We start from the raw sequence: 102,001 nt of genomic DNA, 5'->3' as shown, positions 1-102,001 counted from the left end.
TGTTTGTGACACATAGAGGTGGCTTTATCTGTATTCTAATTTTAGAAATCAACAGCTTTAATTAAGGTCTTCTTTTGATCACTTTACTTAATTCACTCAAATAATGCTGAGCATACGTACGACATGTGAGGAGAGGGAAAAATAATAATCTCTGTAGTTCTGAATAGTAGTTAGGAAGCTTGTGATGAATAACTACCAACATCCAAAACGTCTTATCAGCTCCTTTATGTGTGTGTGAGATGAAAATATATATATATATATATATATATATATATATATATACACACACAATAGCGTTTTATGTACTTTCATTTTCTAAATTTATGTTGTGTTATACTGACATTAAAATTGGAACATCTGGCTATGTCCTAAACTTTAAAAATATCAATTATTAAATTTAACTGAATATTAGCCACTGTTGCAAAGCCTTATTTCAAGTCGAAATGTAAAATGAAAAAAAAAATTTGAAATCCCCTTTAGCATGTTATGATTTTGGATCGAAAGAGAATTGTACCATAATAGCTCTATCTTTTAGAAGAAGTGACTGTGAACAAATGCAGGGAATTTTGGAATATCTCAGGACGGAGGCCTTTAATGGGAGGTCAGGAGGAGGGGACTGTCCTGGGAAAAATTACTGGAATGAAAATCTTATTCTTAATTGATATCGGGAGAAACAAAGCTATCTTCCAAAAACATGCCGTAACAATTCTATTCAGAAATTCCACTTGGACTGACTGGGATTCGAACCCTGATATATGGCATGAAAAACCAGTATGATTACAAATGTATTCATCAGGAGATATCAACGTATGTTGAGATGAATAAACTGCGCATTACTTTGTCATGCTCACTACTACACATGGACATGACCAAATATCAGAATGTTAATGGCATAGTTTTCTCAGTTTAAGATAGTCCCATCCAGTCTTCAGATGCAGTAATTACTTTTACAGAAATGTGTTACTAAAAAATATGCTAGATATATGTAGTGTAAAAAAAAAACGCGCACACACACACACACAAAAAAAAACCAATGAAGTGTCAATTAATTAGAATCATTTAGTTTGTAGTGTAAAAATATAAAATTTCCTTTCCATATGCTCCTGCTTTCCTCATTTCATAGCTGTTTTGGATTTAAGATAAAATATTCTTTAACACAAGTAATATGAATGCAAATATGTGGAAGCTTTTAAAGCACTGAATGTCTACTTCCATTTGCATACATATACTACAAAGAATCAACATGTTGAATCAGATGCTAAATGAAGGTAATAATAATACTGAAATTAACATCTAAGTTTTCTAAAGTAAGGTAGATTTGGAGTGATATATGAAGGAAATGTCAGGTCCTGATGTACCTTTTTCCATTGGCCATCCTTTTGGGAGCGTTTAGTCCATTAGATTCTGATATTATGTTAATTATTTTCAGTTATTAACAATTAAATATACTATTGCTGGCATCATCCCTGCCAAAGCTACTGGTTGAATTCTCGTGACTCATCCTGAGATAGTTTACAGAGCCCTGTATGTTCTGTGCTTTTTCAGTTATGTTCAAGTGAAAGTACGTTCATTATAAAAATACCTCTGCAGTGTTTGAAAAAATTGATTCGGTTTAGGATTTAAATTTTTCTGGTATAGAAATTCCAATAGAAAAATATGCAATTTACAAATAAAATCGGGCTTATTCCTGAAATAAAAAAGTTAAATGAAAGAAAATTAAAATTGTCCTACTTTATGTAGGAAGTTTCGGTATATGATTCAAAGAGTTGTATAATGTAATCGCAAGTACGAGGATTGGATAAAAAAATAATGGCAACACTGTTGCTACATCCGTCATGTAAGTCATATAGCCTTAGGGTGTTGTGGAGAACATAAGGTCAGACAAGCTAGTGCAATAAGTGGTATTGGTTGTATGATATTGTCAAATACGACGATGCCTTGAAGTACACGACAGTGCAAGTATCTTAATGACATGTTTACAAAGCTGGAACAATGTTCGTGGATCAATAATGAAGTTCCATGAGGTCATGGTGGACAAGACTGTTATCAGGGACTGCGTGAAGCATGTGGTGATGCAGTATTGTAATATCGTACAGTGGCATGATGGGTAAAATTGTTTCATGAAGGCAGGATGCTGTTCATGACCACTACACTATTCAGCTTCCTGCTTCCCTGCTGGATGTTGATCGCTGTGTAAATCAGTCGCAGAGATAGATAGATATATGCTACAAAACTGTGCTCCACATTCTGCACAATATTCTTGGGTTATGCAAAATTGCAGCCTGTTGTATCCATCAAATCACTGAGGGTGCAACAATGGCAATGCTATGCAATTTCACAGGAATTGCTGAACTGTTACCAGAGGAAAGGTGACGATTTCCTTGGACGGATTCTCACTATGGACGAAACATGGGCTCGCTCATATGAATTACACTTGAAGCAGCAATCAAATGAATGGAAGCATCCCGGCTCTCCTCGTCCAAGGACATTGCTGTCTTCACATGGTGGTGTAAAGGTGATGTTCATTGTGGCTTATGACATTTATGGGGTAATACTGCAGCAGACTGTAGATGCTGCAATTTTCTGCAACAATAGCTTCATCCAGTTTTAAGGAGAAAGCAACGACACCTTCCGGAAACGACCCCCTATCATCCTTCATGACAATGTGAGGAGTCACACTGATAATGCTGTGATTGATCTTCTGTGCAGTGGGAAGTACTGGAACATTCGCCCTACTCACCTGATATGAGTCCGTGCGATTATGGTATCTTCTCCATAATGAAAGAGCCACTTAGAACCATTACAACACAGACGCCATTATTCATGCCATAAGGCAGTCACTTCAGGACATCAATAGAAATGGATGCGCTGATGGTGTACGACAGCTTCCACAAGTGTAACAGAAGATGGTAAAGCATGGGAGTGATTACAATGAAAAAATGTAAATTGTGTTTTTTCTGATAATAAAGCTATTTCAGAGTTATAGCACTGCTGTCATTTTTTATCCAACCCTTATAATATAAAGCTAGTTACAATACAATACAAGTGTTAAAAATGACATTTTATTTTGTGAGTAGGGATGTTTGAGAAATAAGGCTGTAGGCTAAGTGAAGAAAGCCCTATCAAAATAAAATAATTTTAACGTGTGTATTGTACACTGTTTTTAGAACCAAGCTGTGTTATAGCCCAGCATTGGACTGCAGGTCCCCAGTTCGAATTTGGGTGGCCTTTTTTTAATATAATTACATTAAACTGTTTTATGTAGTTATCGTAAAATAGTTGAAACAATTTATTTAGTCTGTATATATTTATTAATCAAAAACAGCCATTTTTAAAAATAGGCCTGCAATTGTTTGAACTGCTTTATTGATCAATTACAAACGTTGTCTTATAACATCTGGTAGAAAACGACTGACATTCAGCGCAAACAGTTGAAACTGAGTGTTAAAAATATTATGTCTGATTTTATGACCACCATGAGGAATTTGAAATTGAAAAAAGTGCATAATATATTATAAAATTTGTAATTTGCATCCGCTTAAGTAGATTTAATGACCATGAGATATTGCATGAAATAAAAGTTGGTAACACTGGAGAGCTATATTACAACGCTGAGTGTTACATGTCTTGTGTTAAAAGATCTACTTTCAGCATGAGCTGTCAAAAAAGTATTTATCATACTATGTTTTTGAAATTAACATTATACTGAAAAGACCATTTTGAGTCGACTCAACCCAAAAATCTTAAGGTATCAGTAGTTCATTATTTTAACACTTTACCATTTTATACTGAATATGTAGAGGGGAACTACTGTGTTTTTTTCTTCACTTACACTTCACGTTGTAGACTGACAAGAGATTTATGATTATTCACGAAACATGCAACTAGCTAGTCTATTATTTCAAGAGTCTGTCAGTTATTCATCCTCAAAGTACATTATAGTCTACTAACTTATTATGTCTGCCCTCACATCTGCTTTTGCATAAAAGTCTCTACAGTCTCAAAAGATCCTGTAGAGATGTCTGCAGTTTCAATCGAGACAAAAGTCTGCGAAGCAGGAAACTGGTGAGGTGAAAAACAGTTATCAGTGAATTTTGTCTGGAGTCCTGATTAAGAAATCAGGAGCAGGGATCCCAAGTACTATACAGGGTGTATCAAAAAGAATCGCGCAAACTTACACGGTTGAAAGTATATGATAATAAAAGCAAAAAACAGAGGCTTACCTCATTGAATTTTTCTATGGAATATAAAAAAAGAATTTTCACTTAATATTATAGGCTGAAAATTACATAATTAGCAGTTTTCGTCAGCACTATTCTGTATTTTTTTTTTACATATAAAGAAGCCTTTATTTTAGGCATTAATTTCAAATACATGCAGTAGGCTTATTTATAAAAGGTGGAGAGTATGTCAATATCACTTCCAATAAAATATTTACACCCCACATAGAACAATCACAGACAATGGTCACTTCAATGTATTTTGTCCTGGGAAAATTAAGAGAGGGAATAAAGTTACTGCATCCGAAAAATCAGATAAATGTATATTAGTTCACAGATCTAGGGGCCAATATTTCTGACAGTAATCATGTATTTCCAGCAAAGTAATAAAAATAATGATATATTTACATATATTTCACAGTATAAACGTTTAGTAAATTTGGCCTATAAATAGTGTACGTAATTCAATCCTTCACACTTCAGACATATAACTACATTATACGAATTACTAAACATTCAATGAAACAGTTGCAACAAGTAGGTATATACAGATTGTCCAAACCAAAATTAGAGCTTTCATTATAGTAATAAAACCTTTAGATATAGGTACTAAATCTTTTGAAGAATAATATTCCTCAAAACATTAAGTTCTTCTGGTTATATTGCTAAACAAATAAGTCTCCTCATTGGGACATCTGTTCTCTGTACAGTAACCAAGTACAAACCATACAGACGTCTAAATACAAATTCATGTCTTTTGTCATGAATTTTATTACAATTTGCTGAATAAATACAGTATAGATTTTTTACACTGTATTTAAAGAAGTCACGATTCAAGTAAATCACTTCAGTGCCAATAATGTTACATAACAGAAAGTAAACACTGAAAAATAAATAATATGAAGTAATAATTACCAGAGAAAAACTGGCCATCCACTAACATTCACAACTGTTCAGTTTATTTTGTTTTTATATAATGTAAATTACAATATGTTCTTGCTTTTAATATTTACATACAAATTTAGTACCGTGAAAATTATTTTGGACCATTCAAGCAGTTCAGTGTGTTTTAGTCAGTTCACATTTAAAGCAAGCAGAGCATTGATTTCCTTTCCCTCTAAGACAGCATGGTAGCTAACTAGTTTGTTTCGTTAGAAATTATTCTTTTATCGTCACCTAGTAACAAAATTAATAACCCCACATTTACTCAAGTACAAGATGGAACTAGATTTTTCTGTCTGTCCACTAAAAATATTAAAGATAATGAACTGAATTAACTTTCGACAACAGTCTGTTCATCTGTAAAATACCTGCTGAATTCCGTACTTCATCTTGTATTTGAGTTAATATTCTATAATGAACTATTTTCCCCAAGAGTTCTGATGTTATCTTCATCTCAGCCACAACTTGAGGCGTAAAGCATCAACACCATTTAAGTAATACCGGAACAATCGTTTGTCTCGTACGAAGCCAAGATTCTCATATAAGCGTAAAGCTGGGCGGTTTGTAATTTCTGTCTCTAGAACGACCTGTTGGTGAGAGAAAAAAACTGATTAGTATACATCTTTGCAAAAAAATAACATAATTTAAATACAATAGGAATATTTGTAACTAAAGCTATCCCATTATATGATCCGAAAAGTCCCTTAAAATGGTGAAATATTATGGCTCCCACCTCACAAGGAATTGACACTGAATTGCAGTGAACTCTCAATCTCCTGCCTTGTAGTGCAATGCCTTAACAGTGATCATACTGCATGTCCTCACTAATAAGTGCAGTGGTTAATGTAACAGTATACAAACTATACAGGATGATTCACGAGGAAAGGTAAAAAATTTAGTATACGATATCTTAAGCCATTTTGAGTGAAAAAGTTCATATGAACATAGGTCCTTTTCGAACGATGGCGGAGCTAGATGCATTTCTTTGGTAAAACGTCTCGCCCCAATGTGAATCAGATGTTACCATATGCTGCTGGCATGAGATGTGAGACAAGGTCACAGATCGCAATGAATGATGTAACATTGGAATCTGCATTGTGAGTGACGTGGATAAGTTCATTCACCTCACAAACCGGGTGATGGGGCATTACAAATGTCCAATCACCTGCCCTTATCTGATGTAATGACACAGATCCCGCGCATAACACAAATACAGTATCGCTTATCAGTTCACAGCAGTTCATTCAGCTACTTACAATACAGTAGTTATACAGGTACAGTTATCGGAAGTGTTAAGTTGTGTTTTTCAAGATGCCTTAGAAATTTTCCACTGCAGAATATGCTGATATTGTGTATGTTTATGGTTTGTGCGATGGAAGTTCCTTGCATGCCGACTCTGAATATGAACGACGCTTTCTGAACAGAAGAGTAGCATATCGAAGACTATTTACTGTCTATGGAGTTGGATGAAAGACTTGGTATACCAAAGAAAGGTAAAAACGAGAGAGGTGCTAATCGACCGTATTTTGGATTCTGCACGCTGCATAAAGAACAGCCACGTGCAACTCTCCTGAGCGATGAGCGCGATTCACTCCCGAGCACAACAGTGCATTGAAGCAGAAGGAGGTACCTTTGAAAATATGCGAAAACTTCGACCCTAACATCTAGAATATTAGGTATGTATGCATACATGAATATAAACTTTAAATTTGTCCTTTATCTGTCTCTAAATGCGAGTTAGTTCAATGGAATCCCATAAGTTTTTGTGAAATCAAAGAGCCATTATCTCCGTAACCGTTCGAAAACAGACCCATATTCATATGAAATTTTTTACTCAGAATGACCTCAGAATTCACATCCTAAATTTTTTACCTTTCCTCGTGAATCACCCTGTATAAAACTTATATGTACCTACATTAATATATGGATCTGAGTTACGGTCTATAACCTCGAAACATAGGAGCTGACTTCAAGCCACTGAAATGAGGTTCTTGAGAACAGAAACGAAAGCCAGAAGAGACAGAATAAGAAACAAAACTATAAGAATAGGATTAAGGACTACTTCACTTATACATATAATAGACTCTTCTCAATTGTGATGGTTCAGATATGTAGCCAGAATGAATATTGAAAGGTATCCTAAAATTACCTGGAATGCTAAAATAGAAGGAAAGAAACCCAAAGGAAGACCCCGACAAACTTGGGAAGAAGAATACAAGTCCTCCTAAGAGAAAGGAGAATTGAATATAGCAAAAATAACTGCTCTGGATAAAATAAGATGGAGGTCTCTGTAAACCCTCTAGACCATTAGGTAGAAGACGATCGACTAAGTAATGTAAATGTAATTCTCGCCTCAAAATTAAGTTTCAACAAAATGCATTTAACAAAATATTATTTTCACCACATTTATTAATACTTGTCATGTATGTTGTTGTATGTTCTTTGAATATTTTATATTGTATTGAGGACACGGTCTTCAAAATTTCCGAATTTCTTATGAGTATTATTGTTATTAAAACAACTTATAGTAGGTCAAATTTCTAGTGCAGAAGTTATTTTAAACCTCCTCTTACATATATATACATATAAAACCTGAACATATCGCAAAAAGAAATTAATAGAATTCAAGCTTCAGAAATGAGGGAAAACCAAAATGAACGAAGTAAGAAATGAGAAAATAAGATATTTTAAATATAGAACAACTTCAGATAAATTTAGAAAGAAATAGGTTGAAATGGTTTGGGCATATCAAGAGAATGGAAGAAGCCGAGAATGTTAACTCGGTAGAGGTCGTGCAGTTGCTTTTTTATGTGAGAGGATGCGCACGGTGCTTTTGACGGGGGGGGGGCCTATTTTCTTGGCTTTTTTATTCTTTTACTTTTATTTTACCTTGTTTTCAGCCATAATATATTTTTATTTATTGCATAAACAATATATAGGAAGTAATGATATTAAAGTAGGGGAGAGTTGGGTAGTATCAGACAGTGATGTTTCTTTCATCTACCACCAGATGGTAGTAGCAGTGTTCAGATGTCTCATACAGAAACATAACCATGTCACTTAGGTACTACCATCTGGTCGTAGATGAAAGAAACATCACTGTCCGATATTACCCGATGTCCCGATACTACCCAACTCTCCCCTAATTTATTTTATAATACATTTCATCTTTCTAATGCTAACATAACTATGTGAAAATATGCTTAATTGCTCAGAAACTTAAGTGACAGAACATTTTAATACTTATGCATCTAATGACAAATTGTTTCTAAATATTACCACACACCTAGTTGTAATAATGATTTGACTCAATGTCTGCGCATTTATTAATCTTCTTCCTCCTCCTCCTCTACCTCTTCTTTAGAAATGCAGTTTACACTGTGTTTTCCTTGCAAATAAACTGAAAACAGTTTGCACACTTAGTTTTGGATTTTCTGTTTTTTTCTCCAATTGCAAATGTAGCATCTTCCTCCTCCATTTTCAGTTGTTTGGTTTGATGTAATGTCATTAATAACATTATACTATTATTTACGAATTTATTATGCAAGCTTCATAATCCTATATATTGAACCAAAATGAAATATCCAATTTCATAATAATAAAATTATTCCAGTTGGAATAATTTTATCTTCAATTTCCATAATAGGCTTAATGTTATGTACATTAGTAATAAACAGGGAACGGATTTATATGGACTAAAAATATATGAAATATGTAAATATATATGTAGTTATTTTTACCAAAATATGGAATTAAATATGGATTTTTACCAAAATATGGAATTAAATATGGACTTAAAATTATAAAAAAATGACTATGTACGTTAAATATTGGTACATTTTAATCAAACTAAACAAAAAATATAATGGACGTACCTTATCTTCCAATGTAGTTTCAACAAAACACAATTTTTATTGTCTGTTACCATAACAATAGGTTACAAACATTTCTTTCAAGTGCTGAAAAGTGAATCTTCTTCTATTGTCTCTGAGGATAGATTTATACTGACTAAAAGAGCGTTCGACGTCACAAGAAGTAACTGGTACATAATTCAATTTCACAATGTCTGCTGGGGATAAGTCCAAGTTAATCTTCACTGTTGATTCACCACTCATCACAGCAACAACCTTTTGTAGTTCTTCATATCCAGGGTTTTTTGAAAGTACAGTGTCCACCTTAGCTCTTACTGCATCTGCAACTTTACCTCTACCACGATTCAGTTGTTCCACAGTACTATTTATAATTTCAAAACTTTCAGATAGTGAAAGGTGCCTATTTTGGAGACTTTTGAGCGTTTTTATGATGCATGAAAATGTATGCTGAATGTGAGCTAAGTCATTCTTCACACTTATGTCACAGGTAACTGTTTTCGCAGTATCAATTGAGACTGCATCTTCAGAGTCCAATGCAAGGAGAACATTGTTAATAGAGTCTATATGTTCGGCATAATATTCAACTGCTTCTAGCCATGTACCCCATCTAGTTAAAATTGGCTTTGGTGGCAATGGAATTTCAGGGTACATTTCTTTCAACACGTTAACTCTACTGGGAGCTTTGAGAAATACTTTTTTCACTGATGAAATCAACAAATCTACTTTAGGGAAATTGTCTCTGACCACTTCTGCCACACGATGAAATGCATGCGCCACACAAGTAAAATGAGTCAATTTAGGATATACAACAGATAATGCTTGTCCAGCTTTGACCATATAAGGGGCAGCATCGCTAATAAAGAATAACACATTATCGTACATAATACCCTTTGGCCACAGGATACCCATAGCTTCGTTGAACAGTTTAACTATAGTTTTGTTATTGCACTTTTCTAGAACATCACAATGTAAAAGAATTCGTTCAGAATATTGTTCACTTAACAAACCGATAACTACATTACCAACAAGTCTACCTTCTTTGTCGGGAGTCTCATCAATGGAAACCCTAATTGAACTATCTTTAATTTCATCTCTTATCTTCTGTATTGTCTCATCGTAGATGGATGGAGCATACGTCTTCCTAAGTGTTGACTCATCCGGGATTGTATGTTGAGTATATTTTTCAAGGAATTCCCTGAAGACCTTATTCTTTAGTTTGTAGAGAGGAATATCAGCAGAGATGAGAGAACGGCACAGGTCGATGTTAAACTCAGATCTTACATTCGATGTTGTTGGTTGTGTTAAAAACAATTGTCTCTGCTTGGAATTTAGTTGTTTGTTGGCCTGATGTTTACTAGTTGTAATGTGTTGTTGCACCAGGAACTTTTGTGTAGATGATACTGCACACTGACACAAATTACAAAATAATATTTTATTGTCAGTTGATAAACCATCTTCTTTAAATTCTGAAATGTAACTTGTTAGTTTTGATTTTAAATTGACTGAATGACGTACTTTTGGCATATTTACCGTCTTTATAGTATGATTTACAAAACTGAACCTATGTGTACTCTGACTGGCATTTAACTGTTGAGCTGCACAACTGAAGTCTGTTAAAAATTTTAAATTAAATTAATACAGTTTTGTAACTTACTTTCCCATTGTTGATAGGACTGCTAATTTTCAAATAACTCTGATGTTAAAGGGATTACTGAACATGTGTTTAAATCTCTATTGTTGAAATGTATTTTTAAAAGTTAATGGAATTTTGTTTTGTTTTATTGTTAAACCTAATATAATATGGACTGTTTTATATGAAATATGGAAAATATATGGAAATTAACGAAAATATGTACTAAACTCTAAAATATGGAAAAATATGGAAAATAAAAGTAGGATTTTTCAACCCTACACATTGTGAAACATAAAGATAATGCAAAATATAAATTATATTAGCTTTATAAGTAAATATGTATTTACATATAAATCCTTTCCCTGGTAATAAATATCTTTTAAAGGCTTTAAGTTAATTTTAAACTAATATCCTTCAAAGCTATAAATAAAGATTAAATTTCTTTAAGCCTTAATAACCAATTTACTCCTATAGAATTGCATTCTATTATCATACAAAATATGAATATAAGACCTCCAATAAATTTATTCATTCTTGATAGTAGAAGAGAAACAATTCTCCTTAATAGATTTACAATCTATCACCTATTAAATCTCAGCCATTCTACTAACTTTAATGCTTAATGTCTCATTGATTCTTCTTTTCAATGTACGGGATATGTTTTCTTTAGTGATGCGAATTTGTAGGTACTCCTGGCATAATTCACGTGAAAGTTTTTTCAGAAAAGTACGCCCCAATATATAGTGATCATTGAGGTTGGTCCTTAGAACTATGTAGCTGTTTATACCTGCAATATTTAGCAATGCAAAGAACACAATGAGTGACCAGCGATTGCTTATTCTAGCAACAGAATATGTTGCTTTGTGTTTGTCTGCTATGTCCACACCACATTTCAATGAAATGTAAAATGTTAGCAGCTCAGGCTTCGACTCTCCTGTAGTAGTGTCGATTGCGTCATCATGGTGCATAGTGGACAAGAGAAGCACCACCTTGTTTCGTTTAGGCACGTAAGAAAGTAACGTACACTCATTTCTGTAACTAAAAATGCTGCTGTGAGCTTTGCAGCCTCTGGTTTGTAAAAACAGAGGAGGGATTTCCCTTTTATTCTTCCTTATCGTACCTACTACTGTCAGTCGATGGCTTTCCAGAAGATAGTCAGCTAATGACACAGAACAAAACCAATTATCAAGAATCACATTGCGGCCAATTCGTGAAATTGGTTCAATCAAACCAGTATGCATTCCATAATGCAAGTCCTAGGCAGGATGCCTTACCCACAATGCCACACCATGAGATGATCAAGAGCTGTGGAATTTTTTAATTCTACGTGCAAAAAGTTATCTCACCCTGTCGCATGGTAGCACCACTATTAAAGATGGCAAAACTCCCTAGCATAAAGCATTTTGTGTTTTGGAGCTTGCGATGTGCAATTTGATAATTACAGTTCAGCAGGTGTTCCAATACCAATATGGATGCGATCCCCCATCTGGCAACAACATTTGATGGTAGTATAACCAGGGCGAAACGATGGAGTGCCTGTGTAAGGGAAAGAGTATGGGATGACCGCATGTGTACGAGAAAATCTAGTCAGAATGGACTACAGAACATTATCTGGAAGCAAGATGGCACAACCCCTAATTTCTCAACAAAGTGTGGGAATGGCTGAATGAAGCTGTTCCCCAGCACTGGATCAGTCGTCATGATTATTCTTTTAATCATTTTACTCCAATGACTTTCAAGGTCCCCAGCCTCACTCCATATAACTTCTTTTTTTAAGCCTAGAGATACCTGCCACGCTACCTGACTTGGGATGCAGAATTGTTGTGTCCATTACACCAGATATGCTCACCAGAATGTGGGAAGAACTCGACTACTGGTTGGATGTGTACTATGTAACAAGGGATGCCTACATCAAGAACTTGTAATAATAATAATAATAATAATAATAATAATAATAATAATAATAATAATAATCATCTGTGGCACTATAGCCCGTGAAAGGCCTAGACCGACCAGCTGGCTGCTGGCCTCATGCCCACATGCCGAAGCAGAGATGGACGATTATCCAACCAGAATGGAGGTATCGTGTGGTTAGCACGATGATCCCCCCCCCCCCAGCCATTATAGGTGGCATTCATAACCGGATTTCGCTACCTATTGTAGCTCCCCAAGTGCATCACGATGCTGGGTGGACACCAGTCCCATACACTGGCCGAAATTTTATGAGAGAAAATTTCTTTCCCCATGAGGACTCGAAACAGCGAGCATTCCATAATGTGAGTCCTAGGCAGGATGCCTTAAACCACGACGCTACGGCGCTGGACAAGAACTTGCAATGCATGTTCTAAAAATTCGAAGACTTATTCCTTTATTCTATGTATGATTTATCTCATACTGCAGGTGTAAGAAATAAAATGATATAACCTTAAAACTCCGATATTCATTTATGTACAGACCTAGAAACAAAATTTGGGCCATCCGAATTTTCAAGTACCAGTTATAACATACTGCGCATGCTCTGTTTTGTTTCTGAGTCTGTACATCTGGTATAGCTGCCATACTAACTGTAAGAGCTTAAAAAAATTATTTGGAATGTCACGTTAAAAAAAGTGCAGTGTACTGGAAAAGAGCAGCTGAGGTACTATCTTCCATGTCACGTGACATGCGAGATAAGAGAGTACTCAATGCTCTGCACCAACTGAGTGACTACTCTACTTAATGCCAGGGGTGATTCCTTTTCTTGGTAATATTTTAATTCAAGCTAATTTTTTGTATCTATATGCTGTGGAGATGTAACATTGTGTGCAGTTTGAGAGGAGGTTTCGACAAGAGCTCATTAATATTCCTTTTGTCAGAAGAGTCCATTGAAATTTTTCATCCTCACCTGGGATGGAACCATGTTCTAGTCCAGAAGCAAGCATAATGAACTGGAGTCTACTTGAATGTGGTAGAATGGTAAAAAATAATACCATACTATACCAAAAGGAAGGAGAAATATGAAAGATCACTGAAAAGAGGTCTAAGCAAAATATAGAGACTCGCACACACTAGAATAAAAAAGGCCAACTATATGCGTTTCTAAATCAATAGTAGCATCACATAGCCACTTTGGTAGCCTTTTTTTTTTTTTTGTACTCATTTGTCAGTCTTTGATTCAAGTAGAAGAGACACTTTACAGAAGATCTGTAATTATGCAAGAAGACTCAAGGAAACTGACACACTGTACACATATTGACAGGCACTGTTGTCACTAGACACCATTAACTTACCTATTAAACGTCACCCCACTTTTTTTACACTTTTCAAAAATAGATTGAATGTTTTCCTTGACAATCAATCTATTATTATAAACTAACACTGATCATCATCATCATCATCATCATCATCATCCTTGCATGTATTAGGCCTAGTGACCCGTTATGGTCTCTTGCCAATGCTTGAACGGTCTGCCCAAGGTCTTGTCCTTTAACAATCATGGGTCGTTACCATTGTAAGCAGTCGTGTTCTGTGTTTGTAGAGACTTTATAGTAAGAAGATGTCCTTCCAACAGGTTACTAGCCTAGTGGTGGTCATATTTATATAATGTCGTAATAGTATGTTATTTTACGATATAACTATTGTTACTTCAGAACAACAAATTTCTTATATATATATATATATATATATAAAATAATCTCCAGAAATGTAGGATCGGGGGGAAAACAGACGAAGTAAAAAATAAAACGGTTGTACACAGGTAACATTCCAAAAACTTGTTTTTCAGTATTATAGACTGCAAAATCATGATATACGTTATATGTTTAGGAACAACTTAAAGAGAATTCGAAACTCAAAACAACCTACCTACGTAGATACTGCAAATATTGTTATGAAGTCCTGAAATTGCTTATTCCTAGATCTTTTATTTGTTCTAAATCTAAGATTAATTTATTAGTATGAAACATATAACAAAGCCTAATTTATTTATATTTCATTTATATTTGCATCCTATATTACTTGTAACATGAGCAATATTTATAAATTCAAGCATGCTGCTTACATACCTCATCTGCATCATCTGCAACCATGGCTCGGATTGCTTTCAATACCAGATTGGAACCTGACAGAAAAAAAAAATTACTTTCAAATAAAATTATTTCTTCCCCTAGGCAGGGAAAATGAAACAAATCCAGCACATAACTCATTACGAACACTTAGCTATAACGGAACAGGTCTAGTATATTTTGTGATGATCATAATATCTAATTTAGTAACAGGACTCATAAATGTGTTAAAAATTCCTTACTTATTCTTGCTTAAATCAATAGACCTACATAAATTATTTGATTATTACATTTTGAATCATATAATCCCTCCAAAACACTTGCCTATTTTTCTTTTCCTGTATTTTTCATCAACAGCTAACATTGCTATGTATCCTCGTTTCACAACCTTCCGATGGACATCCAACTTGCATACAATGGCACCCACACATTCACTGCCATCCATTGCCTGCAATTAGGGGATGATAATCATCTGAAAATCTTACTACAAATAAACATTACTCATTCTATCAAAACAGTTTCAACATTTCAAAATACCTACCAAAAAACACAGTTTTGGCCAGTTATGTATAAAATATCTATACGTATATATGGAGTACGGTTCTGAAAGATCTTTTTGAATAAGTCTCATAATGTCAGGCATTTGAAGCTCAGATTTATAGGATACATATTTGACATCATCATCGGAATCTGTTTTGTCAACCTTGGATACATCTTCGTTACATTTCACGTTTTCACTAGATCTACTTAGGTTATCGGTATGGTTGTTCATACAGTTCGATACAGATTTATAGTCTGTGACAGACGTATTGCCATCAATACTGATGTTCTCACACTTAACACAATGACTAGTTGGTTCAGATTTCAGAGTTTTCCCGGTTGCAATAGAGTCATGTCCCGTTTGTGCCGTATGAGGCAGATCGACACATACACCTAAACCATTCACAATTCCATTTACACCAGATCCACTTTTTAAATTAAGTCTTTCTTTTAGATGTGTTGAAACTTGAGTAACAGTTGTAAATTTGTCGTTTTCTTCTGAGGATAATTTTGGCGAGGAAGGTATTATAGTTAGGTTACAGTTCTTATCTTCTGTTGGTTTCTTCGAATCATCTACTCCTTGTTTGCAGCTGAAATTCTGTTTCGAAGCACTGGTCCTATGCTGGGACTGCACTTGGGCAACAGAACCTTCAGAATCCACAAGTTCAATTGTATCGTCCATTTTGATTAAGGGCTTGAAAACAATCAACTAACTGCATTCGAATGTAAGAGGCATTTGTTATTCCCTGATGAGTATATCAGCCATTATAATCACAACAAAATTGTATTTCCGTACAGTTTAAGTTATGAAATACTCAACAACTCCACTGATGTTCAGCCATTTTGGATTTTGCGTATAGACTTTTGGGACTGAGATTTTTTGTTGTAAAAATCATTATATTGCCATCATTTTTACACAAAACTGTATAAGAATGTTCTGAATTAGTGAATAATTATTGTTCGTCTTCAAACAGTTTCAAATTGGATTGAAATGAAAAGACTTATTACTTTATACGTATAATCCTTGCGAATAGTTCCACGAATTAACAGTAGAAGCGCTACAAGGTAAATCAGTATATCGAGAAGTATCGAAAAATTATAAATCGATATTTGTGTTGCAAGGGGATTGTGGGTGTGAAAGTTGTTTTCGTCTGTTTTGCACGTGTTTTGTGTGTAGAAAATGTTCGGTATGTATTGAGTGTTTAAAATTTTCCTTTTTATGGTTAATGAAATATACTAACAACCTGTTCTATACTAATAGGTAGAATGACATCTTTAATTTTGCATTCTTCTGAACGTTGTCTTTTTTTTTTCCGCTGTGTATCATTTAAGTACGATCCATGGTGTTGTGTTAATTTTAAAACATAGTGTTTCGTTACATTGAACATTGGTGTAAGCAATATTGGCTAACCTTTTTAGGTTTCAAGGCTACTTTCATTTCAGAAGTCACTGACGATCTACTTTGTAGACTATATAGGCCTACTATAATAAAGGTAGACTAATAAAGAGGACCTAAAAAATGGACAAAATGAAGGTCAATACCATCAAGACATGTATTCATAGTTTATTAACATTTAATAAGTATTACATTGTTGACGGACATTAAACACTGTAGTAAAGAAAATGACATGTACTTTTTAAGAGACAGTTGACTTTCTTCCAGACACTTCACATTGCATTTTGTTAACGAGTTTGTTATATTCCAAGTCATATGACGTAACTGCTGCTATAAGCAAGAAATCAAATGATCAAGTTGCAAATCAAGATTTCAGGTATAACGCCCTGTAAAGTTGATTTGAATAATTTCGAGGGAAAAATTGTTCCGGAGCCGGGTATCGAACCCGGGACCTTTGGTTTAACGTACCAACGCTCTACCACTGAGCTACCGGTTAGAGTTCCCGAGTAGCTCAGTGGTAGAGCGTTGGTACGTTAAACCAAAGGTCCCGGGTTCGATACCCGGCTCCGGAACAATTTTTCCCTCGAAATTATTCAAATGATCAAGTTATTCGGTTTCTCTCCTTAGTTTTATCGCATTCGTGGTGAGAACGCTGATTCATTAGATTGTAGATCCGAAAAATGCTAAAATGCTACCTGCCGAATACTTGGATAGGCCTCAGGTAATATACGGTATGTTGCTATAAGTAGCTCTTGCTTTCAGGTAAACGTCGCAGCACAATTTTACTACTTCTTCTTCTACTTTATTGGGATCTCCTTCCACTAATTCTGATACTTTAGAATAGAGTCCATCCACGCATTCAGTTCTCATGTTCTTGATCACTCTTAAGAATATTCAAAACGTTCACTGCATATAAGAACATATTATTCGTACTTGCAAGTAAACTATTTATATTTTATCCTCAGCATGTGTCGGACATAAAAGCTTTTACCATCCTGTTATTTTCTCACGAGAGAGCTAACAGACATGATGCTACCTCTGCTCCTTTACCAGAAATCACTTCATGCACATGAAATTCTCTGCATTTCTGGAAGCAATGTTTTGAGATATCACATCCAAGTGGTTGTGAGCAAATTCAGATTTCTGGCACAAGATGTCACACAGGTCGCAGGCACTCACGCTGTAATGCCTCATACCGAAATCAGATTGAAAATGCGGTTAATTTGAAAGAGATGAGAGTTATTACTTATTCGGTAGAAAACATTAGGTACTCAATGTGGTTGATATTATCGAGGACCAGTGACAGGATAGGTTTGGTTTGTTCAGGCTTTTGCCATGCCTTCCAAAAAAAAAAGTATATATATAATGCAAAGCACACCAAAAACCTGAACAAATCAAACCTAACCTGTCACAGATCCTCGATGTCATTGATGTCCGTCATTCTAACCAACATTTTCTACCGAATTACCGAAATGAGATTGGAAAATTAAGTGGGCGTTGGATATTAAAACCCGTCTACCAGATATTTAAAAATAGCGTCAGAAGATACAGCTTTGAGTTCAAGCCTTTATTATTATTATTATTATTATTATTATTATTATTATTATTATTATTATTATTATTATTATTATTATTATTTATTTTGTAATATAGCCTATTCCCTACAGTTAGAAGAGTATTTTAAACGAAAAGAAAAAAAAATGTTATTGTTGTTGGTACCGGTAATTAATTCTGAGTTTTTGGCAATAAAGCCATTAGCATATCTCCCTTGTTCTCCAATATTTCTCACACACAGTGGGTCTAGAGCAGGGGTCGACAAACATTTTTTCCAGTGTGCCAAATAGCAACTACAGTATTTTAGTCTCTGCAGGCCAAGAGGAAAAATCTAAGTATTAAATCGACGTACAGCTACAGAGGCAAGACCTGGCATATGACATCAGGATACGCAAGAAACTACCTTCTGAAGGATGCACTGGAAGGAATGGTGAACGGGAGAAGAGTTCAGAGCAGAAGAAAATATCAGATAATAGACGAAATTAAGATATATGGATCAAACAAAGAGGAAGGCAGAAAATAGGAAAGACTGGAGAATGCTGGGTTTGCAGTGAAAGACTTGCCCTTGGGCAGAACACTATGAATGAATTCAAAATAAAAAAAACAGTTCCTTCTTTGTGTTGCAATTTCCATTTTGTGAAGTGTATTGTATGTAATATATTTTGGATTAGGAAACAAAGTTGATAGTATGAAATAATGAGGATGAAGACAAAATGTCGTTATTTAATGAAATATTATAAAAAATCACTTTAAGGAGGATGAAACAGCATACTTTCCGCTCACTAGCAATCAGCACTCTGTATTTTACCACTGAGTTAATGCAACATGTAGCAATATCACTGAGTTCATACCTTATATCGTAATTCAGGGTAACTTCATATCAAAGAGTAGATTTCAATCTACTGTAACTCGGGTGCAAGGTTGAGTAGGACTTGGACGTTACCGGACTTCACGAGCCTTCCCATTTTTTTTTTTTTTTTGTCTTCAAGCTTACATTGAGTGCCATCTTTTATTATCTGGAATTTCGTGAAAATTGGTTGAAATTATATCATTATATTTTAAATTGATTAATCTTGTAAGTGTTGCAAACAATAAAGTTGACATGGGTTTTTGTAAGATTTTACTTGAACCCTTCTTAGCAAGATGGTCAGCAGCTTCATTATCACACATAATTCACATTGTACCGGTACCCATAAGTAGTTAGTCAAATTTCATTATCTGTATAGGAAAAGAAATGGTCATTGTTTTACCGAACTTCATTCTCTGTCTTTTGTGCTTTGTTTGGTAGGCCTAGTGTTCTTTTATGTAATATACAGATTTGCAATTTATTTGTTCTCTATATCTCTATTTATATTGAAGTTATGTTACACGTAAAGTAAATCAGAATAAGAAATTTGTTGTAAGAATTTGTTTCATTAATTTTAAGCAGAGGGAAATTTTTCGTAATGAGTCATGACTTGTTTATGTGCATGGTATGGAATAAGGGTGAAGGATAGAACAAGCCCATGCATGTTTATGAAATACCATATGTCATAGTGCTGTATGGGCCCTGATTTTTTTATCGTAATAGAACTACTTCTGTTGTTTGATGTTCATAATTTTTTGTCTTTCCATATAAACTCTTGTGATTATTTTGATGATATATTAAGAATAGTCCTTATTCTACGTAATTTCCTGTGATTTATTTATGTTAACGAAGAAGCTCTTTCGAAATGTAGTGAATGTAATGTACGTTATTACCTTGACTTAAATCCTTTTCACAGGATTAATTACTTATTTATTTTATTTCATAGGCCTACTTTATTCTTGGCAAGATGCAATATATTTCCTTGAATTATATTTATTATTATTTTTAAAATTCTTTGAGTACCTTTTCATCATTTTTTAATAAACTGGAATCATAGATTAGTTGCATTTCCCTCACGATATAATTTCGTAAAGTCAAGGTAAATTTGCGTCTCTGTTGAATATTAAACTGTAGGATATGATAAATGGGATTCTATTTTTGCTTTCTGGCTTCCCCTCTAATATTTCCAAGAGGAGAAAGAGGCCACTCCTGCCAAGAAGTACATGTGGATTTACAGTGGCCAGTTATGCAACTTTTTTGACATAATGTTTACAATTAGTAGAGGCCAAGACACCTTCACATCTCAATGGTATATAGTTTACTTTGCGAGTTTATTTTTGGCTTTCTGAGAATGAACTCTGGCAGACTGTTACCTTTACGTTAATAATGTTTCACCAATACGAGTTGTACTGTAATCAGGAGAATAACACAGTTTGGTAGAGATGGCAGGCCAAGGACGTTTATTCCAGATATTGTTAGGGAACTACAATAAACACATGTCACCTTAAAACTTTGCGTTTTGCACCATGTACCTATTTTGGACTTTATCTCTCCAAATAGTCCAAATAATGTTATATGAAATCATAACATTTTTTATAATAACTAGTGTGCAGTCATACACAATTTGTGCAGTAATAAAACAACTTTTGTAATAAAAATGCAACAGTACGTGAAAGCAACGCCATATCATGCATGTCCAACAGTGAATAATATCTTGTTACTCTTCTAAATTCTTCTTATAGGTGACTGCTGTAATGTTAATTATCGTCTGACAGGTGTTTTTAATTCATTTCATTTTTTATATTCCATAGATCTTACATGAGCAATGAAGCTTTAAGATGTGGAACAAGTCAAAATTTTATAATATTACAATTACAATTTTTACAATATTTTACAATGTTTACAATTCTACAATTTTGTGATTTTCTACCATTTTTTTTACAATATTTTGGAGCTGTAGTCAGATGATGTGAGGCCGGAGGATTCACCTTGTGGTTGGGGAAAACCTCGGTAAAAACCCAACCAGGTAATCAGACCAAAGGGGGTGAAATGAAGTGAGGCTGAGGACTCGCCATAGACCATCCGGCTTCAGTTCCACGCCTGGGGAAGACCTCGGAAGAAACTATTTAATGAGACCAAATGGGGGATCCAACTCAAGTCCGAGCGCAGCTTCGGATCAGCAGGCCAGTGAGTCTGCCGACTGAGCTACATCGATGGCTCTACTAAAAATATAGACATAGCCAGTCAGATTATTTAAATTTACAAACGCAATTGAACTATACAGACTACTATTCAATTACAGCATATGCAATTCATCAGTAGAGCTATGCAGACTACTATTCATTTTAAAAGCATGTATAATTCATCAACTATACAAACATATACAACACATAGTAAACAAATTAATTCAATTTACAAACATATTTTCGTTAAGCTATACAAAATTTTACAATTCATATGAAGTAGATTAATTCAGTTAATAAGCTAAAACAATTCATAAGATAAGCTATAGTCCACACCTGTGGAGTAACAGTCAGCGCGTCTGGCTGCGAAACCAGGTGGCCCGGGTTCGAATCCCAGTCGGGGCAAGTTACCTGGTTGAGGTTTTTTCCGGGGTTTTCCCTCAACCCAATACGAGCAAATGCTGGGTAACTTTCGGTGCTGGACCCCGGACTCATTTCACCGGCATTATCACCTTCATATCATTCAGACGCTAAATAACCTAGATGTTGATACAGCGTCGTAAAAGAACCCAATAAAATAAAAAGATGAGCTATACAATCTAGTATTCAATTTACAGCACATACAATTCTTCAGTTATGCTAAACAGAAATATACAATGCATATTAAACAGATTGCCAATATAAAAACATATTTTAGTTGAACTATATAAAATTGTACATATAATTTTAAGTAGAATAATTCAATTCACAAGCATAAACAATTCATCAGCTGTATAATTTGAAACAGAATTTAAATAATGTTACAATGAGAAAACTAATTAATATAATACAATATATTTGAAGTGTTAATCTGTCACTCTGAAGCAAAATCTCTAGAATCACATAGGCTGACAAGACGTCCCCGATTTTGTTTCAATAACATTGTACATATAAATATTTAAGGATCGTGATGGAACTACTGTGATTCATGCACATTTCTGAATACTTACCCAGAATCAGACAGAAGAACCAATGAGCACAGTATGAGATATTCTGCACTCTTTGAGAAGACTATAGCATTTTTGTCTTTGGTCATCTTAGTATTCACGTTGCGCAGAAGCATTAGAATTGCTGCAGTGTCCATTTGTAAGTAGTTCAAAAAATGAGAAATTTTGTGACAAACCAACAGGTGAAAGTGGTATGGTGTTTTTCAACATTTCAAAAAAAAAAAAAAAAATTCATTCCGTTTGAAAATCTTCTCAAAATAGTGTCATTAATCTTGCGACTTTCAGTCAGTAATTCATCAGTTGAAAGACTTTTCTCCACAATGAACTCAATCTGGACTGATGAAAAGTAAAAAAAGGAAGTTGAAACAGTTAAAGCTTTGTTAGGCCTACAAGTGAAAACAAACTTTCATTTCTCATTTGAAGAACTTTGTGAAGCTGTATTGAAATGAACAGATCCTTAAAAGAGATACATTCTTCAGACAGTTACTTTTATGTAAAATGTGTGTGTTAGAGTTCAGTGTGTGCAATATTATGTGAAAGACTTCCATGCTAACTGTATATAGAAGTTACGTGTGTTTATGCATTTAAATCAAAACGTTAAGATACTCTACAAATTTAGTGTGTCAAGTTCTATAATTGTATTTACTATTATATATATTTTCTGTAACATTTCAACGGAGAGTGACTAGGTAAGCATTTGTGATTTTTCTTGAAATTGCCAATGTCCCCTGCTGGACCATAAAAAATCTGATCAGCCTAGAATCACATATATCACATTTTTTATTTTATAGTTTCTTCGGTAACTTTGTACGAAGTGTTATTCCAAATTAATCTTGTGTGTAAAAGCATGCAAAGAATGGACTTATTTACCTGCTGTCGTTTCTTTAATGAATAAATGTGAATTTCTGAAAGATCATTGTGACTCTGGTTATGCCACAGCTATTATATGCAAAGAAATAGCAGAAGCACTTGACACTGATCCTGTATTCCATCAAGCACCATCCAGAAAAAAGAAGAGGCAATTTCTTTATGAAGCAAAAGATGAAGCCCCCCCTTGATCCTGAAATCCACTTCAAAACCACAGTTTTTTATCCATTAACTGACACAGCATTATCGTTCACACAAGAAAGATTCAAACAACTTGATACACACAGTGAAGTTTGGGGATTCCTGTACAACATGCAGGAATTACCAGATCCTCGATCTCTGGAACCAAAATGCCTTAACCTCCAAGAAATTCTTCAAGAAAGAGTGATGTTAATGGCCAGGAGCTCTACATTGAACTACTCGTAAGGCAATAGTGGATAATGACAAAATAGAAACCCCTATTAAGTCTTTGAATTTTATTTTCGAACACAACATTGTGGACTGTTTTCCCAACATTTGGATATGTCTTAGGATTTTGTTGACTATACCTATCTCAGTGGTAAGTGAAGAGCGTAGTTTCAGCAAATTAAAATTAATAAAAACATATTTGCAATCTGCAGTGAGCCAGGATCTTTTGTCAGCTTTATCTAGCATCTCTATTATCAAAAACTTGGATCCCTCTCAAATGATTAATACTTTCGTAGAAAGCGAAACCAGGCACGGAAAATTTGTGTTAAAATATAGGGTAGTTTAACTCTTTGTAGTGTGGTGAAAGTGTCTAATTAAAAGAAGCTCTTGATATTTTAGTGTGAATTAAAAGTTAATATTAAGTTTTGAAAATAATACCATGTAATTTTTTAAAAACACATTTGATAAAGTATGATAGACTGAACTAGAATAATGTTAACATTAACTTTCATCATGAATGTTGCTGGATGGGGTCTTCAAGTGTGGTAAGTCACTTAACACAGGAGAAAAATTTGTTCCGGCGCCGGGGATCGAACCCGGGTCCTTGGTTCTATGTACCAAGTGCTCTAACCACTGAACTATGCCGAAATTCAATCCACAGCACCAGATCGAATCCCTCTCCTCTAGTGTTTTTCCCTTTGTGGCCTGGGAGCGAATTTTTCTCCTCTAATAACCATTGTTACCATAACAGATAAATTCCGTAGGATCAGAAATTAATTTTTACCGTAGATTCTTCACCCAACAGTGCATATACTGTTGAATCCCGGCAATTAAAATCACTCATATGAGTGTGTTCCTTGTATAGTGGCAGTTTACTTAATATATGTCAACATATATGCTCAACATGGAGTCAAGCCACAAAAGGAAAAACGCTAGAGGAGAGGGATTCGATCCGGTGCTGTGGATTGAACTTCGGCGTAGCTCAGTAGTTAGAGCACTTGGTACGTAGAACCAAGGGCCCGGATTCGATCCTTGGCACCAGAGTAAATTTTTCTCCTCTAATAATCATTGTTACCATAATAGATCAATTCTGTAGGACCAGAAATTAATCTTTACGTAGGTAATTATTAGGATTCAGAGTTTAAGAGACCCAAAAACTTTGAAAAAACCGAATGGGGGCTTGGGGCACCAATATTATAAGTTGCCCTGTGCAAGAAATTCATTTGGGCCAGGTCTGATTAGGATCCTGGTCACTGTACACTTTTGCTAACTTTTACCATAAACTTGTCATTTTGTATAAATTTCTTGTGAAGAACAACTTACTTGTTACATTGTACATTTTATGAATGTATTTTATACAGTGTTTTCAATGTGTCCTGTGCAGCAGTTGCGTGGTCTAGGTTGTCATAACTTGGACTAGCATTACAGAATGAGTACTACTGTATTTGCTTGCGTGATAGATGTCATCACATAATGTATGTATTAGATTCTAAATTGCTACCAGTAATTAGTAATATACAATATGACGATAATCGAAGTGTTTGTGCAGTAGGGGATGATGAAAGTGACACTGCAGTAGTCGACCTGGTTGGCGAGTTGGTATAGCACTGGCCTTCTATGCCCAAGGTTGCGGGTTCGATCCCGGGACAGGCCGATGGCATTTAAGTGTGCTTAAATGCGACAGGCTCATGTCAGTAGATTTACTGGCATGTAAAAGAACTCCTGCGGAACAAAATTCAGGCACATCCGGCGACGCTGATATAACCTCTGCAGTTGCGAGCGTCGTTAAATAAAACATATCATTAAAGACACTGCAGTAGAGGATGATAGTGATACTGGAACAGTACCGATAGTGAATAAGGTAACCACAAAGTATATCTAGTTTTTGCTTTATTTGTATTCAGTTTTAGGTTATATCTACTATGCTACATTTTTTATTAATGTATAGCCTATGTTACGCACTTTATATTATTACTTCTATAGGGCGTATATATCATTGCTCTCATAGTCGTATAATCATCATTTTCAATATGATTTGAATGTCCGATGTCGATTATCGCTTGGGATGTCTGGTAAATTGTGATTTTTTTTCTCATAAAATTTTTTACTTCTATATAATATGCACTTCGGAATTTAATCCAAAAATTATGGAAAAAAAGTGCATCTATTTCGATAGTTCGACTTATTGTGGAGAAAGAAATTTTCTCATGAAATGTCTGGCAGTGTCTGGGACCAGTGTCCATCCAAAAACATTATAATGAATTTAGGGAAGTACCGGTACAGTGAGTAGCAAAATCCGGTTCTCATAATACCATTAATTCACACAATTAAACTGTTAATTATTATTATTAGCCTATCCACTATGTAATAAATAATTTCTAAAGAAGACCTCTGGGATGTGTCTCTTGATGTAGTCTAAGACATCATGCCTGGACTTGCATTATAGATTGAAAAAGTACTGGTTCGAGTACTCATGGGAAAGGAATTTTCTCGTGAAATTTCTGTCAATATATGGGATTGATATCCTCTCAGCATCGTAATGGATTTGGGGGCCTGTGGTAGACAGTGAAATCTGGTTCTGCAAACCAATAATAATGGCTTGGGTAATCATCGCATTAGATACAGGGTGCTGTCTGTGTGCTCATTGACCTCTGCTGAGGCATGTGGACGTGAAGTCAGCAGTTGGGTGCGAATTTTTTTTGTAATAGTACAGTGTGTACAATACTCTCTCTTTCTCACACACACATACACACACACCCTTTCGAGTATTAAGCCTTTTGGTCTGTTAAAATCACAATGGAAATTTTCTTCTTTTCTTTGGACAACCTAATGCTCTTTTTCCAATTAGGAGGCAATGGAACATTGAAACTTGACCTTTGGAATTCTGTGTGAAGACATTCTCCATATGTATTTTATACCAGTTAATTTGGTGTTTCAAAGTGTAGTGCATTATGGGATCTAATTTTAATTCTTTCAATAGGCTAATTCTGCTCTGGTTATTGTTTATATTACTTTTATTTTGTAATTGTATCAGGTAACTTATACAATATAAATTTTCATGAATATTAGACTACTAATGATCTGGAAGAATATTAGACTACTAATAATCCGGAATTGTTAGCAGAAGGGGAGATGATACTAAGAAATATGCTATTGGAGCTAAATGACTCCTGTGAGCAGTATGAAATGACGATAAGTGCAAACAAAACGAAGGCCATGCTTATCGGAAGAAAATTAATGAAGGTAAACTTGCGAATTCGAAGTGAGGCAGTTGAACAAGTGGACAGCTTCAAATACTTGGGATGTTCTATAAGTAGTAACATGAGCTGCTGCCAAGAAGTCACGAGGATAACAATGTCAAAGGAAGCTTTTAATAGAAGAAGGAGCATCTTCTTTGGACAAAGAACTAAGGAAGAGACTAGTGAAGTGCTTTGTGTGGAGTGTGGCATTGTATGGTGCAGAAACATGGACATTATGACGAAGTGAAGAGAAACGAAATGTGGATGAAGAATGAATAATGCTGAAACTGATCAGGAAGAGAAAAAAAGAATTGGCTGGGTTACTGGCTAAGAAGAAGCTGCATACTGAGAGATGCACTGGAAGGAATGGTGAATGGGAGAAAAGTTCATGGTGATACACGACATTAAGATACATGGATCGTATGTGGAAACTAAGAAGAAGGCAGAAAATAGAAAATATTGAATGCTGGGTTTGCAGTGAAAGACATACCCTTAGACAGAAAACTATAAATGAATTAGACTACCTATTGCTTTCACGTATTCTATTAATTTTTTACTAGGCCTACTGCACAAATTGTGTATGCCTGCACACTAAAAAACCCTGTAATAGTAATATGCGTTGCAAGAGCGGTATGTTGACGTTTTCATGTTCGAGGAAAAGATTGAAAAAGCGAAACGTAGTTGAGCTTTTTTAATTTCCGAGAACATGAAAACAGACATACCGCTCGTGTACCAGTATCGTACATTATTTTGTGCGAAGATCGTTTATTACATACCTGAAAGAGGAATTTCTAATTAGTTGCAATGAAATCTCCATCTTGGTTTCTGTTCAATGACGGCAACTTTGGAAAACAAATATATCTATCTTCAACATTGTTCCTATAAAATGTTTTCTGTGTTTACTATACTGCAGCAGGCCGTGATATACGTCTGTCTTTTTTTTTCCCCCAGTCTATAATGAGTCTGGAACCTTGTTGATTTTTTCACGGCTTCCTTAATGTTACTTGCATTACAAATGCAGTAACTTTTGTGGTGTTGTAGAGTTTACTTAATTTTTGCAAATATTTAAAAACAATAATTAACAGTGCAATTTAGGTGAAATTGCAGTGGTAAGTTTCCAATTTATAATTATTACTATATTGAACGTCTTTAAAAATAATATGTTAAAAGCCTAAAGCAGTAAAATGAATATGACGCTTAAGCGATAAGAAGAGGGAAATTGTTATGTGTGTTAACGTTGGGAATACTGAATGTGGTATTTCACACTTACCGCGTATTGGTTTTGTGCGGAAAGCAAGCAAATATGCACGATCTCGCACAAAATATACTTCATTAACTTAAACAGACACTTAGCAACCACATATGAAACAATTTATTTCCACCTTTCAAGTCAATGTACCACACTAAATTGCATTGGCCAAGTTTCAAGTTGGCTTGCTAGATGTGGATGTCATATATTCTTTAATGCATTCTCTTTTATTTTCATCCTGTGTGGTATTTATAGAACAGGTGGTTGCTAAACATGTTACTGATATTTTTGATCGTAAATATCTTAAACACTTTTTGCAACCCTCTTCTACTATCTTTCCTACCTCCATTCATTATAAACTAAATATGGATCATTGCGTCATCGTGTTTTATATTTACATGTACTCCACTTGTTTATGAACTGAACTGCCAAACCACAGACGATGTTAATGCTTGTGTCAGATGCTTGTGGTATTCTTAGAAGTTGTATGGTTTAAATTATGTGAATTGTAAAAAGATTGACGCCAACGACGACGATAATAATAATAATAATAATAATAATAATAATAATAATAATAATAATAATAATAATAATAATAATAAGATAATTACTGTATACAGAACTTTTATTCATTACCTAATACTAATTGTGGAGTTTAATCAGACTTACTACCTTTGGTTTTGTTTCTTTGCTTGCAAGAACTTTCTTGCTTCTTTCTCTCATATTTTCTTTCTTCCTTTCTCTTTTACATTTGTTCTTTTTGACATGTTCAGTATTGCTTTCTTGTTACCTATAATCCTTACTTCTGTATCTATAGTCTTAGTTCTTTCCAGCTTTTACATAATAAAAAATAGACTGATACATATTGATGTATCTCAGTAGACATTTTTGAAGAAAACCGTAAAGTGCATGTGCCAGAGGTTTTGTGAAGTGGCGTCTTTGAAAATAACTAAGACTTTTTACACGTAACGAAAAATGAAGATTGGTACCAATATTGTTAAAGATCACAATTAATACAGACCAGAGCCATGATACAGACCCATATGAAAAAGTAAACGAGATTAACTATTTGGGAACTTTAATTACATATGACAATAATATAAAACAAGAAATTAATGCCCTTATACAGAAAGCAAATAAATATTATGCTTTATCGGATATATTAAAGAGGAAATTAATTACAAAAAAAGCAAAATTACATATATATAAGACTTTAATTATGCCTGTTCTAGTCTATGCTTGTGAGACGTGGACACTCACAAAATCAGATGAGAATAAATTGAAAACTTTTTGAGCGAAAAATTTTGAGAAAAATATTGGAAGCAGTTCGAGATACAGATATTTTGGAATGAAACTACATAATAAATAAATTTATGATTTATATAATGAACGTGACATTTTGGCTATAATTAAAGCAAGAAGACTGCGATGGATTGGACATGTATTAAAAGCTCCAGAAAAAAGAAGAGTAAAAAGATGTTCACAGAACTCCTTTAGGGTAAAGACCACTGGGAAGGCCTAGCCTTAGATATTTGGACAACCTGAAGATGGTCCTACAAATTTAGAAATGTATGTTAATTGGAAAATTATTGTTTGTCAAGACATAATGCAGTGGTACTAGCCTATATTGTAAACTTAGCAGCCAACAGCTTTCATAGCTTATAAGGCTTTATTATTATAATAATAATAATAATAATAATAATAATAATAATAATAATAATAATAATGTTAAAGATTACAACCATGTGTATTTCATCTTCCCTCTTTTGTTTAAAAATAAGAAGCAAACGTCATGTTTAAAGATAAGAATTTCAATATCGGTATTTGTTCGAAGTTCTAAAATTATGCTGCTATGAACATCGTAGTTCTATTAATTTATGGATCCATTGCTTTTATTATTATTATTATTATTATTATTATTATTATTATTATTATTATTATTATTATTATTATTATCTCAACTGTCCAAAGACAGGTTTGAACCTGACAAGTGATACCAAGAAGGCACCACTTATGAGCAACTAGGCCAGGAGATAATGGGGTAGGGTAGCCAGTTTCTTTCCCCCTCCATTGCATACATCGTCGACTAGCTACATATTACACTAGTCAGACTTCAGATGCATACAAACAATTTTTCTTCCTCTGATGCATCGTCAAGTGAGATGTACTACCTGATAATAGATATACATATCAGCCAGAACCTCAATCAGATGATTATTATTATTATTATTATTATTATTATTATTATTATTATTATTATTATTATACGACAAGAAGAGGCTGTCTCCTCGAAGAGACATCTGTCTACCTTAAAAAAAAAAGAATTGGATGTGGAACTACGAGCTACTAAATTTCGCCTGAAGCTCTCCCACATAGGAATGCTGGCATCATGTAAGATATGGAACCTGAAGATTTATTTAAGTTGCTGCATAAGTTCGTAGCGTTTTTATTCACCAGCACCATGTACGATATGGAACCTGAAGATTTATTTAAGTTGCTGCATAAGTTCGTAGCGCTTTTATTCACCAGCACCATGTACGATATGGAACCTGAAGATTTATTTAAGTTGCTGCATAAGTTCGTAGCGTTTTTATTCACCAGCACCATGTACGATATGGAACCTGAATATTTATTTAAGTTGCTGCATAAGTTCGTAGCGTTTTTATTCACCAGCACCATGTACGATATGGAACCTGAAGATTTATTTAAGTTGCTGCATAAGTTCGTAGCGTTTTTATTCACCAGCACCATGTACGATATGGAACCTGAAGATTTATTTAAGTTGATGCATAAGTTCGTAGCGTTTTTATTCACCAGCACCATGTACGATATGGAACCTGAAGATTTATTTAAGTTGCTGCATAAGTTCGTAGCGTTTTTATTCACCAGCACCATGTACGATATGGAACCTGAAGATTTATTTAAGGTGATGCATAAATTCGTAGCACTTTTATTCACCATCACAGCACTGCATTGTTAGGAGATTGTTTATAATTTGTCATTTGGAGTGTTGTGCTTGTAAATACACCTTGAATTTTGCGGATTTGAAGAAAATTTTTACTATTTGTGGTCTGAAGAAGATGATGTGTCAAGTGGAAAAAAAAAAACACTGTCATCATATTCTTCTGTTTGAGTTAATATAGGAGCAAAGGCAGCAGAGGTGGCTCGAAACATTTGTGCCATCACACATAGCACTGCAAAAAATGGTTCTGTCATTTCAGCACACAACACCCCATACAAAAGTTGGTGCCCAACAACAGAAGATGATGTTATGCATCTGATGGAATAAAGAAAGTGTTAAAACTTTCGTAATTAAAATGCTAAAAGGGTTATGAAAGTTTTAAACAAGAGTTAACGTGAACATAAGCAACAATGAAAGAAGGTGTGCACTACGAATTGCTTCCCAGAAATGTAACCATAACTGCTGACATTTTGTTGCCAACAACTCAGACACTTTGTGGCCGCTATTGAAGAAAAACTACCAGGAAGACTGCATTAAGTGCTGTTGCACGCTCATACTCCACTAATATGACGAAAGCAGCTATCCAGGAGCTTGGCTGGGAGATGATTCCACATCACCCATATTGTCCCAATCATGCGTCCTCAGATTTCCACCTTTTCACTTCTCTATCCAACGATCTTCAAGGGAACTCCTTTGATAATGAAGGTGGCTTGATGACTTCTTTAACTCCAAACCAGCAGATATATTCAGATGTGGAATCGAAAAGCTACCCTCGCATTAACAGAGAGTCATAGATAATATAGGAGAATATAATATTAGATTAATTTTTGCCTTCTATTCCTCTCAAATACAGTCAAAAAAGAAAAAAAACTACGAACTTTGCATCAGTCCAGTACTTTCTTTCTAGAGCAAGACATGGTAATGATTTTTATAGTCTTTGCATCATGTTCGAACTTGTGAACCTCAAGTTTGATAGGAAGTATAATACTAGTGTTTTCTTTAAATGTCATACAACTCCTATAAGTCGCGACGCTGTTATTCCCGGCGTGACTCCTCCTCTTTGCTTACGTCTTAGGAAGTGAAGGCTCTATAAAGTCTAGGTAGGTAATATCGTTCGCCATTTTTGTTCTTACGTTGCCGAGCTACCATACGAGGAATCTATTTGCCACACCGTTAAACATTATCATGTCGTAGCTCCTATGATAATAAATCAAACACACTGTAATTCAGCAAATAATTGAGTAGCAAATAACGTCTTCGTGTGCTTTCTGCGAACGCCAACGAAAGAGCCAAAATGGCGGGCGATTGTATTAAGTATTTATCGAGTCTTCCTCAGCGAATCACAAGACGCACACGTTTAAATGTAGCTGACCTGCAACGTGATTGGCTGCCTGAAATTAGAGCGACGGGACTATAATTGTAATGGAGATATGAGCAATCTGTGGCTAATTGGCGATATGTGAAATGGAGGGGGAAAGGAACTGGCCAACCTACCCCATTATCTCCTGGCCTAGTTGCCTCGTAAGTGGTGCCATGTTGATATCACTTGTGTGGTTCAGACCTGTCTTCAGACAGTTGACTAAACAACAACATGAGCAATTAATGTTAATTGAGGTGTGATAAACCCTGATTACGGAATTACGGAGATATGCATCAGCATAATAGCAAAACTTGATGGAATTGGGTCAATTGATTCCTGCAGGAGTGATGTGGGCGCTACATGGCAGCAGTGGGTTAAGATGATAGTAGTTCACTTCGCATGAAAGTAGAACAGAAATAGCTGAGCCATGACACTGATGGTGGAGGGGAGGAGGAGAAGCGTGTAATGAATGGCTTTCCATAGTTTAGTAGAGAGCGCACATAAAATATGGTTGTGTTGACTGACTAATAAATTCTAGCATATGGTTAACACGTTAGAATGTTACTACTAAAGTTAGCCTCCATACTAAATATTGAAAGTTTGAGCGGACACTTAAAACTTAACTTTATGTCTGGTAGTAATTTTTTTCGTTGTTGATGTATGACATAACACGTATATGCGGTTTATATTTCATAACAGCGAACTGCGAGACAGGTAGATAGACGGCTTCATTTTCGGGAGATCTGATTTCGACCCCAGAGGCGAAATGTCGTCATTGACGCTTTTCATAGGTTTACTTTCTTCAAGAAGAAGCAGGAATAATATACTAAAATAGTCCAAGATAACCTCCAGGATTCCTTCTTCTTTGTCGATTTCTCATCTTTCCAGTGATGAATAATAACTGCAGCTAAGAATGTCGTTTCTTCTTTTTTAATCCAGCGTTGAGTAATTGATTGCGCATTCTGACGAAATCCAGCGTTGAGTAATTGATTGCGCATTCTGACGAAAGTGTTTCACTTTAGGATCAACGGCTACATTGAGATTTTATCTCCAGTGCAGAGCTTCTGGATGAGTTTCCATTGCACCGAGATAATGTTGATCAATATAAAAATTGTGAATTAATAACTTAAGAAGTGGGAGTTCTCTGCGCGAATCTGCCCCAAACACGCAGTCTTTGTCCACCATAAATTGCACTAGGACTATCTTGGATTTTAACCTGGCTCCTGACATTAAAAGTCAGTACTCTGCTCGTAAGTAGGTACATCAAAAACTGATGTATATTTCCATAATATATCTTCAAGTATGGATATAATATTTTCCATAATTATTACGGTGTTCAAGGGCGCACAGTGCATTGTGCTGCAAGCTGGAAGATCGTGAGTTCCATTCCCGATAGGGCCATAGATTTTCTCCGTTGATCTAATGCTTCCAGCCGCTTCTTCTTCTTCTTCTTCTTCCTCCTCCTCCTCCTCCTCCTCCTCCTCCTCTTACATAAGGATATAGACTACTACTGAAACACTTAGACACAAATGGTCCATTGTGCGATCCTATGGGAAATCAACACAGAAGTCCGCAGTGTGTGACCTAAACACTTTCGGCCTGCAATTTCCTCAGCTTCTAACGGAAATGAGTACCAGGATTGTCATGGAGGTAAAGGTTGCAAGTATGTGTGGCTGACATCCATACTGCTACTAATGTCGATTGAAAAAGTGGGAGCTTTAACTTGCCACTAGTTTACTGCTGTAAGTAACGGGAAGCATATCTGACTGTGAAACGAGCGGGCTCGGGTTCAAATCCTGGTTGGGACAAATTACTAGGTTGAGGTTTTCTCCGGGGATTTCCCTCAACACATTAAAAGCAAATGCTGGGTAACTTTCGATGCTGGACCCTGGACTCATTTCGCTGGCATTATAACCTTCATTTCGCAGTTGATAAAGCGTTGTAAAATGAACAGATTAAAAAAATAATAACTTGCTGCTACCTTGTGGGTCTCCCTGGCCTGTAATAGGAATAACTTTACCTTTTTATAGATAATCATTAAGTTACAGTATTATACTTGTTAATGTCCATACTTCGTTTCCGTAAAGATGACATAATAAAAAACAGAATTTATAAAAACCGGGTGATTTGTTCATACAGTAGAACCCCGATTATCCGTCATCCTATTCACTGATCAGTGGATTATCCGGCTGCCTTTCTCTCGCTCTTTACTTTCTCTTTCTTTGCTGCAGAAAAAATGTAGTACTATGCCTTATATTATTAGCTATTTTTTTTCTAGAATGTATTATTAAAAACTTTTATCCTTACACAGTACTACTGCCGGCAGTAAGAACAGTTACCTGAAGGTGTTCCTCCCAATTTGTAAAATAGTCACTACCTGCTTTCAAAGTCCCATTTCTGCACATTTTATAGCAAACCCATGCCACATTCAGTCCTTGTCTACTGTTCGAGTGCCGGTACTTTATATCTTCTACGCAAATGTATCTTCCACGGGCGTCAAAAGTGTTTTGCTAAGTATCGAAATAAAACTGCAAATAATTGAGAGCTTTGGGAAAAGAGAAACTGTGGTTCACTTCACATCAGAATACGAGATTGGTGTTAAAACTGTGCGCGATTTAATGAAAAACAAGAATAAAGTGTACAAAGTATGTAAATTTACAGCAGGAAACCTCTACGATTCCAACGTTTCCACGAAAAAAACATCACAAGGAATTTCCTTGGCCCTTATAAACCCATTGTTGACAACAAGACTTAAACCAATGAACTTCTGGTCCACTATCTAGAATGTCGAACACAATATTATGGAGGAAGTTACAAAACTGTAATATGTACTTAATTCATGAAAATATTTTATGATACGGATATCCGATTTATTCGATTAACCGTCCAGTCCACCCACTTCATTACCACAGATAATAGAGGTTCTACTGTACTTCAACTTACACTGAAAGGGATAAGCTACGCTGTTAACCATTTACTTTATGGAAAAAATAAATTTAATATCAGGCAAGAGTTTGTACGATTATAGCTGAGAACATACATAAAAATATAAATATTTAGACTATGTTCCAAGTTGTAAGTATAATAAATAATCGAGTAAATTAAATTCAGACAGTGTATGGAACCATTCAGAAAACATTAAAAATATAAATGAAACGTCTTAAAAGTGTTAAAGGCTACACAAATATTAGATATAATAAGGGATGAAGATATTGTGGCACCCGTCTGGATTATTCTGGTCGCGTCAGGGAGTTGTGCGCGCATCTAGCGAGAAGGAAGGCGCGGGGAAACGGAAACACGAACCCTTGACTCTAGCCGCAGTACGGAGCAGGGGGGGGGGAGAAAAGCTACTATGATTGGGCGGAAGTAAGGAAGCATCGAGACGCGAATCTCTCTCGAAGATTCCGAAAGCTACGCGAATCGAAGATTCCAGAACGTGTGGTGTAATAAATAAAAGCGCAAGTGAGACTTCGGAAGTTACAGTAGTCTTCAGTCTTGGACAGCAGCGAGCAAGGAGGACCTGAGTTCGAGTACAATGAACTTGAGTAAGTCCATAACTGTGGCAGTATCCAGGCGAGTGTGACTCATCCGGAGGACCTGAGTTCGACGCGCAGCGAACTTGATTGAGTCCGTAATTGTGGCAGTGTCCAGGTGAGGGCGACGCATCCAGAAGACCTGAGTTCGACGTGCAGTGAACTTGAACAGTGAGCTAGAAGAACTAGCCAAGGCAAGCAAACTGTGAACTGAGAACTGACAGTTTTGTTCTGCACATAGCGCATTGTGAACATTAATTGAAATTAGGAGTACATTGTTCTTCGCAATAATACACATCGTGTATTGCCATTGTCGTCGTGTGAGTGCAGTAACGACTATTGTGATGCTGTGTTGAGTGGAATACCCATTGTTGTAGGGTGAATTATTAAGAATAAAAGTCAAATGGTTGTCGGGTGCGTAGTGGTTAAAGTGGAAATAAAAGTTACATATAAAGGAAAGGTTTAATGAAAATTGAAGACGATAAATATCTTGAAGTAGCAAAAAATTATTAAACAAAGAAAAGAAGGTAAATAGAAAACGATTATGAGGGACCTAAACATTCAAATGTGTCTAAACTATGGATTGAAAAGTAAGAAAAAGGAAAATGAGTTTTCATAGCAAAATATATTATCACAACTGAAGATTAATTTTTAATATTCGAAATTACATTCTTATAATGTCAGTGTTTTATAATATGTTAAATTAATTATATAATCCTAATTATGGGTTCAGAGAGGGATCTGTCACTATTATTGATAGCAATAGACGTCTTAATAGTGTTTCTTATTAATTCAAATGTTTAAATTTACGTTTATAGGACTTGGATGTTGAAGTTTGAGAAATTGAACAGGATGTTGAAGTTTGAGAAACTGAACAGTGTTTTGCTCTGAATGAATATATCGAAACGTAATTTACATTGATTAACAAACCATTACATTTCTTTATACTCCAACATATTTAGAGAATCTGCTGTGTTCAGCTTTGTTCACCTTGTTATGCTTAACAGTCCACATGTTTAGCACAGTTACTCAGCTGAAATGTTTATATAAACAAAATTCATTGTTTTATCTTACACTATAAATAAAGTGAAGTGTGCTATTTTAGATACTGCAGTGTTGATGGTGGTTATATTTTTACACTTCCCACGTTGTCTTTCAGATCCATTCATTCTGTACTGGAGTTGACATACTCCTACAACATTGGCTGCTTTCCCATTGGCTACTGCAGGGGTTGTGCAGTTCCCAGTGGTTCTTGGCCAACACTGACACCCAGTGCGCGTGAAGGTATGAGAGATACAATCAGTTGGCTTTAGACACGCGAGTGGTAAACTCAAGGTGAAGTGAGTGAATTTATGTGGTGTGTGCATCAGCAGGTGGTGTGATTGTTTTCAGATCAGTGTAACGTATTATTCAGGTTTGTATATTTTAATGTGTTAAGTTGTCCTTCTGTTTAACAGATGCGAGTATATTGCACAAAGTTACGAAAATTACATTTTAATTTCGATAACTGAAGACCTACCTTACTCCTATCTACCATCATATTATAAGGGATATGTATGGTGAAATAATTACTAATGAAAAATATTGCAACTTTTAGACACTTTTTATGATGGAGATTTTTTGTCTTTCTCAATGTAAACATTTAGAGAATGCAGGCGAAAAATATAGTCGGTTCATCTGGGAAGCTTTCACATTAAATATACCCGTTTTTACACTATAAACAGTACAGATTAATTTTAAACTTGTTTTTTAAAATAACACAAAATGGCGATTAATCTTAAATCTGCTCAGACGTGTTTCTTTTGCATTCTTTCTTACATAAAGGAATAGTACCAGATGAAAAGTGTATAATACATGTTTTCAATACTATTTAGCCTGGATTAGTCATTGTTATCTAGGGAATTGTACCACAAATAGATACTTATTTATAAAAAAAATAGAGGAACTTGAAAATAGATACGTTTCGAAGATTGACTTCAGGCGAAAAAGAAGGGTTAGAAGGGTATCCTATTTGTTGGGATCGTTAAAAACAACTATTTTGCTTGACTCACCCATACTGAGGAATATTATAGAATTGTAAGTATTTCTAATCCTTTCTATTTTAGTTGATTAGTGTTTTTAAATAGTCCAAAATATCAATTTTAAGTGTAGTCCCATAAGTTCTTTATGGCTGAAATGTTTATGTAGGCCCTACTACTGATTACAAATTATTTGCACCCACTATTGAACAAAAGGTTTTTGATAGTGTATGAACCATTTTGTAGATCAGTGTAACCTATTTTTAAGAAATGAGGTTCTTGGAACTAGGTCACAGCAGTATAACCATTCTGGGTATCGATCCCGGGACCTGGTATGTCCAACCAAAGGCCCCGGAACAATTTTTTTCCTTCAAATTATTCAAGTCTGCTTCACAGAGAGCTTTACCTGAAAAACTAGACTTGCATAATATATACGTTACTGTAGGTGTGTTAACAGAAAACCACAATTCCTAGTCACACAGAGTTTGTGTACACTCGATGTGGGTCTCTGGCATCTTGTCAGCCAACTCCAGTTGTGTGGATATAAGGGGAAAATTGAGATGGTGTCGGAGTTCCTGGGTAGCTCAGTTGGTAGAGCGCTAGTACGTTCAATCAGAGGTCCTGGGATCGATACCAGACCCTGAAACAATTTTTCCCTTTAAATTATTCAAATACTATCTTAAGTAGGCATCAATGGAAAACTGTTATAGTACTTCTTAAGGATCATACTCCTACAAAGAAACACCTATAATAGAGAACATGAAGCTGTTTAATGATAACCTAGACTGCAAATAAAATTGTGCGAGGAGGAAACTGAGTCAACCCAACACATAATATCCATTTGTGATATTTTAGCTTGCAGGTGATGCAATGTTTTTTTTATATGATATAATTAAACCTGAACTTATTGCCAGTAACCACTGTGCATCTTCTTGTGGAAGACACAGGGATTCTGGAGTGCTATAATCTTTGCACTTTTGGGCTGCATAATGAGCCATTAGCCTGCAGTGCATTCAGAACTGTCAATACTAGACAATCACGCACAAGAAGGATTAAAACTGGCAATTATCAACATATATAACCTTTCTATTTAAAATAATTTGAAAGACAGATACACAGGTTAAAATATTACCTGGTCTAGAGATTGAAATGCTGTCTGTGCTTTTAAGTGGATAGTGGGGTTCTGAAGTGGCTGGATCATCTTTCTTGTTAAAATTATTACCAAGGTTACATTGTTTTGTAACGTTTCTTCTTTGAACAAATGTGTGATGAGATGTTCGGAATTGTGGGAATGTTAATTGTTCAGAGAAATTATCTATTACATGATTTGGCAAAAATGACAGTTTGTAAATTTTCGATGGTAATCAAATTTAATGGTATAAAATACTGAACGGTAATTAGTACAAATGACTAATCGAAGCTTCACTATAGTAGTAATTAAAGCATGATAAATATACTAAGTAAAACATATAAAATCATCATATTCGTTTATAAGTGTTAAATGAAATGAAATTGTGGACCAATTAAAAAGAATCAAGGAACTGGAGCATGCAAAGAAAGCAAACCATTAACAACTACGAGACATTCCATAAAACTGTTCGACACAAAATGTAAAAATGATTACAAGAGAAACTCCAAAAGAAAATGGTTTACAGTATAAGAAATATGAATGAAAAATCCTGTAAAAATTGAAAAAGAAGTAATACCATAATTCATATTATAAAAAGGACAGAATGTCGTGCCAAACATTTGTAAGAATTTTAGATGTGATTTCATTAGGCAAACTGATAGATCAGTGAACGAGAGCAATATATGAATATGTGCTGGTTTATCCAGAGACGAAAAAGATCTGACAGGTTTATATTAGTATGGAAGAAAGCAAATGGTTTAGCCCTACAAATCTGATGCCATTTGAAAATCACAATTTTTCATTTTCGTCGTGTATTACCATTTATGAATTTATATGGCACACAGAAAGTATAACAGTATAACATGTTGTCTGAAGTAATATTATTTTTATAGCTTACAGATACATATTTGTATTTTTAGTGTAAACATTTTTCCTTCCATTTTTCCTCTATTTGTCTTGCATCCCATATTGGAAGATTGGCTATTGTTATTTATTCTCTTTTGATGAGTGAATACTGGAAAAAGTGATCCTTTGTCATTGTTTTTACAGGTTCATTACATGGTGGAATGTGGTGAATCTGATTTGATTTTACAGAGATGTGCAGTTAACAATTGTGTTGTGTTTAGTCTAAATATGATGTATGTACCGAAGTACATATGATATTTCCATGCAGATATTCTGCATCATCATACGATGAAAGAGTAATGGAACGGAGAAAAATTCCCTCCGGCGCCGGGATTTGAACCCAGGTTTTCAGCTCTACGTGCTGTTGCTTTATCCACTAAGCCACACCGGATACCCACCCCGGCGCCGGACAGAATCGTCTCAGATTAAGTTCCAACTCTTGGGTTCCCTCTAGTGGCCGCCCTCTGCACTACATCATAGATGAAAACCCGGGTTCAAATCCCGGTGCCGGAGGGAATTTTTCTCCGTTCCATTACTCTTTCATCGTATGATGACGCAGAATATCTGCATGGAAATATCATATGTACTTCGGTACATTAAATAATATATATGATATGCGTAAATCACTTCGTGATTTAAGACGGCGCTTATTCCGACGGATCCCGGCCAACTAGTCACTCATAACGAGTGCACCTGTGTGGACTTCAGTCCTACGTTCATAGACATCTATAATATGATATGCGTAAATCTCTTCGTGATTTAAGACGGCGCTTATTCCGTCGGATCCCAGCCAACTAGTCACTCATAACGAGTGCACCTCAGCACATGTGTGGACTTCAGTCCTAAGTTCATAGACATCTATATATGATATGCGTAAATCACTTCGTGATTTAAGACAGCGCTTATTCCGTCGGATCCCGGCCAACTAGTCACTCATAACGAGTGCACCTCAGCACATGTGTGGACTTCAGTCCTACGTTCATAGACATCTATGACGTAGTGCAGAGGGCGGCCACTAGAGGGAACCCAAGAGTTGGAACTTAATCTGAGACAATTCTGTCTGGCGCCGGGGTGGGTATCCGGTGTGGCTTAGTGGATAAAGCATCAGCACGTAGAGCTGAAAACCCGGATTCAAATCCTGGCGCCGGAGGGAATTTTTCTCCGTTCCATTACTCTTTCATCCTAAATATGATGGTTTGGTCTCTGTAAATTCTTTTTCCAAGTATTCACTGTATTCTTTCTAAATTTAATATTTCAAAGATAAATGTTGCAAGCTTTTGAGAATTTTCTTTATTTTTGTCTTTTTACATGTAGGCTGCCATGTCCTTCATATCAAAAGACGAGCGGCAAAAGTGCTGGGATTCTCGTGATCGCTACTGGGATTGCCTGGATACGAATGCTGAAGAACGAGAGCGCTGCTTGAAATTAAGGCAGGCTTACGAGAATTCTTGTCCAGCCCAGTGGGTAAGTTTACCTTAATTTGTAACTGTCTTAGCATAATTTTCATGTCAGTTAGGTAAATACAACATTCACCAAATGCCTAATGTGTCAATTTCTACTCTAGAAACCAGTTTCAGGTGATGGTCAATCTAAGTGGAACATGGGAATGGTATAAAGTTTGGCAGTTCTCTGTACTCTGCCATTATTTGACCAATTAATTATTCACTGTTATGTACATATATCACCAGTGTAGAAAGCAAGGAAATAACTACATTGTATTGTAGCTCCAGTAACTGAAACCTTTATACTTACATTCTTCAAGATGTATAACTTACATTATTCTAAATTATGTTAATTTGGTGTTTTCTTTCTCCCAGAAGTGTAAATAAATGCATCTTATTTAAAGGCTGAATGCATATTTATAAGTAAATATTAATTTAATATATAAACAATATACAGGGTAAACCGTAAGTAATGTCATTAATTTCGAGGGGTTATTCCTTGAGTTACTTAAAACAAAAAAGTTTAATACAATTTTGTTCTTTTGTGCTTCCTTTTCGAGAAAGAAATTATTTTATATGAAACATTTCATAGCGTAGTTGAAACAGAGCTTCCGGGCTAAGATGCCGTGGTCTACTGGTGCTGACGTTACCAGACGTTTCGTCTACTTCTACGGCAGACATCTTCAGTGGTTAGGTATCCTCGGTCGAAGTCTTCTGCTCGGGATACCTGTAGCAACTGATGACCTGACTGGTTGCTCGTCCTTATTTATAGTCTCGGCACTATAAATTAGGATGAGCAACCAGTCAGGTCATCAGTTGCTACAGGTATCCCGAGCAGAAGACTTCGACCGAGGATACCTAACCACTGAAAATGTCTGCCGTAGAAGTAGACGAAACGTCTGGTAACGTCAGCACCAGTAGACCACGGCATCTTAGCCCGGAAGCTCTGTTTCAACTAGACACCGGCCGTGAAAGCATGCATGCTAAGATTTCATAGCGTATTTTAGGAAAGCTATTGAATTAATTCCCAATATGCTCATGGCTGGTTTCACCAACCTTTGTTATCATTATAACGTCCCATTAAATAATTTAATGACACGTTAGTCAGTTTTTGTGTTACACCAAGTATTATTGCTAACACATCTTTAAATTCATCGTTAATTTATTAGGACCTATTCGTCGCGTTAAAACAGTAACGATGCGTTAAGAAGTCAACAACATGGCGGACGTAATTATCAGTGTATTATTATAATATTGAAAGAATTTTAGTTTTGTCCTTTAAATATCAGAAATTTGATCCAAACCAATGGAAATTTTTGTACCGCAAAGGAATTTTAAACCCTGCACTGCTGTGACAACAATGTAAAGCTGCCTGGACAGATAGAGTTTACATATGCAAGAATGGATAGGTGAGACAAGACCATACTACTTTAAAACTTAAAGTGGGAGGTAACTATTTCTAACTGGCTGAAGAGAATGCTTGTAATACGAGATTTTTTAAATCATTAATTACATTTGTTATGTATACTAAGCGTTTCTTATTGGCTGTGTTCACTGAATATGTAATTAAAATTAATTCGAAGAGTTTGAAAATAAAATTGTTTATACATCAGATTATAAACAGTCTTTATTGTTAGTGAAAACCATGCTTAATATGCTACATTATCGTACTAGTGCCGTAAAATATTACCATGATAATTAAAAACAACTAAAACGTCATGAATTCTATTAAGAAGGCATAACTTGTATCATAAAGTTGACATTATGAAATGATCAAATTTGTCATAGCAACCTCTTGTTTCATGGTACATGATATCAAAGTACACATCATTACAAATGAGATGTTATTTCTTTATTAATATTCTTTTATAATACTGTCATACAAAAAATAGTGTATGAAACTCATTTATAATATTATACAATTATTACATTATACACTTGTTTCATAATATTACTATTTTAATTTTTTTTGTTACGTCAATGTGAAATAAGCATATCTTATTTTTATTTTTTCCTTTAGAGTTGTAAATGTTTTAAAATTTTGTTTTGTATAACATGAAATGTGCATCATTACTGTTCATGATTTCTAGAATATTCAATTGAAATGGAGTGTAGAAATATTTCTTAATCTTATCCATTTAGTTTGAAAGAAGCATGTCTTATTGCCTGTGTTCTCTCAACATTTAATTAAAATTAAGCAATAGAAAATGTTATAAGGTAAGAGGGACTGGAAATGCTTAATTTCTGAGCTATCAATAATTTTACTAACTGGAAGTGTACTTTTGTTGATTTTTCCTTATTTAAATTGTTCAAAATATCCATCTCTTGGTCCACACCTGTGGAGTAACGGTCAGCGCGTCTGGCCGCGAAACCAGGTGGCCGAGGTTCGAATCCCAGTCGGGACAAGTTACCTGGTTGAGGTTTTTTCCGGGGTTTTCCCTCAACCCAATACGAGCAAATGCTGGGTAACTTTCGGTGCTGGACTCCGGACTCATTTCACCAGCATTATCACCTTCATTTCATTCAGACGCTAAATAACCTGAGATGTTGTTACAGCATCGTAAAACAACCCAATAAAATAAATCCATCTCCTGTCTGAATGTACAGTATATTTGAGCTCATCATCTCATTAAATTCCGAACACACTTCAAAATTTTTGATATAGTGCATACTGTCTGACACTAGGTGATATTTCATGAGACAGTTCCTTCCCCCAATGAGTACTTGAATGATTTCTAATTCCATAATGCTAGTCTAAGGCATGACATTTTTAGCCAGGTGCACACAAAATCAGACACAGCGCAACAATCACGAGCAGACATGGGGAGACAACATTGGCTGACTGCTTGAACTTTGTTGCGAGCAGACGTTCTGATGACTGCAGAGTACTGCCATATCCACGATTACAAGCTTCCACAATCTACAGATACTATTGTAGTGTAGTGCACATTATTCAGAATGGAGCTCGATATGGATAAATTAAGTTGTTTTAGTACAGGAAAGAGCCACGTCGCACTGCATCTGATTCTGTGTGCACCCGCCCTTAGACGACAAAGCTACATTCAGGACACTGTTCTTTTACATGCCAAGAAGTCTAGTTACATGGTTTGGTCTGCATCAGTTTCCTTCCAAAGAAAATCATGCTGAGAACTTTTATTGCTATTTATCTATGGCTACATTTGATCCCATGGGCTTTAGATTTAATGACATGCATGGCAATAACATGTAAAATAACAGACATGTCCCGCGCCATAGCGTCGTGGTCTAAGGCATCTGCCTAGGACTTGCGTTACGGAATGCGCGCTGGTTCGAGTCGTCATGGGGAAGAAATTTTCTCATGAAATTTCGGCTAGTGTATGGGACCGGTGCCCACCCAGTATCGTGATGTACTTGGGGAGCTACGATAGGTAGCAAAATCCGGTTGCGAATGCCAGCTGTAATGGCTGGGGGGATCATGGTGCTAACCACATGATACCTCCATTCTGGTTGGATGATCATCCACCTCTACTTCGGCATGTGGGCGTGAGGCCAGCAGTCGGCTGGTCGGTCTAGGCCCTTCACGGGCTGTAGTGCCACGGATTATTATTATATTATTAAAATAACAGACTTTCGATACTTCGAAACAATATTTAATTTACTCCAAAGCAAGAAAAAATCTCCTAATCAAACATTATAAGATCTTTATACTTTTCTTATCAGTTTATCCGTATTTAATTTACTTCAGCGAAAATCCCTATACTTTCCATATTCATTTATTTCAGTTATGCATTTTTCATTTATACTTTTTTACACTTATATGATCGTATTTTAGAACCTAGGAGATACCAGATATCATGTATACATTCTAAATCAGTTTTGCTGGAAATAGGTTTGCTGTGAATATGTAAGAACGCGAAAATACATCACTTGTCCATTGTTAACGTGTTGCCCACTTTGAAGTTAATGGAAATTCCAAGTTGCCTATGCTTTTTTAATGAAGCTCTTACTGCTTTAGAAACAATGAAACATTTTGTAACATGCCATGGTGTAATAGAACAAAAGACAGAAGAGTTATCACAATTTGAGGACATGGTTTATTTCTTAGTAGTAAGCAGTCAAATATAACTGACTTTTTTGGTGAAATTATCGAATGTTATCAAATGAAGATCACATGGGAAGAGCAAGGTAAGTCAATATCATAAAATTTTCTTGAGTGGTCTTTGAAATGTAATATATCGGTGAGTTTTGACTCTTAGCAGCCAAGATTTTCTACAAATAATCTTACATCCTGCAAGAATATGTGTTACAAATTTGAGTATTAGATTCAAAAATGGCTTAACTGTGAAGTTCTAAATTTCTTTTTATGTAAATTTTACTAGTTCGATTAATTAAAATGTGTCTCAGTGAAACATACAGCAGAGTTCGTATAGGCCAGTTTCTGTCAGACGCGTTTCCAATTCACTATGGGCTAAAGCAAGGAGATGCACTATCACCTTTACTTTTTAACTTTGCTCTAGAGTATGCCATTAGGAAAGTCCAGGATAACAGAGAGGGTTTGGAATTGAACGGGTTACATCAGCTGCTTGTCTATGAGGATGACGTGAATAGGCCTATGTTAGGAGAAAATGCACAAACGATTAGGGAAAACACGGGAATTTTACTGGAAGCAAGTAAAGAGATAGGTTTGGAAGTAAATCCCGAAAAGACAAAGTATATGATTATGTCTCGTGACGAGAATATTGTACGAAATGGAAATATAAAAATTGGAAATTTATCTTTTGAAGAGGTGGAGAAGTTCAAATATCTGGAAGCAACAGTAACAAATATAAATGATACTCGGGAGGAAATTAAACACAGAATAAATATGGGAAATGCCTGTTATTATTCAGTTGAGAAACTTTTATCATCCAGACTGCTGTCAAAAAATCTGAAAGTTAGAATTTATAAAACAGTTATATTACCGGTTGTTCTTTATGGTTGTGAAACTTGGACTCTCACTTTGAGAGAGGAACAGAGATTAAGGGTGTTTGAGAATAAGGTGCTTAGGAAAATATTTGGGGCTAAGAGGGATGAAGTTACAGGAGAATGGAGAAAGTTACACAACACAGAACTGCATGCATTGTATTCTTCACCTGACATAATTAGGAACATTAAATCCAGATGTTTGAGATGGGCAGGGCATGTAGCACGTATGGGCGAATCCAGAAATGCATATAGAGTGTTAGTTGGGAGGTCGGAGGGAAAAAGACCTTTAGGGAGGCCGAGACGTAGATGGGAAGATAATATTAAAATGGATTTGAGGGAGGTGGGATATGATGATAGAGAATGGATTAATCTTGCTCAGGATAGGGACCAATGGCGGACTTTTGTGAGGGCGGCAATGAACCTCCGGGTTCCTTAAAAGCCAGTAAGTAAGTAAATTTTACTAACTTCTTCTCCCTATATAGTCTTCAAATGCTATTTCAGATATTATCCATTAAATGTAGTTTCAGTTATAAGTTTTTCTCACTTATACTTTTATTTTTTCAGATCTCCATAAAACGTATAAATGAAGTTCACTGTATGTGAAGATCATTTTTTTCAGACCTACTCTTTTATTGTACTTAACGATACTGTTTACATGTCTCATAAGTGGACAATATCACACATTGCCTGGTTGCTATACAAACAAAAGAAAAACAGTGCTGTTATGATTACTTCCCACGAACAGTGTGAGAAATTTATTTATTTATTTTGCAAATGCCTAATACATGACCAATGGAGTCATTGACTACAAACAACAAAAACAATTATTGTTTAGTCAACTGTTCGAAGACAGGTCTGAACCTCACAAGTGATACCAACAAGATGCCACTTACGAGACAATTAGAGCAGGAGAAATGGAGTAGGGTGTCCAGTTCCTTTGACCCTCCATTGCATACATATTATACTAATCAGACTTCAAATACATAAAAAAGTGAGATGTATTGCCTGATAATAGATGTACATATCAGCCAGAACCTCAGTGAGAGGCAACAAAAACAGAATAGGAAAATTTTATAGATAACTCAAATAACACATCTTCATCCTGGCTTCCCAGTAACAGTCAACTTTGGAGGAGGGGTGGAGGGCTGGACACTTTTCCAGATGATGATGGTCCATATCTTTATTAAGATTGCAGAGCATACAGTTTGGGGATTGCATTATCTCACAGTGATTTAGGTGATTGTCCAGTATATCATATATGGTAGAAAGGCTGAATAATGGCAACTGCTGATCTTCTAGGACCATCAGGAGTGTTTAATATTTTGTTTCCCCAGTGGTGTTGAGATGATGCGTCATTTAATTCTTGATAGAATTTATTTTGAAGAGCATTTTTAATGTAATACAGTACTTCACTGAGTGGTAAGACATTGGTCGCAGTGTGAGAAATCTATTCACTTATAATTTACTACATCTGAAGTGTCATCATAAGCACATTTGTCACTGTCTCTTTTACCAAATCAGATGTTTGTTCACTTATGTCACATAACTTGTTTTTTTTAATCCTAAAATTTCAAGAAGTTAAGCCATTTTCTGAAATTAGTATAGTGTTGTTGTTGTTGCTTTCTAATGCCAGGCGTTTGACAATAAAGTCATTTGATCTCTTGCACTCCAATATTTTTCAAAGATATTGGCTGCGTTCAGCCGGGACAGCACTGGGGTAGCGATTCAGTTTTGCTGAGTTACAGCAGCTGTTAGTGGCTGAACGACCAGACTGCAAAATGTCCGCTGTGTTTACAAAGAAACACGCCATTGTTCTGTCTACTCCGGCACCATTGGTTGATGTCTACCCCCTCCACTTTCGCTGGCTAGCAGCAGGCTTGCAGCGAAAAAAAGTTTGCTACGAAAAATGGCGGCCGCTATTTCAGCGCTGTCGGCCAGTAAGGCATTCAGTGCTGTTGCTATTTCAGCGCTGTCTCGGCTGAACTCAGCCATTATCATGGCCAGCCACTGAAGCACAGATTTTGAGGTGTTCGGAATCTTGGTTTGAGTTGCACAATGGGCAGTTAAGGGACTGATATATTCCAGTTCTATGCAGGTGTTTGCCCAAACAATCATGGCCTGTTGCCTATCTAAATGCAGCTACAGACGATTTTCGTGGTAAATCGGGAATTAACTGTGGATTATGATGCAGGGAGTTCCATTGGAATCAAAACAACTCCAATAGATTCTATGAGATAATTAGTATAATGTATTTTCGTACCTAATTCTAGATTTTTCAGGAATCATTGATGCCCAGCCAATTTTTCATGTCTCATCAATTTCTTGATCTTCTTCAGTTTCTAAATTTACAACTTTCAGCTCATCCAATTGTATTTCTTCCAATTGTTATTCTTTGAGTACCATATCCTCTATGATTGATTGATTATAATGCATACTTACAAAAACAAAAACTTTATTGACATCCATACAAAGAAACATATATAATGTCATAGCAATAAAATCCATATCTCCCTTATACTTTTATCGATTAAGAAATAAATATAAAAATTTTACGTTTCTGCTTATTATGTAAAATTAAAACATGTTATTAATTAATTTATTTTAATTAAATTAAATGACGATCATCTAAAAATAGTATACAATACACGTGGTAAGTGTATTACAGAATCTCGGAAATAGAAAAGACTCAGCTTCATCTCGTTTTTTTTTTTCTTCAAATTTTTCCTCGATTCTGTAATAACGTATTTCTCACACTTTTATTGCAATACACTATAGCTATTGTTCTTTTGCTTGCAGGTGAAACACTTCGATCGAAAAAGAGACTACTTGAAGTTCAAGGCGCGCATAGAGAAAGAGGGGTATGAGCCTCTGGACAAGTGAGGTTCGCTATTAACTCACTAGAATCAAAACATCCATGCTAACAGTGTCAACAAAGCTACCCTACCATTTTCCAAGCTTGGTAGTTAAGGTCGGTTAATTCTGAGCTGTTATATGGAGGATGGTTAATTGTTCATCTCTGAGGAGTAGCATGTTTCTAGGCAGATCTTATATGATCAAAAATTAGAGTAAATACTTGTAGTCAAATGTAGAACCAATTCAAAATCCCATAGAATATGAAAATAAGAACTGTCATAGTTTGTTTTATGAAGTTAGGAAATACAAATTTGATAGGTTAACTACTTAATTGTGTAACTTTTTTTAACATATCCGTCTGAAAATTATTTTTATTGTAAATTATGATATAATTTTACTTCATTCCTCCTCCCCTCCAAAGTTTATGCATTGTCTGAGATACATAAATTAATATAGGCATTTGTATTGCACAGGCTGAGCTCGAAACTAAATTAAGAATAACAGTTTGAGCAACTCTGGTTAGGGGCAAATGGACCTTCAAAGACGAAAGGAATTGCACTTCCTGGTAGTGTAACAATATATGCTATTTGCCATTTAAAAAAAGTTTCAGTATACTGAAAGACTGATGTTGTTAAGTTTTCATATTAGAATTTAATTACAATTTCAACGTTTATTTATTTAAAATAGTTTTCCAAATAATGACAGTGAATTAGTTTTTTTAAGCAAAAAATGTACATCTAAACTAGTATTTTTGCATACAGATTTTATTCACTACGTAAAAATGACAATAACACAAAAGAGCATAATGATTTTATATCATAATCTGAAATTTCTGAATAAGTTTTGTGTTTAAACTTGACATAATGCTGAGAAATTTCACCTTTACAAAATTAATCCTATGTACTGCATGATATAAATTACTTTTCTTCACTTCACTGTACTTTTCATTATAAGGTTCACTTCATTTAATTTCTTTCATCTTTGCTTTAGTATATTTTATTAAGGTAAAACACTATGTTAAATCTTAACTTATTGTTTTTATCTGCCTGAACTATAAACTTAAAAGTGTTATGTCGTTCAGGTCTTTGTAAATTTTAATAAGTTATTGCAATGATTCGAAACATTGTTTGACTTGTGTGAGCCCTTAAATGTTGTATTACAGTAATTTCTTTGCAAATTCATATTTTATATCGAACACCTTGAAAGGGTCATTCTAAAAGTCATTGAAACTCAATGGTACCAGTATATTATCTAGATTGTATGAATAAACAATTAAAAAGACATTAAACCATTAAAATGAGGAAAAAATATCAAACTGTGATGATGATCTAATAACTGAAGCATAGTATTAACACAAGACTATTGGTGAAAAAATTCTGTAATAGGTAGATTAGTTGCAGGTGGGAGATATGAAGGAAAAGATTCAGCAAAATATTTATGTTAGTACATCTTCGTATTACATCATCACATGTTTAATTTGAATGAGAATGTTGTGTGGAGAAGCAGCTCAATACTGTCTAACTGCTTTATTTTGAAGTTTAAAATTTTCTCAATGAAATTTTGGTATAGAGTTAGGGAAGCTTTGGATTATGAGCAGAGTTGTGTTCTCAAGCATTTGTTTGAGTAACTTCAATGTAATCCAAGGCCAGGTGCACACAGAATTAGACACGGCATGTCTCTTTGTGATATGACATTTTGCTTTATAATGTCTTACAACACCTCACAACAGCTTAACATGGTCTGCTCGCGACAACTGATCTGCTGGCGGTGTGGGATTGGAAAACTGGCCTAAGCTAGAAAATGGCGTCAATGAATGAGACTGTCTATATCAGAAATTCTATTACATTTTGTTATTATTTCCTAAGATGCCTAATACGCCTAACAGTCTATACAATTGAAAGCGATTTATAATTAAATATTACTAATATAGTACACAAACGTCATTTTGTATGTTTATGACAACTTCGAGAGCCACAATAATGAAAAATATATTAAATCAATAATGAGTGATATAGAGCAGAGGTTCCCAAAGGTTTTGAAGGTGCGACCCATTTTTGGCTGAGACTTTCATTTTGCGCCCCCCCCCCCCCCCCACTACCGTACCAGTACTAAATCCCATTCGAAAAATATAAACCTTTGTAAAATCGAAAATTATGATAATTTTACTCAACATCAGTGGATACCACCCAAAGTATGACCAAATTGAATTATATATGGTGCAACAATCACACGAAATATTAGGTAAACATCATTTCTAGTACTTCAAACTATTACTACTTTGGCACTGCGGTAATAGTTCAATAAAAAGTGGTAAATTCCATCAAAGGAAGAGCATTACAAACTCGTATTTTCAGCAAAGTTTGTGAAGATATGAGTTCGTTATGTGAAAATATTCTTTATCACACGGAAGTAAGAGAGCTTTTGTGTGGTAACATGTTGAAAAGTGTTTTACAGTTAAGAACAGAACTTTTAATATACCTGTATGTACAAGACGAGAAATCGGAATATATGCAAACCTATTTTATAAATTGTAGAATATGATCCCAAAACTCACTCAGTCTATTTGGCCATTTTTCAATCATTATATCAATCAATATATTATATATGATTTTTATTAGAATTCTGTCATATTTTAAGCTTCTTTTCTTCCAAAACAACGCAAATCTTTGTCTAAAAGTTTGTGTTATTGTGAATATAATTTGAAAACAGGCTCAGTCCATAGACCAGTGAATAAAAAGATTATTAGCCCACTCCTTTCATAAAAATGGACTGAACACATTTTGAATAAGGCCAAGATGTTAACATTATAACAGAGAGGGATAAAATTACAGGTTTACAAAGACACTTGATTTCTGATCAGTATCATTTGACAAAAAGATATTTGATTCATTCCAGGGTATTAAAGAGCTCGTAGAAAATTTAGGTACTTATGAATAAGGCCAAGATGTTAACATTATAACAGAGAGGGATAAAATTACAGGTTTACAAAGACACTTGATTTCTGGTCAATATCATTTGACAAAAAGATATTTGATTCATTCCAGGGTATTAAAGAGCTCGTAGAAAATTTAGGTACTTATGATAGGCAAATACTGTGTCTTTTTGCGGACTTGCAACTAAGTTTCCACAGTTTTAACCAATAACTTTTTGAGTACATTCCAGAAGAAACTCAAAACAATTACGACAATCACAAAGATAGTGAATCCGTTTTTAGGCAGTTGCGTTCAACTGGCTGAAATTCCAGAAACTTTGAATGAAAATCTCGTTTAAATATGTACCTACAGATGGAATGTTTAAATTATACTTTTTATTTATTTATTTTTTGCAGAGCGTAGACCAGTTTTGGATCAAAAGAATGCAAGAATATCTAGAACTTGCGAAAGACGTAATTCTTAAATTTTTAAATATTGCAATCTCGTATTTATGCAAAATAAGTTTCTCGTCTATGATCAGTGATCACCATCAAAACAGAAATGAGAAATTTCCGTGAACTTTAAAATGATATCACTGTGCATGTATGGAATTCTGAGTTCAGATTTGAGAAGCTACTTTCTGAAAAATAGGCACATTAATAGCATTAATTATTTTTTACTAAACATTTTTTATTCTTATGTTCAACGTTGTTTACGTTTATGTTTCTAAATACAAAATAAATGTTAATAAGAAACTTCTTGACTTATTTTCTAAATCATCTCGTGACCTCTCTCAACCCCTTACGCGACTCCCTTGGGGATTGCGACCCACACTTTGGGAAACACTGGTATAGAGCTAAGCAGTAGACATACTACAGATTATTATTATTATTATGATCATCATCATCATTATTATTATATTATTAATAATAATAATAATTATTCACCTGGTGCTTTCATCTCATTTGAAATTTCCTCCCATATTTTTAGAAACCACGTTATTGTGGTATTGTTTCAAAGTGAGAATGTAAAGAACGTATCTTCCCTGTATTAAAACAACTAATTTATCCGCATTGAGCTCCATTCTGAATAATGTTCACTACACAATAATAGCATCTGTAGGTAGAGAAAGCGTGTAATTGTGGACGGTGGCTACTCACAGTACAGTACACTACAGTTATCAGACCGACTGCTTGCGACCAAGTTCAAGCAGTCATCCAATGTTGTCCCCATGTGTCTGCTCGCAACCGACTTGTCGTGTCTGATTCTGTGTGCATCACATCAAAAGAAATCAATGGGAGACAAGTACCAACAGACAGAATGTTACGCCGCATCTGATTCTGTGTGCATCGGCCTTAGTGGTCACGTGCATGACTTTTAATGAATCAGTACATACCATATAACCCAAGGTGTGCTTTCTTGTGGTTCTGCTGTGTATTTCTCTTTCTGATAACTTGTTCTAGTTTCAGTACTTTTTCCTTTATTATTTCCAATAAAAGTCAGAAACTTCACATTGTACTAATGCATTGTAAAGACAGTGAAAAAGTGGGACGAGTGAGGGTTATGATTCTGGCTTCCCAGTGTTGTTTATGCAGAAATTATTTTTTCTAGAATTGGGCAATTACAGATATCCTCCCGCAATCAGTCATTAATTACAAAGAGAACAGGCTGAATTTTGTATGAAGGGTTTTTGGACGCATATTAATTTATGCACACACATTGTATCCATACTATTGCATAACTCCATATAACATTTCTGTTTAGTATTATATGTGATTTTCTTGATTACATTTATATTTATTATTGGATTATTATTTGAATCTGCAATCTTATCTTTCTCTTAATACGGAAACTTCTGTGAAATGAATATTAGCTGTAGTAAAATGAATTTAACAGTACCATGTGCGAGCCTGCATTTACCTTTACTAAAATCTTGCAAATCAGGCTCTTCACACTACGGTATTTTCTCCATGATTGTGGAGATGTTACACTCACTGTGTTCAAAGTTCTTCCGTCTTTACAGAAAAAAAAATTCTAAACCTTAAAAATATTATACATAAAACAGTTGTTAATGAAACAAAAAATATCTGCAGCATATTTTCATTTGAGCACTAATAGAACAGCTAGTTTCTATGATTTTTGGAATAACCCTATTAATGTAATGAATGCACCAATATTGAAGTAAAATCTGCAGTTTTTCTGAAAAAAAAAGAAGACAAGTATCTAAGAATTCTGTGGCTCCAAAGCAAAATGTGATATGTCATTTCTTGCGGTTTTTTTGGAGCGAACATTCAAAGTTCGAACAACCACATAAAATCATAGGAATCATGTTTCATAACAACGTGTTAGAGAGAAAAATAATAGAGATATGTATGCCATCTCTTGCCGCAGTAAAGATACCATCAGTATGCACAACGTATTGCACAATTTCATTTTCGCCAAAAATTGACATATCTTTTGCTTTGGAACCACAGAATTATGTTTTCAGTATCATTTGAAATTTCGTCATGATTTGCCATCTTTCATATTTAATTTATCATGATGAAATGTACAAATAATGCTGAATCTTTAAATATATCTGTACAAATAAGTTTGTGAATTGTGTACAAGCGTAAATATAAAGACAAATATTATGGGGATTTTTTAGTAATTATTATTGTTTCTTGTAATAAAATATTGTTACAATATTTTGAAATCAATGTAGAAATTGATACTTTCCTACTATTAACCATCCCGTAAATTTTTCTCTTCTTTGGAATCGTAATGCACCTTCCTTTTCTCTTTATAGGGTTGCCAGGTTTTCAAATTGAAAATAAGGGAGATTTTGGGAATGATTGCCAAAATCGTCCCATAATGGCATTATCATCATGTTTTACCTTCATGGGGATGATATGTACATGGTGGAAGTGAAATAATCCTGCAGATTTTCATAGTGAATAGCTCATCTTGTATGCAACAAAAAAGTGGAAAATCCATAGTTTATTTGGTAACTATTGCGAGTAGGATCGTGACTTTTGTCCATATCGATAGAAAATCTAATAAAGAATCATTTATCCCTCTGGTATATTTCAATAGTGTGGACGGTTTTCATGTAAATTTAATTTAAAAACCAGTAATTTGAAGCCACTGATTGATGCAACCAGCTTGCAACATTGTAGCCAGAAAGAGAGATGGAACAAAGGCAGACAGACTGAGTTTGTTGACCTTTTACATTTGTATTAAGAGAAGAAAGAGGCGGCGATGTTGCTAGACTGCTGAAACTTCCAACTCAGTTTTCTAATTAAACGTGTATGGCCGGGTAGCTCAGTTGGTAGAGCAGCTGGCTGCGGACTGGAAGGTCCGGGGTTCGATCCCAGGTGGTGACAGGATTTTTTCTCGTTGCCAAACTTTCAGAACGGCCCCGAGGTTCACTCAGCCTCCTATAAAATTGAGTACCGGGTCTTTCCCGGGGGTAAAAGGCGGCCAGAGCGTGGTGCCGACCACACCACCTCATTCTAGTGCCGAGGTCATGGAAAGCATGGGGCTCTACCTCCATGCCCCCCAAGTGCCTTCATGGCATGTTACGGGGATACCTTTTACCTTTTATGTAATCACAAAACGTAATATAGGTTTTCTATTTATGTAAGTGTACCTATCGTCTTTTCAATCTGCAGGATTATTTCACTTCCACTCTGTAGATACATGTACGCAAAAATAATTTTAAATAAATCTTATAGCCCCATTAATGCTTACTACTTGCTTTGTATTCATTTAGAAACTTTTACATACTGAAAGCCCCTTTAAGGAGAATTGTCATTGTAGATTGTACATAAAAATATTTAATTAGAACAACCTTCAAAACATCATAGCACTATTCATGGTATAAACTATTTGCTTTGCTTTCATTCAAAAATTTTACATCATCTCCTATATGTTTGAAAAAATCTCTACAGAACAAGTTAAAATTTCTAACAATTTGTAATTCAGCCTTAATAAGTTCAACAGGACTTCTTTTTCTTACATTAGTCCACTTGTTACTCATTACTGAAAACAATCTTTCAGTATGTAAATAAACCTTTATGAGAGAAAACATTTATTAAATACGTGAGACAGGAGACTAGAGAAAATGTGGGTAAAATATGGGACAACCCGTATGTGGGAGACCTGGCAACCTTATCTCTTTGTGTGATTTCCTTCAGTTTGTGTGGTGTTGTGTATAATTTGACTAGTAACTCCCTCAAGCTAAATTATATTCAAACATTTTCAGATCCTTATCTCACTAATATGTTGCTAATGTTTATATATAACAACTATTTGTCATTCACCCATATGAAGCCAGTTGTGTGGACCAATTTACCGAAAAAGTTGTTGCCCAGAGTGTGCCATAGAAGGCTTGGTCTATGCCACATCCATGATGAGATGTGTTATTTGTCATATTTCTTCATAAATATTTTCAAATTTATTTTTAACTACGGCAACTTAATTTTCCATTTCGTCATTAATTTAGTAATTTATATAGATCGGAGGTATGGAATACTAATTATAGAATTAAAAGCAAGCTACTTGCTACAGATATGGATTGTCTAAGAAGAAGCTGTTAAATATCACGATTAGAGAAATAAGAAATGGGGAATCAGGAGGGTACAGTAATTAATTTGGAAAATATTATAGAAAGAATGGAAATGAAGGTGCTTAGATGGTTCGGACACACCAAGAAGATGAATGGGCATAGATGACCTAGGATGCTTCTAGAATGGGTACTCCTTGAAGAAAGACAAAGAGGATGACCGAGAAAATGTTGGAGAGATGAGGTGGAAGATACATGAAGACTAGGATGCTAGAGGAGAACATGTGTTAAGATAGAATTAAGTGGAAACTGGGAACAGAGAAAGTGTCAACCATAATAAAACGTGTGTGTGTGTGTGCACATGCATGTGCGGGCATGTGTGTTTTTTGTGTAATAGTATTTAATCATTCCAAAGAAAATATTTGTGTGTACATATAAATATCCCTTTTTAGATTAAATTTTCTCGTTTGTTTTCTCCCAGTTTTCTTCACTTGTGCTCTGTGAAAATTATTTACAATCAGAAGTCTTGAAAGCAGACAGAATTAAGTTGTCATCACCATCACCAGAGATGTATGGTCAACTTAAGTTAAATGTCGTGGTGCCCTGAAAAAACATGGTTTAATCACTCATTAAAAAGTGATTTATGAGAGACATTAATACAGAATGGCCTGAGATTGGATCCTTTGTTACACACTCTCCCTTGTGAGAATTATGAATAGCCATTACCCATTAGGCATTCACAAACAGCAAGAGTCTCTGATCATATGGTCAACACTGCAACGAAATCACAGATAAAGAGAATACAAGATATAAGGGAAATGTACCCATAAAACAATAATCACATGTCCAATCCTAAGAAGGGGAAGGTAACTTTCTACTTCTTTCAGGAATTGAATTCAAGTTCATTTGATTCATAGCTACAAGTAGAAACATTACCAGTTGAGTACAGGATAAAATACAGAACTAAGTAAAAATTATTGATCTTCGTAAATAGTGAGGTCATTTGATATGTAATTGCATGTTGTCCTTACACAACATCACAAATTTAGTTTAAGAGAATCTCAGAAATTAGTCTTCCTAATTTGTTTCACGTCATAACTAAATGGAATTTGTGTTTTACTGCATTCAATTTTCCTGTTTATATTTTTATAATTAAAGAATTGAAATTAGTTTTTGATAGATATATGTGCACAAAGCAGAGTCAATTCATAAGCCTCACACTATTATTCTATCGTTATAAGATAATGTCACAGTTTTTGCAACATCACTTTCATTTTTTATTTTTTTTTTTTTAACTTCTGAGAAAGTTTAATAATTTTTAGGACATAGTACATTTTCACCGAATTTAACTGCAGTGGTATGTACGAGATTCTTTATCGTTTTATTAAAGAATCTTAAATAGCTTTCAAGTCCTGTTTGTAATACCAATTAAAAATACTCAGTATAACTTTTCCTATTATTTGAATCCATATAAGTTCCATGAATTGTTACAGTACTATAACATGTCTGAATCAAAACGATTTTCCTTGTAAGGTTTTTATCAGCTCCTTCTGTTAAGTGGATGTCGAATGTTGGACAGTAACCCTATCATTGCATGGTGTGTTTCAGGATCCCTACTCCTACACCTGTTCTTCCCCAGACTACAAGCCCATTGCAAACTGTTGCTCGAAGACATCGAGTCTACAGAGAGCTGGTAATCTTATATATATAATTCGTAATGCTGTTAGTTTTTTAGAACAGAGGGATTCAGTCAATTTTAAGACAGAATCCTTAACACACTACTCTCCATGACTGGAATCTAGGCCCTGGCAGTTGGGAGAAATTTAGGGATGAAAACAGCCACTACTCTTGGTGACAGTACTAGAAATGTATCTTTATAATTCATCACTCAAAGTTGTTCATTACCTTTCGAAAACATTAGTTTAGTATAGCTCTGTAATTCTTCGTTATTTTACAGTCACTAGCACCGCTAGTGAATGAAATATATTCAATACTATTAGTAGAAGTTTTCTTCTGTCCAGAGAATGGATGGGTTCACAGTGTCACCATCCTAAATTATTTTCAGGACCACAGTTATCAGTCATAGACAGTACTCTACTATGCCTATTCTCCTTAAAATTTTGGCTGAATGAATTTAATTGTTGTTGCTTATCTCACTAATCTTTGTCATAATATATTCACTTACAAACATGACAGAATTTCTTGCTGCAAATTTTGAGCGATACTGACCTTTTGATGATGTATCTTTTCATATTAACATTTTTCTAATTCCTTACACGACTATTATATATTAATGTTTTGTTTACTCTCAGTTCAAGTTTTTGTATAATTGAAAGTAAGCATTTCTACTAATATTTTACACTTAAAAATGATAAAGGTGTGATATAATATTGCACCCAATTCGTTAACAGATTTCGGCAATACAGAATAAAAGAAAAAAAAAAACAGTGTATTTGCTGTAAATGTAACATGTTATTTACATATTGTCAACTGATTTTGAATAGCATTGAGTGTAATATATATTTTTTTCTTCTTCCTCACTTTTTTCTATGATATTATTCTGCATTTCACTCCCATGTAACATTATCGAAGTCCACACCTGTGGAGTAATGCTTAGCACATTTGGCCACGAAACCAGGTGGCCCGAGTTCGATTCCCGGTCGGGGCAAGTTTTTTCCTCAACCCAATATGAGGAAATGCAGGGTAACTTTTGGTGCTGGACCCCGGACTCATTTCACTGGCATTATCACCTTCATCTCATTCAGATGCTAAATAACCTAAGATGTTGATACAGCGTCGTAAAATAACCTACAAAAAAAGAAAAGACATTATCGAATATGAATTTTATTGTACTCTTAATATGGGTTCCTGAGTATAGTATGCAGGCGTGAGAATTGTTGTTGTTGTTGTAGATTTTACATTACAAGCTATAAGCAGTTATCCTTTGCCTTGATTTTCTGTGAAATAATAGCAACAACATTCTTATGCAGTCAGCATAAGAGTAAAAATAATGTTATTCCTGATTTAAATTATGGCCCTGATACTTGGATATTAATTTAAAATGAGGAAAGAAAGTGTTTCAGGCGAGGAGCTTCAGCTCACTACAAGTCTTGCTCTTCTCCTTCATGCCTTTTTTGACCTCTTTTCCTTTGACCTTGTGTGTTCCAAAAACTATAACTGCCTTGAATTGCATCCTGATATGCAGAGTATGTCCAGTCCATCTTAAATTTTTCCTCTTTATATTGGTGTTAATTAGTTCTGCTGACAAACAAAGGTTATAGAAACAAATGGTTACAGCAGATGATGAGAATGAAAGAAAACAGAAATTCTAAGCTAATATCCCATTATAACCCAGAAGGACAATTAGATGTTGGAAGATCATGGATGGGATGAAATGACATTGTGAATAAATTCTGAATGACAGAGAGTGTTACAGATAAGAAATGCAGAAGCAGCTATGCTGCCCTCATTGAGAAAAAATTTGGATGACACTGAACATTACTTAGAAAATTCTCTTAAAAATCATAGTGGTGCAAGAACTATGATCCGATCCTGTAATAAGGTGTAGATTTTAAATATAGAGCATGGCATTGAAATTGACCATAATCTTCTGTTTTCGGATATACCGGTACTTGATTTCATCTTCATATACTTAGATATTGGAGCTCCGAAAAACCCAACTTCATGAGTTTCTGCATGATGTAGAAACAGGAGTATTGTGCACTATAATTGGTGAGAGTATAATGACTTCATTACTTTTAACAAATTATTCGTGTTTAAAGTTGTGAGGAAATTATTTTGTGTCCCTTTTGTGGTGATTTAGCAGAGAGGGAATGTCAGCACAAACCACTATTCTATGGACGAATTCTTCTTACAGTGTTAAAGGACAAAGTTATCAGTAGGAGTGTGTGGCCTTCTCGATCCCCTGACCTAATTTCTTGTCATTTTCATCTCTGGGGAAATTTAAAAGAAAAAAATACCATGTACAGCAATAATCCATATGTGCCTGGCCATTAAAAATATGATAGGAAATTTCCCTCTCTGAAGGTAACAGACTACAATATGTTTTCATGAACCAAGGTCCATTTTTCTACTAACTCTGTAATTATTGCAGTAGATCTGCCAGTTATTCTCTTTGTAATATCTTATTGTTTAAAGAAATTTTTAACTTTGCAGGAAATTTTCCACAATAACCATTATTTTAGATTTCTCGGTATTAATTTTCATGTTACATTTCTCTGGGGGAAAAATCTAAATTATAGTATATTGGTTCATTATATATCTTCTTCACAAGGCGCATTCTTTTTGTTTTAAAGATGGGATACAGAGAAGAGAATTGTAAGAGTGCTGAATTTTAAGACTGATCAAGAATAATAACCTGACTGCAGCCATGGAGAACAGAAATAACAGATGTGACAAACTTATATTCCAACCAATAGACAAAGGAGCAGATGTGGTGGATCAATTGAAATACTGCCAAAACTATTTTCAGCATATTTCAAATAACATTTCTGACTCAGAAAAAATATCACTGCTTTATGACAACTTACGGGTAAGTATTATTATTATATTTATTATTATCATTATCATTAGAGTACGGATTTTTAGGTCGTTAAAATGTAATTTTAGGTGCCTAAAATAGGCTTAAAAGTATAGGAAATAGTCTCTAAAGAATTGAAAATGGACTCTAACAAAAAATAATGTTTTCTTTAAAAACATGTTCCAAATCATTAGGAATTCACATCTGGAATTTAATAATTTTAAATGCTTATACACCATTACCACCACTACTACTAAAAGTACAAGAACAACAAATATCTAACTAGTTATACATAAACTAAACAATTAAATGTGAAAAATAAGTTTTAGACATAAATTTAGTACACAAACAAGTCTAATATAATCAATTTTTACCAAGCCTTATCCGTTGATGTCCATAATTAGCTTCTCAATAAATTACTAATACTTTTTCTAAATTTGCAACTAAAAAGCAATGCTGTCTGTCACTCAACATAAATTTGTAAGCTGAAAATGAATGGTTCACGTCCACTGAAGTAACAGGAGTGTATTTCAATTTTGACATTAGTTGGACAGAAATGTTACATTGTAAATCCATGTTCTTCCCAGTTAGGATATCTGAAGCAGTACACAAGTCCTTCAGTCCTACATTTCGCTACAGAACTTGCTCCAATTTATCCCATACTGTAATTCCAACAGAAGCAGGAACACATTTGGAATTTGAATTACAAATTTTCGAAATAAGAATGAGTGTTTTGACCTATTAGAGATAAAACATACTTAATAGGTCAAAATAGGCTTTGTCGTCAAAATAAGCTTTCTTAGGTGCTATTAAAATACCAATTTTAGGCATAGTTTTATATGAAACGTGTACATGCAAGTTTTTATGAACTTATCTTTTAAGGATTAAAATAGGTTTTTACCTAAAATCCGAAGCCTAATTATCATCATATAGAGAGAATGCTTCGAGTTTTCATTAACTGCCTTCTAAAAAAGAGATAGTTTTTTTTTTGGTGTGTGTGTTTGTGTTTTTTTTTTTTTAAGGACATAGCTGATCATAGATGAGATTAAGGAGAATGATAAGGCCTTTGCAGACTGTTCAGAGAAGTGAAAGGGATGCCGTGATAAGTGTGTGAAGTCCCAAGGGGAAGTACTTTGAAAGGGACTAAAGCATCATTGTCTTATGTTATATAGGCTATTTTTTTTTTAATATTAAATGGCTGGATACTTTCCTGACAGGTCTTATATATGAAAGGATCCTGAAATGAAGGAAAGCCACTTTAAATATCAAGTACTAGCTTTTCTAGCTCTAAAACTTGATGGTTTCCCCATGTCAGAGCGACTGATTTATCTTAAAAACGAATAGTTTACTACCTATAAATTGTATAAATCTTTGAATTTCTGTATTTATATCTGAGTTGTTGGAGAATCTTTGTCATATTAAATTTTTAAATCTTGGAAGAAAACTTTAGAAATTTAATGGACAGTGTCATACAACTCATACTTCCTTTATTGTTATTCAAAACTCCCATTTCATTTCCAGTTTTGAAGGAAATCGTGCTAAAGATTTTTTATCTTCTTTTGTTATTCATAAAAGTCCATTTCTATCATCTGCATTTGAACCCCTGAATATCATGTTTAATAACAAGTATGGTAACCATTCTACTATCAGTCATTACGAGATCATGTATTTTCCTGAATGTGCTTTGATCCTGGTTGAGTGGAAGAGAAGGCCTGATGGCCTTAACTCTGCCAGGGAAAATAACTATTGTTGTTGTAATTATTATTATTATTATTATTATTATTATTATTATTGTTATTATTATTATTATAAATATCAATAAATAAATATATTATTACTGCTACTACTGCTGCTACTACTACTACTACTACTACTACTACTACTACTACTACTACTATTATTATTATTATTATTATTATTATTATTATTATTATTATTATTAATTGCTTCTACATTTGCATATAAATGTAATGAACAATTTTCATACCAATTGTATTTTTGATTTGCATATCCTCACCTTCATTCTATTCTGAAAGAAACCATTATAAAGGAATAGAATGGAATGTAATTTGGGGAGAGGGGCACTGTGACTGAGCACTGCGACCCTTCACGATCTATTGTGCTAATAAAGCTAGGCGCATTTCCAAACCCACACCAGCTGACTACACTAAGGTTCACTGCATACCCAGGTTTCAAGCAGGCAACCCCACTCATCCATAGGCTAGCCCCCTCTGTGCGTCGCTAGCCAGTATTCAGAGAATGCTATGGAATGATGACATAATGGAGAAATGGTGTTGATGTCTAATATGGGGAAACAGGAGAATGCCAAGAAAAACCCCAACTGCGACCTTGTTTGCTGCAAGTGTCACTATGGATTAACCGAGATTCGAACCTGAACTGGCTGCATGACAGGCTGAAAGTCTGACCACTCAGCTACAGCAGAACCATTATAAAGACTTTTATTACTGCTTAAATTTCTCGGACAGATTTCAACCTGTGAACTTCGGATTTCATTTCAAGTTTCATAACCACTCAACCATCAAGACTTTGATCACATGTCATTTAATTTTCTCTGCTATTTATTCTTACTATTAGCACCACCACAATAACTACTACCATTACTATTGCTGTCATAATAACAGGTATATCTATAGAATTAATTTGGTCTTCATTTTCAGGTTGTGATCGGCATTGTCCAGAAGTTATCAAGAAACATTGAGTGGACAACCATAGACATAATCAGAAATATTTGCATTTCACTAACTAAAATCATTGCGTCTTGTAGTCTCCCTTTAGATGGACAGTTGTTAAGTTCCACAGCACTTTGTTCATTGCTGCATAGAATATTATCAGTAAAAGAGATTATACATTTGTTTTATTCATATCTCTGTACAGAGAAACTTATTGTTCTTACTTTTGATCAATCAGATTGGTCATCAGATTTTCACATTTGTGTTCAAAATGTTGAGATTTTCAAAGTTTGTCTCTGTCATGGTATTCTAAAAATAAATGGAGCCTCAGATATTTTGTATCAAACTGAAAAAAATGAAAATTCGTTAATATATAAAATGTTTAACCTCATAGAGAATGTTTGTATGAAGTATTCTAGATTGACAGGTATATCATTCAAAGTGTTAGTGTTGTGGTTGAATAAGATGTCGTCAGAACTCAAGTTGCACTTGACAAGTGACATACTTCAGAGGATATTTATAATCATAAACAGCAACTGGGAAAGCCCTTTAAGTGGTATTAAAGAACAGAATATTCGACTGTTTGATCTTTTTTTGGATGCCTGTGCAACAAATTCAACCAACAAAGTGGATCAGCGTGTTAATACAGTGTTTCAATCTGTAACTAATTTATTGCATCATATTATGGAAGAACAGTCATGGAAGATGAAGAGCAAGTTCTTGATGTTGAGTATGTTGGTGCCAAGATACGGAGTAAGGAAGGTAATAACGAAATTGTACTTGATCCTTTAAAATATTGATGTAACTAGTGGCATATCCATGTATCATTGTGAGTCGACCTGGTTGGCGAGTTGGTATAGCGCTGGCCTTCTATGCCCAAGTTGCGGGTTCGATCCTGGGCCAGGTTGATGGCATTTAAGTGTGCTTAAATGCGACAGGCTCATGTCAGTAGATTTACTGGCATGTAAAAGAACTCCTGCGGGACAAAATTCCGGCATATCCGGCGACGCTGGTATAACCTCTGCAGTTGCGAGCGTCGTTAAATAAAACATAACATTTGACATATTTTGTATCATTGTAAGATGGACTGCACATGGTAATGAAAATAACTGAATTCTTGCAAAATGCATTTATGAGAAAGTATGTGTGATCTTAGTGACACTGACTTTTTAAGAGGGGTCTACTAATACTCATGCTCAACCAATGCCGATATTCATAATAAGTGAAAGAAATCTTTTTCTGTGTTGGCACGAAATTGTTCCGCTGTGTTATGCTCAAAGAGGTGTTAATCCTTCTTATCTGACCCTTCATTCCTTTCATTCCATTCTTCAGTCCATGCACAATATGCACACTTATTTTCAATAGACCTAAAATAAACTTCAAAGGCTGCCTGTTAAAAAAAAGTGGAAGGATGGAAAACCTGGAAAAGAAGATAACTGTTGGCAACTCTTATCTTTCTGAGGAAAGAAATAATTATATCGTTAATATCGTTATATTTTGTTCATTAACTCTGTCACCAATAACAGTATTATACTTTGAATTAAATCTAAAAGTAAAAATTTGTCTGTGTATAAATCTAATAGATTGAATGTGTGTAGTATGCAGAAAGTCCAATATTTCGGTAAATAATAACGCTAATGATAATTGAAATGTAGTCGAGACTGTTCTTCCTTTCTTCGGTGTTTGTCATCATTTCAATTTCTTGACATAAACAGTCTCTTCTATTTTTTTTTTTGTCACTCTTGTTTCGCAAGTTTATATGCAGTTTAATTTCCTCTTATTCCTGTATTTGTGTATATTAAACATAAATTTTATGTTCATGTGTTTGTGTCTGCATGTATGCTTGTATCATGTGTGCATTGTCATCACCATCCACTATCACCACATTAATTACATTTCTATTTTTAAGATACTCTCAGATCGAGTGGTTATGTTGCAGTGTCGGCAAAATGGGGGAAGTTACATGATAGTTACTTACTTCATAGGGTCCTTTAAATTATTTTGAATAGTTGTATAATATTACGTAGACTTCTAATTCCGAACAGAAAATATTTTCAAGAGAAAGCCTAACACCCCAGCCACAAGCCTTTACAGGGAGATCAGCAGAAATGAGTGGGGAAAATTGAGATATGACATAACCCTTCGGTCAGACAGTATGTCAAAGTTTTTTAAGCCCAATTGTTGACGCTCAACGTTTATGGCATTGAAATTTAAATGGCCCAAATATTTTATCGAAATTGAAATGGCCCTATATTTTATTGAAATTGAAATGGCTCAATATTTTATTCTATTATATATATATATATATATATATATATATATATATATATCTGTGTGTGCGTGTGCATGTGTTTTTTTTTTTTTTGGAAAGACAGCAGAAAATACTTAAAACGTTTTTATTAATTCTCATTATAGAAAATATCAAATAAATAAGTGATAGAAATATTTAATAGGTGATAATTTAATATAAATAAAAGTTTTTATACACTTAAAGCAAAATTACTATTTCATTATTTATTTCAACTTCAGACATTTGCAGAATTTCCGGATCTTGCACCTGGCCTTCTTTCAAGTCTGTCCTACAGCCACTTGGCAGCTGCAGGCAGTGATACATACAGAAGTTGTATTAAGAATATGGCTGTAGAGGACTGGATTCTTATCTTCCTTGATCCAGTTGTTATGTTGTTGACTGATGGACGTGAAATCATTAGGTATCTTATGTAATGTCAGTATATTAATTTGAATATGTATGTTTGATTGCTTATAACTTTAAACATGTGATTCAGTTTTAAGTAATTGGCGGACTTTTTGTATTATCAACTCATCTAGTGTGAACATTGAAACTTCTTAAGTTGGTTAAATAATTTAAACATTATAGAATTGTTCCAGCAATTTTACTTATTGATAAATCATAGATACTTTCTTCTCCCTTCCCTCCTTCTCCCCTTCCCAAGAAATGAGAAGCAGGTTGCTCGAAAACAATGTTTAGAAAAATTGAAAGTTGTTGTTGTTTTCTAATGCCAGGCGTTTGACAATAAAGTCATTTGATCTCTTGCACTCCAATATTTTTCAAAGATATTATCATGACTAGCCACTGAAGCACAGATTTTGAGATGTTCCGAATCCATTTCTTGGTTTGAGTTGCACAATGGGCAGTTAGGGGACTGATATATTCCAATTCTATGCAGGTGTTTGGCCAAACAATCATGGCCTGTTGCCAATCTAAATGCAGCTACAGACGATTTTCGTGGTAAATCGGGAATTAACTGTGGATTTTGATGCAGAGAGTTCCATTTTCCCCTTGGGATTGAGTTATCAAATTTTGTTTGTTGAAGTCTAAGTATGTAGATTTAATAAATCTCTTTACAGAGTAATGTGTAGATTTAGTAACAGGTCTGTAAGTAGCAGTGCTGCCCTTCTTTGCTAAAGCATCCGTATTCTTGTTTCCCAGGATTCCACAATGGGATGGTATCCATTGCAATACAATTCTTTTATTGAGTGATATTAATTGAGAGAGCATTTTAGTTATTTCTGCTGTTTGAGATGAAGGTGTGTGTTTAGAGACGATTGATAGAATAGCTGCTTTGGAGTCTGACAGTATAACTGCATTCCTAAATTTATTGATGTGGCATAGAAGATTCCTGAGACATTCACATATTGCAATGATTTAACCTTCAAAACTTGTTGTTCCATATCCAAGAGATCTATAAAGTGAGAAGAGACAGCATGTAACACCTCCACTGGCACCTTGTTCTCTGGAGATCAAAGATCCATCGGTGTATAAATGAAGCCAGTTTTGTGGAGGGTACCTAATTATTAATTGTCTCTAAAGACAATTGTTTCAGTATTTCAGTGTTTACTTCTGATTTCAGTATTTCTTCTGTTAAATTTAGATTATATTCTATATTTAATAGAGTTAAAGGGTTCGGTTTAATTTGTAAGTTTTCTTTTAAATTCGGGATATTGATTTTCTGTTTTAATTCTTGAACAATGGATATGAAACTTTTTTGAGTTTTCAATTTACAGAGAGGACTGTATGAATGCCAATTGTTTCCTGGTAATCTAATAAGTTTTTCATATTGAATCAGTGCTTTTTCTTCTATTGTCATTTTGATGCTGTTAATATTAGTGAGGAATCTCATACAATCTATTGGCGTTATTTTGATTCCACCAGTAATGAGTCTGAAAGCTTGGTTTTGAACATATTCTATGTCGTTTATGAAAGGTGAAGTAATTAAAATTTCTCCGCAGTATGTCAGCACTGGCTGTATAAACATTTTGTATGTAGTGTTTAAAGTATTCCTAGAGCATCCCCATTTCTTTCCTGCTAGTCTTTTTAGAAGGGAGAATCTTTTACGAGCTTTTTCAGAAATGTATTTCAAATGGTTGCTCCATGTTAACTTACTATCGAAAATAACTCCAAGATATTTGGATTCATAAGTCCTAGGAAGGTGTTGGCCTTGTATTGGATATTGAATTCTCTTTCCTTTTTTACCGAATGAAAACATTTGGTAGTTACTTTTGCTTAAATTGAGTGTCATCAAATTTGATGTATTCCATTCATGTAGTTGATTTAGAGCTTTAAGAGCAGAATTTTGAATTTTGTCTCTATGTCTGTAAGATCTGGAAGTCCAGAAAACTATATCATCTGCAAATAGTGTTGTTTTCATGTTTGATTCCTCTAATAGGGAGGGTAAGTCATTTATATAAATATTGAATAAAGTTGTGCTGAGGACAGCGCCCTGAGGTAGACCTCGATATGTTTGTCTGTAACTAGAAAGTGAGTTATTGAATTTAGTGGCAATGAATCTTTGACTAAGGAATTCTGATATCCATCTGAACATATTGCTGGAGATACCTAATTTCTGGAGTTTTAGTAATAATTTATTTCTCTGAACAGAGTCATATGCTAACTGAAAATCAATAAATATTGCCAAGGTTTCTTGTTAAAACTGTCTTTTATTTCTTGGCCGAGGCGTATGACTTGTTCATTGGATTGGTAGAGTGTAGTAGTCGAAAACCAGCTTGTCTTGGTGATAAAAGATTTTGGGATTCTAAATACCAAGTTAATCTGTTGGAGATCATGGACTCCATGGTTTTTGCTATCATGCTTAATAGTGCTATTGGTCGATAACTATTAACATCCTGAGCAGGTTTCCCTTTTTTTGTGAATTGGTACAATGATTGCTTTTTTCAAAGCTGCAGGAATTGAGGTGTTCCATATTTCAAACCCAACTCAACTGGTAACTTCATTGTGCTGTTTTTGTCCCCACCATCATCATCATCATCATTATCATCACCCTGGCAATTGAAAGTTATATACCACATTTTCTCGAATACCCTGCGCCCTTGAATAAGCCAACACCTCACTTTTGAAGGGGAAAAAAGAAAAAAAATTGCAAAAATAAAACTTGCAACAAATGTATTCACGACAAATTAAAAACAATTAAACATACATACAGTTCAGTTAACAATAAATTTTATCTTGGAACAGGACGCATTTCAAACCCAACTCAACTGGTAACTTCATTGTGCTGTTTTTGTCTCCACCATCATCATCATCATCACCCTGGCAATCGTCTTCACTCTCACTTCCCCATACATAATTGTCCTCTGTTCCATTCAGCTGATTGGAGATGCTACACTTTTTGAAGCTCTCTTTAACAAGAGGGAGTGATATGCATGCCCAAACATCACGAATCCATTGAAAATATAAGACACACAAACTATATATTTGTCACACTTGATCTTTATTCTGACACATGTACTGCGAATCCAAACACTATTTAACAATATTAACAATTGAAATACATGTGCGAGTAAATAATGGCGTGCAGTGCTATCTTTGAAGTTGCGCGGGAGGAAAATCAGGCACTGTTGCCAATTTCATTTTGAATAAGCCGCCTACCTGTATTTTTTACTTGTATATTTCGGAAAAAAAGTGCGCGGGATATTCGAAAAAAATACAGTATTTAAAAATATATTACAACATAAAGCATTTTGAAAACGGAAATATATAAATACAAAATTACACGAAGTTTGGTACGAAGCATGATCAAATGAAATCCGTTTGCTCTGTTACATAATGTGTTGTCCTTGAAGTATGATCAGGAAGTATGTGGCATGATAGTCACCTTGTAACAGAGCAATTGAGAACAGTTTGATTCTGTTTACAGGAAGTGTAGATATCACGCTCCTCTTAATATGGCTAGTGTTACTCCAAATTATCCCAAGTGACCAGCAAGTGGTGATTTAATTCTTAGTAGCAGAAGACTCTAGGCCAGCCAACTTAAAGCCCCACTTTGTCACTATGTGACTTTCATTTGTTTGGATCCTTAAAGAAAGCCCTAAGGAGGACAGATTCCACAGAAATGGTGAAGTGAAAACTGTAGTGTTGAAATGGTTCAAGAAGCAGCCAAAGTGACACCACCACACACAATAGAATCTGTGTGTGAATGTCTGTGGACTTCTTCTAAGGAAGCTTCCTGCATGTACAGTGATCCTTTCATATCTATAATAATTTTTATGTAACTTAATATGTAAATAAATTTAAAAATCGTCTCGAACGGGTTTCATTTGATCGCTCCTTTATTATCATGAGAAAAATATTAAATTACTCTGCTTTAAATCTCAAATCTTGTAACGTGATTCATTTCGAAAATATACCAAATGAGATCACTTCTCTGACAAGAAGAACTCTTCTGCCCACCAAGAAAATATTATAGAAGTTTATTTAAATATATATCTAAAACAGAACTATTCTAATTCTTTTACTACAAATTTCCTTAAGCGTGCATTGGCATTTCGTAATCTAATTATTAATAATTAACACAATGAATAGCAGTTAAGCATGTCATGAAAAGAATTTCTGTTCCAAAATAAAAAAGATTGAGACTATGATAGTATAAATAAAATTGTTTGTATAATGAAAGGACATACCATTTCCTGTGTACACTTTTAAGTCTAATATTTTAAAAGAAATTATGCGATCTCCAGAACCGTATTAGTTCGTAATTTGTTCTTTTTTCTTTTATTACAGCACTGAAAAACAGAACTTATTCAACTATTGGATACCAAATACTTTGAAGATATTTCCTCAAGTCTTAAACATTCTTATGGAAAGGTTAATAGAAGCATCACATCAATATGGATTTGAAAACAATATCTTTTCCATCTTCAGTCTTCTGAAGCTTGGGAAGAAAGGAGGCTTATTTTGCAACACGTGGGAAGAACACTTTTCTTTATGTTCTCTTACATTTGATGACTTTCTAAATCTTCTGAATTTTGCTCTTGAACATTCCAATGAAGCAGTTAGGGCTGAGGGCTTTGCAGTTGTCTGCACTTCATCTAAAACTCGTGTTATACCCTCTGCCAAAGAGTTCGAACTGGTACAGAAGTTTCTTTTGGAGAATGTGAATATTGATAGCTCTTCTTTGCGACAGGCAATTTTGAATTCATTTATGTTGTTTCTCTCCCGTTTAAAAGATTCTGGACTTCATGAATTAAAAACAAATGGATATAAACACAATCCTGAAGTGACTGTCGAAGGACTAACAATAATGGAACGTGGAAAAGTTGGGAATTATAAAGTTTCAAATTTAGAAATAAATTGCAAAGAAATTGCTAAGTTAACTCCAACTTTACAATTCTTTGAATGGTTACATAATTTCCTTATATCAAACCTTGAGCCAGGAACAAATTATCAAAGAAAAATTGTTTCTCTTCATCTTTATAAGCTCGTATTAGCTTGCTTCAATGGCGCATCTCAAAAGATTGAGAAGAGTAGTAGACAGCGACCTAAAAAAATGCCTCAAGAAGGTGAAAGGTTGGTACAATATGCCCTGAATCTTGGAAAATGGCATTTTAAGTCTGATAAGAGTCATAAAATCCTACTGAGTTCTATTCTAGATCCAACAGACGACATAAGAGAAACTGCAGGTTTAATCTTAGTGGAATTCTTTGACTTCAGAGAACTGAGTGCTGAAAAGTCTAAACCAATGCTAGAATTTGCTTTACATCTGTGTAGTAGTCCTTTGTTTTATGAAACAGAAAGTGGAGCATTGCTCATGAAAGTACTTGGTAATTGGACTTACAAGATGCCTGAAGAGAAACGTGATAAAGTGATTTGTAAGATGGTGAATGTGGATGTCAAAAGAAGTGTCAAGAAGAGTAGGAACCAGGACAGTGGTAGCATTTTGCCTCTCGCTAATCAGGACAAATTGTTGGCAGGCCTTATTTATAAGCCTAAAGTTTCTAATTATCAACAAGGTGAATTAAAGGCTACTAAAATTGAACTGAAGGAAAATGTTGCAACTTTTGAAGGACTAAGAGTGATGGAATTGTCTGAATGTGAGAAAATGGGGGATTATGATTTGCCTAGAATATTTGAAGGATTGTCAGTTATAGCAAGAGATGGGTCGGTTGGTCAGCAAACTGTTCCTCCTCCTGACAAGACTTGCTCTCCATCTGATATGAAAGATCCAAGAAAGAATTATATAAGTAAAGATTCAGAATTTGAAAGTCTTAGCAGTAGTGGTTGGTTTGATGAGGCAAAAGTTATGCCAAGAGATAAAGTGATTGGCCATCGTGTTGTTTCTCGTCCTGCTGACAAAACTTGCTTTGAAACTAACACTGCAGGTTCAAAAGAAGATTGTGCGAGTCACTCATTCAAGAAAGGAAATGTGGAAAGTGTTGCATGGTTTGACAGGCCAGGAACATTTGAAAAATTAACAGATAATGATCAATACAGCTTATTTCCAACTGCTGAAGAAACTCATTGGGGTAGAACAGATTCAAAGGGATATAATGTAAGGCAGAAAGTTAATTCCTACCCTTTAAATTATGATAATAAAGAAAACCATTCCGTATATGAAGAATTCATATCAGAGTCTTGGGAGGACTATTTCTTAGAAGAAAATGATAATAAATCATCAACAGGAATAAATGTCGCTGAAAGAAAAATTGACGATTGGAGATATCAGAACTTGTCATCAAAGGAAGTACAAGATGCAGATGATGATGATCATACAGAGGCAAATAACTCACAATTACAGACATCAACAGTATCATTAAGGTCACGGAGAAGATCTAGAAGACCTAGAAGGAAAAAATTAAAAAATCTGGTTGGACGGTCGGGATACTCCACAAGACTTCATATTGAAAACACTGCAATAGACAGGGATTTGCCTGTTGAAGAGTTGGGCTGGTCACTGTGGAATCAGTTTTCGTCATCTAGCATTAAAGCTACTACATTCAATTCACAGATATCATACAGTCCAGTCTCATCATCATCTGGCTATGAGAGTCCAAAGTCTCAGCAACCAACCTATCACAAAGATTTTTTCAGTTCAGATCAGGAAATCCATACAAGATCACAAGATAGAAGTAGGTCTGTCAGTATTGGCTCTGACATTTTTAATTCATCAAAATTCAGTTCATTTTCTGGTAAAAGTAGTGCCAAGGGCAGTGTTTACGGAAAATCTTTAAGTAATCAGTCAGAAATGAATAAAACACCATATCATGGCACAGCACCATTGTCATTGTTTCTTATAATGCGAGCTGAGGAACAGTTAGTTTCTTTGAAGGAAAATATTTTTCAAGCTGCTTGTTCTGGATCTCCTCTACATGGTACTCTCACGGCTCTGACCCGGATTGCTGCTCAGTCAACTGGACCAGAATTTGGATGCATGTCTGAAGACGAAGTTAATTGGATACTCAGCTTACTGGAAAATGCCATTTCCTTTTTGTTAGATTTACTGGCAGCCAAATCAATTAGCAAATCAGGTGAGTAGTTGTAGTGACAGTTTACAATAGTGAAAAGAAAATTGCAAACTAATTTTTGACTCTAATAAAGATGAAGGTTCATATTAGAAAGATTACATTAAGTTCAAAGTTATCATTAGATTTGAGGTTTGCAGATTCATGTTCAGCTGACGGGTGATGGATGTTTACTTACTTTCTTTTAAGGAATCCAGAGGTTCAATGCCGCCCTCACATAAGCCATAAGCCAACCATCGGTCCCTATCCTGAGCAAGATTAATCCATTCTCTATCATCATATCCCACCTCCCTCAAATCCATTTTAATATTATCTTCCCATCTATGTCTCGGCCTCCCCAAAGGTCTTTTTCCCTCCGGCCTCCCAACTAACACTCTATATGCATTTCTGGATTCTAATCTGTTCCTAATTTTATTATGTCAGGTGAAGAATACAATGCATGCAGTTCTGTGTTGTTTAACTTTCTCCATTCTCCTGTAACTTCATCCCTCTTAGCCCCAAATATTTTTCTAAGCACCTTATTCTCAAACACCCTTAACCTATGTTCCTCTCTCAAAGTGAGAGTCCAAGTTTCATAACCATAAAGAACAACTGGTAATATAACTGTTTTATAAATTCTAACTTTCAGATTTTTTGACAGCAGACTGGATGATAAAAACTTCTCGACCGAATAATAACAGGCATTTCCCATATTTATTCTGTGTTTTAATTTCCTCCCGAGTATCATTTATAGTTGTTACTGTTGCTCCCAGGTATTTGAATTTTTCCACCTCTTCAAAGAATAAATTTGCAATTTTTATATTTCCATTTCGTACAATATTCTCGTCACGAGACATAATCATATACTTTGTCTTTTCGGGATTTACTTCCAAACCTATCTCTTTGTGCTTCAAGTATAATTCCCGTATTTTCCCTAATCGTTTGTGGATTTTCTCTTAATATATTCACGTCCATTCTGAGGCTTATTTTGAGGTTTCGTAACAAGCTGTTTTTTATGGTGATGGGGTGTTAGCCCTTCACCTAACCCCCAAGCTGGAAGACCACCCCTCATCAGCTGTCTACGACTGCTTATTCAATATATTCACAGCTACCCTCCATATCTGGAGGCCATCTCCCCGATCCACAACCTGAGGACGCGCCATGCCATGGTGATAGGGACCCACAATACATGGATGGATGTTTAACATCAATAAAAATGCTATGCATCCTTAGAAGTGAAATTAAGTTTGCCATAGATTTATGATACCTAGAAGAATACTGTCCTTAAATGAAAGATATGCAGGCTAATTTCACTACTAAGTCATCTTCAGCTATCATCCTATAATTGGACAGAGTTATGCAATAAGAGACTAACCGCCAAAAAACCTGTTTTCGAGATACTGATCATTGAAATAAATGTGATTTTTATTAAACATTTTATGCAAGAAGTATTGTAACATTCATACTATTAAAAAAAAAAAAAAGCACAAATAATACTGAAAAAGGCTAACCGATTTTTAATAACAGACTAACAGTTGATTTAACATTGCAAAGCAAAATAAATGTTATGCAATAAATGAATTTTGCTTACAAATAACAGCAAAATACAGATATCGCATTCTTGATTTTTTCCGAGTTAAATGATCCAGCCAACAACAGATTTGTGCAAATATCTCAATTTTTTTACATTGTCTGTTGGTCTATTGTTGTATAACTCTGTCCAATTGTGTTTTTCAGCGATCTCACCTCAGAAACGAAATTTGATACTACTAGACTATTATAGTTATTTTCTATATTGGGATGCATAGAAAACCAACCAACCATTCATATACTGGTATAACTTGTTCACATGGTTATTAATTCTATCTCAAGCTTATCTGTACGATACGAGAATCATGTATGTGTGTATTCAATGCGTACCCACTTCACTTACGTGATTTGGATAGAATCATATGTACGTTTTATTGATATTTTTAATCTCTTTTCAGTACTAGCTTTTCTTAGTCTCTTTTGAATTTTAATCTCGTTATTCCCTTGTATCCATTCAATTAACATCACTGGCAACATAATACAAAGTAAATTTAGTTGTTCTAGATTGTAAACCTTTAATATGGTATTGAATTGTCTCCTTTTTACTGACACTCAGCCTGTGTTTAATTTTAATCTTCAACTCCTTACCACTTGTTTCAGTGTCAGCTTCGTTAAAACGTAATTTTTATCAGTTTCCTCTATTCTGATGTGTAGAATTTAACATAATGGAATATATTTTTATGCAGATGTTGCACCTTCATTTGCTGAGATGGATGAGGCCATAAAAAGTAGCATTCAGGAGTCACTTTGCAACCTAGAGATAGAAGAGGAAGAGATGCAACTGTCACCAGCTCACCAGTTGGTCTACAATTGTGTTTGGCTGAATTTGAAAGTATGTCTTGCCTTTTCATAAGTCTTTTAATTCGTGTTGCTAACTATAAACCACATTATTACTGAAAAAGTTAAGTAACTTTTTACCTACAACCAACGATTAATGATAATTTTTCCTCGCAAAAATAGTGCACATTGTGACAGCATTGCGAAGTAATGGCATGGCTGTAACATCAGACAAATAGCTGTAAATCCTGGCTGTTGTGCACATAGATGTTACACTGCTTTGATTCTCCTTCTCAAGTTGTAGAAGCTAATTTCACAATTCTTTTGGATGCAATTACTCTGAAATCATACTTTTTTATGGACAAATAATTATCATATGTAGGTATTGTAAATTGAATTATTCTACAACAAGGGGGAAAGGAACTAGCCACCATACTACATTATCTCTTGGTTTAGTTGCCTCGTAAGTGGTGCCTTGTTGGTATCACTTGTGCCATTTAGGCCTTTCTTCGGACAGTTGATTAAACAACAAACAATATAGATAAAATATCGTAGAAACTCTATTACTTTTCCCAAAAATTAATAATAAAAATATTAATACTTGTACAGTTTTCTCGGTTGTCGAAATATTCAAATTCTGATAAAATCTGTAATTTCACACGGATTCTTCTAATATTTGGAAGAAGTGTTAAATTCATGTTTTAACACAAGTATCTATCAATGGTTTCGATGTTCGACACAAAGAAACAAAATTGTAAAAATTTAGATTTCACGAGATTTTCAGATATGAAAACTTGAATAAAAATTATAAATTCCAACTGATTCTTCTAATTTCTTAAAATTTATTAAAAGCTACAATTTTCAAAGAAAACTCCACAAGGAACACAGTGTTACTAGATTTTTCTGTTCCTTCCTTTCAGTAAGTCATACCTGAAAAGGAAAGCAATAAGTTTCTTTTCAACTTGTATATATTGTTCAGTTTGAGGTTATTTCGTATGTTTGTTTTTGAAGTGAAACTTCTTTAGGTAGGTTACGAGTCAAATGAAGTGAAACAAAATTCTGTGACGAATGGTTTAAAAAGGGCTTTGCATGTTTTACTACAGCATCATGTGTATTAATATAGTATTGCATAAATAAAGTTGTTGATCTTTGTGGTCTTCCACCAATTTATGCATTACGGTGCGTCGTCTGTGTAGTGATGTGACGTTATACAGTTCAAATCAGTGAGTGACATTACATTGCTGAGAAACTTTTTGCTAGAAAATATGCCGAAATCAGGGTTGAATGAAGTAGAGCGTAGTGTGAGCGAAAGCATGCCAATAAACTGTTGGAAGTTCAGTTAAAACGAAAAATAGCAGACTGGAATATGTGTGGGAATGTGGGGCAATGCAGTTCAGTTATTATGTGTATTTAGTGAATGTCCCTACAATCTGGGGCATTATTTCAGTTTTTACTTGAGGGGAGCAAGATTTTTTAGTGAAGCCCTTATAGGATATAGTCTATATTGTGTGGCGTATCTTTCCCATTTTCTCTGAAATGATCTATTTTCCACACTATAAACCGGGGTAAACTTGGCCATAAAAAAAGAATTTAAACCTTGATATCAAATGCACTAAACATATTTTTAAAGTTCATTATTTAATTTCTTAAGTATTTTTTATTAATTTAGGCACAAATAGGGCTAATGTCATGATTGTTTTTGTTTATTTTATTGTCAAGTTTACCCCACTTTACAGTATATTTCCAGTTTCCGCACCCTAGGCCTAATTTTAAATTCTTACCCTACTTACAGGATACATAATTTACATGCACTTAATGTTAATACATAGGTTGGATAAAAAGTAATGGCAACACTGCTGTCACGTGATGATGGTGCGTTCGAGAGTTGCCAGCTGTATGGACATGAACAAGAACTGTTAGATGAGTTAGTGTAGCCAGCAGCGACAGTACTCTGTCAATCTACTGCAGTGTGTAGAACGTTGACTTTGATAGGGATAGTGCGAGCGCCCTAAGATCATGTTTACAAAACTAGAGCAACGTTCCTGGATCAAAATTGAAGTGGCACGAGGTCGTAGTGCACAAGAATGTTTTCAGGGACTGCGTGAAGCATGTGGCGATGCAGCGTTGCCATATCACACAGTGGCATGATGGGTTAAAGCATTCCGGGAAGGCAGGGATGTGAAAGTGATGTTCATTGTGGCATATGACATTGATGGGGTAATACTGCACCACACTGTACCTCCAAGGCAGACGGAAAATGCGGACTACTGGAACATCCACCGTACTCACCCAATATGATCCATGCGATTCACCAAAGTGAAAGAACCACTGTGAGGGACCCGGTACAATACCAGAGATGAACTTATCCTTGCTTTAGGGCGGTCAAAACGGAACATCAACAAAGATGGACGCGCTGATGGTGTACGACGCCTTCAAAACATTTGGCAAAAGGTAATAAATAAGGGGGGGCGACTATATAGAAGGTACGTAAATGCTGTACTCCTGTGAATAAAGCCATGTCAGAAATATCGAACTGTTGCCATTACTTTTTATCCAACCCAAGTATGACGTAGGTGCAAAAAAATGAACATACACAATTTTACTTATAAAGAAATTTTAATTTCACTTAACAAAACATAATTGCACTTTTATTTAAAATACTAGTAATAACCACTAATGTAGCAAAGATATAGTCTTGGTTTCATTTGAGATAAGTTAATAACTAACTCTTATTTTATTTTTTTAAGAATTTATAAAAGTGGAATATTTGAATATTAAAAGTACAGTTCTCACATTTCTTTTCTTTAATAGTAGTACTTAATTATTAATTTTTTTCAATCTTAAATTCATGGGGAGGGAAGCCTCTGCCACCGACAATCAACAAACAATCGGCGAGTACAATGCCTGATTCAACTAGTGTCAGTGATTTAGAATTAAATTGTAGTTCAGCATTTAAAAACTTTATCTAAAACATTTCTTTCCATATTACTTTAAATAAATAATATAGGTATGATTTGAGACTTTTACTTTTATTTTTATTTTATTGGGTTATTTTACGACGCTGTATCAACATCTAGGTTATTTAGCGTCTGAATGAAATGAAGGTGATAATGCCGGTGAAATGAGTCCGGGGTCCAGCACCGAAAGTTACCCAGCATTTGCTCATATTGGGTTGAGGGAAAACCCCGGAAAAAACCTCAACCAGGTAACTTGCCCCGACCGGGAATCGAACCCGGGCCACCTGGTTTCATGGCCAGACGCGCTGACCGTTACTCCACAGGTGTGGACTTGAGACTTTTACAGTGATCAATGTGATTGAAGGAGAATAGCTCTTTGTAATGGATCAAAATATGGGTTTGCCATTTGTTCTTTCACTTCCCTGATGATGGAGCCGACATGTGACTCCTTTGATGTGCCTACATCTAGGACATTGTACAAATACCCAAGAACCTCGTAGCACTAAATAATTTTATGCCTCTCACATTCTGCAATTAGGACTAAATCTGTTCGATGATAAGAATTTCGGCTTTGTTTCAGGCATGCTGCAACCTGGCAAGTGATTTGTCATGCACTACATCCACAAGTGCTGCAATTCTGAGGCGCTGTGGAGGTTTGATCACTACAGTTCTCACCAGATGTCGTCATAAAGGGGCTATAGAATCTGCAGGAGTTGCATTGTCCAATTTTGTGAAGAATGTTACAAGTGACACCAATTCAGAATGTAAGAAGGAAGGTCAGATAATGCTGAGACAATATCTGACTGAATTTATGGATTTGTTAATGTGTGGTGGCATTAAAGGATCAGTCACCAGGCGTTCTGCTGGTTTATCGATACTAATCCATAGGATTGTAGCAAGTGATATGCAAGTGGGCAAGGTAAGGTCATATAACATCTCATGAATTTATTAATTCTGTTGTTGACTTAGTGCAGGAATTCAATTTTTTTTGTATACTTAATGATTATGTAGCACTGTTTTGATGGAATCATGTTCTGTTTAGTTCATTCTCATGGAACAATAGAGTATTTGAGAGCAGTACAGATCAGTTTGTTGTTTCATTGAAGATGATCAAACCACTGATACTTTTTCTAGAGATCGTTACTCATGCACCAATCTTTTGCTGATGAAGTAAATTTATATATAAATTGTAAGAATTTCTTGATGACCATAACCTACTGTTTTAAGTATTGACATTATCTTGATAAATGGGACCATGCTTTGTTGCTGTGGGGGAGAATTAAAGACATGGTCTACCAGGTGCGTCCAACAACTAGAGAAGATATGAAACAAATAATTAGAGAAGTCTGTGGGTCTCTCAGCTGTACTGAAATGCAATCACGGATGTTAGGAGGTGATCAGAACATTGTTTAGCACAGGGTGGCGTACATTTTGAACACTTTCTATGAATAGTGTATGTATATAAACAACATACAGCATTTCTCAGAAGATAGCATTTTTGTTGCTTTGTGAGTAAAAGTAAAAGGTAAAGGTATCCCCGTAACATGCCATGAAGGCACTTGGGGGGCATGGAGGTAGAGCCCCATGCTTTCCATGACCTCGGCACTAGAATGAGGTGGTGTGGTCGGCACCACACTCTGACCGCTCTTTACCCCCGGGAAAGACCCAGTACTCAATTTTATAGGAGGCTGAGTGAACCTCGAGGCCGTTCTGAAAGTTTGTGAGTAAACAATAAAAATTAGAAAAAAAAAAGTTTCAGGAAAAGTTGTTTCTTTTTAAAAGTAGTTTCCAGTGGTACCTTCAATGACCCATGTTCTTATTTGAAATTTCGAAGTTGACCACAGGTATCTACTTCTGGTTTGTTACGAGAAGTGGTACTACCACCAATCAATTCTTTACATAGGTTTTGGTTATCAAAATTTTTTTATGAATAACCAGTATCATATAGCTAGTTTTCGAAAAAAAAAAAAAAAAAGGCTGATACAAGTGGTCTGAAACACCTGGTATATGTATAATATTTTGTAAGTTATCATCATCATCATCATCATCATCGGCCCGTTATGAGCCCTGGCCTCCCTCAGTAGGCGTTGCCATCTGTCTCTGTCCTGTGCAACAGTCCTCCAATTTCTGTATCCCAATCTTACATCCATCGCAGATGTGGTCGTCCTCATCTCCTTTGACCTCCAGGGTTTGTGAGAATAATTCTTTTACAAGGTTCTGATGCATCCATTCTCATTACATGTCCCACCCACCTCAATCTATTGGTTTTAATTATATTTATTATATTGGGCTCTTTAAACATGCTATATAATTCTCCATTATATCTTTTTCTCCATAATCCATTTTCAAAAACTGGACCATATATTCTTCGAAGAATCTTCCTTTCAAAAATTTCAAGTCTTCTCTCATCATTCTTAGAAATGGTCCATGTTTCTGAAGCATATATCAGGGTTGATCTCACAAGTGTTTTGTATAAGGTGGTTTTTGTTTTCTGTGTAAGGGCATATGATTTGAAATATTTCTTTAGTCCGAAATAAGCTCTATTCCCACATACCAACCTGTTCGAGATTTCCTTAGACATGTTATTGTCATTTGTAACCAAGGATCCGAGGTATTTAAATTTGTCGACCCTTTCAAATTTATAATTCTCTATCTGTATACTGTCTGCTTTACCACCTGAATTTCCACCAGTTGCTACCATGTACTTGGTCTTTCCCTCGTAGATAACCATTCCCATTTCTTTACCTGATTTTTCAAGAGCAAGAAATGCTTCTTCCACATATTTTAAGCATCTGCCGAAGATGACTATGTCGTCCGCAAATGCCATTACCTGGGTTGATTTATAAAAAATATTACTTCTGACTTGTACTCCAGACTTCCGAATCACATTTTCTAAAACAGTATTAAAAAGAAGACATGCCAGTGCATCCCCTTGACGAACTCCATTATATGTTAAAAATGCTCTTGACAGATGTAACTGTATTTTAACCGTATTCTCTGTATTTTCCGTCATTAGCTTTACCATGTTGATCAGTTTTGATTTGTAAGTTGTAATATTATTATATAGCTTTCTTTAGTTTTAAAGGATTTCAAGGTTGGATCCAAAAATATTGCAAGTATTGCTGCTTGAGATTCTAATAGTGTCACTGCATTTCTGACTTTATCAATTCACTAATGGCAGTTTAACTTTCAATTATTTTATCAAAATTTACTGTTCCATTTTCCAAATGTTTGTGGAAGAAAGGAATGTTATTACACACTCACGCACAGCAAACAGATGAGATGGTTAGAAATAGGTGATGTTAAATAATTTAGGAAAATTTTAGAGTAGAGTGCAGATTGGGAGCAAATAATTTTGCACTTAGAAACCGAGCATGGTTGTCAAACAAACATACATTACACAGCATAAGTTCTGAATTCACTAGAATTACTATCTGTAAGAAAGCCAACACAAATATTCGAAATGACTATCTGCCAACACATGAAAGTTTAACTAGAAGGCAGAAGTCTAATACCATTGGGAAACAAATACAATAAAACTTTTCAACAAAATTCCTATATTTTCTATGTTATTTTATTTTGGTTATACATTTTTCATTTATACGTTTTTACACTTATACAGTATACGGTTGTATTTTAATCCCCAGGAGATATGAAACGTCATTTATACCATTGGTTGACAAGCGAAACACATAAGGTCAAAAATATTACTTCTGAGAAAAAGGCTTATATAATGTACATAATACAGTATATGTGTATAAACTTAGAATTGGAAAATTAAATGCACATAAAGAGAAACAACTTACTAAAATAATATTTTGAGGATTCAGTTTTGTTAAGAGCTTTCAAAATACCTTTTTCTCAGAGGTAATGTTTTTTACTTAATGTGTTTTGCTTGTAAGCCAACAATATGTTCTAAATCAATTTTGTTCGAAGTTAGGTTTGCCGTAAAAATGGAAGGACGCGAAAATACAGCATGTGTTCAGTGTTAAGATGCGGTTCACTTTGAAATTTGTTTAAATTCGAAGCTGCCCATGCTTACCTTCAATAATCTTCTGTTATTTAATGACGCTCTTACCGCTTTAGAAACAGTGAAACATTTTGTAACACACCATGACGTAACTGAACAAATTGTGGAACACTTATTACAATTTGAGGACATGATTTATTCCTTAGGAGCAAACAGTCCAAAATAACTGACTTTTTTGCAAAATAATGACATGTTATTCAATTAAGATCACATAGGAAGAACAGGGTAAGTCAGTGTCGTAACATTTTCTGGACTGGAGTTTGAAATGTATATTGGCGAGCAGTGGCTCTAAACAGCTAAGATTTTCTACAAAGAATCTTAAGGTACGGTCACACCTCACTATTTTTGCAGCGCTGCAGTACAAAAAACTGCGCAACTCTCGTACTGCGACGTGTGAACAGCGGTGCAACCCGAAAAGTAGCGGCTGCCGAACCTGCTGCCCGCTACTTTTTTCGTGCTGTGTGCAGCTTAAATGTAGCGACGTGTGAACAGGGTTCTCAGGGTTGCAGCCACAGGATTTTTGATATCGGTTTTGTTGAAATTTTTGCTGCGGTTACGACCAGTGTTGCCACCCAAATGTGCCAGTGATACTTTTATTGTTTGGATATATTTTAATGTTAGATGTGATGAAAATAAATTATTTGTAACAGTTATTAAATGCACAACAGCATATTTGCTGACGATATAATTCATTTTTTTAATTTTCCGTAGCGTAGTTTCAAACAGGAGGGTTGCCAACATTGATTACGTGAATATGCTGTTGGTTATCATTTAAGTATATAGACGTTTTTAAAAGTTTTATAGTAAAAATAATGCCAATTTCTGAATACTAGTTAGGACAGAAAAGCAAATAATAGATAAGTAAGCTTTCACATGAATTTCTTAATAATGCGAACATAACCACAAAATGTATATTGAGAAGTCAATACAGAGATGGAAACCTGCAGCATGACTGCGGCTGCAAAAGTAGCACCTTGTGTGTGAACAGACTCGCAACCTCTAGTTGCAACCTTTGCTGCACTTGGGTTGCACAGCACGAAAAGTAGCATGCAGTACAAAAGTTGTGCAGCAAAAATAGCGACGTGTGACCGTACCTTTACATTCTTCAAGAATGTGTGTGTTATAAACTTTAGTACTATATTATAGACTCAAAGATGGCTTAACTGTGAAGTTCTAAATTTATTTCATGAAATTTTACTAAATTGACTTAACTTGTTCTCCCCATATAGTTTTCAAATGCTATTTCAGATGTTATTAAAATAATGTCATTTCTGTTATACGTTTTCTTATTCAAAACATGTAAATGAAATGTTAGTGTAGTAACATATCAAGTGCAGTTATATTTTAATAGTAAATCTGTTTTATTCTAGCCTCTTCTTCACATGTGTGTATCACACTTGCTGAATGTTACTCGAACACCAATACAACCTGGAGCTAGCTCATCCAGCTCAATAGTGATAGATCTTCCTCAAGCACAGGCATTACATTTCTTGAGAATTCTAGCACAAGATTCGTCACTGCGACAGGATATGGCTCAATATATCAGCTCATTGGCATTAGTATGTTTCAGTACCTTCTCCTCTCCTGAATGGACAATCAGGTAATACAGCCATTTATATAGAGTATCCTAAAGTGTAGTCTACACTCAAATTGCGCATGTGCTCCAGTGCTGTAAGTAGTGTGCTATAGCTGCTGATAAAATTTCTGGATATAAAAAGCATACTGTAGAATCTGTAGGTGATGATCTTTTCTGAGGTGCACGCATGTAAAATGTTTTTGGCAGCATGGCGAATTTTTTGCCCTATAATGGTGCATCTGAATTTAAAATTTCATACATTACAATTATAAATAACATGAATAGCTTGTTCTGAATAACTTTTTAGCTGTGACATCCATTGTTAAGTGTGCGATCAGGTCAACTGAAAATTATGTGGTTTTACAGGTTTTTGTTAATATAAGGGTGCATTATTACCAGAGACCTGAACTTTGGCAGAATGCCTTTTTGTATGTGTTAAATCTGTCTTCATTTTGAAAGTAAATCTGTACGAATTATACCTTTGTGATTGAAACTTCACAGTTTTATGTTGCCCTGTTCTGCCTTTTTTAATATAAATGCCTAATTTACCAAATAAATGTTTTTTTTTTGCCTTTATTTGATTATTTATCTATTATTTATTAATTTATTATTAAAAATTGCCTACAGGTGTATTTTAATTTATTTCTGTAACTGCTACAATGAAAGTGACTTCACCGAATGTATATTATTGTCTTTCAGTCAGTTCATATTCTGTTTGAAACAATGAGTGCTGCCATGCAAAAATGTATAACAGTAAGCGTTTTAATTATCGTTTGTGTTTATTTGACAAGGCAACAATGAGTGCAGGTCTAACATTATTTTTCTTTCAGTTTTCATTGTGACGTTGTTGTAGCATGGCACCAGAGAACTTAAAAAAGCATTTGGTTGTCGTGTGCAACGAATAAAGCATTGCAATACATAGGCCTTTTAAAAGAATTTTCATTTTTGTGTCAAGTACAACACTAGTATTTTGTTTAAAACTTCAAAGTTCTTAAAATATGACAATGGAGTTATTGAATAGTGTAATCTAGTAAATAAATGGGTCTAGTGCAAGGTTTTTGTAATTGCCTTTTATTGCGTATTTTAGCTATTTATAATGCCTTTTTGCCTGCCTATTTTAGCTATTTATGATGCCTTTTTGCCTGCCAATTTTAATGATTCATAATGCCTAAACTTCCGGTCTCTGGTTATTACTGTAGTTCCAATTCATTCGAGGTTTCCACGCACCACTCTATGGTATAACTAGTTTTTACACTGTCTTCATTGAAATGCAATTTTGTATGAATGAGTAATTTTTCGTTTCTTCTTCTATAGGAATGCAGCATTGCAATTGTCTGGTGCACTCATCCCAAAACTTGTTGGGCAGAAAAAAGCTCAGGATGAAGAAGGAGCAGTGGGAAGTGATATCAGCCTTGAAGAATTTTTTAACCATTTTCCAGATCTCACTGAATTCATACTAAAGTCCTTGCAAAAAGCTACACAGTGCCAAAAGTCACAGATCTTGCAACAGCACACAGATCTAGTACCAATGCTCTCTTTGCTTGCTAAAGTTGCTGTCGGTGTTATAGCATTTATGAACGTTCATTTGATTGAAAAGATTGCTCAATATCGTGTCTGTTTTCTACAGTTGATGTCGAGTCCTATCTATCATGTGCGGAAACTGGCTGCAAAAGCATATGAAAGGTTCATACCCCTTGCTGATAGCTGCAGTACCATTATGACTTCAGTCGAAAATTTTGAGATATGTGTCACAAATTGCAATGAAACAGAATTCATTGAGAATAAATTGAATGGAATACTGCTCTCGTTGAAGTATCTTTTAAGGAAAATTAAATACGAGAGAAGAAATATACCTGAATTTGACTCTAAGATGTTGAAGATTAACACAACGCTAAAGAAAGCTATGAGTAATATTAATTTCTGGAATTCATGCACGTATTTCAACAAGGTCTTGGTCCTTCAGTTACTTGAAGATGATATTGCTACAAGTGAAATTGCTTATTTTTCGAGTGATGAAGTTTTGGAACAAATATTGGATGTGCACAATGCACTTGAGAAAGAAGAAATCATTCCTTCTTATAAGCCCGGTTTGTTTCTCTGGGCCTCAAAAGTAATAGAAGTTGCTGTGAAAAAATGTTGTCCTAATGACCTGGTCACTACATGGTATAATTCGTACGTACTCTGTAATCATTCTCCTGATATTGTCTCCGCAGCTTTTGGAAGTCTGAAGTATAGACTTCAGTTTGATGATAAAATTGATGATGTTATAAAGTCTTCATTATTCATTTTAATTTTGAAAATTGGCTTAGATGTTTCTGAAGACTCATATTACTACACTGTATTTCCATTGTGTGAGGTCATACTCATGTTGGTAGGAAATACAAAGTTAAATTGTGCTGTAGCGTTCAGAGAGCTACAGCAGGTATCTCAGTGGTGTTTGAGTGATGACAGTGACAAATCTGACTACAGTATGATAGCACTGCCAGTTACAGCTGGACTTCTTTCACAGTATTTTGCCATAGGACATTGTACTAAACTTTCACATACAGTCCTACAATTTATATCAAAAGTTGCAGATTGTATCAAAAATAGAAGTGACCCAATCAAATTTGAAGAAGATTTCAGATACAATGCTGCAAGAGCTTTGCATCTTTTAGCACCATTACTTCCAAAAATGCTTTCATTAGCAAAGAAAGACAAGCCAGTTAATACAAAAGAAATGCTTAATGTTATTGAAACCCTTTTAAATGTTGAACTTACTTTACTTCAAGATGAAGATTATGATGTGCGGCAAGAAGCTTCAAAATTTGTTGTCACTTATTTTACTGAAGTGAATCAAGTACCCGGATCTGTGTCTTGGAATCCTTACTCTAGTCTCAAGAAGTTGGTAAAACCGGAAGTACTTCTGACAATGTTACCTGTATCACATGCTGCAGAATTTTTATGGAAAAAACTCTTATATGCAGATGAACTTCGCGATGCTGAACTGAAATATAGGAGTCATAGTCACACAAATTACGAAGTCACAAGTCCCTTTGAGCATGGCGCAAGGAATATATATAGTGAAGAAACAAAATTAGTGGATATTTTGGGAATGAGTCTTATCGAAGTACTTAAGACCGCAAATGCAAAAGAGAAAGACAGGCTGAGAAAGTTAATATGCAGCAGATTATTGAATTTTAAAGATGATGTAACAGCAGTATTATCAATGCTGACAACAAAGGAACCATGTAAGTTAATATATAATTTTGTGATGTGGTGCAAGGAACTTTTAAGTAATATTAGACTAGACAGCATTTCGGAAGGCTGTCAGCTGCTGTATGCGCCGTAGCATTTCTGGTATGTGACGTCACAAGCTTGTACAGTAGAACCAATCGGAATCAGTCTCTAACAAGTACTTCCAAGTTCGTTTGTTGACGTGTGGGTGTTTCAGTTCATTGAATAAGTAACACTAGCATTTACTGTATGTGTGTAAGATAAATAAATGGAAGAAGAGACTGTAAAAAGACAAATATTGCACAGGCAGGCGCGGAAAATAGTGTTTAAGGCATATAATTATTTTAAAAACGTTGGCGACGTTGCCGGTCATCTTGATGCTGGCTTCAATGTTGCCAACGCGCAAGAAATGACTGCAGAAGCATGTGTTGTGGGATTGAGAACAGTGCAAAGAATATTGTTAGTGAAGGAAAGAGGGTTTATTTGGTGTCATGCTTACAGTAATCAATGGCTAAGATCATTATTGTCTTTTGATAATTTAAATTACGAGGGGGATCCAGGAAATAACGACCGTTTTGTTGTAATAATTAAAAAAAATATATATTTATTTGAAAAAACAAAGTCTGTTACATAACTGAAGCTTCCTTTACTTCTCTACATAATCACCACCTACATTTAAACATTTGTCGTATCTGTTCACTGGCTTTAGAATTCCCGTGTTATACTCCTCTGCAGCCAGTTCATTAAGCCAGGTGTTCACTGTCTTCTTCAACTCTTCATCACTTCCAAAACGCGTACCACCCAGAAAGTCTTTCAGCTTAGTGAAAAGGTGAAAATCGCTAGGAGCAAGGTCTGGACTATAGGGCGGATGATCAAAGATTTCCCAACCAAATTGATCCAGCAATTCTCGAGTTGAAGCAGCAGTGTGGGGGCGGGCATTGTCGTGAAGAAGCACAACTCCTCTCGAAAGCATTCCTCGCCTCTTGTTTTGCATGTCTCACCGTAGTTTTCGTAAAGTCTCACAATAACGATTTGCATTGATCGTAGTGCCTTTTGGCATGAAATCCAGCAAAATAACACCTTTGCGATCCCAAAAGACAGTAGCCATGACTTTTTGTGTTGAGAGAGTGTGTTTGAATTTTCTCGGTTTCTTGGGTGATGAGGGATGATGCCACTGACGTGATTGGCGCTTGGTCTCTGGGGTGTTGTGAGACACCCAGGTCTCATCACCAGTCACAATTTGATCAAGAAACGCGTCTCCATCTGTGTGATATCGCATCAAGAATGTCAATGCTGAGGCCATTCTCTGAGTTTTGTGTTGGTCACTCAGTTGCCGTGGAACCCATCGTGCACAGATTTTGTTGTAGCCAAGATGTTGCGACACAATTTCACCAAGCAAAGAATGAGAAATGTCAGGAAAGGCAATATGCAATTCGTCGAGTGATGTGCGCCTGTCTTGCAAGATTCTGTCGTTCACTTTAGTCTTCAGGTCTTCTGTGATGAGTGATGGGCGTCCGGTTCGAGTTTCATCGTGGACATTTGTTCGCCCATTGTTGAACATTTCGCACCATTTTCTCACATTTCTTTCATTCATTACAGTATCACCATACACTTCTTTCAATTGCCGGTAAATTTCTGCAGGTTTCAAATGTCGGGCATTCAAAAATCGAATCACACTCCTCACCTCACAGTCGGCTGGATTATCAATCACGTCGTTCATTTTGAAGTAACACAAAATGCACAATGGCGACTTGTTGCAACCAGTACTCACAACATTATGAGAACACATGTTAAGGAAGCCAGTTGACCTTCAAACAAGGAAGGGGAGTCAGCTGCGCGGCGGGTATGCACGAACGGTCGTTATTTCCTGGATCCCCCTCGTATCTGCTGCACTATTTGTATTGCATGTAAGCTTGAAGTACGATGTGACAATGTTACACTCTTCCTTGCTCTCTCTATCTGTCTCTCTCGACGCAAACGCTAACAGACTACCGTCTTCCGAATTGCTGTCTACTATAGTAAATACATTTAAGGTTGAAAGTTAAGAAATTATAAAGTGAAACTGTAAGAAAATGGTGTTACAACATAGTATGCTAAAATGCTGATTCAACTAACAGAGTCTCATTCTCGCAATTTTTAATTCTTATAAGTAAGTAAAGCAATAGGTTTGGAAGTAAATCCCAAAATGGAAATATAAAAATTGGAAATTTATCCTTCAAAGAGGTGCAAAAATTGAAATATCTTGGAGCAACAGTAACAAATATAAATGATACTCGGGAGAAAATTAAAAGCAGAATAAATATGGGAAATGCCTGTTATTATTCGGTTGAGAAGCTTTTGTCATCTAATCTGCTGTCAAAGAATCTGAAAGTTAGAATTTATAAAACAGTTATATTACCAGTTGTTCTGTATGGTTGTGAAACTTGGACTCTCACTTTGAGAGAGGAACAGAGATTAAGGGTGTTTGAGAATAAGGTTTTTAGGAAAATATTTGGGACTAAGAGGGATGAAGTTACAGGAGAATGGAGAAAATTACACAATGCAGAACTGCACGCATTGTATTCCTCACCTGACATAATTAGGAATATTAAATCCAGACGTTTGAGATGGGCAGGGCATGTAGCACATATGGGCCAATCCAGGAATGTATATAGAGTGTTAGTTGAGAGGCCAGAGAGAAAAAGACCTTTGGGGAGGCCGAGACATAGATGAGAGGATAATATTAAAATGGATTTGAGGGAGGTGGGATATGATGATAGAGACTGGATTAATCTTCCACAGGATAGGGACTGATGGTGGGCTTATGTGAGGGCAGCAATGAATCTCAGGGTTCCTTAAAAGCAGGGGCGGCTTGTCCATAAGAGCTGCGGAGCTGCAGCACTCCCTGCTTTGACAGGAAAATAAAAATAATATTTATTTTAATTTTTAGAAGAATTGTTACAGCTTTTATTGGTAAATTGCTTTATTTTTCATCTGGCCGGGAATGTGTACTATTATCTTATGCATAATCTTTTTGCGCGTCGACTGTATTGGAATTGACACTGCATTCAAAGTCGTCCTGGGATCTGCAGGGTGGTCAGCTCATAGAGAGTGTCTCTTGCATGGTCAGGGGGTAGAGAGGTGAAGGGAAGCAGAGGGAAACTGTCGCTGTTTAAAACCCATATCTCACTGCAGTGGCTTGCAGAGCCAGGCCACAAGGGATCTTTCCTCTCCTCCCACACCGCTATTGTAATGCTGTGTCAAATGGATTCTCTATTCCCTTGAAACTTAATGACAAAATTTTTATTTTCTTTTCACATACTTATTGTTGTAGAATCTTATTGAGTTAATATAACGAAATTAATATTCTCTTTTGCGTTATTATTACATATATATTCAGCCTCCAGCAGAACCTAATATTTGCCTTAACTCAAAATGATTGCACGAGTAGAATCCTTTTGATATAGCATGTAAAATATGAAAGAGACTTCTTTTCTAGTTTTAGAAAATTGTTGACCATCAGTATATCTGAGTGTTGCTTTGGTGTGACGTCTTAATACCGTAACTTAAACAGTGCAAATTTGCAAGCATGAGTGTGTGTGAATTACAGAATATTAATTTTATTTTCCTCAACTTTCCCTTGCGGAGAATATTGATTTAATGAAGTGAAATTAAAGAGTCGTCCGTTATCCAACTTAAATCTCACTTAAGCTTCATCCAGCCGAAATAGTGTATATATGTAAGGAAGTATAACAATGAAATTTACGCTAAGCATTTGTGGTTACGTGGATGTGAACAAAAAAAAAAAAAAATCTGTATTTTGTTTTCCTTGCCTCCTCTTCGGTGGTGATGCTGCATGGACTAGGAGTGGTGTGACAGATTTAGGACATTTGCCCCTAAAAAGCAAAATGCACGAATCTTCGCAGTCTCACCTGAAAAATGTTGTTTCATTGGCTATGTTACGCAACTCATACTGCTGTTCAATTAAGTGAAACGAACAGAACAAACATTCTCAAACATAAACAAGAAGTGAGAAAAAATCGTGAAATTATTTTAAAAAAAATATTGATTGTATCAAATTTTGTGGCCAATATGAACTTCCCCTTAGAGGACATGATGAAAAAACGATTCGAAGAACCCTGATGTGTTTCGTGGGTTGCTACAGTTCGTGAGTAATCTAAACGAGCCTCTCAAAAATCATTTGGAACATGCCACTGTTTAAAGGTTATTCTAAGACAATTCAGAATGAACTGGTAGATTGTAAGTTGAGTGTCTGCTGATCTGAAATTCAGACTGAAATCGATGGTATTAGTTTTTCTTAGGGATTAGCAAATGATCCCACAGACATCTCCCAACTAAGTCAGGAAGTTTTGGTTTTTCGATATGTAGTGCATTTATTTTTGTCCTATACTTATTAGTAATGGTATCAAGAAGTGAAATTTGTATGTACCGAAATCTACTGCAGCTCTCCCAATCCACAAGTTCACGAGCCGCCACTGCTTAAAAGCCATAAGTATATATACAGACAGACAGACAGGGAGAGGGGGGAGAGAGAGAGAGATATATTTTTATTTAACAATGCTGCATCAGCTACTACATTATTTAGCACCTATTTATTGGTAATGGTGAGATGGTATTTGGAGAGATGAAACCGAGGATTCGCCATACATTACCTAACATTTGCCCTGTTCCATCTTTCACCTGTAATCCATCCACCCATTAACTGTATAATGTAGTTTAAGAGTTGCTGAGAATGCAGATCTTTCCTTTCAGATTGTTGCATATGAATTTTATATATATATATATATATATATATATATATATATATATATATATATATATATATATAAAGTGGTTATGTGTATGTGTTGTAGATCATTTTGACCACACACAGGTAGACATCAAATAAGTCTTAGTAAAAAATATTGTTAACAGTCTTAGTAAAATATATTGTTAACAGAGTTTTAAGATTGATTGACTTTATGTGGTGTAGCAACCTGAATTTGTGCAACTATCACTTATACTGCTCAAAAGATAAATTTAGTCATTCCTTTTAGGCATTCATAATTTTATTGGTTAGTACACATATTGAACTGAAAATTGTAATAATACAGGGTCCAGCAAAAAGATCTGACATTTTTAGGTTTGCAGTAACTATGCCTAAGACAGTCGCACTGTGGTGGGAGAATAGGGAATGGACGCCATTATTGATGCCATTTCAGTTGCAATGGATATATGGAACGCATCACATCAGGTAGTTCTTACACAGCATAGGTTCCGACAACGTTTCATTGTGGGTCGACATGGGCGAATTCTCAGCCATAACACAATTTTATTGTGGATAAACAATTTCAGAACGACTTCTGCAGCACCAAGGCCAAGGATCGCCCGTACACCACAAAACATGGTAGGCAGGGGAGTGCTAACTTCAGGAGTGCATTAGAAAAAATGGACGTCATTTGGAGGGTGTAATTTTCAAAACCTAATTTTGTTACTTTTCATCAGTAAATGGCAATAATGCCTCTTTTCGATAAAAGAATAAAAACCAACTTAGGTTAAAATACAACTGTGCTGTCTCATTAAAAAAGAAAAGTCAGATCTTTTTGCCAGACCATGTATTATTAAAACAACCATTTTTCTTCGTAACAATTACGGAATGAAATTGAAAGTCGTCTTAGGCAACTCAATTCATGGTCATGAATGTCTGAAGAAGTGATTAAATTTATCTTTTGAGAAATTTAGTTATAATATAATATCGTTGCCTGAATACAAGAACTAGGTAACTTGATTTTTCATATTTTGTGACATTGCCTATTTACTTATTTATTGCACTAAGGAAAATGTCTCGTTTTCTTGTACCTATTTGTTATATTGGAAAATAGATGTCGCTGGTATCGTTCGATCAGTTACCTAGTTCTTGCATTACATTTTGTGCGATTTTTGCTATGCTATAAAAGAGGGAACTAAAAAACGCAAAACGTGACGATATATGATTATATGTAATTTTCTTTTCAGGTGATATCTCTTCTTTATCAGACAGAGCAATATATTACATTGTTGCAAAGAAAATTCTGTATCAGTCACAAGTGGTGTCAGCCCTGGGCATTAAAAAGTACTGTGATATGGAAAGTGTGCTCCTGCAGTTACGAGAAATTCTAAATTTTCCATGAATATTCACTATGGTACATCAGAGAGAAGATTAACATCGCTAGAAACATTGTTTGCTATGCTTTAATTATTGTTCATGTTAGTTCACATTGTGATATTCAACAAATTCCATCTGATGTCTGACTTTGCATTGATTTCATTGTTTAGAAAAATTGGGCTAATACACGAGGTAAGATTAGAACATTTGTTGTGATGTACTTTCGTGCAGATCTATTACAGTGTTTCTTAAAGCAGTTTTTTAAATTATTATATCATTTCATATGAGCTTGTTGGGAAATTCATGTCATTGGAGGTCACCTGGATACATTTTGTGTTTTAAATTAAGTTTGTATTATTCTTTAAGTTTATATTATTCTTTATACTCCCTCACTATTTCGTCCTCCCTTTATTTTATGTGTAAATATAGATAAAATATATATGACTTCATTTTTTTTAATTCCTCATGCTTTTTATCAGTAAATGTTCATTAGTCATTACACTACATATTGTTCTAATTAATTAATAGTTACTGTCCAGTTATTCCTATCTCATTCCATAGCATTCCACAATTTCCCCCCCCCCCCACTCCTTGGAGCTTCGATTATCTTCGTCTTCAACTGTCATCATTTCTACTAACCATTATTCTCTATTCAATACCATTAATTTGTATTATTGTCGAAATTACACCGATTGTCATTTTTGCCAGATCACTGGTACATTTCCTCTGGATGACCAAGTCTGGCACAGTCTTGAGCATCCACTTAGGTGCTGGAGTGTTTCGTTTCATAAGGCCAGTGTCCTTGTGACATAGGCATCAAAAATGTGTTAGTATCATATTCACTTTTGATTAAATTCAGTAGCGGTCGGTGGCTTTGAGAGTTGAGGAGACCAAGATGTGACTGATGAGAAGTTGCATTTTATGTATTAAAAATACAGGACCTGTCACATACCTCATTACTATTACAGCAAATTCACTCAACGATTCTCTTCCTTTGCATACTAATCAATTAGGTTACAACATACTGAACATTTACTACTAGACGAAACTAGAGACAAATCTGCATTTATTTCTAAACTATCAATATTTAATGTTCTGTATAAATAAATAATTTATATCTCGTAACAGAAAACAAAAATAGCAGGAATAACCTATAAACAAAAAAAAAAAATCTGTCAATATAAACAAAACTTTTACGCAGGGAAAGAAAACTAACAATTCATGACGCGATTTTTTAAAGCCAAGAAGAAAGAAAGAGAGAGAGAGAGAGAGAGAGCTTGCCAAACAGCCGAGACTAGCGGTACACTTGTCAGTAGTGAGTAGGATTTCTCCAAATTCGCCTCTTTCCGCAGTTTCTAGTGAGGTTTAAACATTCTGCTAACTAGCTATGTTATTGGTTGAACTCCTGTTGTCATGGTTGCTTGGGAGGAGAGTAATACAGTAGAACTTGGTTATAACGACATCCAAGGGACCTTGAAAATTATGTTGTTATAAACGAGTGTCGTTGTAACCGAGATTCATATTATCAGTCTAGTGAGGTGGAAAATGAAAAATAATAAACATAATTAGGCTTATTTTAGATTTATGTATTCACTTTTAAGCATACCATGAACACAATAAAATACATGTACAATTATAAATACAGTATTCTGTATTAAAACAGTTTGTTCATTACTCACCAAACTTATTTAATGAGGAGTGAAGTAATCAGTGATTTTACTCTGTTGTCTCCTACTTGCCCAATATACACTTTCTAAATTAAATTGTATGTTCATTATTTCAGTTGCAATTTCACTGCTCCTTCTCCTAGCTTCATAGAAATGTTCACAATTCTAATGGCTTTTAAAGTGTCACTCCCTTCTTTTAGTGGCCATACTGCGTTAAAATGCGTGCACTTAGTGAAAACTTACTGTCGAAACTGGCCGCATGCAGGCACCATTAATACCGCATGAATTCGGGCAGGTTACAATGGGGTGGGGAATCTGCCTGCATTCCAGAGGTCTATGATAGAAAGGAACAGTAAAGGATTTGCCAGATTTCAGCAAAATACTTTGGTTCTTAGAAAATTGTATTCCAAACTGAGGTTGAAAATGACGTTATATGCGAGGTAGACGCATATATGTTTGTCGTATTAAGCAAGATAGGAAAGCATATGTCTTATGGGGAATTAGTTGGGACCACAGAATATTTGACGTTATAGGCAAGGTGTCGCACAAAACGAGGTCGCTATAACCAAGTTCTACTGTATAGTTGTCTCCACTGTCCCACTCTCGCATAGACACTGCAGACTGCTTGATGTCGATTGTACAGGTTACAGTACTATTTGTTTTCTTTCGGTACGAATTATTTGTACTATCTATAGCGAGTGGGCATCATCAACTGGATATGGTCGACTTGACGTAACTTACATCTTAGTCATATTGAATAGTAAAATTAATATAAAACCGTCATTTGCTATAACTTGATCTTACTTCAGCTGGAATTAATATTGTCATATTGTATTCTGGTAAAATATTAGGAGAGGCACGGCCTCCCTTGAAAATCCGCCACTGATTAAATTACATCAATGTGACACTGTAAAAGGATTATATTTTTTGTAATATATAATTTTGTTCAAAGTTATAGCCTAAAAGAAAAAAGTTTATGTATAGTTAGATTTTATTTTTTAAACGAATTGTTGCTGTAACATTGATTTAAATGTTACAGTTATTGTTGCTACAGTATTGTTGTAGTTTTGTGGAACAAATTAACAATGATAATCGAAGCTCCACTGTACATAATATTATTGTCATATCAGATTTTAAATTCCATTAATATTAGTAACTTAAAATGCAATTCTGATATTCTGAAATAATAATGCAGATAGTGCTTTTCTTCTGGGATGGGGAGACGATTACTATTCAGTGCATGTGAATTTTGTCGTTTTTAACCTTCTTCTCTTCCAACTCTTAAGACTTTGAAGGCCTAAGAGTTCATATCGTATCGCGACAAAACAGTCTGGATATAATTTATGTTCTCATATGTCATGTTCTCCTTTTCAGTAATTAAATAAAAGTACATTGCACAAGCTTTTAGAGCAGTGGTCAGGAAAGATTACATTATATAAAATGCAGCCTGCACAGCAAAGGGGAAGGTAGGAGGTGGACGATATCCATACTTTTAATGCTGAATGAACAAGTGATGGCTAAAGGGAGGAAGGTCATGCCTTATCTCTCCACCCTGCTTGTATATTAAGGTGTTGACTCGTTTGCGAGTCACGAAATACTGACCACTGATTTTTTTTTAGAGGGAGCTTCTAACTTTGGTTATGTTTATCAGTATTTTCACAAGAACATACTCCACACTTGCTATCAGTAATACCCACAATCCATTAAAGTCATCGGTCTGAAATTTGATGAGTTCCAATGGAACTACAAACTTAAGTCAAAATCTGCCACTTCCTTTGCATTACACACAGGTCCTTTGACCTCTAAAATTGCTTTTTCGATATTTTGTTAGCTTAACATCTTATCAAGTACTACTCCAATCTTTATGCTTGTCGTTACTTTAAAATAATCGAGTTACAATGTAAATTTTTCCCATGTCCACAATATATTAACAAATTTTTATTTTACCTAGGTTTGAATTACATTATTTAGAGATGAATCTAGGTCTATAATATCTACTAGCCTAACATTTTTAATGATTTTTCTTATTGTCTCAAAGAATATTCAGCAGTGGCGTAGCATGAAATTTTGAGCAGGGGAAGCTAACTCAAATTGTCTTCCATGTACAGTAGTGGCAAAAAAAACCGGACCGACCCTTGTAGCTGATTTCAGAGCCTTGTTCACTCAGAGTACGATAGACTGGTAACTAAGACTTTCGTGGTTCGAATCTTGCCTGGGAAGGGAATTTTTTTTTTGTTCCGTATTCAAATTTATTCCCAATACTTTTCGATTGCAGCGATATTTTACTACTTAATTAACTTATTATTCCCAGAACATGAATTTTACCAGCAATCGAAAAGTATTGGGAATAAATTTGAATAAGGAAAAAAAAAAGTTTCCTTCCCAGGCAGGATTCGAACCACGAAAGTCTTAGTTACCAGTCTATCATGCTCTGGAGTGAACAAGGCTCTGAAATCAGTCCAGTTTTTTTTGCCACTACTGTACATATGAGAAAACGTATTGCAAAAATATAGTCTTAAAATAAATAGTAGTCAATGTCAGCAGCCCGAAGATTGGTTGGAACCTCAGTAATACCGATAAGACATGATCTTAAATAGTACGTAGTAAATGATGATTTCATGGTTTACACATATCTCTAAGAAATAGACACATATAAGTATAATTTAACATTAGCTTAATCCCTGTCATATATTTTAGAGAAATCACAATATTAACGGTCAATAAATACAGTATTAGTAATTACGTAAGTATGCATCTGTCTTGGTTGTGTCCTTCACTGATAGCAAGGGAGTCGGTCGTTTTTTAAATCACACTTTTGATCGTAAGTCAGTCTTGAAAATGTAATTGTCTTAAACATTCAAGTAAATTGGTATCAGAAACTGTTATTTCACTCATTATTTATTATATCAGCCACAATGCACGCTAACACTTCAACTAAACACAACTCACGAAAGGGATAACTCAGAAACTAAATTCTTTTCAATGTTAAAGCTAGCTTCTTGAGAGCCTTGCGACCAGGGTAGTTTTGTTAGAAAGAGATGGAAAATCTGCGGGGTGGGTCACACAGAAGAATGAGGGGATTGGAAGCTGGTGTGTGCAGGTTTAATGTTTACTGCTGCATCGCAAATCATCCTAAGCTGCCGCATCACAATATTTAACGCATAAATATAAATTGTATTAAAATTAATAAATAATTTTGTTCATAAACTGCAGGTTTGTTATGAAATTGTTATTAACTGGGGAAGCTGAGCTTTTTAGCTTACATTGACGCTACGCCACTGATATTCAGTAATAATATTGTGACCTTCCATTTATCTCCCGTTATCCATCATTTTCCAAGCATCTGAACGCCTTATTAAAAAGGCGACATTCACAGTAAATGATACATGCTTACAAATAAAAAAGAAAATCAGAATGTACAATGTTCGTCATCTCGATTTGCAATATGACACCAGGCAATGAACTTTATTCACTGAATGTTTTGTGCAGCCCACAGTAGTGGTAGGGTGTAACAGAGATTCTTGAGTTACACTAAACTGTTAGGTTTGTCAGTTATCTGTTATTTTATGTCATTAAATATATCATCGTGAAATAAGTTTTCATAATCTGAGCTTAATTAATTGACATGACATTCCGGAATCATAAATAAACGAGAACTGCACACAAACTGTGCAAAGGGTAAATATAAACTTAGTTGTCCTTGCTATAAGCAGACAGAATCAGTATATCAGAAAGTGACAATACTGCTAGTGTATATTCGCTAGAAAGTACTATATTGATTGATGTTTGTATTTTCTATTATAGTACATTTTTATTATACAATATTTGAAGGCTGGTGGTATGTATATATCTGTCATGTTGTACAATTTAAAATATGTGTAAAGAGAATGTTTGATGATATACTGAAATGAAAATATATAAGTAAAAAATAAATTATTACAATTAATTTTAGCTTACATGTCTGCAAGAAAATCTGTTAATGATTGCTTCAATGTACAGACTTTCTAAGAATATATTAATTATGTCACTCAGCACATCGCCTGTTCTTACCTCCATTAATTCCTGCCTGATAAGTCACTCAACACATCATCTGTTCTTACCTCCATTAATTCCTGCTTGATAAGTTCATATTAGGTCTTGTAATGCTCCTCATATTGTCTGATAACATTGTAACGGGTGGACAGTTTTTAACTTTAAACTATGAATAGTAAGTAACCTTTCTGCTCTTTACCAGAAATGTTATAAACAAGTTGTGCAGTCACATTCTATAAAGTACAAGACTTGAATGCGCACATTATGCCCAAGATGCATTACACCAAGACAGAACTATCTCCAATGTGATCTCAATCCTCAGATCTATAATGACAGTGATAGTAGGATTTTGCCATCTATTTCATCTTTTGGATAATATTAAATGAGAAAATGGTAGGATGATGACGTAAGAAACGTGAGTGTCCCAAAAAAACCTCATTTAACATCATCTTTGTCCATCACAGATTCCACTTGGACTTAATGGCGAATGGAACTTAAATCTTTGGTATGGAAAGCAACTAATAATAAACTATCTAATATATATCTTAAGAAGTTTAACGTGAAGTTAATATTAGCATTGTTAAAATATTGAAGTTAGTTCTCCTTATATTTTACATCAGATATTCATACTGAACTGAAAAATAATGGGAAATTATGAAAGCAATACTGGTATGGGAAATAGGTTGTTTCCTATACAATTACATTGCAATGGGGTGTAAGGGATAGTGATGTGTCTCTCCTATCCAAATCCCAACCTCTACTTGCTCGTGGTACACCCTGCTTTATCGAATGAGAATATGGGGATCAAATAACAGCGGTATAACTGTATGATCTCAATGGAGGAAATGCCATTAAATATTCTAATAAAGTGCTGGCCTGTCATGGCATGGAGGGACGTCCCCCAGATGGCAGATGGGGGAAGGTTGGTGGATTTAGTCATGTAATTATCCCGGCTAGGTCTGAGGGACCCGATGACCAAAGACAGATGTGATCCTTCATTTATATTAGAGATTTTTTACGGGTGATGTAACTGCCAAAATATAAAACTGGTGCCCGGTAAAAACAGTTATGATCCTGCCAAAACATCATGAGAACGTGTCCTAAGTTTCAAGATTCCGGAAGTAAAACTGTCCCCCTATCGGATCTCTGGGTGGGGACAACATTAGACACACCTCATCGAGGAAGAAGTAGGGGAGAGTCAGCTAGTATCAGACATCGGGTAATATCGGACAGTGAGTTTCTTTCATCTACTACACGATGATAGTACCTGATTGACATGGTTACATTTCTGCGATGTCACATAGAGAAATGTAACCATGTCATTCAGGTACTACCATATGGTGGTAGATTAAAGAAAGGCACTGTCCGATACTACCCGACTCTTCCCTACTGAAGAGCAAGAATGCTAATGGCTTCATTGCGAGAGGCAAGGCATTGAAACAACAACATTGCAATGGTTTTAATGGTTTTAGATATATCTGTCACAATAACAAGTGGTTATTAGAGGTAAAAATGTTATATTTTACTAGAAATACAGTTTTAAAAAATTGTTATTTTTATAAGTTCTATCCTTTAAAAAGCTGTTACCCCATTTTGGAATCTTGGCATCCCATTATAGTTTTACGAAATATGATGCTCATGGTCTTTTGTTGTTTCGGTTTCTTTAGATATGAAGGTGGTCAGATCTGTTGTTTAGCTGTTAATGAGCCCATGTCAAAACATCTCCACAAATTGTGCACATTGTTGGATCCCTATATCAGGTAGGCAAATACAAAAAATTAGCTGTTCATACACTTGTAAGACTGCAAAATTAAAGCTTGAATGAAAGATTATTATCAAAACATTGAGCCAGCCTCAAGAAGACAGTGTCCACTCAGCTGGCAAAGTGCACTGAATGCACAAACCTATCTCACAAATGACAGGGTGGGCTTTCACAAGGATGCAGTTCAACTACTATATTATATAAATACAACCAGCGGCAGCCCCCCCCCCCCTGTTATGCCACTGCGTGCATCTGCCAACTCAACACACTTTGCTGGATTAAAATTTATGTACTATGTTACTTACTTACAAATGATCTTAAGAGAACCTGGAGATTCATTGCTGCCCTCACATAAGCCTGCCATCAGTCCCTATCCTGAGCAAGATTAATCCAGTCCCTACCATCTTATCCCACCTCCCTCAAATCCATTTTAATATTATTCTGCCACCTACATCTCAGTCTCCACAAAGGTCTTTTTCCCTCTGCCTCCCAGCTGACACTCTATATACATTTCTGGATTTGCCCATACGTGCTACATGCCCTGCTTATCTCAGACATCTGGATTTAATTTTCCTAATTATGTTAGGTGAAGAATACAATGCGTGCAATTCTGCATTGTGTAACTTCATTCTTCTGTAACTTCATCCCTCTTAGCTCCAAATATTTTCCTAAGCACCTTATTCTCAAACACCCTTAACCT

General features: G+C 35.1%; 3 protein-coding genes across 5 annotated transcripts; 2 read left to right on the top strand and 1 right to left on the bottom strand.

Annotated features, from left to right (window-relative positions):
* Positions 1-5,150: 5,150 nt before the first annotated feature.
* On the bottom strand, positions 5,151-16,281 carry LOC138703135 (N-alpha-acetyltransferase 30-like). The gene is made up of 4 exons (XM_069830762.1): positions 15,252-16,281; positions 15,035-15,158; positions 14,711-14,766; positions 5,151-5,749 (listed from the first exon to the last, which is right to left on the bottom strand). Exons 1-4 carry the CDS (start codon positions 15,930-15,932, stop codon positions 5,612-5,614), a joined length of 999 nt encoding a protein of 332 aa, XP_069686863.1. The 5' UTR covers positions 15,933-16,281; the 3' UTR covers positions 5,151-5,611.
* A 60-nt stretch (positions 16,282-16,341) lies between these two features.
* On the top strand, positions 16,342-54,733 carry LOC138703136 (cytochrome c oxidase assembly factor 6 homolog). Its single transcript, XM_069830763.1, has 4 exons — positions 16,342-16,437; positions 36,994-37,118; positions 41,202-41,351; positions 49,070-54,733. Exons 3-4 carry the CDS (start codon positions 41,208-41,210, stop codon positions 49,151-49,153), a joined length of 228 nt encoding a protein of 75 aa, XP_069686864.1. The 5' UTR covers positions 16,342-16,437; positions 36,994-37,118; positions 41,202-41,207; the 3' UTR covers positions 49,154-54,733.
* On the top strand, positions 49,189-99,538 carry LOC138703133 (uncharacterized). 3 transcript variants are annotated; one of them, XM_069830757.1, is made up of 11 exons: positions 49,189-49,241; positions 58,193-58,277; positions 60,901-61,136; positions 63,803-64,576; positions 66,344-66,525; positions 70,854-73,597; positions 75,847-75,992; positions 79,475-79,813; positions 84,295-84,524; positions 85,815-87,730; positions 93,711-99,538. In XM_069830757.1, exons 3-11 carry the CDS (start codon positions 60,975-60,977, stop codon positions 93,863-93,865), a joined length of 6,648 nt encoding a protein of 2,215 aa, XP_069686858.1. In that variant the 5' UTR covers positions 49,189-49,241; positions 58,193-58,277; positions 60,901-60,974; the 3' UTR covers positions 93,866-99,538. The 3 variants fall into 3 exon arrangements, with proteins under 3 accessions (XP_069686858.1, XP_069686859.1, XP_069686860.1); XM_069830758.1 differs by lacking the exon at positions 63,803-64,576; XM_069830759.1 differs by lacking the exons at positions 49,189-49,241; positions 58,193-58,277 and having other exon boundaries at positions 60,998-61,136; positions 66,354-66,525.
* The last annotated feature ends 2,463 nt before the right edge of the window (positions 99,539-102,001 follow it).

The sequence above is a fragment of the Periplaneta americana genome, chromosome 7 (genome assembly GCF_040183065.1).
Source record: "Periplaneta americana isolate PAMFEO1 chromosome 7, P.americana_PAMFEO1_priV1, whole genome shotgun sequence".
NCBI classification, from domain to species: domain Eukaryota; kingdom Metazoa; phylum Arthropoda; class Insecta; order Blattodea; family Blattidae; genus Periplaneta; species Periplaneta americana.
The sequence above is the reverse complement of the archived record's forward strand: the minus strand, read 5'-3'. Positions and strand labels throughout refer to the sequence as shown.

Excerpts from the sequence above, each read along its gene's own strand:
- LOC138703135 (XM_069830762.1), bottom strand. The coding sequence starts at position 15,932 with ATGGACGATACAATTGAACTTGTGGATTCTGAAGGTTCTGTTGCCCAA. Across the intron at positions 15,159-15,251 it reads GGCCAAAACTGTGTTTTTTG|GCAATGGATGGCAGTGAATG; the intron begins GTAGGTATTTTG and ends CCCTAATTGCAG. Across the intron at positions 14,767-15,034 it reads ATACAGGAAAAGAAAAATAG|GTTCCAATCTGGTATTGAAA; the intron begins GCAAGTGTTTTG and ends TTTTTCTGTCAG.
- LOC138703136 (XM_069830763.1), top strand. The coding sequence starts at position 41,208 with ATGTCCTTCATATCAAAAGACGAGCGGCAAAAGTGCTGGGATTCTCGT. Across the intron at positions 41,352-49,069 it reads ATTCTTGTCCAGCCCAGTGG|GTGAAACACTTCGATCGAAA; the intron begins GTAAGTTTACCT and ends TTTTGCTTGCAG.
- LOC138703133 (XM_069830757.1), top strand. The coding sequence starts at position 60,975 with ATGGAGAACAGAAATAACAGATGTGACAAACTTATATTCCAACCAATA. Across the intron at positions 64,577-66,343 it reads CAAGATACGGAGTAAGGAAG|ACATTTGCAGAATTTCCGGA; the intron begins GTAATAACGAAA and ends TTTCAACTTCAG. Across the intron at positions 87,731-93,710 it reads GCTGACAACAAAGGAACCAT|GTGATATCTCTTCTTTATCA; the intron begins GTAAGTTAATAT and ends TTTTCTTTTCAG.